The sequence below is a fragment of a genome, unplaced genomic scaffold (genome assembly GCF_019419815.1).
Source record: "Pyrus x bretschneideri cultivar Hongxiangsu unplaced genomic scaffold, Pyrus_bretschneideri_v1 Contig81, whole genome shotgun sequence".
Taxonomy (NCBI): Eukaryota; Viridiplantae; Streptophyta; class Magnoliopsida; order Rosales; family Rosaceae; genus Pyrus; species Pyrus x bretschneideri.
The window spans coordinates 1,202,088-1,343,259 of NW_025999822.1; the positions used below are offsets into that span (position 1 = coordinate 1,202,088).

The following is a 141,172-nucleotide window of genomic DNA, read 5'->3' on the forward strand; positions in this document are numbered from 1 at the left end:
AAACCAAATTTTATTTTTCCTCTTGTTCTTTGGTCTCGTGTTGGAAATGGAATACTCACAGGTCATAATTAAGCTGATGAATCATTTTATTTTTTATTTTTTTATAAATCAAACATATTAATGAGAAAAAGAGAAAACAATCAGCAAAGAGCTCTTGAATTAAACAATCAACCAGCAAAGAGCTGCTGAAAAAACAAACAAGCAGCAAGGAGCTGCTGAAAAAAAACAAACAAGCAGCAAAAAGCTGCAGCCACATAGAAAATGACAGCAAAACTAATAATGCTGCATCCAAGTAGCAACAAGAAGTCCTAACCCATTCAAACATGTATTCTATTTTCGTAAAATAGATTCCTTAGTATAGAAATAGATGATTTTCAAAAAACTCAACCGACGTATTTGAAAAAATTACTTTTATTGACGGTAGAAAAGCAAAAGTAAGTTCTATTATACTTAAAAAAAATACACTTTTTAAAGCATGCAAGTGAGTCATCATTTAATAAAATTTTCAAACAGCAAGTACATCCTCACATGTATTAACAACATTTGCCTCTACATTTATTATATTACATTTAACACCATATCATTTTTAGTCTTTTAAAAAAAATTACCAAACACTCAGATACTTAACTTTTTTTTTTTTTAATAACTTTTACAAAAAAATTATCAAACACTTAACAACTTTATCTCATAGCTACTTATTTTCATAACACAGCATAATCAATTTTTTAAACAAGCACATCATTACCTAACTAACCCTAAATATGTATCTAAAAGACATTAGGTGCTAATCGGGTGACGGACTGGGGCCTAGCGCCTAGGCAGATCAGGAAGATTTAAGTAAAACTATTATATTTCGTGTAAATAAGTGTCTGTTTATACTTAAAATATATATAATTTCATCATAAACTACAAAAAAGAATAACATATATATTATGAAGTATTGGAACATAATGAAAATATGGGGAACAAGCATATAATGTGTGTTCATTTAAGTATTCAACAATTCTCTTACAATTTATTGAAAGAATAAAAGTGCAAAATGAAAGTTATATGTTTTCTGTCTAAGTGAGTTGCAACTTAGGCAGGTGCCTAGGCGGGCACCTCAACATGTCTAGACTGTAACGATCCGTCTCCAAAAATTACAGTCTTTATAATTTTTAAATGTGAATTTACGAAAATGCCTTCGAGGCAAAGACGTTGACTTTTGTTGACCGTCTTGTCATGTTACGTAAAATCTATTTTCTTGGCATATTCGGATAGTACTCGTCAATATGAGCGCGTGAGCACAAAGGGAACGTGATTTGGAGCTATAACGAAGAAGTTATGGGTGAGTAAAAATAAGGACAAAATAGTCATTTAAATATTTTCTGGAATGCTCCAGATTTTTTGAGCAAATTCTAAAAATCCACGTGTGTGGCTCAGATTAAAGGGAAAAAAAGATGAGCGGTGGAAATGAAATATAAAGGAGAGAAAGGAGGGGCGAGACGCCTAATCAGAAAGAAGATAATGATGAGAGTGGAAGAGCACCGGATCACCCTTGACCCGATTCCTACCGCCGACCCGACCTAGTTTTATTGTCTTCTTTGGCGGTTTTTCCAGCAAATCATGCCATCTAACCACCTAGAACTAACTCCACGACCTTCCTCCTTTATGTTTCACCCCAAAATTGAAGGAAATGAGCCCTATTTCATGGAGTTCGAAGTCGTCGGCTCCAACGGCAATCTCGTGAGTTCTTAGGGGCGATCTGCCATTTTTGAATACAATTCCATTAATCCTCACCATCAAACAACTTCCCTTCAGCTCAGAAACAATTCACAATCATTGGTTGGAGCGTCGGAGTCGATTTGAGGACGAATAAAGAAACACCCTTTATGGGGTTTCCGACGGTTCGATGATGATTTGGGGCATTTCCTGGCCAAATTGGACTTAGCTACAAGTATAAAACTTACTCTCATTGAGATCTTCATTTCTGTGAAGTTTGAAATTTTTTAGAAATAGTTGATTTTTCCAACGAGTCGGGGCGGGCAACCACAGTGTACGACGGCGCGTGGGCTGAGGCATCCCCTAACCTTTCTAAGCTAAGTTTGGTATCTCAATTCCATAGTTGAAGTTAGATTGATGAAATCTCATCATTTGAGCATAGATTTGGTAGGATCCGCCACTTGATTATTATAGCAATCGACGATCTGACCGTTGGATCGTCGTCAAACTTTAGTATATTATAGTACGTAATATATGAGGATCATAGGAACTTATGGATCAGGAATCCGATGTATGGATCTTCCCGAATTGGATTTGTAAGTTCATCAAATAAAACGTTAACCGCCACTTGCACTTGCAATTGGCGGAGATCTAACCGTTGGATCGTAATGAAACTTTAGTGTGATGTTTTAGAAGCATAATGTGGATCTTTGGAAGTTATGGATCGGAAATCTGTGATGCGGATCTTCCGGATTGAGTTATGTAGGGTTGTGGACCCTACTGTCGATCTTTGACCGACGGCTGACTTTTGGTCAATGGGTCTTAAATCATTTTAGAACGTCCTTGGGGATGTATTTTATGTAAGTTACATGTTCTATCAATAAGAATTCTGAGTTGTGTTTGAAGATTTGTTCTAGGCAACAATTGTTCGTGATGCCTCGATATTCGTGCTAAGGAGTTGTAGAGCAGACTTCAGGTGAGTAGGCATTTGTTATATATATATAAGCTTTACGATTTCCAGAAAACGTTTTTAAATGAATTTATGCCTTGTATGCCATGTCTATACTGCTTATTACTATATTGTTGAATTAGTATGAAATGTGAATTATACTATTTGATGCTACGGAGGCTCAGATAAGCTTTATGTGAGTTAGCATGTGATTGGCCTTGTTGCATTGCATATTGCTATGTATTTATGCATTTAGAGCTAATTATGCTGCACATCGGTGTTAATGCTCCCGCCCGAGGCCAGGGCACAGTTTTCACGTGATTGTTCATCTCCCGCACCACACGCTCACCTTGGATCCAAGTTTTGGTACTAGCCTGTCATACAGACTACAATAAGTGGTACCGACTCGTATGTGATCAGTGATCTATCGCACAGCTTTCACGTGATCGTAGCACTTGAACGTACTTATTTACACTCAGCCTTTCTCGTGTGCAGACATATGTTGATGAGTTACAGGTCTAGTTGTATAGGTCATATTAGGTGACTCTGACTTGCATACTATTTTATATTGGTTTCACACATGGCTTACATTTATTATTATTGAGATATTATGACATGACATACTTCAATTTTCGTTGCTCTTGTGCATTGGTTTTCATACCTACGTAGTAATATTATTTTCTAGAAACTATATAGGTTTTACAGCGAGGGGTTATAATGCTTTCAAAAGGTTTTTATTAAAACTTTATTTTCAGGCACACTCAGCCTTATTTTTCGCCCCTCTAGGTTCTAGTAACAGAGTTTTTGTATCGACGAGGATTATTGGCAAATCTTGGAGTAGACAATTACTATCGATGATATAATTCTCACCCTATTTTACTGTACTGTACTTATTGATAGGAGCATATTTAGGCGACTTACTTAGCTTGTTTTCGTGCATCAATGTTGGTAATTCATAGTTATTTTAGTCCTTTATGCTTCTTTTGTGTGTTTTCAGGTTCTAAGGGCTTAGGGAGCAAGAAAGTGCATTTTGAGGCTATTTGGGGCACTTTTGGGCATGGATTGGATAGCTTAATCATGGAGCAAAGAGGATGGACGAAATTGAAGCCTTGTATGCTCTTTGGGGACATCAAACAAAGAGCCTAGCCCAATCAAACAAATCCTTTGAGCCATGGAAAACCTCTAGCCCAATCAAACATATTATGCCATGCAAACCAACCTATTTTAGGCCCATTCTATGTACTTAAACCCTAGCCCTTTAAACTAGTCCATTTATCACTTATCACTTCCATTCACTTATCACTCACAACATATCATTCATTTATCACTTATCAAACCTTTCACTTATCACTTCCATTCACTTATCACTTATCATTTCCATTCACTTATCACTCACCACATATCATTCATTTATCACTTATCATACTCATAATCATCTACACATTTCAAACATATGCATTTCATCTCACATGCACACCCACCTCTTTCCAAACTAATTCACATGCATACCTATTCTTTAAATCAACACATGCATTCACACACATGCACATCATTCACTCACATTTCCACCATTCATTCTTTATTCCACAAACAAGTCACATGCATTTCCACCTTCCTACTTCATCATTTCACCACATTCTCCCTCTTTAACTCATTTCATTATTCATTCACTTTGCATTCATTCAATTCCACCCCACATGCACCCTTTATTCTTCATCATTGCAACCATGGCACATTTACACCAACAAAACAACTCCCATGCCATGGCCTACTCATATTCTCATTTCCTTTCCAACATCTCACATGCATTTCCACCTTCCTACTTCATCATTTCACCACATTTTCCCTTTTATTTCCACATGCAATTCTTCATCATTGCAACCACAAACACCTTAAACAAATAGCCATATACATCTCCACTCCTCCTATAAATACCCTTGCATTCATTCATTCAAAAATCATCTCATTCACAACACAACAACACACCACAAACACATTCCTTTCTCCCTTAGAATCCAAAAACCATCTTCCATTTCCACCAATCCTCATCCATTTCCATAATTCCCCAACACTTCCATCCCCCCAACCGACCTATCCTTAAACCTTGTGCTACAACAACGAGGAAGAGAAGAGTGCCTAAACGTTCATACAATTCAAGTTTTGAGTTGTTGGAATGTTTAGGTGTTTCTTTGATTTCAAAGTTTCATTTTAATTCTCTTTGTTTTGTACGTATGAGAAATGGAAGAAAAGAGTGCTTAAACGTTCATACAATTCAAAGTTTTGAGTTGTTGGAATGTTTAGGTGTTTCTTTGATTTCAAAGTTATGAGGAACTAAACCCCCTTTAGCTAGGGGGTAATTCGAAACTATGTTTATGTTTGTAATATGATTTGATTACTTTTAATTACGTTTCATAAGTTGTGAATTCAATTTGTTTAACTGTTTGATTGATAACCTATTTATGTATGTTTATTAAGAATGAACGCTTAATTTTCATGCATGAATTTGACGCTAGAATATAAGTGAGTTTCACGTAATAGTTATGAACTTATATTCACAAGTAGTGGAGGTTGCTTATAAACAATCGTGTTAAACATATTCTTGGCATAAGTTTCATGCAATCATAGTAACGAATGCCTCGTCAACACTTATAGTTTTCATGATGCTTAATGATTCTTGCTTGTATCTCTATTATGCAATTCATGTAGGGAACTTGTGAGGAATGCTTTGGATTGTCGTATGCAATCATCCAATTCATTAACTTAAGGAAAACTTGACGGTTAATTTAAGCGGACCTAATTAACCCGGGGCGTTGAGAATTCATGGTTTATTGAAAAGCAATTAGACATCGTTTTGTATGCAAGTATAACATATGTGGAGATGAACCCCTTAGCTAGCTTCCCATCCATTCATTTCCGTCAAATCCATATTTACAATTTGTTTTGTTTCCATGTTTCCATTTTTAGTTTAAAGTCGTCCAAATCCAATCCCCCTTTACTTTATTGTTCAATTTAGTTAGAAATCAATTTAGTTAGAAATCAATTTAGTTTGTGTTTTTAAAGCATTTTGAGTCTTTTGGTTTGTCTTAGTGTTTTAATGTTTAGTTTCACATTCTTTGAGTCTAGTTTAGTGTTTTATCTTGTTTTTACGTTTTTGAAGTCAAATCCAAGTGGTTAACAATCCCTCCTAATCCCCGGTCCAGAACGATCCCTACTTACATCCATACTACAATTGTCAAAAAGAGGGTTTAATTTGTGCGCGTATAATTCTCGCATCACTTATGCTCTGTCATCATGTGTGAAATGGATTCATACTCGCTCATCACGCACTCTTGTACTTAGGAACTTTTAGGTTTAAATTTATTCACATCATCCACATCAATACACTTTATGGCTTCGTCACCTTCCAAGTCGGTCAACATAGCTCTATTTGGAGTCCTAATGGACATCCTGGGTTGGGGTGTGTCAGTTTGGTATCAGAGCATAAGTTGAGCAGTATTGCATCCATCACACTCGTGATGTAAGCATTCTAGGTTCTTAAGCCTAATTTTTGAATCTTGCCACCTCGTCGAACATGAAAAATGTATTAGTTTTTCAAAGTCTTGAGTGACTTAGTCGACTTATCGACCTTTTTGAAGATCATTTTGACGAACCCTCTAAATTATAAGTGAAGATTTTCCCCGCCAAGGAAAGATGTAGATTTGAGATAAGTTGATGACCCTGAAGCAGGGCTACTATATCGACAGTTGTGCATCATAGGGGAATTACACCCCAATTTTACTATCATCTAGTCATTTATACCAACCTTTTCGAGAATGGAAGCTAAGAAGAGTTTTGATCTCTTGGCAGTATCTGTTAGTATACCTTATATCAGAATTCCTACGAAGTTGTATTTTTGTCAAAATTTCTAGAAATGTCTCTAGTGACAAGGTGATGCTAAAGGGTTAGCACCTAACGGAAGAATATCGGGGGACAACCACTTTTGGTCCCCGATAACGCTAATCTTTTCAATTGCACTAGTGATCATTTTGGATCTTCAGGATGAAGATCGACTCTCGTTTTAAGTTTGTTCTAAGGTAAATTATTAGCAAATTCTTTTTTTGGCCTTAGGACATCCCAACCAATACTAGTTTTTGAATTTCTTTGGTGAGGTAATCGTCCTTTCGACAAGTATAGGCAAGTGTACGAGTTGTTATACCTATGGTCAGTAGAAATCCCTCAAGTAATAAGTACCTTCCCCCTAGAAACAACTGGAACCAACTCACATGATCAGTTCCTTACCAATCGTCTTAAACTATTTACCTAAGTGGGTTCTAACCTGTAATATGTCTACAATGGTGCTACAAATTGACGATATTGTTTGATATCTGGGAACTGTCAACCAATACCCAAGCAGTACGATTTCTGATACCAGACACATGCTAGTATCTGGAAGTGATACCTCTATGCTAGAATGTTGGTTCACAGTTTCAGGGTAGTGAACAATATCAAAATATCATATATGCATTAATTAGCGGTGCGACTGATAGACTGATTAACAGTGACTACTTAAGCCGAAGAAACTAAATCATGGAAACTGAGGAGCAAGTTTTATATTAGGATAGTAAACTCATAGTTGTTTCTACCTTATCACCTATCTAGGTAAACAGAATCCCTTCAACTAGTCACCTTTTTTATCACTTCTATAGGTAGGCAGAAGAATTGAAGTACGAGTTAATTCCTCGCTGTTAGAGTAAACTGAGTATCGAGAAAGCTGTGAAGACCTTTTAGCACGTGGCGTAGTGAAAGGAAGTAGTATGGTATGTTTCAAGGATGAATACTTTTGGCATCATTTTTCAAAATTTACCTGAGATATCACAAATGGTGAAGGGAAATATGTCATCGACCCACTTAATTTTCAAACACCTAGTCATTAATTGAAGCGGTGGGCAACCGCCTAGCGCCTAGGCAGGGCCTAGGTGGAGATTTTTAGCACAGTTACAATATTTGACTAGTAACTACCATAAAGTAAACATACATGTTTAGTTTATATTTGGCTTCAAAAGAAGCCTATGGAGCACCAGCAACTTTGTTTCGATCAATTAGATTGAGATTCAAAACTAGAACCTCTTTCAACATTAAACATTGGATAAGAAGTATCAGAATATCTAAGATATATAAAAAACTAGATTTGAGATAAAAAAAATTATATCTATATTAGATATTTGTATGGTATAAAGCATATGTGAACAATATTTGAGAATTTCTCTGTCACGCTCCCATTTTCATAAAATCCTAGTCTCGCAACTACGCTTTGTGATTTGTTAAATTTCACATGCATTACAACTTTAATGTATGATATTCATAGTATACATGTATGCATGTACTGTGACAACCCATCCTTAATTTCACGATTTTATAAATTTTAAAAGACTGATTTTACGAAAATGCCCTTAAAGGTGACGATGCTTGACTTTTGTTGACTATCTTTTCGTGATGTGTACAAGCTACTATTTTAGCGTATTCTCCAAATACTCGGTGGTACGAATGCGTATGCGTAATCAGAATAGAAATCGGCGTTGTGATTAACCTTTTATGGAACTACAAATTCGAAAGTTATTTTTGAAGAAATTACTATTATAATTATCTTATACTATTTTATATTACTAAATTATTATTTTATTATTTTCTAATTGGATCTTTTTATTATTTTATTAGTTTTTCTGGCTGTGGGGCCCACACCCACACCAAAACTCATCTCGTGCCTCCCTATCTCTCAGAACACTGTCTCTCAATATTCAAATCTCTCTCGCCTCACTCTCTTAATGGATGAATGCCACCTCACCCTTCCCTCTAACCCTCACAGCTCTCTTTCTTCTCCTTATTTTTTTTCTCACTCTAACTCTCTCTCTCTCTCTCTCTCCGTGAAACTCACCGGATCACGACCACCATCCTCTCCGACAAGCATCATTGCCACGAACCCAAGGCTTCACCTCTTCTCTTGGCCGTGGACTTGAATGCTTAGGCATTGAACTACAAATGCGAACCCAGTCCGCATCGTTTCTCCTATGATTTTTCGTTATTTCCGACGAGGTGAGTCACGAAACACCCACAATCTTTCTCATCCCACGATCCTAAGTCAAATTTGTAGGTTAAATGTGCGTGTTGGTGATGTTTTGGTCCAGGAAACACCTTAGAACTCAAACTCTGTTTCTCCGATGAGAACCTAGCGGCTTTCGAGTCATTTTCCAGCAAAATGAGGCTGGTGCCGAGGAAACTAATGGTATTATTCGAATCCTTGTTCCCTGATCTTCATTTTCGTATAAAACATGGGTAGGGTTAGTAAAGGTTTTGTTAGTCAGAGCTTCCCATAATAAGAACGAAAAAAAAAAAAAAAGGGCTAATCTAGACCCATGGGCCTAAGCCCAAACCTAGCCCAAAACCTTAAGCCAAGCCTTTGGGTCTTTGTCCCAGGCCAGCCCATTTCTGAATTGGGCTTAGAATATTCTGATAATATTATCTGAAATATTCCTTGGGTTGATTTTTCGAAATTTTCTCGGAAACCCTCCTAGGCTAATTTCAACGTCCCAAGCCTGTTTTTAACATCCATTTAATGAAATTCCAAAGTTTTAACGTAGTTGGCCACCAAGGCATCTTGGTTGACTTTTTAAGGTTAACTATTGACCTTCTCGTTGACTTTTTACAAAATTTACCGAGGACCTCCTTAGTGTATTTCGACGCCTTGATTCCAAATTCACACTGCGTTTTCCCAAATTTTATTATTTTAGTTGAGTTACACAAATGGGTCCTAATATTATGCTTAAGTGCATTACTATTGAAGACTTCGGCTTTTCACACCCGAACAGATGCAACCTCGCAAGTAATTGTGAGACTTCGGCTTTTCTAAAGCTCATAACCTTTTCATTTTCAACCAATTCGAGGATCTATATATGGAGATTCGTCCACTCATGAGAGGAATTGATTTATACATGTTTAAAGTCCAAAAGATGGATGAAAACGACCTGAAACTTACGGTAAACTCTCGATCTATTTTGAAGCTCTAGAAACTTCGTTTCGTTGTCATTTTATCACAATCCAAAGCTCGTCCTTCATCTAGTAAAGAGAAGGAGCTTGTTTTGGTGATGATTTAGTGATTAACTTGTCAAGATTTAGAGGTGGTGTGGTGTTCTTCTTGGTGAGAAAACAAAAGAAAAACGGGAGGGAAAACAAAAGAGATATGAGAGTGAGGTCAAGAGAAAAGAAAGAGAGATGTTCCAAATTTTTTGAGCAATGGGCCCTATGGGCACACACAAGAAGGCCACTAAAGACAAACGACATGTGTCGAAATAATGGTGAAATTACTAAAATACCCTCGACGTTCAAGTTTGCAAAATCTTCGTTATAGCTCCAAATTCCATTCCGCTTGTGGTCACGAGTTCGTATCGATACGTACTATCCAAATATGCAAATAAATGTGGAAAAACATATAAGGATCAAGTACAAGCTTAAAAAAGTCCGTTTAGCCTATTAGGGGCATTTTGTCCTTTTATTTATCAGAAAAATTCTACACCACAAATATAAACGCGTTGGAATTATGAAATACAAAATACTAAATGTCATCACAAATAGTGAAAATCGAGGACAAGATTTCATAACATGCCTTGTTGTCTGTAACTCGTGCTCCCTTGCCCAACCCAGATCTGAAATCCACCCCCACCCACCATTTAAATCTCAAAATCCAACCCATAAAATTTGAAAAGAAAAAAAAAAAAAAAGAGCAAAACCCCTAGAAGCACCTGCATACGAATCCTTACACAAATTCAAAACAAAAAAGAAAATTTTTAGAAAATCCCAAGATTTTTCGAGAAAATCAAAGGATGCGTGATGTGGAGAGCTCCACCGAATCTTCTGCACAAGGAAAAGAGGGAAAGGTGAGGGAGAGTGAGTGGAGGAAAAAAGGATTCCGTAGAAAAGTTGAAACAACGAAAAAGATGTGAAAGGAAGAGGATTCCATTAAAAAAAAAAAGGTGAAACAGAGAAAAGGAGGTGAAAGGAAGAGGGAGAGCGTGGACGGAAGAAAAGAGGGATAGGTTTAGAGAGAAAGATGATTCTAAAAATAAAAAAAATAAAAAGATAAACTAATAATAAATATTAATAAATATGAATTGAATGATATAATATTTGAGTTTTTTTCATTTTTCTGTTTTTTGATCCGACACTGTACCAAATACTTCACTAAATCAATTCAACTTAGTTCTGAAACTAATTTATTTTGAGATGATCCATTGCAACAAACGCACCTTAAGTGTATTGATTACTTAAAGTCTAAAATATATGATAAACGAATAATAAAAAAAAAAAAACTTGGGGGTAAACTGCCAAATACTCTCAAACTATTACAAGGCCCATTAACTCCAAACTTTTTTTTTTTTTTTTGTTGATTTACTCTCTTAACCAGTACAAGACAACTAAATATTTTGCAGTTAAATGTGTCTCATGCCTCCCACAAGACAATATTTAACTGAATTTGGACATTTCTCTTAAATTTAACGGTGGTGAGATATTTAAATAATTTGTACTAATTAAAGGGGATAAATCAACTGAAAAAATAGTTTAGAGAGTAATTAGCAGATTTGTAAATTTGTAGTAGTTTTTTAAATGATAGATTCGCCTATTTATTTAAAGTTTTAAGAGAGAATTAATAAGAAATTCCTCACAAAATTTTTCATATCGAAAAACATTTGGGTAAATAAGACATTTCCAATAAAATAATAAGCAAAAAATATTTTTAGTTCACGAAAATTTGAATTGGCCTTTTGCATTACCACCACTATAAACGCAGAAGCAATCGCGGTGAGAAATCACCCCTCTTTATTCTCTCTATTCTCCTTGTTCTCTCTTTTCCTTGCCGCACATCTCTTTATAACTCTCCTCTTAAATAGGCCTACAATTTTCCATAAGAAAATCACAAGCTATTTATTAATTTTCTAACAATCTTAAGCAGTCCTCGAATCCAGTCATCCGCACTCCAAGTGAAAATCCCTAGAACCTCTCACAGTCTCTCTCTCTCTCTCTGAGCTCCGACAATGGCGGAGCTGCCAATGATAACAGTAGGAGGCAAGGGCTCGTCTCTGTCCTCCTTCTCCGTCTGCTCCATCGCCAAGGGCCTTGCTCATCTGCGCACCGACTCGTCGGCGCTCAATCGGCTCGACTCCTCCTCCTCCTCCTCATCGCCCCTCGCCCACAATCTCGCCTCTCTCCTCCCCTCCCTCCCAACTGTCGAAGAAACCAGAGCCTCCCTCGTCGTCCTCCTCTGCAAGCTTTTATCTCTCTCCGGTTCCCCCAACGTCCGTACGGTTCTTGCGGTTCGACTCGCCGAAGCCATCAATTCCCGAGACTTGGAGCTCGGGTCGCTCGTTTTGACCGAAGAGGAGGCTCTTGCGTTGGAGGAATTCAAGTTATCCTCAGCTTTGTGCGGGATATGTGCGCTTCTGGACCACCAGTCCGCCGCTTTGTCTACTGTTTCCGATGCGGTGGCAGCGATGTCTTGCGAGGCGTTGAAGGCCGATGTAAGGGCGTTTAATTCGATGGATTTGGGGGATGGGTACGCAGCGAAGGAGGTGATTGCTGTGGCCAGTGATTTGAAGGTGCTGCTCAATGGGTCTAAATTAGTGGGTAAGCTTGAAATTGAAGCGGTATCGGAAATCCCACAAATTCACGCGAGTTTGAGAGAGCAGGTGAAATCTTTGCACTCCAAGACTCGAACGGAGCTGAATTCTGGCGGGAAAGTAGTTACTCCTAGGACAGTGGTGACCACATTGTTGTCACTGGCGTCGGCGCTTCATCACTTGGGTGACCTTAGTTTGTCCCGTGCGAAGATGATTGTGGATGCGGTGGGGAGTGAAGATTTGAGGTCGAGTTTGGTGGCATTGTTTGAGAAGAAATGCCCAAGTGGTGAAAGCTTGATTAGTGGGTTCAAGTTGGTTTCCCATTTGGGATCTGACGCAGAAGTGAATTATGATAATTTTGCTCACGAAGTGAATCTGTTAATGGGAATTGTGTGGAAGATTGTGACTTGGGAGGCAATAACGGCATTTGTGCTGCTCGAGGGAGCTGAGTTGAATGTGAAGAAGAGTGAAGGTAGTGAAGTGAATGGAGGAGGGAATGTGAGAGTAGAGAAGAAGAGTGAGAAGAAGAAGAAGGTGGTTTTGGGTAAGGGGACTAGTGTTGTAGTACAGTTGATTAAAGATAGGTTGCAGGGCAAGGGAGGAAATGCTGTTGATAGTTTGGGGTTGTTGGTAATTTGGGCGGACGAGCTTTCATCGTTTTTGGACCCCAAGGACCTGGAATTTGATAGTTTGTTGAACAAGGTGAAGGAGATAGTGGAAAGCAATGAGAGTAGAAGACTCCCAAAGCTTCCAAAGGTAAGATTCCAGTACTCATGTCATTTAATGTAAGGTATAGTTGATCAGATATGATTCAAGATGATAATTAAGAAGGATTATACAGTTGTTAATTGGTTGAATTTTGTTTGTTACTTGATTGGTGGCTTTAGATAACCTTTTATTCAACATGTTTCTGCTTATGCGGTAGATGTGGATAATGAAAAAGATTGGTACTTGCACCCCCTAATTGTGAAGTTGTTTTAGCAGTCATCTTTAAAAACCCTCTTAGAGTGAGTTTTTTGACATCAACATAAACTTTTAAAAGTTAAAAACCATTTTAACCCTTTACACATGTTCTGATACCTTGAAGTTTATGTAGTGGATAGTTATTGGTTTTGAAATTTAGTATAGAATCATGTATAGAATCATTTTTATTAGAAACCTGTCAAGAATTATTTCTTTCTTTTATTTCCAAATGGTCAGGACTAGAATATATCTCTTAAAAGAATTTAGTTTAACACTTAAGTTTCGAATGGAACATGTGCTTTGTTCAGCACGAAAGCAGAGTAATCTGGAGTGGAATTATGTTGATACTTACATAAGTTACAATTAATGCTTTTCCAATTGTCAGTCAGTAACTCAGTGCGAAATATTTTTCACACCAGTGTACACTCATCTATTTGATATTTACATTGACGCACCTAGCCTATACTTTTGTCCTGCTCCTTAGCTCTCTTACTTGATACATCTCGCTTTTTGTGTAGAGAAAGCTAGAATCAGTGATCCTATCGAACTTGTCCATCATTTTTTGACAATTGAAAACTCAAGAGGGATATCTAAAAAGTCCCTATATGTCTGTGTAATTGATGTAAACATATATCTGATGCTGCTATGGGTTATGTCAATATTTGATTACAGTGGATCATTAATGACATCCTATCTGTCTCGGAGTATTTTCGCTAATCCACATTATTTCATTGATTTGTAGGAGAAGAAAATTAATATCATTCTTTCTTATCTAATTTTTTTACCTTTTTCTTTGGGAAACTCTTTGTGTTTTCAGGATAACCACGTGTGGTTATTAACTTATTACTATCTACCTCTTACTTTATTGTCTTTTGAAAGGAAGGGATTTTTTTTTTTTTTAGAACATAATGTACATACTTTAACTTTGTAGTTCGATACGAATAGATGTTTGAATCTGTAATAGTGACCATTTGGAAAGAATTGGAAACTTATTACAATTGTGTGATTGTATATTTTCAAGAAACCAAACTTAGGTTGCTGTCAGTTGCCTTTGCAGATTGTGGTCTTTTGTTTCAACTGATTTTATGATTTTTTTCTTTTTGGGTTTATGCTGAGTGGACTTACTAGCATTCTGACCTTGTATATATTATTGGAAATCCTAGGGTACTCGTGACTTCGCGAAAGAACAAATGGTAGTAAGAAAGACAGCATTTTCGATTATTGAAGAGGTCTTTGAGAGGCACGGTGCGATGGCCCTTGACACTCCAGTTTTTGAATTGAGAGAAACCCTCATGGGAAAATATGGGGAAGATTCAAAATTGATTTATGATCTTGCTGACCAGGTATTTCTCAGTTTCAACTGTTGTCAATTTAAGTGGAGTTTTGTTTTTATTTTTCATAGTGTATTTCTTTTTTGCAAGTTTCATGAAGTGTTTCTTAATTTGGCTATGAAATAGTACCTCAAAAGGCCTTTTAGGTTTTCTGTGCATGAGCCAGGGAGCTACTTCTAAAATTATCTTGTGTGGTTTTCTCAAGAATTTGGCTATAGGGATGACCTTTTGTTGGTTGCATCTTGCTTATAATTTTGTTTATGCTTTTTAAACCTTCTGGCGGGTATTGTTGTATTTTTAAACATGAAATAATCTCCTATATGTTGCGACCACTACGTATTTTTCATGTACCATATGGGGAATTGCCAATAATTGCCGAGAAAGACCTTGTAATTTCTTCTTCATAAATACTTCTCTTAGGTTTCTAGCAGCTAAGGTGCAATGTTGTTATAGTTTGACAATTAAACTAAAATAATCACTCATATCTAATAGGGGTTGTGTTTGTCAGTGTCGGCAGGGAGGAGAGCTTTTATCACTGCGATATGATCTTACTGTTCCGTTTGCTAGATATGTAGCTATGAATGGTATCACATCTTTCAAAAGGTACCAAATAGCAAAGGTTTATAGAAGAGACAATCCATCCAAAGGACGATATCGTGAATTTTACCAATGCGACTTTGATATTGCTGGCCAATTTGAAAAAATGGGTCCAGATTTTGAGGTTATTAAGATTTTGACAGAACTTCTTGATGAGCTGAATATTGGAGATTATGAGGTAAGTTTTCATTTTTACCCTCTGTTTGTGTCATTGCGTACAAACTTTTGTTAAATTGAAGAAAGGCATGATTTTAACACCACAGATCCTCACATGTATCAATTTTGAGATGTAGTTATGCATGAGACTTCTTTTGAATATTGTTATGACGTATGAGATCTGGCTCCCAATTTCAATCATTTAAAATTACCAGAAATGCTTTCGAGGGCGAAGGATATTGGTTCATGGTAAAGAAAAAACTTAATAAATGCAATCAATGTGGTAACAAATTAACAATAGAAAAAGTCGAAGCAAAGTGTCCGTCTTACTGTAATGATTCCATGTTTGTATGCATACAGAAATAGGACTCATTCTATTCTTTCATAAACCCTTCAATCTTGTTGTAAAGCAATTATGGAAAGATGTATTTCGACCTCTATGAAGAAGCCTATGTAACATGTTCCCTAAATGTCATTTAACTCTCTATGAAGTGCTTCCTAGACTGCTAATATTTAGAACTTCCAATGGGTTCTTTTGCAATTTATGTTGGTCGGTAGAAAAAAAAAAATTTATTGCAAGATCTCATTCGCTGCATATTTTCATAATAAAGTGTTGTTTTTCTTCTGGCGGGTATGAATATGATTTAGATTAATTGATTAAACGTTATATTATTTATCTTAAAGTCTCTCAATTTTGACTGCGTATTTGCTTGCATTTTACATCCTAATTGTAGATCACTCTTATGTGTGTATAATTGAGTTGTGTAATTTGTTTTTGTGAAAAATCATAGATTTTAATTGTAATGGAGTTATAGTTATTTACTTTCATGAATTATGAAAATCAAGGATATTAGTCCATTGCAATAAAATTTGTGTTTATACTGATCTTATCTGCCGTTCTTAAATTAGTTGGCAGGAGCTCAACTACAATATTTTCTAGTTCCTTTTTTCTTTAATAAATAAAATTGTGGAACATGTATGTTGATTTCTTGACAAAAGTCACAAAATGGACGTTTATTTGTTTAGTAGCATCTGCATCATAATGTGAGCAATTATTTGGTATGCCTCATTTTTCTGGCTTAACTTTAATTACATGTGTTTGTCACTGTTTATTATACAGATTAAATTGAATCACCGAAAGTTGTTGGATGGAATGTTGGAAATCTGTGGAGTGCCTCCTGAAAAATTCAGAACTATTTGTTCAAGTATTGACAAGTTAGACAAGCAGCCTTTTGAGCAGATAAAAGGGGAAATGGTAAAGACGAAAAAATTGCAACTGATTTCCCATGTGTATGCCTGAGTTACATTGTTATATCTTGGGTTTGCTTATTTCTATGTTCTGCATGTGCTTGTTTGAGTTACATTTTGTGTCTGATGTCCTTGCTGAGTTACATTTGTCTCAGTCTCTTTGCTTTTTGTTAGTTGGTGATTCACTACTTAACAGAACATTAGTTACTGCATAATATTGTCTTATGAAGTACTTCGCAAGCTGACCCCTAGTAGTTGGGAGGAATCCTATATATAAATGGAGGATGTTTCTCATACATAACCTAACAGAACAATGATACATAAGATTGATTTTACGAGCTGGACCCAAGTAATAGGAAAACTTTGTTTTGCATTAAACACGATAATGGTTGTCATGTGTCTGCTTCTTGACAAGGAATGCTGTCTAGTTGGGCAATTTTCCTGGTTAAGTATCTGTATTTGTATCATTGCCTGATGGAGGGCTGAAGTCTCACACCATGAGGTAAAGCTTTTGGTCCTGTACCTACCAACCCAAAAGTTTTATTGATAACTTATAGTTGACTTTCAAACACTGGATGGTATTGATTTAAAAAGTATGTTTTGAGTTCCAAATAACTGAATGGTAAAAGCATTTGTATATCCAAATAATGAATAAACTGTATTTCTTAAAGTAATTTGTGATCATAACAATTTCTAAGAAAGACATATCTACTGGTTTGAAATTTCATACCATGAGAACCAATGCATTTCAGTTCTTGTTTATTTCTCGTCTATAAGCATGTACTTGGTTTATCAATTTGTTGTGCTTTTCTCCATAATTGGCGGGCATGCATTTTCATTTCTATCCTTTATTGTTTGTCTTGGTTGATGCCATTTTTCATATGGTTGACTTATTTTCTCTTATCCGAACTAATTTTATATCTGCCATATATGAATTGTTCTAGGTGGAGGAGAAGGGCTTAAGTGTTGAGACAGCTGACAAAATTGGTGCTTTTGTAAAAGAGCATGGTCATCCTTTGGAATTGTTAAGTAAGCTTAAACAGGAGGGCAGCAAGTTCTTGGAAAGCAGTGCATCTATAGATGCGTTGAATGATCTGGAGATCTTATTTAATGCTTTGCAAAAATCAAAGTGCATAGGAAAAGTGGTTTTTGACTTAAGTCTTGCAAGGGGTCTCGATTATTATACGGGAGTAATATTTGAAGCTGTTTTTAGGGGGGGTGCCCAGGTAAAATTATGTAAATGCTGTTGTGAATTTCTTTTGTATTCATTTTGTGTCCTATTGTTGTTTGTATAACATGTCTCATGTGCCTTGTATAATCTTTCTGTGACCTTATTTAAAAATTTCAATTCAGATGAACAGTGAAAGTAATAATAAATGGCGTATTCCCTTTACTTCCTCAGCTTAACTTATGTGTTTCAACCTATATTAACTTGTTATCAGGTTGGTTCAATTGCTGCTGGTGGACGCTACGACAACCTTATAGGGATGTTTGGTACAAAGCAGGTTCCAGCTGTTGGTGTTAGCCTTGGAATTGAACGAGTATTTAATATAATGGAGCAGCTTAACAAAGACCAGAATCAGGTGATGTTTCCCATGCTTCTGGGTATATATCAATTAATAGTCTTATATTTTGGGTGAATATTATTGTTGGGTTATAATCTGATTGGCAGTGACAGCACTTCAAATCCTGTTCCCCAACTGGGTAATTAATAGAACATAATTGAACTATAAATTCATTAGGTTATACGTTTCTTAGGTTAAGTTACACTGCCTTCTGACTGCTGATTCATATCTTAGTTTAGTCCCTAAACTGTATATTTGTCATTTTGGTTCCTGAATTTTGATTAGTTGATCCAAATATAAACTTCCGTCAATGAATTCAACCGGAGTATTGTGTACATGCACACATGCCTACATAATCGAGAATAAATTCTTCATTCCAATTCAAACCCACCCTTATTCTTTTTTTACTTTTCGAGAAAGAAACTGAAGCTGAAATAAAATCAAGAGGTTAGAGGAAAGAAACTCAAATCAATATCCTTGTATTGATGCTCCAAGGAAATTAAAACTCGTTATCTTGGTGTTACCTTTTAGTCATTCTAGAGCCATCTTTCCGTTTGTTCAGCGTCCCTACTGTTTTTCTTTGAAAATTGTTTGAGTTTAGAGCAAGGGACTGCTATTTGGTAGATGGATTGGGTGTTAAAAAGCAGCAAATAGGTATGACATCTGTCATTTACCAGGTATCTATGCTGTGTTTCGGTGACTTGTGATTTTGATTGTCCTACACTCTGGATTGGTTGGTCCAATGTCACAATAGATATAATAGCGCATTGAAGACTTAATTTGTTCCTTTTTGGCTTCTTGTTTTATATATATATATATATATATATATATATAAGTACATGACTTTTTGGCTAGCGACATGGTGGATTTAAGGCTGATACTGTAGATATATATATATTAGTTCGTGTAAGTACATGACTTTTTGGCTGGCGACATGGTGGATTTAAGGCGGATACTGTAGATACATGTTTTGGTTAATAATTTGGAAAGCCACATGGCATTATAGGTTGCCTTGTAGTTTAGTTTTGCAGCCTTGTATGAGGCATTGATCTGTTTCATGTTTTATTGATATTGTGATACAGAGAACACGAGCAACGAAGACTGAAGTCCTAGTGAGTATATTGGGGGATGATTTAGGACGAGCAGCAGAGCTATCAACGGAGTTGTGGGACGTAAAAGTGAAAGCAGAATACTCGGTGAATAAAAGAGTGACGAAACACTTTGATCGAGCAAAGGAATCTAGGATCCCTTGGATGATAATTGAGGGTGAACGGGAGCGGAATGATAATGTTGTGAGATTGAAAAACATGGAGGCTGGCGAGGAAATCACAATTTCTAGAGATACAATTGTGGAAGAAGTTCAAAAACGGTTGAGTTCGTCATAATTTAATCAGTTAAGGCAGCAAAGATATGAAACCAGATTACCCTAACTTTTGAAACTTAATATGTTTTTGGTGACACCGGTTTGTGGGTATGCTTTACAAAGTGTATCTGTTAAGATGCTTGGATTGTAATGTAAGTTGGTGATTTGAGCTTAATAAATAAAATGTGGGGTTAAGACTTTGTGTTATATTAGAAAACAAGTAGGGAAAGTAATGTTGAAATTGCTTTATTCTTCCTCGATCACTTGAGATTTTGTTGTGGAGAGTGATGCAGTCGCGGTCGCAGTCGCAGATGGTGGCCTTTGTTGGTCCAGAGTCCCCGGCATATCACTTTACGATTGGCACTGGCAGGCAGTGTAAGGGTGGGACTGAGGAGATGTCATGACGCTTCAACTTACACCCCAAAGGAAATGGGCGAAAAGAAGCTACCGTCAAAAGAAAAACAAGAAGATTGCCATTCCCTTTTGATTTATATGCTAATCCTATTTATCGACAAGAAAAGATTATCACCAATTTTCTTGTCTTTGTTTCGACTCCATCTATATTCGCTGTAAAAAAAGACTATTAGACTTATTTGCTACGTCAATTATGACATTTCTTTTGGAAAAAAACATAGTCCTTTACTCCAAGTTGACGTACTTGACATTTCATTTGGAAATGCTCTTAATGATTTATATGGCCTTGTGATACACCGTTGGGTCAATCATTTGGTCATTTTAACTAACAATATAGTTTAACTTACTAGTACCTAAATAAAAATTCAAACGAAAAGCTCTCAAGTAAATATGAAAAAAGAAGGGGGCTAGAGCCATAGTAGAAATTAAGCACTCTTTGTAGCTCTCTTCACCCGATTTCGAGGCTACCGGCCCCCTTTCCCTTCATAATCCCACTTTTAACTATTGACAATATATATAGAAAAACTCTTCAAATGCGAGAAAGGGACTCTACCGTCCCTCAATCACACGCCATAGGTTTGTTGACGATTATAATTTGAAAACATAAACTAAAAATTGTATAAGTCGAGCAGACTGAGTGTGTGTAAGATAATTAGTATATTCTTTCTTTATAGAAAACCTAGCAAGCTCATTTTGTAAATAAATCGATCAACATTGAATTCAATTTTTAAACATTGTCGGGAGGAGGCTCCGGTTTCAAATTGGGTTTAAAGAAGATGACCTTAAAATTGGTGGTATTCTATTTCAACAACGTGGAGAAAAAGTACATCACATGTGAGTGAAGTTGGTTCAACGTGGAGAAAAAGTACATCGCATGTGAGTGAAGTTGGGATCCATATCCGGTTTATTTCGATAGCAACTTGTATATTGTCAAGGTCACATGAATGAAGTTGTTGGTTTAGCATCCTTTTCTTTCCGACAGTAATTTAAAAATACGAATACACTGTTAAGGTAGTGTTTTATAATAAGGATGTAAAAACACGTGAAAAAGAACTAACTCATATCTTATATAATTAACTCTAAGTATCAATATTATAGTACAAATGTGCTATACAAAATTCCCTAGCTGCTTCCCATTTTCTCTCTCGTACGAAACCACCCCACCGCCCCAACAAAAATAAAAAAATCCCCTGCTCTCGCTGCCGACTCCTTCTTCGACCTCCCCTCTACCCATTCCACCCCAAATTTGGTGAAATTTAGTCTTGAAGTGGTGAAATCCGCACGGTGGGTGCGACGGAGATCGTGGTGGCAATTCCTCCAAATCCTGAAGCTAAACCCTTCAATAATCACCACCCTTCGACGCCCCTTGAGGCCTAGAACAAAGCCCATGCATTGGTTGAGGCGTCGTAGCTATTTTAGAGTCCAATCAAGAACACCCAAATTCAAGGGTTTCCAGCAGTTCGTGGTAGTTTTCAGGTGTTTCCCGACCATTGAACTCTAATTGCCTGTAAAATTTGATAATTTTTGGAGTTCGTTGAAAAACTGTGTTTTCGTTCATCGAAAACTGCCACCCAGGGTGGCGAGTGGCCAATGGGTCGACGTTGCCTTTTCATGCAAATTTTGATATTCTAAATATGTAGTTGGTATCCAATTGATGTGTTTCAATTATTAAAACTAATGTTGTTTATTTATGTTATTTGAATGATTTAGAAAATGGATTAACATTGATTTGTGAACTACGAATGGCTTGATCCCTTCTTAGGGTACGTTGGCAGTCTAACAAGACGGTTAGATGCAGCCATAAAATAACCCAAATTTATTATTGTACTTGATTTCTTTAAGGAAAGAAATTTATTATGGTTCATAGGGTAGAGATTAACCATGATTTTGTTTTAGTCTATCACCGGATTTAGCTTCAAAATAAGAATTTTGGGTCGTTACACTTGCTACCTCCCCAACCACCCCCAACTTACTTCTCTGCCCCACTCCCTTCCCTCCCCTATTTCTAGTCCCCTCCTCTCAATTTTCCTGTTTCTTTTCTCTTCCTTGTTCCCACTAACCTTCTTAATTTCTAGTTTCTTTGAACTTGTCTTAGATCTAGACTTTTACGTGCCTTTCTTCACCCATTGCTTTTCTCCGTCATCAATTCTCCACGCCAATCTTTGCTATTCGGCCCATTGCATGTCTGTTCTAGGTGGCGCACTTTGGTGTTGGGTGGTTGTTAAAGTGCTTTTAGTATTGTTTGGCAAGATTGTGGGACCGGTTTTTGTGCTGGTGGCTCGTTCATCCCCATTTTCCATTCATCCAGCTTGTTCGTGGATTCTTCCTTTTAGTGATGGTGATGGATCAGTAATGGAGACGTTTCTAAATCTAAGGATTTTGTTATTGTGGTCTTGCTTCTCTAGCATTTATGTTGTATTTTCTTATAGGCTATACTTGTATTTGAATTGCCTTTATGCTTTCTATGTCATGTAATAATTTTTTTAATTAATAAAAGTTTCAAAGTTTGAACAAAAAAAAAAAAAAAAAAAAAAAACCCGATCCCCTACCCAAATCTCATCCGGTCACCACCTCTAACAAGTCGGCGTATGCATTTACTATTCTACTTTCTCACAAAAAATAAAGTAGAGAGTCTTTATTTATTTATTATGTGATGCGACATTGCAAATGACTGACTAATACAGTCCTCAACCTCCCCTCAACTTTGAGTACGATTATCTTGTTTTCATTTTTTTCCTTTTTTTTTTTTTTCATTTTATCTAAATGATTATGGTTGAATTATGTTAATATTTTATATTAATTTTTTATAACAAAAAATAAATAAAATAAGAAAATGTGAGGAAAGGAGATGGAAAATATCATCTCAACCGGAGGAAAAGTACATCTCAAAACTATCCTTGTACTGGTGTCGCGTATTCTCTCCTTGGGCGGCAGTATTCCCACCACTCCTCATCCCACTCTACCCCATTACGCGGCACGATCCTATTAGTCAAAGCTTCCAAAAAACTATTTGAAATTTACAAACTTGACCTCTTCCTTGTATCCTCTGTGTTATCCCCCCATTCTTCAGCACCACAGGGCACAGGTGGCCCAGCTTCAACGAAGGGTACCGTCTTTAGCCCTCATCACTCTGCTCAAAATATCCAAATACAGAGGAGGTGGGTTTGGAATTAGGGATTTGGGAATTAGGGATTTTGGGGAATTGGGAGAGTAAAAAGGGTACCTGTGTCTGTGTGTGGTTTACCAATAAAAGCGGTCTTTCTCCGTGCTTGAATTTTGTTGCCAATCCAACACGCAGGTGCACGGTCCTACACGCCAAAAAGGAAAAGAAATCTCATTTTTCTTTGCTCACGGTTAGGGTTAGCTTCCCTACTCTAGGCTCTGTTCATTTCCTACTATTTCTATTGAGCTTTTATCATTTTCTCCGATTCCGAATACCCGCCAATCAATTCCCGCCATGGAAGGAGGAGGAGAAGTTGGTGAGTTGCAGGACTGGGAGGTGCTCCACGGCTTCGACCCTGCCCTGGTTAACTCGGACGACTCCGTTCAAACTCCCAGGAGCTTCGAGGGAATCGATGTTCACGCCGAGGGTATGATCAGGCCTGATTACTTCTCTCTCGATAATCATGACAAGTCTGGGTATGGAAAGGGGGTGGTTGATGTCGCCGAAGAGGGTTCAGTTGAGTCGGACAACCCCAGTTGGATTGACCCGGATTCGGTGACTCGCTATGGCGGAAAAGAATCGGGTGGGTTTTGGTCCGATTCGGCAAGTGATCGGTCCGATGACCGTAAAAGTAATGATTTTGAGGGGAAAAACGAATTGGGTTTTGTGGAAAATGAGAAAAGCCATGTTGGTTTTGAGGGTTTTGGAGAAATGTTAGCTGTGGACGAGAATTTTGGGAAATTTGGGTTGGATGCTCAGGGCCGAGTGAGCTTTGAAGAAATTGGGGAAAACGGAAGCCTTGATAAGGATTTGGGTAAGTTCTGGTCTGATTCAGGCGGCGACAGTCTGGTTTCAGTGAAATTTGAGAAGGTTGCGAAGGAAAGCGAGATAGGTTTTAGTGGTTTGGAAAGTGGAAATAACTTGGACAATGAACCAGAAGAAGGACAGTCAGTTGAGAGTCAAAGTGCTGCAGTTGAAGAAGAGAAATCGGAGGTGAAATCCGGTGAAGAGGTAGTGAAGAGGACAATCCTGTGGTGGAAGGTCCCATTTGAGGTTTTAAAGTATTGTGTTTTCAGGGTAAGCCCTGTTTGGTCCTTGTCCGTCGCTGCAGCTGTAATGGGTTTGGTGTTCTTGGGGCGGAGATTGCGCAAGATGAAGCGGAAGAGCCAGAGCCTGCAGCTCAAGGTTACTCTGGATGATAAGGTCAGTTATTGCACTTTATTATTGGATAGTGATCATTTTTTTCACTTCATGTTATTGCAATATATTAAGTATGCCTGCATTGAGATCACTATGTGGTCTGTACGTTATGGCTGTCAATTAAAAGCTTAATCTATAATTTTGCGTAATAAATTTTTTTGCGTCTGTTCATGCAGTAGTGTTTGTAATTTATTTGGAAAGTTAAAAAGTTGAAATCCGAAGCTTTTTGCAACTCATGTGATCAGTTGAGTCAAAAGACATTTGAGCTCGTTTCTCAGTATGTTTGCATTAGTTTACTTTTTGAAACCACTATATCAAACTCTTCATATTCGCAGGACTTCGTAATAAATTATTAAAAACCAGGATTCCAGTAAAAGGAACCTGCCCAAGTGCAATAGGATTCATACTGATATGTCTTTGCTTTTGTTTGCCAATTTATTGGGACTTTGATCGTTTGGCGATTTGTGCAAAGCAAAATTTTAATGCTGCCATTTCACATCTTTCTTTTGTACTTTTCAATCTTGATTACTTTTCTTAAAGATATCATTTGGGAGTACTTTTCTCTGACTGTTTTGCTTGTTCTCGACATTTTCTGGTGCAAAGGATTTTAAAATCCTGTTTAATCACCTTCATCCATTATTTTTATTGTATTCTCCATGATAGATTATGATATTATGTTTGCTTACTGGTATCACTTTTTTTCTCTCTCGTTTCATTGGTTTGGAAACAAAGGATATTTGATTAAGATAAAAATTAATTACCAAAGTTTACGTGGAGGTGAACAAGTAGTCAACGTTGTACAAACAAACATTTAGATAGCAAACAGTTTTGGAAGCTGTGAACACTAACACAAAGGTGGTTCCCCAATCTCTCTGTCCTGCAAAAACTAATTCTCTTATCCTTTCCCCATAACAAAACAAAACATAGATCCAAGGAAAAGAAACTAATACCCTGCAAGTTGACTATCCAAGGATCTATGCTGATGCCACAACCCACTGATTTTGATTCCACCAATTGGCTTTAGCCTCTATCCACTATTTGTTTTTTTCTCTCAGCGCATCTTAATGCTCATGTACCTGCAATTTTTTTTTTCATTTGCCGCGGCATCTTCACTTATGAATTTTAGGGATTGGTGTGGTTCTATAAGTGAAGGGAAGAAACCTGTATAAATGTTTGAAATTTTATTTAAGCCAAGTCTATATTTTAATGGCTGCAGTGAATCTAATATTAAAAAAAAAAAAAAAAAAAAAATTATACACAGAGAGAAGTAATCTCTTTAGAAGAACATGTGAAAGCTTGCTTAATGTAGGCCAGTAAGAAAGTTCTGCGTGAAAACATAAAACTAGAAACAAAATAGACTCTTAATGAAGTCTGTTAACTTATTCTATACTTTAAAATTAGCAAAAAGGTAAAAGAGCTCTTTTATGAAACTTTTACCTGGAGTTCCTGGATGCCATAATCCATACTAGGTAAAAAAAATACAGCACGATCAGTGATCACTGATCAAAGGAACGGTAGTCATGCTAGTGAATGTTTAACAAGAAATGAAATCCTTATATTTTGCATGATTGCATTATCTTTAAAGTGCCTTTGCCAAGTGAGCTATAGGTGATTTTCCTGTTTTGGCAATTTTTATTTGGGATTAAAAGTTGCAGAAACCCTCAAGTGAAGCCAGTGAAAATCAACCTCATCGTGCATCTTAGGAAATGGTTAAAAAGAACAAGTTTTGTTGGATTTACTTATTCTTCAGATCCTTGTCTCGGCCGTGAGATCTAGCTCAAGCGGTATTAGGTTAGGGGTGGGAAAATGGTAGAACCTTATTCATGTTGTTGTAAGAAAAAAATGATTGTTTTGTGGTGGGATTTCATTTTGTTATATGAGTTACGCACTTGGTTTTACAAATGTGATCTTTTGCTCTACTGTTTTGAGATACACGTTGAAGTGGCCAACCAAGGATATATAACTGAACGATTTTTGCAGAAGGTGTCTCAGTTCACGAGTCGTGCTGCACGTCTCAATGAAGCATTTTCAGTGGTGAGGCGGGTGCCTACAGTGCGACCTTCGCTGCCAGCAGCTGGAGTGAATCCATGGCCTGTAATGGGTTTGAGATAAAATGATTCTTGTTGTGAAGTATATAGAAAAAGAAAGTACTTTGCCCATGACCGTGCTAAAAGTACTACGTTGTTGTGCCTTGGTTTGTATCAAAAACAATTGTGGCTGTTATGTATTAACTCTGAAATTAAGAATCATCTGTAAAATGCAGACAAAGATTACCATTTGGTATTAACTTTACTTTTCCCTGTTGTGTGGCATGCTTTTTCGCCTTATTGGAATTCTCTCGGTGTGCTTTTTATGCCCACCATTGGAATTTCGAAAATGAGGAATGTCAATGTGTTCTTAATATACCAATCCCTCCCTCTCAAGTCTTAATGCAAGTTAATACGGCATCAATCACTTATTTGAGCCGGCTCTACAGATGAATCTTATGAACCTTTTTGTTTACCGAAAATCGCTTCGTTCATGGACAAACCGAAACTGAAAGGAGGAAAGAGTTGCATTCCTAAATTTTACTATCGGTTTTTACATTGTGGAACAGGCAAGAGGGTTTTCATCACTAAATGTTTGACAAGGGTAAATGTGCTGAGTTGAATACTGAGGTGGATATTGGAATACGCATTCTCCTCCTCCTTCTGGGCGCTGCTTGTTATTATTAACCTTGTCCTCTTGCCCTGTTATCTGCCTTGTCCTTTCCTTGCCCTTTCTCCTCACCTTGTTCTTGCTTCACTATCTCAGCATGCTTCCCGAATTCCTTCTTTATGTATTCCACCAGCTTTGCTGCTTCAACTATTCCCCTCACTCTTACCCTTGAGCTCTCCATATTCGCTTCTACACTTAGAACACCTACAATATGCCAAAGAAAAACGAGCCGGTTAATTTCACCAATGATCCCTAAACTCGTCCGTCGTCCCTGTGTTTTATTCTCATTCATTACTAAAATCTTGTTTTCTATAGACGACAAGAGAAATGGTATTTCTTGTTCCGAATTAAGAACAACAGAAAAATGAACTATTTAGGTTAAACGAACAAACGATTTCCGATTTTGATGATACATAACATGAAGCAGCAGTTGCGCATCCTTTCCAATAGGGATTTACCTTTTATTTTCTCCAGGTATTTCTTAATGTCAATTGCACAGCCTTCGCAATGCATTAACGTTTTGAGAACCACAACTTTCACCTGAGGCGGAGCCTACATTTCCAGTCCCAAAAACAAGACAACGGTAATACTAATATATATCGGTATAAAAAATGAATGCTTCTCCCCGTAATTTAGACCAGATGGATTAGAATATCGTTTAAATAAAAAACGTACCGCTTCTTTCTTTTCGGGCTCCTTTTTCTGTTTGTTTTCTGGTTTTGGTATTGGAGATATGAGTTCAGCGTTTCTACTAAACTTGTTTTGTACTCTCTCCAAAACCCTTAGAGGGTCGGCTTTCTGCCCCTTCACAGTCACTTTATGATTTGGGTAATCAACCACAACCTCTTCAACACCTAATCAATCAAAAGAAAATCTCCAAAAGTTATGCATGCAAGTGCACTATACTATTGAAATACAACAACAACAACAAAGTTTTATCCTACTAAGTGGGTCGGCCATATGAATCTTAGAACGTCACTGCGCTCTGTTTTGCCTCATGTCTTCCGTTAGCTCAGTATATTATAATTTAGATGCACAGTAAAAAGAACAGAGATATTTGTATAAGAATTTTTACCTTCAAAACTTGTCAAACACTTGGAAACCTTACTTTGGCATCCTTCACAATGCATTAATACTTTCAACACAATTTCTTTACCGGAATTGTTATTTCTCTCTGTCATGTTGAAGATGGGTTGCCAGGAATCCCCTTTTTGACACAAACGATGCTGGGAAAGGGAGGAATCGAATTCAAGACTTTTGAGTGCTAAGGAAGAATGATCTTAAACAGTTCAGGTACAAGCCGCTTGAGGATTACCAAACATGGATGATTTATGGTTGGAAACTTTGTTCTTGAAGTTAATATGTAATTCCGTTAAGAATAGGACATTGAGTGTCCATAAACTAATGATAAATTGTGGTTTAAGAAGTCTTTTAACTCTTTTATAGGTTACATTATTTCATTTATGGATATTTACTCTTACCAAGTGGAAGATAATAGTTCCTATTTATGTGGTTAATAATCTTTCGCATGCCTTTTTATGTGGTTAATTGTTCATGGCCCGTGTGACAGTGTAGAGTGGTACAACATTCCGATCTAGGTTTAAAACATGAACTTTGGTCATCAAATTACTAGGCACAACTGCTGCAGCCTTAGCAGATGCATCTGCACTTTCCAAAAAAAGGGGCAGATAATTTTGTTGGTACTACTGTTTTGTACACATACCACAACATCATACATTTCCCAAGAAGCTAAAATTATGTGCTTATGTTCTCCTCCTTTATTAACTACCAAATGTCGACAATAACGATTGTTGGTACTCGAGGTTTCACCTATCAAAAAAGATATCCAAGACTTGGCTTCGTAGATGTACTTGCACGCGTATGAGCTCAACGATAACTATGAACAACCTTCTATAACTATTCAAGGTTTAGAATATATGGACCTCCTTGCAGTTGTTGGTTATATGAGATGCCTTCAGCCACCACTTATCGGAGGTATTATGGCCAACTCATCCTTGTCTTTAACGACTGCAGAATCAGCTGTGTACGCCTCATTAAGAGCAAGCACCATGCATCCGCGGATCTCTGTCAAGCTTGGAAACATGGCAATGAGCTTATCTAAACAATCAAGGGCAGTACTACCAGAGGACACCTCCAGTGGCATATCACTCAAGCCAGTTAGACCACGAGCCCTGGCAAAGAGCAACACCTTTATCTTAACAGATGAACCCTCGATCCCCTGACTGGTAGAGTCCATGGTTACCGTCTTACTCTCTTCTTGTTTGAAATCCATTGCAGAACACCCTGCCTCATGAATTAGTTGTTGTGAAGCATGTTGGCTGCAACTTTAAGACACCAATAACTAATCAAAACCGATAAACGATATGGAAATCAGCGGAAAAACAAAAACTAATTTCTTTCATGCTTATCAAAAAAGGAAAAATCTACAACTCATGTTTGACATTGACTGGCAAGGATAATGCAATTAAACAATTCCAATATCAGTCATACAATTATATAGATTTGACCTCAGAAAGTCTAGCATGAATCCAATTCTCACAATTGTCTTCTCGTTAGCCAGACAACTAATCCACAGCCGTTTTTCGAGATCTGGAATAAACAAATCTTACCCCCAGGATTTGTGAGCCTATATCTTTGAAATATGTCAGATTTACAATTCTAGATAACTAAATCTTTGCCATTGCCACAACAGCAAGAACAGGCCTTTCTAATACTAGTTCTAGCGACATTAGCAAATCGTTAACAATACCATCATCACATTTCCTGAGAACTATGAGTTTGAAAATGCAGAAGGAGACAAAGTAGCAATGATCAATGTCATTAAAGCTTTCTCATGTATTTTCAACACCTTATAAGCATCAGAATCACAGCAGCGTTCTCAACAATACCATCATCACATTCAACTTCGGAAAATTAATCAGGACAGGGAATAGATCCATCAACAAACCCATTATTCCATTTCCCTCCAACAAAAGGTCCATCTGGAAATTCCAAGTGACATAATTTGAGTTATCCAATTTTACAGTAATAGTATTAAACACATTTGTTAAATAAAAAAAAAAAATATGGTATTACACACACTTGGAATTAAAGATGAAATTGGAGACTGAGTAAGGGCTAACTGATTAGCAGTAACCATTGTGCACAAGCACAACCAAATAGAAAGCAGATAGCTTCATTTTTAAGAAAGCTATAGAAACAAAGAATCAAAACCACAGAATCAAAAGCAGATAACAAGCCACACAGATCTGATAGAATCCGTGATAGAAATCAACAATCTCAGCAACGATGCAACTATAAACAGAAACCCCCAAAAACTAGGGTTTGAAAGTTTTAGTTACTTTTGGGATAACCTATGCCTAAGTGATGAACGTTTCTTGGGTATCTGTGTCCTCCGCAAGAACCCAAACATTGAGTTTTCATGTAACAGCAAGAATAGTAATAACCCTACCCTACCTGTTAGTAACCCAACAGCGAAAAACCAATTGGCACTGATAGTTGCGAAAAAATTTGTTGTGCGTATAGAGTAACACTTCCCCAAATACAAGGATTTCGATTTGGCTCACAAAAAAAATATATGCCCGATTGTAACTAGCAATGTTGAGGAAACTAGAATGGACAGCTTTGCACATGTCATGTATATGTATCAATCAAAACAAAGTTGGAACTCCTACGAAATTAACTCAATGCCAGACAACTTCTATAACACAAAATTCCAAATTATTCCACACAGGTGTGGAGGATTAGCTAATTAGAAACCTCACTTTTACTTGATATTGCATGCAACAAAATTTGGATGCAAACTCAAACCTCAAAATGGGTTTCTCGCAACTCCAGTTTTAAACTACACCGCCTCTGAAGACTGTAAGATTCCAAGAGACAATGATGACTCAAAGCACGTGTTGAAGATTACATACATACAGGTGAATCTAGATATCATTGGATTATCCCATTCCCATCCCTCAATCACTAAATTTTGATGTAAACTATAAGCCATTACAAACATTCAGAGGCATGAATATCAAGTCAAGTCCTTATTAATTAATCACGATAATTAAAAATAACCACAATAATAATTCAGACAATCACAGTATAATTTTAGTCCTACAAGCAACAAGTATGAAGTACCAATGTGAGAAAGGGAAAGCTTGGTTTTGGCAGATGAAAGAAGTACACAAGGACTTGAACTTTAACTGGTATTTTGGTTTCAAACAACACGAATAGAAAAACCCACCAACAAACAAACTTAAAAATTAATTGAAAGGAGATAGCAGCAAACAAGCATTGTGCTTTTTAAGATCAAAAAAAAAAAAAAAAAAAAGAAAAGGTTCTATGGGGATGCCCAGATGATGAATCTGTGAGAAAAGAAAGTAAAAGTAAAACCCATCTCATATTTGCTTAAAAATGATGGGAAGACGTAGAAGCTTTACCTTCACCAATCGTTCAGAAGTTTCAGAGATTGCAGAGAACAAGAAGAACAAGCTAAACAGGAAGAGAGTTTTGACCAAATAAACTAAAAACAAACAAAGAAGATGACAGTGCCTGTTTTCGACACTTCCGTGTTGGGTTTGGGTTTTTGGGCTTTTAGTTTTTATTGGTTTTTTTTTTGGTTTTGTTTTGGTTTGGGTTTATATTTTTTGACATGCTGTCTACAAGTTGTGTAGAGAAATGATATTCTCTATTTCTGATTTATTTATTTTTTAACACTCGATTCGCATATTATTTTTATAAAAATTCAATTCAATTTAACCGTCACAATAAAATTTTAATGTTTCAAAATACAGTGTTCATGAATTTATTTGAACTCATTTATGTCTCAAATATTTTCAATTGACTAATATGTTGCAAGAATCTTTGAGATATAACTTGAAAAATAGACAATTTGAATTGTTGAAGTTCGATATGGTATAAGTCCCACAACTAATCTCCATTTTTTGGAAAAAAAAAAATGAGGATCTCTTCTCTTAAAAAGGTGATTTTTCAGTGTGCTCAAAACAAGGGAAGGTATGTTATACGCTGGTGTACAAGTAGAGAAAAGTTTTTTTTCAATTACCATTTAACTTGTATAATGATATATGGCATGTGTCCATATTTCGACAACCCCCTTAAAAGTTCTGGATATTGGTAAGTGAGTTTGTAAATGGGCTATGTAACCCAATTCCCCTTTTTTCATTGACCCCAATAAGCATTAGTTAATGGCAAACTATTTAGGAGGTGTAGTCAATTTGGATTTTATGGGATTTTAATAGACTTTTTTTAAGTGACAAATTTCAAAAGATTTTAAGGATTCTCATTTCTATATGAATTTCGACAGATTTATGTGGATTTCTATTATAGATTTCTATGGATTTCTTAGGATTTATTAGTTGAATCTTATAACATAAAATGAAATAATGCTAAAGAAACATAAACGTTTTGAATCAAAGGAGATCAATTAACAATAAATTTGGGGCGTGTTTGTTTGGGCTCATAAGCTTTCATTGGACTGGACTGGACTAATTGTTAGTCCAGTCCCATGTTTGTTAGGCAGCGGGATTAAGTTAAGTAGGATTCAATCGGACTGGCTCCGACTATCTCCTTCGCTAACAGTTCTTAGCGAGCACCCTCAAATATGACAGGATTGCTAAGACTGTCTTTGAAAGAGTTCGCTCGTCCTGCTTCTCGTCTTCGTCTTGCAGGTCCTGCTCCCTCATCCTAGTCTTGCTCTCTCATCCTCGTCCTGCTCGTCCTCATCCTGCTCCTCTCCGATTTGATTTTGCAGATCTGAAATATTATTGGTTTTTTTTTTTATCTATTTTGTTGTTTTGGGTTCCAAGTCTCTGAATTTGAATTTTTATCACAAAAATTGGGTGCGATTGTGTTTTGTGATTGGGTGTGTTTTTTAATTGATTGCTACCCATTTTTTTTCAATTTTTCTGCTATTTTTCTTGACAATTTGATTATCCTTAGAGATGGGAAATCCGTCCATCTCTCACTAGACGAACGAACAGGTTTGTAATCGTTTCCCTTTTAGGTTTATGTCTTGAGAATCATGTGAAAGGGTTGTCTTTGATCTTAAAGTTGTTGTCTTTGTTTGGTTTTTGGCGGCTATGTATATTTGCAAGGTCTGGATTTGTTTCTAAGGACCTCTATCAGCATGGGATTTTCAGTGCTTCCATTAAGCTGCCTGCTGATTACACTTCTGGAGTTGTTGCGTTTTATGCTAGTTCATTCTATTTTTCTACCTGATTAAGGTTTTTAATTTGTTTCCCTCTTTGTTTGTTGTATGATTATATCTAAGGTTGTATGATTTTATTGTCAACAAAATAATATGACCTAGATTTTTACTTCTCAATTTTACAGTTTAGTAAAGTTCAATCTTTATGGTGAGCTGATTAATCTAATTTTTTTTGTTTTAAACTTGGTGGCGTGGAACACATAAATGTTATGGATTTATCAAATATCCCAAGTTAAAACTTGTGTTCTCAAACTTGGTGTTGTGAATAGTACTATTTTTATTATCTTGCTTCTTAATCCGGCACTGCACCAAACGCTTCACTAAGTCAGTCCATCTTAGTCCTTGAAGCTAGTCCAGTCTGAGATAGTTCGGTGTAACAAACGCATCCCAGTATTAGCAAGCACAATCATGAACTCAAATACATAGAATAATAAAGTAATCGTAGTAGCTAAGCAATCAGATGAAATTCCAAAATTCCAAGTTTCAAACATAGCTAGAAAACCTTATATTAATCAGAAATTCATCATTACAAGTAATATTTTCTTCTTTCTTTTTTGCGGAGCCACAAAACCTAACATTACAAGAACATCACCAGAAATTCATCATTACCACACTAGAATTATTTTTGACTCATTATCCTCCATTCACATTGTTATCATTATGGGCATCTCTCCACATGTCCAAAGCTATATTACATCTCCATTCATTAGCAATATTTTGTTGTTGTTCTTGTGTTTGAAAATCTTGGTCAAATCTCCTTTAGAAACTGACAATGGTGGAGATGAAGAAGATTCATCATCTAGTTCAATAGGAAGCTCATCCGATCTACACTCCTTGCGAAGCAAATTGTGCACTGTTGCACAAACTAATACTACCTCCGCTTGTGTTGCATATGGAAATGGAGGTGCAATCCTTAAAATTAGGAATCGCGATTTTTAAATATCAAATATCCTCTCGAGGACATTTCTTAAAGAAGTTTGACGAAGATTGAATAACTCTTTTTCATTTCTAGGCTCACGATCCGAACCACTATACTCTTGGAGATGATATCGGATTCCTTGATAAGGAGCTAAGAACTAACGTCTATTTGGAAATCCACAATCTACTATAAAAAAAAAAAAAAAGATTTACCTGATAATATATATTTTAGTATGCAACTCAATGGATTAATGAGAAATTAAATAATAATAAAAATGATAAATAATAATTTGATACCTTGTGGCACTTTAAGTCCATTCCTTCGTGTCAAAGCATCATTTAGTATTCTTGAATCATGAGATGATCCTTCCCACCCACCAAGTACATACATGAATTCCAAATCAAGATTACAAGCAGCTAATACATTTTGTGATATGCACAATAGCTTATCTCAGGGGCTCCAACTTCTTAGATGCTTCAGCCAAAGAAGCCAATTCTAACTACGACAAAGCACTCATAGTTTTCTGCAGATGGAAGCATACAAATAACAAAATCAGCACAACCCCACGATAATCTGAAATCACTACCCCAATGAGATGAACAAATTCAAACACAAAAATCCACATCCCAACGAGCAATTGTAACAACACTTTGCTCTCTTCTACAATCCAAGCTCTATAATTGCTCTTGGCCTTCACTTTTCCAATTTCTTGTTGTTTGTCTCCCATTTCTAATTACTAGCATGTTGGAAGCAGTAGCAATAACAAAAACCATTCAGGACTTAACAAAAGCCATTCAAATCATTATAATATGCAATGTGTTAATAAAGCAACAAAATACCTCAATTAACCAAACAATGACATTGGAAAACTAAACACAAATTAAGAATTAAACCCAAATATATTTCCAATAAAAAAGAACAATTCTTGAATTCTCACATACCACAGGGTATATATTAGTAAACAATAAAAACTCATTAAATTTATTCAATCCCCTTTCAATTATTTGAAGTAAAATATCCAAACTTCATGTTGACTGGTTAAAAAAGCATGTATAAAGAGAAAACCTAATATACATGCAATGTATAAGTACCAATAGAGCAGTAATCTGTGAAACAATAAAACATAAAAGAATTATACAAATTGAGAAGAAACCTTGTGGCGATAGAGGAAGATGAGATACGAAGACTGTTCCGCTTATGTGATGAACGTGAAAAGAAATCACATGGTGTAGGATTGGATTCTTGATGGCACTTTGTATTTATCCACCCACTCTCATATCCCTCAAAATCCTTCAACCATTAAAATCCTAATAAATCTTTGACATTCTCACTATACCTAGATTTGAATGCATTCTTTAAACTCTTAATTAACTACTCTGATTTGGGTATATTCTTTAAAATCCTCTTAAATTCTAATTTAACTACACCATGTTTTCATAATATTTTAAAATCCTCTTTTTAAACTCTAATCGACTATACCTGACTATTAAAATCCTATCAAATCTTAATTTGACTACGTCTCTTAAATAAAACCTTGCTCTAATAGTGGTATTTCCCATTGCTTCATTTTCAACAGTACTACCATCACACTCTCCAAATCACACATGGGATATACAGACCTCCATCTATTTACTCCCCCCAATTCCTTTCCTTCCGTCCGTGTCTCTCTCCACATTACTGCTGAGTTTCCCAGAAGACATTGAGGATTCAATTGATTCATAGCCATCTGCTTCCTCCAGCGATCTTCTTCGCAGCACAGCATATGCCTCCGTCACACTCAGGTATTTCACTGATTTGGGTTTTTATGCAAATACAAATTCAAGTACATTGATCTGTTGATTTGCGTTTATTTCTCTTTTCTGACCTAAAAGAAAACCCTAATGTTAGATTGGCCTTGGCCATATCTGAGTCCAGATTGATTTCATTCACCCACATTTCTTAACAAATTCCCCAATAAGGCATATTTCCCTTCATATTTTCTTACATTTTATAGTTCTAATCAAGTCTTTTTTGACCTGTTTATTTCCCTAATACAATTGTTAATAGGTGAGTAAGTTCCATGCCTGCAAAACCCTAATTACTTTGATTCAGTTATCTTTCAGGAACCTAATTTCATTACCTCAAGGTTGACGCCTACAAAGTTGGAATTTTCCCTGAATCCAGGAAATTCCCTGAACTTGTTAAGTTCATTGACGAAGTGTTTTTGGATTGAATCCCAAAGTTCCCGTTTCAAGGCTTGGTCTTTTGTGCACATTTTGCGTGGTGGGTTTTGTAAATCATCGCATTTTATTAAAGGTATTTGATCTGGGTATTCTAAACTTATCAACTGTTTTTCCGAGTTTGCAAAACAGTTCTGTGGTTTTGGGAAGCCCTTTGATTTGTGAACTTTGAAGGAGCTGTATATTCTTGTGTTTGGTAGTGCGAAAGTGGTCTTGATTCTTCAGAAGCTTATTACTGTTGTGGAAATTGTGATTTGGCGATTGTGTAGGTTGAGTTCGAAACATTCTTGACAAATATAGTAAAAGGGTTGGCACAGATGGGTAAGCCATTGGTTTTTTAAATCTTGGAAAAACCATTGGCACAAATTGTTGCTTTCTCTGCGTATGTGATGCTACTGCTCATGTACTGTTTGATCACAAGAAATTAACTGTTTCGGAATCCACTGGTTTTACGGAATCTATTCATTTGGAAGTGTTTTTAAAATAATTGAAACTGTTTTTGGTGAAAATAATTTTGAAGCCAAAATGCCAGTAAATTTTGGATAAGCATTTTTTTGCTTCATACAAAAAGCATATAACTGATGCTTCGCGCATAAAGTATTTAAGATTTTAAGTGCTTTTGAAGTCCAAAAACATTTTATTAAATAGTACTTTTAGTCATTTTAAAAGCAACTTCAAACAAACTCTATATTTGTAAATTCCATTAGCTGCACATCAGTTTGAGATTGCACTTCTTTAAACTTCTACAAAAACCGAGGGAAAAACAACGAGTACTTTCACTACAACACATACAGGCCCAAAAATTTTCCTCGACATTTTAGATGAAGAAACAAGTGTTGCAAACGTTAAAACAATCAACGTTTCGGTTACTTGGTAGAGGATCTTTGGACACCTGAAATTTTAAACAAAAATTGTATTCCCTAAATGTAATTCGAAGGATAAATAATTCTCAATGAGAAAAAAAATTGAAACGCTATAATCATTGCCCGATGGAAGAGAATATCCAATGAAGGGGAATCTAGATACACACTGGTACTGATATAACTTTTTACACAGAGGGACTCTATTCTATACACTCGTTTAAATATACATATAGAAAAGAAAATCAAAAGAATTGTACCTATAAAAATTAAAAAGTTGATCATTGAATATCTTGCCAACTGGAATTAGGACATCAGTTCCCATCCCATAGCGCCGGAGAATCCAAGACAATGACACAAGTGAAACAGTCGATATAGAGAAGTTAGATCCGTGATGCTTCAACAAATTCGAATCACTTAGTTTTGTCGCCATCACATTTCACTTGACTATCTGCAAGTATAACCATATCCAGGGTTGTAGGTCAATATGACTCTGTAAAACAAAGGTGATAATGTACATAAAAATAGATGCAATCAAGGTGCGAATAGTATCATCCGCAAAAGTTTACTTGACCAAAAAGATCGACAAAATATTACTATGGCTGTCTTTCGTTAGACATGTAAACATCAAAATCTTAATCTTAGTCCCTGAAAAATTAAATATAAACATTACACCCACTAAAGGAAAAAGAAAGGTTTCTTCACACCCCGTCATCAACTACTTGACATATATAAAGCAGACAGGCCCAATTCGCCTCTGTGCAAGATATCCCGCAAGATCCAGAGGACCATAGTCCATATTTTTTGTGCAAATTTAAAATGTGTGTCTATTCAAAAGCTTAAATCCGAGTTCAAATATCATTTACGTCTACCTGAGCAGCATTCATGGATACATTGTCATTCCTTGAGTGTATCATTTGACAACGAGCAAATAAATGATGCCATAAAATTTCTTATTTTGCACAATGCCACCAGAAATTAGATCCTAATTGTTAGCAACATTGATTCAGACTTCGAGAAAGAAATAGTTTATTGTTTGTTTAAGATAAAGGGAGCATATGGGGCAAAAGGTGAAGACAATGTACTGGACAGGCCACAGTATGATTACACATTCCAACCTGCAGAACAAATTTCCTAATGATAGGAACAAGAAACAGGGAAAACAAGAGGACAGAAAGAAAAAAGAAAAAAGAAGCAATTTAAGCTGCATGCAGGAAAAAGATTACAAATTTCTTTGAATTTGTTTGAAAGTTTCTTTCAAAACAAAAGATAATTATGATGAGGAAGCACTTTGATGACGTTTCTTCCATGGCAGAAACGCCACATCATGCAAAATGAAAAAAAAAAAATATCAAGGTGACCACTGGTCAGAAGAACTTACCATTTCTTAATCTCTATGGAACTGCTTTCATTGTCTCCAATCCCATTAACACGTGGTGAGCCCAAGCTAGAGCCATTTTCATGGTCACCTGGATGAAGCATGTGGGAAAATCCCTGCCCAATTGACTTCCATAATCGTGTAGGCAGATTAGACTGCAAACTGCCAGTACTCCTACCAAGATATGGTTCAGTTGGCCTTGCCACCGCAGGGTCTAGTTCAGAGAATCTTACAGCACCTAAAAGTTGTTCTGGAAGCTCTGATTCAGTTTGGCTCTCGATGAGAAATGCAAGGTCAACGGTCAGAGTTGTGATATAACCAAATGCAAGATGAACTATTGCACTTGCAACCATGGAAGACCCAATATCCACGTCTACTTCTAAGAAACTATCTGATGCACAATAATTACAAGAAAGGGCACGCCCAATTATGCATATGGCCTGCTCCCCAACTGATTTCCTCACAATCCAAGGCCCTTGACAATGTTGGCAATCAATTTAAGCCTCGAATTCCTAAACCCATCATCACCTTTCAAGAACTGGTCCATCAAAGACCCCTCCAGAATAGGCTCTCTGGTAGTAAAATACGCCACAGCACTATAATTATCCTTACTCGGAACTTGAAGATTGAAAGCCCAAACGAAAGGCTTATCACCTGTTGGAAACTCTTCCTCAATAGCCTTCTTAACACGACTACTTGGATGCTTTAAGACCTCCCCAATCTTTGTCGAACTTCTAATCCAATCGAAACCAAGAGACTTTAGAAGATATTCACCAGCAGGAACTTTAACCCTGGTTGACAAGTAGTCTGACCTCTAAACAAGAACTTGTATCCAGGTGGAGAAGCCCAACCATTTCGGCAATTGTCCGGATCAAGAAGTGGAACAGCTCCTTCTAATCTCACTCTCTCTATCCATTCAAGCTCCTTCTTTCACCACTGCTGTCCATACGAGATTTTCCTTTGAAGTAAGTCTATCACATAATAAGAGAAAACAAGATAAATACGAAAAGAGTATAGCTGTTTTCCTGAATTACAGTTCAATTTGTGTTGTGGATACACAACCAATAAATATGGCCATATTATCCTGGCAATTGCAAATTCTACAAATACCTTATAGTTTATACTATAGACCATAACCAAGATAAGTGCCCCAAGAATCAGAGTGAAGGTATTTTGTACTCCTGTAACTATGCTGAAACAACAAGCTCTTTCTGATAATCACACAACTATTCTTCATACCCTTCGAAATTCATACAAAAGGATTTGAGAACGCGGATTGCCAGATGCTATTGCCACATATAACATTTTCACCGCCACAGATCAACCTATATTTCTCCAAAGAAGTTATTTTTCCCTGCACCCTCTTCCCTGGTGTGCTAATGCACCAACCCTCCTTACCTCCTCACCCTGTTCTTATTTACAACAGAAAGAAAAATCCAGAGCAATCGTCTAATATCTCGATAGTTTTTTTCCTTGTCTTTCCTCCCCAATTATTTAACTGTTAAACAAAGTAATTAAATAATCCCACGCAAATGAATCCAATTTCCAGCTGAACTTAAAAGATTTTGAGCCAAACAAAACCAAACCAAGGCAAAAATGTGAATCAATCAGCCAAAATTGCGAACACATTATATAACCAAATTGAAGCAAAAAGATAAGCAATTTACACCTTTCCCAATCCAATTAAACTTTTGTAATCAAATAATAAATAAGCATGACCAGATGCTCAGAGATAAGGAAGAAAAACTCTAACCTTGAGTTTCTGGGGAGAAATTTGGGCAATGCTGAGCTTGCAAACCCTAATTATACAGATTAGCAAATAGGAATCAGAAATTAGGGTTTTGCAGTCTGAATATTTTGGGGAGGGAGAGCCTGGTCCTTGAACTTGTGTTGCTTTTGGTAAATTATGCTTTTCTATTTTCCATATATATTTTGATTTCGGTAAATTATGCTTTCTATTTTCCATGGTTTGAAATAGTCAATTTTAACGAAAAACTTCCGGTACTGTTTATTATAACGAAAAATCACATTTTTACATTAAAAAGTTAATCCTAATATTATTCATTTTACTATTTATTTTGTACTTATCGTTAAACTAAAAAATTTTAAACTTTTTCATTAGTTTTCTTTTGAAAATTTTTATTTTGGAAGAAATCATTTGATTAAAATTAAGGAAAATGGCACAAATAATATCACCAGATTGTTTTTTTTTTTTTTTTTTTTTCTTCTTATGAGGAAATGCCACTAAAAAGAAGTATGTACCAAAACGCATTTGCGTTATGTGTTGCGTGCGTGTATTAACTCTTTTTCATGTGTATATTCATAATTTTAAGATGCTTAGACAAATGGGATAAATAATTTCGTTAACTATATAAGTTGTCTTCGAGGGAACCGAAGGTAAATGTCCATGAGCTTTAGTCAAAATAATTTTTACCCAAGTCTTGTAAAGATCTTGAAGTGGTGACAATACTCTTAAAAGCAACTCAAAACACTACATATAATACATTTTGACTGACTATTTAACGATTGACGTAAGTGGTATGTTCATACTAAAGTATGAGTATGATGAGTTGATATCATATAACCGATCCAGTTTAATAATTGAATGACACTTAGAACCAAAGCAATTCAATCCAATTTGACCTTTTTTATTTGGTCCTGTCCAACTCATTGGTTTAAATGATTAAACAGAGTAACTTACATTACATGAGTATACTATCAGCGTAACGTTTTGTGCCAATAATACAAATGTCATATGGACAAATTTAAACATCTCTTTATCTCGTACCTATAATACAAATATCATACAGACCAAAACCTAATCATTACAGTATTCCCATGTTATAAAAGTAATATAATTCAAACAACCATAGTCTTTTCTTCCTTTTTCATTTTTGTTTTATGTCAATGTTTCTAACACAACCAAGTCATACAACTCAAAAGTACAAGTCAAAACCATATACTAGGAACCAAACTGGAGACAGACCAAACACAGAGTAGTGAGAATGAGGGCAAGCTAAAGAAGAAGCAAATGTGTGAAAGGAGAAGCAAGCTTTTAGTTTTTGGCAGATTGTATGCGGAAACTGGCAGAGTGTATCCATGGTATGATTGTGAAATGTGGTCTGACTGAAAATGTCACAATTGCAACCGGACTGCTGGATTTGTATGCAAAGTTGGGGAGACTAACTTACTCAGCTTAAGATTTTCGAGGAGGTAAATAATCCGGACAAAGTAGCTTGGAATGCGATGCTTGCAGCCTATGCTATGCATGGGTATGGGAGTGAAGCAATGAAGCTCTTTGAAAGCATGCTTAAAGAAGGTGGGGAGCCTGATCATGTCACCTTCACACATTTGCCAAGTGCTTGTAGTCACTCGGGGCTTGTCGAGGAGGGGAAGAATGACTTCAACATTATGCCTCAAGTTTATGGAATTGAGCCTAGGTTGGATCACTATTCATGCATGGTTGGTCTTCTGGGACGCTCTGGGCTTCTAAATGATGCTGACGAGCTGATTAGACGTATGCCAATGGAGCCAAATTCTGGGTATGGGGGCCTTTCTTTTCGGTGCTTGTAGGGTTTACGGTAATGCTAAACATGGGAAGGAAGTTGAGGAGAGATTATTTTCTTTGGACCTGTTGACTTGTATTAGGATTCCTGTAATTATGGGATTCCTACTATATTAAGTTTCCTAGTTTAGGATGTAATTATTCTTCCCTTATTCTTTCCCATATTTGTATAGGGTTGTATATATACCTGTTTTAAGATGAAATACAATTATTATTGAAAAGCATTATTTCTTCTTGGTATCAAGAGCCAGATTAGAAAGAAACACCGAACCCTATTTTTTTTTTTCCTGCCGTATACCTGATCCATTGCAGCGAGCAACCCTAGGGTTGTTGCTGCCCATTCCCTGACCCATTGCAGCGAGCCCCAGATTGGTGGTTACTGCCCTGTTGCTTCGTCCCACGTGTTCTAGATCTCTTCCCTGCTGCTGTTTGTTTTTCTGCCGAGTCTTGTGTCAGTCAACACCGGAGCGGACAGATGGCTGAAGAAAAGGGGGCTGGGTCTCAGATTGTTTCAGTGGCTGCTCCAATTATGGTGCAGTCAGAGAATTCAAGCTTTAATATTGGTATGGTTTTGGATGAAAGGAACTATGATTTATGGGCTCCTCTCATTCAAATTCATATTGCTGGAAGGAAGAAGATGGGATATCTTCGTGGGTCTATCAAGGCACCTAGCGAAGACGATCCTAAATATGATGATTGGTTTTCTGAAGATCAAAAAATTAAAAGTTGGCTTTTGTCTTCAATGAAGCCTGAAATTATGAAACGGTACATTCGGTTGTCTACATCGAAGGAGATTTGGGACTCCTTGAAGGCAGCCTACTTTGATGAGAATGACGAGGCTAGAATTTATTTGTTGAATCAGAAGGCATCCCGTCTTCGTCAGCATGGCCGGTCCTTAGCTACCTATTTTGGGGTGCTCACTGAGATATTCCAAGAATTGGATCACTTTAATAAAGTATCCATGGAGTGTGAGAATGACATCAAAGTGTTTCAGAAATCCACTGAGAGACAACGGGTCTATGTGTTTCTTGGTGGTCTCGATGATGTTTTTGATCAGGTGCGTGGAGAAGTGCTGCGGAAGGATCCCCCACTTGGCCTGCAGGCCTCTTATGCATATGTTCGTCGAGAAGCCGATCGAAAGGAAGCAATGAAGCCAGAGGTTGAAAAGGGGGAGCCCGCTGCCATGGCAGCAAGGGCCCGTGGCTCATCTCTTGGGTCGACCCGCGAAGGGGTACAACACTGGCCTGGATCATCTCGGCCTAGCCAGACAAGCCGGGATCGTCCACAAGGTAAGTGCCCACACTGTGGCCTGACGGGACACTCCAAGAGTCGTTGTTTTGAGCTGATTGGATATCCCGAGAATTGGGATAAGACCCGTGATCCTCGGTGCAACCAATCTCGCGCCTCCATTACCGAGACTAAGAATGATTCGGATCAGATAGCGGACAAGGCCTCTGCCATGATAGCTGCGGCAGGAAGTGATGGTAAGGCCCTAAGTACTTCTACTTCTGTTATGAATAATACATGGATAATTGATTCCGGAGCTACTGAACATATGACTTGTGATTCTAGACAGGTTCCATCACTAAACACATCCCCACACACCGAGGTCAATGTTGCTAATGGTAATGCCGTCCCTGTTATTGGGGAGGGCACTGTTTCCCTTTCCGATACCATGAAACTGGATACTGTTCTTGTGGTTCCCTCTCTAAATTATAATTTGTTGTCCGTTGCTCAAATAACCCTTGCCTTACATTGTTTGGTTATTTTTTGGCCCTATTTTTGTGTTTTTAAGGACATCCGGACGCGGAAGACGATTGGTTATGGTATTAGAAGAGGGACACTTTACTACTTGGAGTTGACCACCAGTAGTTCTAGCTTGCTGACTCAAGCTCTTTCCGTTGCTGATCCTCGAGGAGTTACTAATAAAGTGTCAGACATCTGGATGTGGCACCGGTGCCTTGGGCATGCTTCCTTTGGTTATCTACAGAAGTTATTTCCTAGTTTATTTGTCAAGAATGATGTTTCTCAGTTTAAGTGTGATGTTTGTGAACTGGCTAAGAGCCATCGAACCTCTTTTCCCCCCAGTTTAAATAAAAGTACCGTTCCTTTTATGATTGTGCATTCTGATGTATGGGGACCGTCAAAAGTAGCTACTCTTGGTGGTGCTCACTGGTTTGTTACTTTTATTGATGATTGTACCCGAATGACTTGGGTTATTCTGTTAAAGTCGAAGAGTGAAGTTAGTTTGGCCTTTCAACGGTTCCACAAAATGGTTGTTGTACAATACAACAGGCATATCCAGGTTCTTCGCAGTGACAATGGGGGAGAATATGTTAATATGGAACTTCATTCATTCTTAGAGTTGCATGGCATTGTTCATCAGACTACGTGCCCGTATACTCCTCAACAAAATGGAGTTGCAGAGAGGAAAATCGACACTTGTTAGAAATGGTTCGTGCCTCCCTCATTTCGGCCCATCTGCCCCTCCAGTATTGGGGTGAGGCACTTACGTCCGCCGCTTACCTTATTAATCGTCTTCCATCTCGGACTCTCACCTTCCATACGCCATTTCAGGCCCTCACATCTCAGACTAGCAGCCCTCCGACTCCCAATCTTTCCCCACGGGTCATTGGGTGTGTTGCGTTTGTTCACCTCCATCCACCTCACCGGAAGACTAAACTGGAACCTAGAGCTCTTCGTTGTGTTTTTTTGGGGTATGCTACTACCCAGAAAGGGTATCGTTGTTATCATCCTTCGAGTAAAAAAATGTTCATTACTCAGGATGTGAGTTTTCACGAGAATGAGATGTTTTTTCGTTCCTCCACGTCCTCACTTCAGGGGGAGTACCGAGAGAGTGAAGTTCTGACTCGAGAGGGTGATGTTCTGACCTTTGATTATTTTCCTGTGACGAGAAATGAGCTGCGCGAAGAGCAGCCCTCGCAGTCTGCACAGTTGGAGCCCACGGCAATTGAAGGGCAGCAGCCCATGGTTGGTGATCAGCCCATGTTTGGTGAGCAGCCCACTGAACAACGGGAATTAATTCAGAAGGTGGACCAACTCACGGGTTCCACAGGTTCTGGGTTTGAGATTGAGCCCACGGGTCCCACAAGTTTTGGTCTTGAAAGTGAGCAGCAGCCCGTGTTTGGCAATGGGACCGAGCAGTGTTTTTCACAAGATTCTTCTTCAGGTGTCATATCAGGTCAAGGCACAAACTCGTCTTCTATTAATTCTCATAACCAATCGTCTCCTACACCGGATGCACCTCAACTTCGTCGCCTTCCAGAGCGTGTTAACTGAGGTATCCCCAAACCCACTTATGAGGCAGATCCTAAGTGTAAACACAAGTATTCCTTGAGTGACCTAAATTCAGATTCAAAGGTCAGATACCCATTAAACAACTATGTGTCTACCTGTCACCTGTCAGAATCAAATAAGTCATTTGTATATCAATTATCTACTGTATCTATTCCTAACAGTGTGCAGGAGGCTTTAGCAGATTCTCGCTGGAAAGATGCAATGAACGAGGAATTGAGGTCATTGAAGAAGAATGCTACCTGGGAAATAACTGACTTGCCAGCTGGAAAGAAATTTGTAGGATGTAAATGGGTTTATACAGTGAAATACAAAGCAGATGGAACGGTAGATCGCTTTAAAGCACGATTGGTGGCAAAGGGGTATACACAGAAATATGGCATCGACTACATTGATACGTTCGCACCAGTGGCAAAGATCAATACAGTTCGTGTTCTACTGTCCGTAGCAGCAAATCTGGGTTGGCCTCTGCAACAGTTCGATGTAAAAAATGCATTCCTCCATGGAGATCTAACTGAGGAGATTTACATGGACCTTCCACCAGGGTGCAATGATTCGGACATGTGGAAACGGAAGGTATGTAAGCTCAAGAAATCTTTGTATGGGTTAAAGCAATCTCCAAGAGCTTGGTTTGGTAGGTTTACCAAGTCTATGAGGGCATTTGGGTATAGGCAAAGTAATTGGGATCACACGTTATTCCTGAAACGCCAGAACGAAAAGGTTACAGTTCTCATCGTATATGTGGATGATATGGTGGTTACTGGTAACGATCTGGTTGAGCAAGCAGCCTTGAAGAATTATTTGTCCACATAATTTGAGATGAAAGATCTTGGTTCTTTGAAATGTTTCCTTGGGATTGAAGTATCGAGATGCAAGTCCGGGATATTTCTATCACAAAGGAAGTATGTTCTTGACTTGTTGGAAGAAACCGGTATGACGGCGTGCAAGCCGGTGTCTACTCCTTTGGCCGAAGGAATGAAGTTGGGTATCGATCAGAACCAAGTATCGGTTGATAAAGGGAGGTATCAAAGGTTGGTAGGAAGATTAATGTACTTGGCCCACACTAGGCCGGATCTTGCTCATGCCTTAAGTGTTATTAGTCAATATATGCACAATCCAGGAGAACAACACATGAGTGCAGTTATGAGAATATTGAGTTACTTGAAAGGGAGCCCTGGTAAAGGAATTTTATTTCGAAAAAATGGGCATTTCAACATTGAGTGTTATACTGATGCTAATTGGGCAAGATCAACGGATGATAGGCGCTCAACGTCCGGGTATTTCACCTTCGTTGGGGGCAATCTAGTAACGTGGCGGAGCAAGAAGCAGAATGTTGTCTCAAGGTCAAGTGCAGAATTCGAATTTAGAGGCATGGCACTCGGTATTTGTGAACTATTGTGGCTTCGGTTTCTGTTACAAGATTTGGGGGTCAAACATGATCAGCCGATGAAGTTGTTTTGTGACAATAAAGCTGCTCGTGATATTGCTCATAATCCCGTGCAACATGATAGGACTAAGCATGTAGAGGTTGACCGGTTCTTTATTAAAGAGAAGCTGGATAGTAAAGTAATTGAAGTTCCTCCCATAGGAACGGACGACCAAGTCGCAGATATTCTCACGAAGGCGGTTTCTAGTGACAAGTTCTCCAGATTTCTAGACAAGTTGGGCATGTGCAACATCTATGCACCAACTTGAGGGGAAGTGTTGACTTGTATTAGGATTCCTGTAATTATGGGATTCCTACTATATTAAGTGTCCTAGTTTAGGATGTAATTATTCTTCCCTTATTCTTTCCCATATTTGTATAGGGTTGTATATATACCTGTTTTAAGATGAAATACAATTATTATTGAAAAGCATTATTTCTTCTGGACCCATCGGATTCTAGAAACCATATCCATGCTATCCAATATGTACTCTGCAGCTGATTTGTAATATCCCGAAAATATTAAATGGCTTTTGGTCCATTAAATGATCTTTTACTTGAGACCAACCTTTGGAAGAAAAAAAAATATATATATAACAGAACTTCCATTTCTTCTAGTTTCCCAAATAATAAAATTATTTTTAAAGGATTGTGCCAATGTTTGTCGGATTAGGTAGATTTTGGCATCTTTGAGAAGATTTTGGCATCTTTGAGAAGCTGGATTTATGTCTGAAACAGAACGTGTTCTACATGATGTTGGAGAGGCGGTGAAAGAGGATATGATTAGCAAGCACGGTGAGAAATTAGCCATTGCATTTGGGCTTTTGGTGACGAACGCTGGCATGCCGATCATTATTACCAAGAACCTTAGAATCTGCGAAGACTGTCACAGCACTGCGAAACGCATATCGTTGATTGAGAAGCGGAGTATCATAATTCGAGATTCAAAAGTGGTTCCACCATTCTGCGACTGGGATATGTTCGTGTGGAGATAATTGGTGATCCTACGCGTCAGGTTATGATGGCTTTGCACATGAGGGTGGCTGTAATCTTTTCAGGTACGAGTCTTATACTTCAGGTATTTGATAGATAAGCATTGTATGCATAATACATGCTTATAATTGAAGAATATTACGAGACCAAGGTTGCATAGGAAGAAGATGAAAACCAGTATTTTCCAATTTAAAATGAAAAACTGAAAAGATGGTTGTGAATTCCAGTCTTTGACGATAAGAATTGAAAAGTAGGAGTTGCAGTTGTTGGTTAAGGGCACAGCAGGCATTGGGAAAAGAATTAAAAAATCAACATATAATAGTTTACATTTAAGCCATAAATGTTGTAATAACACATCAAGTTTTGGTTAGACATTGGAAAACAGAGGGGCATAAAGGCGTGTTGGCCGTCACGTAAGGGTGATGTAGTCATGTGCACAATGCGGAAGCATAAATAATAATATAAAAGTTAATAAATAAAAACCAAACTACTAGCAGTACTAGCTAAGAACAAGTGCAAGATTAAGTGTGATAAACACAATCAGAGCATAAGTAGCCTAAGTGTCATCCAGTAGGACGAATACTAATTATATAACACCCAAAGGTGATCCTACATTTGTGTTGTTCTGTCAGAACCACAGTCAAAGTCCTTGTGAGCCATCAAAGCGCTTCTACCTTAAACCTGGAGGGGCGCAAAACAGAAAGTGTGAGTGGGCAAAAACAAAGCTTTTCAAAATCATTTCACTCTCAAAAGTTCTAACCTCTCTTCGTAAAACCTGTATAATTTCCCAGAAAATAGAATATATACATATATCTAAACCATACTCCAAATAGCAAAATCCACAAATATGCCATGTCAAATATCTCTGCATAAGATATAAGTAAACTAGGTGATATCAATCAATGCAAATGATATGTCAGCCGGAGTCACCTAATGTGACATGTACGGCCGAATCTAGAGCTCAAATCCATATCTCAACAACTATACTTGCACACGAGTTGGAACCACCTAAAGTGATCTGTATGACAGGACTGGGTGTAAATAGATAAGCTCAAGTGCTATGATCATGTGAAGACTGTGCGAATAATCGCGGGCCACCTACAAGTCGAAACCACCTAATGTGGTTTGTACGATAGGATTGTGCACCTAACTTGGATCCAAGATGAGCGTATGGTGGGGAGGTGAACATCACGTGAAGGACTGTGCCCTAACTCTGGGCAGGAGCACTAACACCGGGATGCAGGTTTATGAGTTCTCAATGCATCTCACATACCCACTAATTCACAACCATAATCTATAAACTTACCTGACATTTACCTGTGCGTCTGCAGCACCAATCATAAATACATGCAACTACTAACGCATAATTAAATAGGCAGACACTTTGCATGGCATTTAAAACATATAAACATTCAATTCGATTTTCTAGGAAAAATCTCAAGTATATAGGTATATACGAAAAACACAAAAGCCCACTCACTGGTATGTGGAAGTGTCGTAGCCCCCAAGCCTCAAGTGACTGCGCTCATCCTCATGATAGGTTTCACCTATATGCGAAACAACTATAAAAACATTAATTTAATGCACATAACCAAAACTAGGTAACAACTTCTCATACCGCCACAACACTGTATTTATTCTACTAAAACCCTAAAAAGTTTGATAGAAACTCTCCTAAAACAAAACAAACTCTTACACAATTAATAACACTAACTAGGAAAGAATCATTCTTGGCTTGGGAAAAACGTCATCTGTCTTGCACACCAGTTTTGGGGTCAATTTATCTTCTGGAAAATTCTGTAAAAATATAGGAAACGTAGCTTTATCTCTTATCTTTCAAGCATATATTGCACGCCCCTAGGAAAAATCGGGAAAGCCTTCAAATCATCATTATCCTACAGATGCGCAGTTCTGACGGGAAAACAACTTTTGTGGGATTGATTTGTGAAACTGGAATGAATGGCTTCATTGAAAATTATGAAATTCGGATAGAACAATTTTCAGCCTCTTAGCTTCCTTCTCCAATTAGCCTTGCATCAAAACTCCTCCCGAAAGTCAAATTATCACAAAAAACATTCTAAATGCGCAAAATAGCTGAAATTGACAAAAGGAAAGTAATAAGGTTCTTTTATAATCAATTCCATAACAAAACTTAAAAACAATTAATATGAAAATATGATAAATAATGCACCTATCAGTGTCCCACAGAGGCATTTAGTAATTTTAGTGTGTGAGCTAATAAAAATAAGGGTGAAGAACAGTAAAAACGGAGGCACATATTCCTTTCCAATAATGGAAGATAATCATCATTTTCTTTCGATGAAGTCGTGCACCAATTTTTTATTTTATTTTATTTTTTTATGTATATCGAAAGTTTTTCGGAGATATAACATTTGAGAAATGATAATAATAATTTATGTATTACTATTGGTAGTATTAGTACTTGAGGAAATTTTGTCTTTGACAACCATACCGCGAATCTTGTTAATGTAATGTTACAAATGTACACAAATTATGATAAACGACAGCGTGTTTAATGTAATCAAATAGCAACCTATACTGTACCTGCATGATATGCACAAGACCTTTCATTCAAAGGAAAAAAGAAAAGATACCCATAAGATCTTGGATGCAGAGATGCATGCTTTTAAACATTCAACTGTAAGTAGGATTAATTCCCCTCATCTTCCATCATCTTTCATACCCTTCTCTCATATTCTCTATTTTATTTTTCTCTTTCTATAAAAAATTAATATAAGATGTTAACGTGGCTTAACCGTGATTATTCAAATAAAAAAGGAGGAAAGGTGAGAGAAAAAAAAAAAAAAGGAGAAGAGAATCCTACTTCTAACAAAACAACGCCTGACACCCAATTATGTTTTTGATCCACTTTTTGTGATTATTCAAATAAAAAAAGGAGGGAAGGTGAGAGAAAAAAAAAAAAAAAAAAAAAAAAAGAGAGAATCCTACTTCTAACAAAACAACACCTGACACCCAATTATGTTTTTGATCCACTTTTTGGGTCATGCTTGAACAAGGGGCACCATAAAACAAAGACCATCATTCACCAAGGATGCTGTATTAGGAAACAGATATGAAAATGGAACTGGTGAATCCAATGGGCAAGATAGAGCATTTGCCCTTTCAGATGCCAAAAGAAATCATATGAAAAGGAAAAAAATGATGATTTTCCCAAAGAGTAAATTTTTCCCTTCATTTCCATTCCCTTTAGTTTTGTTTCAACAGTAAACATCCTTAACTCTGCAATAACATACAGCATAACAAAGTTACACCTTCTATAATTTTCTTGAAGCAACTTGTACGAAACAAGTTGATTATATATGACGTTCGAGTCTAATAATATCAATATATTATGTGAAGAAAAAACTTACGCATGACATATTATTATTACCACATCACTGTAAATCCATTTCGTAAGTCATTTTCCTATTTATTGTCCTCACCAAAACTAAGCCATCAGTCACGTGGCATTATTTCCCACCGAAACTTATTAACTTATTGCTAGGGTTTTGCATCCTTACTTGCAGGGAGCTAGTGGAGCACCGCAGAGACAATCATTCCCCAGAAACGCCGAAGCACCAAACTTGGTGGCCGGAAGCGGTCCGCAAAGATGATTGTGGCTGACGTTCAGTCTCTCCAGCCCTGAAACTCCACTCGGCACCTTCCCGAAAACCAAATTCCTCGACAAATCCAAATACTTCAACGTCTTCACAATCCTCAACTTCTCCAAATCAAACTTCAACTTATTCCCAGAAGCCCAAAACCCCACCAAGAAATCGGTCCTGTTCAGCAGCCCGACTGGACTCCCCGAAATCTCGTTCTCCGATAAATCGATGTAATCGTAGAAATACGTCTCCGCCGGCTTCCAGTCGTCCAATTTCAACTTGATCCCACACTTTGCGAGCTTCAGAGAGTAGATGATCGGCGACGACGTCACCCATTTTGGAATTTGCTTCAGATGGAAGCTGTTGTACGACAAATCCAGGGACTCGATGCCTCTCACGCTCAGTTCCGGAAACGGGTCGGTGAGGTAATTACGAGAAAGATCGAGGTTGAAGATCTTGGTCAGATTCGCGAACTTCTCAGGTAGGACACCGGATAATTTGTTGCTAGAGAGGTTGAGGGTGTCGAGGGCCTTGAAATTGCCGAGAAAATCAGGGATTTGGCCGGTCAGGGCGTTGTGGCCGAGCTCCAGGTAGGCCAGTTTTGTCGCCAAAGCGGAAATTGAAGCTGGGATTTTCCCGGTAAAGTAGTTGCCGGAGAGTCTGAGGACTCGGAGCTCCGGAAACGATGTGAAGAAATCGGGGATGGGACCCGACAACCCGTTTTGCTGGAGGTTGAAGAGGGTGAGGTTCTTGAGGTTTTGAATGCCGGACGGGATCGAACCGGTTAAGATGTTGCCGCCAAGGTTGAGCTGGGTGAGCCGGGTCAGCTTGGAGATTGAACTCGGAATTGGACCGGTGAACCGGTTGTAGTAAAAGCTGAGTGCTTCGAGTTGGGTTAAGTTGCCGATGGTGTTGGGTATTCGACCCGAGAGCTTGTTGTGTTCAATGTAGACGTATTTGAGGTCGGGTAGTCCGAATAGGAGATCCGGGAAGGGACCCGACAGGTTAAGGTTTTGGAGATAGATGCCGTTCAAGAATTTGAGTTTGGAGAGGGAGGGCGAGATTTTACCGGATAAGTAAGTAGTGGGCTTGTCGGGTTGACCCGAGAGGGAGAGGCTGGTGACCCGGTTGTTGAGGCAGTTTGTACCCGCCCATGTGCAGCAGTCTGTACCCTTTATCCATGAGCTTAGCTTGTTAGATGGGTCGGCTGTGATGGCCGATTTGAAGGCAAGCAGACCGGCTTCGTCGTCGAGGTGGCAGGCTGCGGAAACGGGGTTCATGCAACGGAATGTGAGGATAGCAAGGAAGAGGAAGGGGAGGTTCTTCATGCTCAATATTATTGTTTCTGAGACAGCCGAATATGGCAAAAATGGAAAGTTTGGGGAGTGAAGTAAAGGCAAAGAGATTTTTATAGGACATAAGACATGAGACAAGTTTGACTTTGATTCTGCTGGATTTGACCAAATTTAGCACTTTTCTGAGTTATGTGATTTATACACGTGCCCCAGAGTGCAAAGTAAGAGAGCCTATGTTATGCGTGGAAACTGTTATTATCATTTTAAAAATTTTATTCTACACTTATTACTTATTACAAGTGTATTGTTTTTTAATGATAGAAAATTTGGAATATCAAATAAAATTTTTGGAATGCTAATAACAATTTTTGTATGTGAAAGTGAAACTAATTCCTACAACTTACATCACGTTACGTTTTGTTGTATTAGTGGACTTTCATGTCCCAAGATGTCTATCCAAAAAGTTAGATACATTGAAAAATGGAAAAGTGAATTTAAAATCAAATAATCTTTTTTTACTCAAATTCTCTTCCCATTAAAGTAGTCTAACTTCTTCTCCCAAATTAGGAAAATGATTGATATGTAATCAGTTTATTGTTGCATGATATTTGTTTTTTCAATAATACATTGTTATGTGTAAATTTTTCTTCACATAATGATGTGTTAATGAACAAAAAAATCACATGACTGTAAACTCATTCTATATAAGTTGCTCTCTCACATCAAGCATGAACATAATCTTATGGTATTATCTGCAATTCTAAAAGGTTAAGAGACGCGATTAAGATGGAGTTAATCAAATGGTCAAGCTTGTCAAAAAAGAAGAAAAAATGGTCAAGCTTATCGGCTTACATCTATATGTCGGTTGGATCTAGATCCATAATATGTGGCTACTTGCTTCTAACTAAACACCTCTTCTAGAATACCCAACTTGTGGCTGACAAAAATTTACATACCAATAAAGTTAGGATTCAAACCTTCAGCTGGTGGTTCAGTGGTTGAACGTTTATTTCAAATTTGTATTTTATAAGTTACGTTTTGAATTTGGTCGGTGCGATGCACTAGTTCATCACATTGTTAATGCTAGTGCATCACAATGGAGAGAGAGAGAGAGAGAGAGAGAGAGTTGAGGCTTCTGGTTTAGACTCTCTTCATCTTCCTACAACAAATCAACAATCCTCTAACCATGTACACGATGATGAACAATAGACAACACATTATTTAGCCAAACGATGGGCAATATCATTTCCTTGAGCTAACATTGAAGCCACATTTACACTATATTCACAAAAACAATTCATCAATTCAAGAGAGGGTTAGATATTCAAAAAGATAAAAGATGTAAATGAAACAATTTCAAAACCTCAAGGGTGTAATGTGAGAAAATTAGAACTTCATGCCTCATTTTGAAAATAATGCCAAACCTGAAGGGTGAACAATGTAATCAAACCTACATTTGTTTACGGAACCATGAGCTGGTAACCCAGTGGTAAGAACGGATTGCGAGGCTTCCTTCAAAATAAAAACTGGAGGCTTTGGGTTCGAAACCTGTTACTGTTGTGAAAGCCAGACTTATGGCTAGGGAGGCTAAAATGCTTTTGTGAGCCTTCTCTTACCCTTGGAAGAGGTGGATAATCATGACTTGCTACCAGTTGTTTCCCCTTTTAAAAAGAGAAAAAAGAATATTTGTTTATGGGTGCTGCTTCACACATACATTTTTTTTTTTGACCGTCTGATTGAATGATTTTTTTTTTCTTCTTAAAAAGGAGAATAATGGATGGTAAACCACTGGTTACCTACCTAGTCCGATTGAATGAATTGAAACAATAGAAAAAACAAAAAAAATTAACTAAGTAGTGGAAAGATAAAAAAAATCTGCGAAACATCGTGTATATGGGCCTACTTAAAATTTTGTGTACCCCTACTTAAAAAGTGTCCAAGGGCTCATATATCATTGATCCAAATTTACACTTAACTTGCCATATAAGGCCCAACCCACCCACGTGTGACTCAATCATCTCACCTAAATAATCAGAAACAAATTAAAATTTAATTAATTAAACCCAACGGAGGCCAACTGAAAACAGCAACAAACGACCCGTGCCCGGAGAGAGAACTTGTCCCGAAACATTTGAAAAATCATTTTTTAAAATTAAAAAAATTAAAGGAAAAAAAAGAAAGGAACCACGAAGAGAGAGAGGGAGGTGGAAACTGGAAAGCAGATGATCTGAGGAAAACTTCCAAATTCCCTCCACCTTCTCCTCCGTCGTCGTCAACCCAAAACCCTAGAATTCCTTCCCAATTCCTGCAGATTACATACACCTATACCAACACTACTTTTATATTGATTTATTTTCCATCGTACACATTGCAATTCCTCCATTCTTCCCAGATGTCTCTCAATATGAAAACCCTAACCCAAGCCCTCGCCAAGACAGCTGCGGTCATCGAAAAGACCGTACAGACCACGGTCCAGGAGGTCGCCGGACCCAAGCCTCTTCAGGACTACGAGCTCTTCGACCAGATCGGGTCCGCCGGACCGGGCCTGGTCTGGAAGCTCTATTCTGCCAAGGCGGCTCGTGAGTCTACGCGCGCGCACCAGTACCCCAACGTCTGCGTCTGGGTTTTGGATAAGAAGGCTCTGTCGGAGGCGCGCATGCGCGCCGGATTGGCCAAGGCGGCGGAAGATGGGTTTTTGGAGATCATTCGAGCTGATGCGGCGAGGCTGGTGAGGCTGAGGCACCCCGGGGTGGTGCACGTGGTGCAGGCTCTGGATGAGAACAAGAATGCCATGGCAATGGTGACGGAGCCGTTGTTTGCGTCTGTGGCAAATGCACTTGGGAATGTGAAGAATGTGGCTAAGGTGCCCAAGGAGCTTAAAGGAATGGTAGGTAGGCTCTGGTGGGCTTCAATTGTTTCCTTTTATGCTGGTTTCAAGTTTCGATAGTGTAATTTCGGTAATTTAGTGAATGCATGTTTGGATTGGATTCGTATGGACCTTGTGAATATTGGAATGTAGTTTAAATCAGTCAAATGCTTGGTCGGATTCAGTTTCTTTTATGTGGATCACTAATAAAGTAACCGACTTGAATTCGAATTTAGTTGTGTGATTTTGAGAATGATACATTTTATTAGTGTTAATAAGCGGATGCTCTGTAGAACAAGCAAGTTGTTCGTATTCCGAATATTATGTGCTCCTTCTTGCGTCTAGATATATGCCCACTTATCAGAAATCATGGAATACATCTGTCATTTGTTTCCTTTAGCAGCCCTCTAGGCATCAGTTTCGACTGAGTTCAGGGATTATTCTCTTTCTTATACAGTGATGGCTGTTTTAGCGGTTAAATGAATTTGGTTCAGCTTTAGTTACTTGTAAAGTAGTCATACTTGAGAGGTCTTTGCTATTTTTGCTAGTTGGTGGATTTCTTATCCAGTTGTTGTAATTCCTTCTATTGTTTTAATAAAATTCTATCCTTCTTCTAAAATAATAAAAGTTTCAAGATGGAGGTCAGTGCTTTTGGCGGTTTGCTTGTATTGGATAGACCAAGCTATTTGACTCTTAAGCTTCTATTTCTTCTTCAGCATTATTTTTTTGTCTTCTGTAGAACTCATTACTCTCAAATATGAACTATCTAACTTGATAAACAAGTTTTCTGCACATGAATGTTCAATATGCATGTCATACTTATTTTTTACTGAGGAAATTCAAAACCCTATGAGCAACCTCAATACTATTGGGATGGTTATATTGAAATGAGTAAAACAAATATTGGTGAAGTAATTTTTTTATCTACATTAAATTGATCTAGTTTGTAAATTTTTAATGGGCTGGATATTTTCTCTCTCCAAGGGCAGAATGTTCTGGAAAATATTATTCTACAGAAAGTGCATTTTCTTTAGTCAATCTCCTATCTGTCATGTGCTATATTCTGAATCATCCTGTGATATCATAGCTTGCTCAAAAGGATTTTTGCTTTGCAGGAAATGGGTATATTGGAGGTGAAGCATGGTTTGCTCCAGATAGCAGAATCCTTAGACTTTCTTCATAACAATGCGCGTCTCATTCATCGGGCCATATCACCTGAGGTTACAACTTCTTCTTTGTCTGTTTTCACAATATTTCAAATATGTAGAAGTGAAATTTGTCAAAATTTAAACTCTTTGTAGATATTTTATCTCTTGTTTATCTTGAGGCTAGAATGTCTAGCAGAATAATTTTCCTTGTTGTCCTCTGTAGCGTGAAGGTATAATTGTTGGGTTTTGCGTCTCAACATTAGGATGATGCAGAAATTAGGTTTGTATTACCTATTTCGTTTGGTGTACTATTTGGTTGGATTTGAATTCTTGGTTGGATTCCTTATTTGGTGGAGAGTTTTTGTTAATGAGTATAATTACCTATTTGATTAGGGTTTGGATTTACTCCCTATTAGGATTCTATGTAAACCTAAGCCCTATGCTCTATAAATAGGACAATAGGGCTAGTTTATTTTGTGTGGCTCATTCGTGTGACAATTTGGTGAGAGTCAATTTGTGAGTTTGTGAGTTAGAGAACAATTTAGGAGAATCTTCTCCGTTAGTTTTGTGTTCTCTACTGGTTTAGGGTTTGTAATTTGTGGGTTTTGGGTTGTGAGAGTTTAAACACTCTTTTGTAATCTCTGGTTGTATAGTGAAATTGCTCGCCATGCTTTGCCCGTGGACATAGGCTTTATGCCGAACCATGTTCAATCTCTTGTATTCTTATTTTTAGATTGTTTGTTTCTTCGCTTTCGCCTACAAAGTTGACGTATGATACTTTATTAGAATTTGCTTCCCTTTGCACATAAAAGTACAACAATAATTACTAAGGAAAAACTTCATTTCATTTTATTGCCTGATCTTTATGTGTCAGTCCCTCACTGAGTCTAATAAATGTGTTTCTTGCCAATTAATTATCATACTTGTCCTCCAAATTAGAGGTTGAATGCATATTGAATATGTCAATTGAATGTGAAACCATATTGCTGCAGAATGTCTTTATTACAGCAAGTGGAGCTTGGAAGCTTGGTGGATTTGGTTTTGCAATCTCAACAGATCAAGCCTCAGGAAATATGGCTAATGTTCAGGCATTCCATTATGCTGTGAGTCAAGCTTCTGTTATAAGCTTATTACACAAAAAGTTTTACTTCACCTGCATATTTTTACAATTATGAAAATGTGTGCTTTCTGTCCTGCGGAACATTATTAGCACACATTTGTTTTTTTGATCTTGATCTCTTAACATTCATGAATTTATGAATGTCTTCATTTTCTTCCTTGCTTTATCCAATTGTTTTCCATCTATGCAGTTGCATTTGCAACAACTTTGAATGATCTATACTTGCACACCGGATTTCTTTTCAAACAGCCAAGAGTCTGGCAGTTTTTTTATGAGCAGTATGATGCTTCCTGGTTAAAATGTTGACCGTAATTTTTTAGGTTTATTTATTTAAATCTTGTCTAGATTCAATGAGAGTTCCCCATGAGCAATGTGTACCAGTCATTAATTGATTTGATATGGGTTGCACAGGAATATGATGTTGAGGACTCTGTGCTGCCCCTTCAGCCATCACTGAATTACACTGCTCCTGAACTTGCTAGGAGTAAAGCATCCTCAGCTGGATGTTCTTCTGATATTTTCAGTTTTGGTTGTCTTGCCTACCACTTGATTGCTCACAAGCCTTTGCTCGACTGCCACAACAATGTCAAGATGGTAGTTTTCCTTTAAATTCTTCACTTATTTCATACAGATGCAAGTGTTTAATTGATAGCTTGTTCATGTACAGAAAACACAAAAAGAGCTTGTATGATATGCTTTTTCTCGCCTATTTACTACAGCGACGAAGAATCGAATTATTGCTATATTTATTCCTTTTTCTACATCTCCTTTAACAAGGATCATCTCCAACTTTTCGCTGCTACTTCCCCCACATGCACACTAAAATAGGTCATGGAATGAAGTAGGATATGTGTACTAGTCTTTAATACTTTTCTCCATTTTCATTGAGTGCTCCTCATGGTTGATCTATGGTTGTGTATTGGTGATATTGTTAATGCTAATATTGGTGATATTGTTAATACTGAAGTTTTTCTTTTGCAGTATATGAATACCTTAAGCTACTTATCCAATGAAGCCTTTTCCCCTGTTCCTCCAGAGTTAGTTCCTGACTTGCAAAGGATGCTTTCTACGAATGAGGCTTTCAGGCCAACAGCAATGGATTTTACAGGTAAATCATTAAACCTAACTGTATTGGAGCTTTGCCACTGAATGTAGGAAAACATTTCTCTGCTTCCGATGTAGAATAGGAGACAAAGAGAACAAGGATGATATGTGTAAAGAGACAGAGAAGGTTAAGGAGAGGTAAATCATGTTAAAATCAAGTATGGTTACTAGGAACCTATTAATAATATAGTATAGGCAATTTCAAGATTAATAAATACTTAGAAATAATTAAACCTAGTAACTGAATTTCCTGGTTCTTTTGATTAAAAGTAAATAATAATCAAATCTCTAAGCCCACCATCATTGTTAAAAATAGAACGCATGAGTTAGGGATGTTCCTGTTCTGATACATGAAAATCACTCTCAATTCTCCGTGGAAGCCAAAAGTAATGTAGTATTATTGCTAGAATTCGTTTTGTCATGCAGATATTTTTGGTTTAATCTCAGCAGTATAAAGTGCATACACATTTGGCCTCGTTATTATTGTTATGTTACATGTTTAAGTGTACTTTGACTGCTCTTTGTCTCATACTCGCGTTTGTTTATAATATTTGACTGCTCTTTGTCTCATACTCGCGTTTGTTTATAATATTTACATGCAGGTTCTCCATTTTTTCGGGATGACACTAGGTTGCGTGCTCTTCGCTTTCTCGACCACATGCTTGTATGCATTTGCATTTCAGCGTAATCAGTGCATACTTCTGGGATAATGTTACCCTAGATTAATGTCTTAAAAGAAGAAAAACGGCTTGACAAAAAAGAATTGGTCATAAATCATTTTTTTTTTAATTTGCAGGAAAGAGATAACATGCAGAAGTCTGAATTCCTGAAAGCATTATCTGATATGTGGAAAGATTTCGATTCTCGTGTATTGCGATATAAGGTTTCTTTCTTGTCTGATCAAGTGATGTGTCATTTATTTTTACAGTATTTATGTTTTGAGTATATGTTTGAATTTTGGAAACAAAGAATAATGAAAGGACCACCTGATTATTGAAATGAAACCCACATCATGATTTTTGTTTTTGGTTTGAGAAAAAAAGAACCCCTCAGGTATCTGGTTATGCCTATTGGTAATTTGTGTTTCACTATATTGCATTTCATAGTTTTGTTCAGCCAACTGCTAAGGATATATTATCTATTGAACATGGTCTCTATTATGTCTTTCTAGGTACTGCCGCCGCTTTGTGCAGAACTTAGGAATTTGGTTATGCAACCAATGATTCTGCCCATGGTTCTCACGATTGCAGAGTCTCAGGTACTAATTGCTTTGGCCTTGTGATTGGAAATGAGCCATTGTTGTACCTACAAAAAAAGCTTTGTAAAGGATTGTGATTTTTTGTAAACTAATCATGCAAGGCTTGTTATGATGTATCAGATTCACTGTTCTAAAAATCCCCGCCTAGGCACTAGACGGCTGGCCACCGTCCCAATTAATCCCTATGCGTTTGAAAATTAAGAAGGGTGCCTAGACCTGCCTAGGTTGTTCCCGATGTTTTCAGTATGTTCTAATACTTTATAATCTCTATGTCTTAAAATTAAAAAAACTGCTTAGGCGCCTAGACGCTAGGCCCCTATCCGCCACCCGACTAGTGCCTAACGCCTTTTATAACCTTGATTAAATTGTATTATAGTTCCAATAAAAAAGATGGTAGCAATGATGGATGCGTGAGTTTTTTAATTTTTGGGGTAGTTTAGGCAGTTTGGGAATTTTTATTTTTGTTGCTGTAAGTGTATCCTTGTCCATAGGATGCATATCATTTTTTTCAAGAAAATATTGTTTTCTTGTTAAAAGAAAATTGTTGTCAGCTAGCCGTGGAGGGTTTAACTGAGAAAATAAGGAGTTCATGGAGAATCACTCAAAAGTATATGTGAAATTTTGAAAGATGCAAGAAAACAATTATGTGATGATCTCTTAAAAACTGCCATGATACTTAATTTTTGAAAACATGCACGATTGTTGAGACATCAAGCTCTAAGCCTAAACTTTCTATAATAATGTCTTAAAACTTGTACTCTCTCTCTCTCTCTTAGACACGCGCGCGCGCACACACATATGGTAGAGTTTATGGACATCATCAAGTGACAGTGAATGCTTTACGTTTTATAACTAGATTGACTAAGTTTATGTCTTAAAACATAATGTAGGATACGAATGACTTTGAGTTATCAACATTGCCAGCCCTTGTTCCTGTCCTGAGCACTGCTGTGGGTGACACATTATTGTTGCTTTTGAAGCATGCAGAACTTATTATCAGCAAGGTAAGTGAAAAAACTTTTCTGATTCTCTTATTTGGTATTTTAAGATATTATTGCATTATTCGGTTCAATCCCTGCACACTTTGTGTGCTGTGTCTGTTCAGTGCCTGGAAGGGGTGCTTACTCCCAGTGGATTACTATGTTGCTAGTAGATACTTTCCCCATTATTGAGTTAAACACTTAACCTGTTATGTATTTATTTTTAGACTATGCAAGATCACTTGATATCACATGTCCTGCCCATGATTGTTCGAGCATATGGTGATGGCGATGCTCGCATACAGGAGGAGGTTTTGAGGAAGTCTCCTTTCCTTGCTAAAAAGATTGATGTTCAGGTGAGTATGCATTTACATTCTTTGGAAGCACACGCACACACACACAGCAATGAAAACATTTGAAATACTACTTTTGAAGATGTGTTACGGTTGTGGGTTATCTATTGGCTTTTTTTTTTTTTTTTTTTTTTTTTCTTTTTCTTCCCGTAATACAAAAATGTGTTTAGCACATGGATGAAGATAAACAAAAGCTATATTTTAGTTTTAGTGTCTTTCTTCTAAATGTTCACATACACACACTCTCTCACTCTCTCTCTCTCTCTCTCTCTCTCTCTCAGTGATGGACACTTTTGAAGATGTGTTACAGTTGTGGATTATACCATTGGCCTTTTTTTTTTTTTTTTTCTTTTTCTGTAATACAAAAATTGTTTAGCACATGGATGAAGATAAACAACTTAGCTATATTTTAGTTTTATTATCTTTCTTGTGAATCAACATTTTATGGGAGAGCTACTAGTATTTGTTGTCTTATATTTTCATTATTTGCAGCTAGTGAAACAAGCTATTCTGCCTCGTGTTCACGGCTTAGCTCTTAAGACAACTGTTGCCGCGGTATGTATTTATTCTTTTATTGGCTTTCTTTGTTTCTTAAGTTTAATTTAAGAACATTCTCATTATGCATTCACCTTAAATGATATCAGTCTGTTCTTGCCATTAGTGAAAATTTAAAATACTGAATTTTGATTTTCTTTCTGTGGGTTATACATAAAAATGATTAAAAGAAAGAAAGAAAGAAAGAAAGAAAGAAATAATTTGTTGTAACTTAAAAGGCAACAGATTTTGATGTTATAACTTATATTGAGCATGATTTGGTTCATTCATTCGTATTATGAATTTGGAATCAAACTAATTATTTAAGGGTATGATCCCCTATAATAATATTTCTGGCACCACCTTTTTTTGGTCAGCCTCTTGGTTTCTTATCTTGAATTTAACTGATATTTCCTTTGGTTATAGGTGTATCTAGTGGTCAACATTGTAATATGTTAAATAACTTAATACCAACGAAGTGTCCCTGCCAGTCCTAATAGATTGACTTTCAATTGTCTTTGGCCTGTCACTTCTATTATATTTTATTTCTGTTGTGAAAACTAGTTGATAGTACTTAGCACTCTATTTTACCAAGAGTTATTGACCTAATCATAGTAGATGGAACTTTAAATCACACATTTTTATCACCTAATGTACCAGAAACCTGTCCGAGTTTTGTGCATCCTGTGCTAGCTGTATGTTGCTTCCTCATACGTCCACTTTGCATTACTGATCCTGAATGCGGAAAATGACTTGATCGAGTGATTATTATCTCCCAAATTGCTATTGAAGCATGTTGTTTCTTTGGTTGAATTTGCACAGTATATACTGTTTTCTAATTCCACTGATTATTAAACCATTTGATTGTAATGGGTTTGCCCTTGTTTCTACTTCTGAGGAAATTAACTTTTTAAACTGCCATTCATTATTTAACAGAGTGAAAATTAATACAGTGGGATTCATCCTATGATTCACCTCGTGAATCTTCTGCCTGAGTCGGTTTCTTTGTGTATTTTCTTAGGACAATGTAATGCTGGTGGCAATGAACTCATAAGAAGTTAAAGTCCCAAAATACAGTTTTCTTTAGTTTTTCTGAATTGACGGCCAATTGTATGACAGTTGAAGATGAATGAACTGGTTGTTACCCTTTTTTTTTCTTGGTACTGTGGGTTCAACTGTAGCTTTTAATTCCATGAGACTGCCAGTTCGAGGTGGCTCTTGAACTTGACTTGGGTGAATTTTATATTGTTTTGTTATGGTTTAATCTTAATGTAACAATTGAACATGAATTTCAAATGTGCTTGTTTTGGCAGGTGAGAGTCAATGCTTTGCATTGTCTAGGAGATTTGATTCCTACACTCGATAAGCATGCTATTTTGGATATTCTGCAAACAATTCAGCGTTGTACAGCAGTTGACTGCTCTGCTCCTACCCTTATGTGTACTCTTTGGGTGTCAAACTCAATTCTTAAGCAGGTAACCGTTTCCAATAATGAATCTGGTTCTGTGGTTGCTTTATCTGTCTTCTGTAGCATTTTACCCTAATATCGTTATATATTATAAATATATTACAAAGCTACAAGATATAATCATTGTCTTTGCTTCATGATTTTCAGCATGGGGTAGAATTTGTTGCAGAGCATGTCCTCCCGCTGCTCATACCTCTTCTTACTGCCCAGCAATTAAATGTTCAGCAGTTTGCCAAATATATGCTCTTTGTCAAGGCTATTCTGAGGTGATAATTGAATGTTTTGAGTTTCACCCAAGTAATGTCTGCATGCTTACATGCATTCTTATCAGTTTCAGTATTATATAATTCTTTCTTGCATTTAGTTTTACTGATATTAAGTCTCCTTTTCTGTATTGGACCTATTGGTTTTGTGGCAGGAAGATAGAGGAAAAACGGGGAGTTACTGTGACGGATTCTGGAATTCCAGAGGTAAAACCATCTCCATCTGCCAATGGACTCCACTCCCAAGTCCCAAGCAAAATAAGTGGAAATGTCGCCACCGCTGCAAACAGCAGTCCAGCATGGGATGAAGATTGGGGTCCTATAAAAAAGCAGCCCTCCAATTCCCTCCAAATTTCTACAAATTCCATTACCTCCACTTATCCCACTCCGGGTAATGAACCAATTCAAGTAACTTCTTCACAGCCAAATTCCTTGTCGCGAACTGCAGTATCTAGTCAGCAAACACCCACATCATGTCCCCCAGTTGATATAGAGTGGCCTCCTAGGGCGTCTTCTGGAGTTACCTCAGTTGCTGATACTGAGAAGCAATTAAATGCAGGAGCATCATCCAGTTCCAGTTTTGATGACGTTGATCCTTTTGCTAACTGGCCCCCACGGCCTAGTGGCCAAGTAAGTGGAATGGGCCCTTCCAACAATGGTACGATAGAGCCTCCCAGAAACAAACTGTCCGGTGGATCAAACGGTATGAACCTCTACAGCAATAGCAATGATAGTTGGGCCTTTGTTACCGGAGGGTCTGTTGAGCAAATAGGACATGGTCAAGGCAATGCAACTTCGATTACTGGTGGTTTGGGTAGCTCAGGTTTCAACCCCCCTAGTTCTATTGGATTTATGAAACAGAATCAACCGATATCAGCTTCAAATGCTTACACAGATAAAAGATCAGCTGATCTTGGGTCCATATTTGCTTCTGGAAATAATGCGCAGACAGCACCTAGACTTGCTCCTCCCCCATCAACTGCTGTAGGTCGAGGAAGAGGCAGAGGGAAGGGTGCTAGTTCGGTGTCACGCTCCAGCCATGCGAAATCGGCAACTGAACAGCCACCCCTTTTGGATCTGCTATAAGCTTAATACATGGTTTTAACCTTCATAACGTTGGATGTAAAAACGGTACAACAAAAGATTTGGGAATGGCCCATGTAGAGTAGGCCTGCCTTGCTGTGTGGAGAAACTGATTTTGTAAATGATTTTGGGATCCTACTGTCATATTTCGAGCATGGGTGACTGACAGCAGCAGCTCTCGGGGATATCAAGGTTTGTTATGTATCGGTCTTTTTTGTGCTTAGTTTGTATTTTGTTGTGATTTGGCACCAAATTTTGCATTGTAATTTGAAAGCTTCTTGGGTTCAATTCTTCTGGATAAGTGTAATCTTCGTTGCAGGCCCAGCCTCAAAGACTGGGTTTGAAATCAATAAAAGAGACTCAGGGTGGCCGAATGCTATTGGAAGGAATATGTACCGAACAATTTTTGCTACTTCGATTTGGTTTTGTAGTCTCTGACTCATCGCCAAGTGCGTATTCACTTTTCTACTTTTTTTTTTTTTTTTTTTTTTTTTTCGTTATGCTGTATGAAATTGTTATACGAGTGATGACACACCCTAACCGAAGTCGAGACGTGCTGGCCGTCACGTGAGGGTGACGTAGTCAAGGGCGCAACATAAGTGATAATAATAAGAAAATGCGAATAAATAGAAAAAACCAAAGCTAAACTTATTTAACTAGAGATAATATGTAAGAGTGTGAAAGAGATCAAGTATAAGATACATGCATATCAGAGCATAGGTAAAACGAAAGTGCAGTCGAACTAACTAAGTACTAATTATACAAACAGGGAGAAGATCCCTACTTTTATTTAGTAGAATGTTAGAACCGCCGTGTAGTCTTTGTAAGCCACCAAGGATGAACAGCTACCTAGAACTTGGAGGGGCGCAAAACAGAAGGTGAGTGGGCAAAAACAAAGCGTTTGAAAACGTATTTATCTTTATGAACATAATAACACCTCTCCGTAAAACTCGTATAGTTTCAAAAAAATACTACTAGGTAGGTATGAAAACCAATGCACAACAGCGGCGAAAAGTGAAGTATGCCATGTCATAATATCTCAGCAATAATAAATGCAAGTTAGGTGTGAAACCAATATAAAATAATATACCAGTCAGAGTCACCTAACGTGACCTGTACGATTGGACCTTTAGCTCATCAATCTAGGCTAGCACACTGAGTCGGAGTCACCTAGTGTGACCTGTACGACAGGCTGGATATAAATATGTACGCTTAAGTGCTACGATCACGTGAAAGCTGTGCGATAATTCGCAGGTCACCTACGAGTTGAAACCACCTATGTGGTCTGTACGATAGGCTGGCACCAAACTTGAATCCAAGGTGAGCTGTGCGATGCGGGAGGTGAACAATCACATGAAAGCTGGCCTTAGCCCCAGGTAGGAGCACTAATACCGAGGTACAACCATGATGAGCTCTAAATAAGTGTGTGCATACCAATGCAATACAACCCATTCAATCATATAATACTCATCTAAAGCTTACCTGAGTCTCCGCAGCATCACACAATACAATTCACAAGTGTATCAATGCAATATTTAAGATGTAACTTATTTACGACATGGCAAGCAAAGCATAGTTCCATATAAAAATGTTTCTGAAAACTGTATATAAATATATATACAAAACAAATGCCCACTCACTAATAAGTAGCAGGATAGTAGACCCCTAGCTTTGCTTGTCCACGCCCGTCCTTGAGGTACGTCTCACCTATATGCGATACAACTATTTTTTCGTTAATTAATTAGCACATAAACAAAGCCTAGGATTAATTCCTCATATGTTGCTCAAATGGGGTGTTTGAATATACCAACGTGATCTACTCGACAACACGAACACCCCCATATTTTTAGAAAAATTTTGGATGTCAAACGCACCCTCACTCATTGGCCAAGTCACGGTCCACATGCGTCGGCCATGCATAGGCACGTGCCTAACACATGGGACGGAAACCCTAACGGCGTTGGGAATATTCCGTTAAAATAGCAGAATATTCCATTATTCTAATGGTGTTACTTGACGTCGTTAGAATATTCCGTCAACTTTGACTTAATATTCTTCTTTTTCTCCAGTGGATCATGTCGGTCTCCGTCATTTGGTTCGTCGATTTCTGGAAAATTTTCAAAGCTTAATATCTACTTCATTTCTCAATCAAATCCATGAATTTATATGGATTTGAAGGTCTTGAAGAGTAGAACACATTCGTACCTATTAGGAGTTCAAAATCCTACGAAAAATGGTCAGAAAATTCATTGGAAAATCTGGCCAATTTTGCAACTTTCCAAACTCGCCTATATCGACGTCCGCTTCACTCCAAAACTACTCCAAAGTGTTAGGGAAGTTGCGTGGATACCTTTCCAAGCCTTAAAACCTTGAAACCACGTTCAGGATCGCGTCGGAACAACTTGGCTCCTCGTCGGAGCTCGTGAGTCGACGGTCAAAACTCACAAAAACTGAAACCTAAGGGTATGGCTAGGTTTGTGAGTTTGTGAGGAGTGTGATGGTAGTTTTCGTAGGTTCGATCCATACTGTTTTGGTGTGGTTTGTGCGTGTGAGGTGTCTTGGGTGCAGAAGGAAGAAGAAATGAGAAGAGTCGAGAATGAGAGAGAGTCTATGTGTATGTGAGTGTGAGTGTGTGTGTGTGTGTGTGTGTGTGTGTGTGTGTGTGTGTGTGTGATTGGCCAGAATCAGAAAATAATATTTTCTGATTGGGTTGCCGTGAGAGAGATAGAGTTTCAATTGGCCCAAAGAAAGATAAAAGCCCAAAATTTGATTGGTTTAGAGGTAATGGGAGCCAATATAATTGGTTCGTGATTTACTCGTTTATATATTCAATTAATCGTTTTCATTACGAATCTGATTCGGGCCTAACTCACGTTGACACGCTCGTGACGTCGAGTATGATTTAATTACGATGGCAAGAAAATAATTTAAAACTACTAAGGTGCATCCACATCACTAAGCCAATGAGGACAATATCGTCACTTTACGCACTAGGGGAGAAAATAATATAATAATTTGGGACGGATTGTCTTAGGTGAGAGATTGAGAGTGGTTTTATTGTGGGCATGGTAGTAAAGACTGAGGTGCTTTACCGGAGGTGGGAGTTTGTAAGATGGTAAAGACATGAAAGTAGAGCTGCCTGCCAATCGGCAATTGTACATTCTAGTTTTGTGTGTGCTGCCGCGTTCTATTTTACTTGCTTTGAATGGTGATGTGGTATATTATTTTTGTCGGTAAGATTTGAACTCAGAATTTACCCCCAACTACGTGAAGGCTGGTTGTGGCGAGACTAAATGGTCATGGGCTCATTTTATTGCTTGTCGAACAGCGGTACTGGCTGGATAGAATAATCTCGTTCCCACATTGTAAAACTCTCTTCCCTTCACCCAAAATCTGCCGAACCAAATCCACCACAATGAAAACTTGACCCAATGGAATAGTTGTATGCTACTATGAATTTTAATACACCAAGTCTTTTTTTGATTTTGTCTTCATCATGGAAACTCCCTCTTTATTGTCAATCTTATCAAAGTGAACGAACATGAAAGAACCGATTGGGAAATAATTAAGACAAGTACAACCAAACGTAACATTAACATGTATAAGCAACGGCCATATTGACACGAGCATGACACAAATAAATAAGTCGTGCTCAAGCTCTATTACATTGTTATTTCGTTGTCTATTTTTTTAAATTTCTTTTCAATAAGCAATTTCAGATTAACAAACAAAATTCTTTTAATATTACACTTTAAAAAAGAAGAATAGTACAAGTATCCACATTTAAGTGAATCACGTAAACACTTGTGTGGTGGTGTATTTTACGAACCTAACATAGCTAGTAGTTAAGCCAATTATTTGCATGAACATGCACATATAGACATGTAATGGAGCTCAAGAGATAGTAAGTGCACCTCACTTTTGCATTTGGCATGTTATACATTGAATTGAAGAGAGTTGTAATTAAGAATATAGAATCATATTTGAGTACATTGTATAACAAATAATAATAAAAACATATCCGCAATTAATTTAGTAGGTACATCATTAAGTGTATGGAATAGAAGGGTGTAATAGAATTAGCCAAGTTTTAAATTTTGGGAAAATTCAAATACATTCTAATTCCAATTTTGAAGTTTGAAATTTCAGTTTCGGACTTGAATTGCACGGAATATTTTTGGAACTCTTGGCCAGAAAATTGGAATATTAGAGAACTAAATAGCACGACTGCAATGCATGGATTGCCGCCGCCGCCGACTAGAAGTAATTCCTAAACTTGAAGCATTATTAATTTTATTTTATTTTCTAAGGAATTTCATGTATAGTTAAGCAGAATGCAATGCATGAAAAAGACGTAAATTGGACTACTGAACGAAGAGGATTAGGGGTTTAGGGGGAGTATCTGTATCTGTATCTTATCTTTGTTCTTTATCCTTCAGTTATCATATATAATGCTTGTAAAATCATGGATTGGTTTATCCTCAAATCAAGCTAGCAATCCAGAAAGCCTATATTTATGCATGGCTCAACCCTGCTTTGATATTAATTTGGTCACTTTGGTCTCGCGGCACAATGCAGGATGCATGCAGCTAGCTTTCTCAATAAACCAATTGCTATAAGATAATTGGATTATAATAATATACTCTTCCAACGCATGACTAATCGCATGATTAATCTAGCTAGTAACCAACCATTAATCAACCAAGAGTAATGGATGCACCTGTCATGATCAACAACAAGTGGATCTGCTTAATATGCTTACTAAGTCCAATTGTAGGGTTAGAGTTCGGATTCCGGCTTCAATATGTCTAGTTTCTATGTTATTTGAGCAAGATTCAAATATAATCGAAATTAACAGGAAAAGATTTCAACTTGGCTAAGCTCAAGTACATAGTATGTTTGTAAAAACAAAACAAGTGTTTTGGAGTATGAAGCAAGAGAGACTACGTATCACCTAAGCCTCCTCAATTTCATCTTAATCAGTTTTGTAAGACAGATAGAGGTCAAGTAGGCTTGTCATGATTTAGGCTTGAAAATGTTCAAAGTGGTGATTGGCTTTCAAGTTGAGTGAAATAACAAGTAAAGCCACTTCGATCTCCCTTTCTATTCAAACTACCTTTCCAAAAGTCTTAAAAAGAAAAAAATAGTAAAATACATTATAAAACTAGCTTACTCCTAAAGCATACGAAAGAAAGTAGATATGGTGATTGGCCGTCACATAGTTTTACAATTTCATTTATGTTAACTTTGCCACCAACTCATATATATATATATATATATATATATATATATATATATATATATATAGAGGAAAGTGATATTCACACATCCATTTACACATAGTTTTGTTAATTTTTTAGTTATTTATTTTTTTCAATTCATTCGATCTGATGACTAAAAATTGAGAGAGATGTGTAAACGTAAAAATAGGAGGAGGATTCTTTACCCTCCTAATCTCTTTACCCTTCCATGCCTTTCTATTTGAACGGTCACGGTTAAGCCATGTCAACATCTTATATTGATTTTTTTTTTTATAGAAATAATAAGATAAAAAACAATGTATGAGAGAAGAGGATGGAAGAGGATGAGAATCCTCCTCCGTAAAAATAAGTGTGTGAATAATATTACCCTATATATGCATATAAATAACACGTGCAATGTACACAACGGCACAAGCATTCTAGGTACACACAGAAAAAAACTTTATCTGAGAAAATAAAGATTTAAACAAAAGCAACACACATGGGATGAGATGACATGCATTAATCTATCATCTCCGAACTCAAATCGTTATTATAAAATGAATTAATTACGAAAAAGTAATCGGAGCCGATTTTTTAGCGCCATCGACGGCCACGGGGTTGAACGACGGACGGAAAGGGGCGCCATCAGCGCCTCCACTTTTCAGTGATCAAATGGACAACCAAAAAAGAGGAAACATACATTACACATGGGAATTATGGGAATGGAATATTGTAATGCGGGAATTTAAATAAAGTGGGCCCTTATTTTTGCACTCTTTTCTGCTTGTCTATGGATTCTCTGCCTAACCCTTATCCCTTAATATGACCCAAAATCAGGGACTGCTTTCTCATTCGCCCGGGCATTTGTACACAATGGTCGGGCATTGACCAAACACCATAACTCGTAATTTAAAATTACAATTTAGTGGTTAGTCTTCTTCGTTTGTAAGTGAGAAGTCTTAACTTTGATTCTTGCCGAATGCAAATTTTAACCAAATTATTATGGTTAACCCATTATAAGGCTTAACTAACTCCTTTACCTCTTTAGTGTAAATAACACCGCTTGTGTTAAAAATATACTACTAATGCATGAGGTAATGATTCGGTTTTTGCTTGCACTTGATGATCGAAATTGTTGTGTGTATTCGTATTCGTTACATTCACACATTGTGACATTCATAATATGTATCTGATTGATTCACTCAAATTCTAAAACATGTACACTTGATAATAATATTTAACCCTAACCTCTAACTGTAAAATACTTAATACATGTATTACTCTTCATAGAAATCATGCTGCCTGATGTATCGAATACGCTTAACGATTTTTCAGACAACATTATAAAAGAAAACTATATATATGGCCATTGGTTAAGAGAAACTGAGGCCAAATGCATGCAATGCATGATAATGATGCTTGTGAATTTATCACAATTAATGATGGAAAGTAGTAGTTAGTTATGCTTCAGAAAATTCGGAGCATTATTAATCCATATTTTATGCTTAATGAGCCAATGGTGGGTTTACCACCCAAAACAAAAGAAATAATTTCAAATGGTTTAACATGTTTGACTTAGTAGTGTTGCACTCAATTTGGAGTCGACTAATTTTGTAATTTTGTTAAAAAAAAAAATTATGCATGACACTACCAATAAAATGACTAATAATAACTTAATTTTTGTTTTCTATAAACAATCTTCTATTTAAGGGTGGAATATTTGTTCTAAACCATGCAGTAGACTGGCCAAAATAATTAAGTTTTGAACTTATCATTTATGTGAAAAAAACATGGGACTTCTTACTTAAAATGAGTAAGAGGTTTTAGATTCGATTATCGTTAAAGATTAATTTGAATCATATTATTGCTAACTTATTGTGAGATTTACTCCACTCGAACCCCTTTTATGTAAATAATATCGTTTGTTAAAAATAAAAATAAAAAACCGTAATGGAATTTACTCTATATAAATCTTGGTGTGCATAGGGCGGCGGGCCTGATTTTTTTGGCGGGTGCATGGAAAAGAAGATCAAGGTTGAATAAGTAACTTTGCAATGAGCTACGGTTTTTTCCTCTTTATAAATCTTAGGGAGAAGGGAAAACAAACTAACCTAAACCAAAATATCATATTTCACTTAACACTATTGCATAGTAGCATATCTTTTTATTTGTAAGTAAGATCTTAATGTCGAATTTTGAGGATGATCAATTTTAAATGAAATTAGTATGCTTAACTTATACATAGTGTGGCTTAAATTCAATTCTCACGCTTCTGTGTAAACATAATGTTGTATTTAATCCCATATATAACAATATAATATATATAAAAATAAGAAGGGGGAACGAAGGAAGAACAAAAGGCCAGAATTTGCGGCATGGTGACTGGTCTTTCCCGCTCCTATTTAAAGGCATCTCAACCGGCACAAAGTCATGAACTAATCTCAAAATCGATCGCATTACTCATTGTGTGCTTAATTTTTACATTTGGGAAAAAAAAATTAAGTTCCAATGGCAAAGAGATTACCACTAACCCTCTTCATCTCCGTCTTTGTAATATTGGGCAGTAGTATTAGTAGTAGTGTCCAAATCCAAGCTGCAGGCAACCCTAATTACAGAGAGGCCCTGGCAAAGTCCATACTCTTCTTTCAGGGACAAAGGTCAGGGAGACTCCCAGCCGGTGCTGCCCAACAAATCACATGGAGGTTCAATTCTGGGCTTTCCGATGGTCGTCTGGCAAATGTAAATATGCTATATACTTAATTACTGCATTGTATTTTGATTTATATGATTTTTTTATATTTAAATTTAGTTCGTTATAGATGGTCAATTTCTGGAATATTGCATTACCCTTCATGCATGCAAACCTATTTGCACTATTTGTAATGTGGTCTCTCTATAAGTTAGGGTGGGAAAGAGAAGGTGATGGTACACACATGTGAGAAATCCGATCAGTGGCAATGTGCTCACCATCATTTAGTATGGTGTATGCTCACCACCTTATTTATCACCGTTATATGAGTTTGAATTTTGAGATTTGTGCTTATCCACTACATGAATCTCGAAATTCAAACTCATATAATGGTGATAAATAAGATGGTAAGCAAAAATACTCCCTATATATATTCAAGTTCTAAAAGATGGGGCTATCTAGGCTAGGGCCTAGCATTTAGACGGCTAGGCGGTGCCTAGGTGGATTGAAGTAAATTTATTATATATCGTATATATAAGCGTCTGTTTATACCTAAAAAATACTTAATTGCATTGGAATACATAAATTTCAAAATAGAATATTAGAACATAATGCAAAATGAAAGTTATATATTTTCTGTCAAAGTGGGAGTCGCGACCTAGGTGAGCGTCTAGACCGGTTTGGGTAGTCTAAGTGGGTGCCTAGGTGGTCTTGGTGGACGCCTAAGCAATCTTAGTGGGCGCCTAGGTAGATCTATGTGCTATTTCTTAATTTTCAAATGTCTAAGGATTAATCGAAGTAGGTGGCTAGCCGCCAACTAACGCCTATACATGAATTTTTAGAACAATGTATATATTAAAGGGGTGTGAAGCATATATATATGCTCTTACATGTGATTTGAAATTTTAATCCGAAAATATTGTTTCAATGGATAATGCTTGGAGTATCACCAACTGATCGTTTTGCTGCTTGCTTTATATATGTGCAAAGATGATAGACACGTGCAAAGCATATGAACAAAAAGAAAGAAAAATATGAGTGCAAATAAAATCTTCTGAATTTAGTCTCTAACCGTGTTCAAAAGTAGGGAAGGTCACATGATTCCTTCACAAAGAAAAAGATGTAAAAAGAAAAGGAACAGTGAATGTAATGAAAACAAGCACCTTGGTTTTCCTTTTCTTTTTTACCTACTATGTTTGTACAAGGTAAATTTATTAAGTATGTGTATTGTGGTAATACTTCAAATTAATCACGCAATGCACTGTTATATGTTTTATATTTTCTATGTAATATTATGTAATTGATTTACGATACCGTTATATTAATAATATTCTATTACACAAAATAAAAAGCCAAATCTTTTTAAAATTCTAATGAAATTACGAAAAAGTCACGAGCGTTTCATTGGAATGAGAAGTTACTTGTCTCGTGTACCAAATATTATTGTGTAGACAAAATTTGATTGGAGACAAACATGAACCTTCGACCTATATGAAAATATTTGCATCAATTTTGCAGGTGGACTTAACTGGAGGATACTATGACGCTGGAGACAATGTCAAGTTCAACTTCCCAATGGCATTCACCACCACAATGCTGTCATGGGGAGCACTTGAATATGGCAAGCGCATTGGCCCCCAGTTACCAGAAACCCGGGCAGCGATACGGTGGGCCACGGATTATCTTCTAAAGTGTGCTAGGCAAACGCCCGGTAAACTCTATGTTGGGGTCGGTGACCCAAACATGGACCATAAATGTTGGGAGAGGCCAGAAGACATGGACACGCTCAGAACCGTGTACTCAGTCTCACCAAGCAACCCGGGCTCGGACGTTGCTGGAGAGACAGCCGCTGCATTAGCGGCTGCTTCTTTAGTTTTTCAGAAGGTTGATCCGAAATACTCAAAGTTGCTGTTGAACACGGCCAAGAATGTGATGCAGTTTGCAATTCAGTACCGAGGGGCATACAGTGATTCACTTGGATCTGCAGTCTGCCCATTTTATTGCTCATATTCTGGATATAAGGTTGGTACCATAGAATCCGGATCCTCTTTATCCTTGCTAGATTTTGCGTCAATTTTTTATTTGTTAATTTATTGACCTTTCCAATTTGGTAAAAAAATAAAAATAAATTCAGGATGAGCTACTGTGGGGAGCTGCATGGCTTTTTAGAGCAAGTAATGAACTTTATTATTACAATTTTATGAAATCCTTGGGAGCTAGTGATTCAACAGACATTTTCAGCTGGGACAACAAATTTGCTGGTGCTTATGTTTTATTATCAAGGGTACAAATTCTATACTCATCATCAACCTTTTTCCACCTTATTTCAGTACAACTGTTCTATTAAGGGCCCATTTCGTATATAACGATTCGTTTTAGTTTTCAAACATTTGTTTTCACTTTGTTTGAAAACTAAATAATTTATTTGTTAAATGTATTTGGTAATGTTTTTCAGTTTTCAAAATACTAAAAGATGAAAACTCAAAATTAAAATGATTTTCAAAAGGCCTCAAATTAATTTTTATTATTCTTACTTTAATTATAAATTTATAAATTCTGACAAAATGCTGTATATATTTTTCAGAGGGCACTATTGAACAACGACAAAAACTTTGAGCCATATAAACAACAAGCGGAGCAATTTATGTGTCGGATTTTGCCTAACTCACCCTCTTCAAGTACTCAATATACACAAGGTAAACATAGTTGTTTTCACTAGTGGTTCATCACTTCAACCAATTTTTGAGCTGCCAAAATCTAGTAAGTATGGATTCAAATATAGAATACGGAAATGATAGTAGGATTGTTATTAGCAATCTAAAATGGTTATTCGTGCATTCTTCCTTCCCTTGTTTTTCCGTGAGAGAGTAGTGTAAAATAAATGTGTTCTAACCATGTATATTCGTTTAAAATATAGGAGGGCTCATATATAAGCTGCCTGGAAGTAACCTCCAATATGTGACCTCAATAACATTCTTGCTTACTACCTATTCCAAGTACATGGCTGTCAGAAAGCTCACATTCAACTGTGGTACCCTCGTCGTCACTCCAAAGACCTTAAGAAACCTTGCAAAACAACAGGTACATCACTTAATCCTGCGTGACAATGTCAAACTGTAAAATTGAACCACTAATTATTATGTTAATTATGATCTAAGTGTTTACTTTAAGTTCAATCATTTATCATTTTATACAGGGGCTGATTTTTATTGACATTTTTAGGTGGACTACATATTAGGGGTAAACCCTCTGAAGATGTCCTACATGGTAGGGTATGGACCCTACTATCCCAAGAGAATTCACCACAGGGGATCCTCGTTGCCTTCATTGGCAAGCCATCCTCAGACCATAGGTTGTGATGGTGGTTTCCAACCATTCTTTTATTCGTTAAACCCAAACCCTAACATCTTAGTTGGAGCCGTTGTTGGAGGTCCAAACCAGAACGATGGGTTCCCAGATGACCGCAGTGATTACAGTCACTCGGAGCCTGCAACTTACATAAATGGCGCTATTGTAGGACCCTTGGCATACTTTGCAGGGGGATTATAAAGTTGATTGGAGACCTCATTAATCAGGGGTTTTATATTAATTGTAAACAACTATCTATTGTCCCCAAAGGGGTATATATATGTGTGTGTGTGTCTCACCACGAAATGGAAGGGATGTTTCAGTGTTTTCCACTTTCTTAGTTTGATGTGGTAATTGGATGATGATCTTAGTTGAAAAATTTGATGATGATCTTAGGCTCACAATGAGCAGCAGCTTATAAGATTTAAGCATTTGAATTTTCATGCGTAAGACTCAGTGTCAAAGAGTTTCTCTTTCTTTCTCTGTTTTTTTTTCTTTTCTCCTCTATATGGTTCCCGTTTATCTCAAAATCTAACTATATGTTATGAACTAGCTAGCTACGAGTGGAATTTGTCATTCTGATGGCTGTCCTAGGTAACAATCATTTCAATCTTCACACCACAGGCTACCTCAATGTGTGGAGAATAAGAGGTTACATATCCTTTAGAAACTTTTGGAGAACTTGTTCAACTATCAAAGAAGATGAAAGGAAGAAGTTTTGTAATAGGACACAATTTACTTTAATGTGAATGAATAAATAACAGATGAGGCTTTAAAATCCCCCACTTCATATTCAATATTAAGTTGAAAGCGAATATGTGTTTTGAACACTTCTTCGTGATTTTCCACCATAGTAGGCTGCAATCGTTTGTGAATTGGACTTTCCAAATATATTGAAAGTATATACCACTACTAAGAAAAGCAGACACTAGTACACCACTACCGAGAGAAGCATTGCATTCTTTTAGAATTGGACTTCTTGTTATTTTACTCTTTGGATGACTCGAGACTTATTAAATTGATTCAACTACGAATGGCCTCTAGAATTTGGACTTCTTTTAGTACTATGATCTACTAGTATTTCTCTTCATTTGTAAATGAGAGATCTTAGGTTTAATTCACGCTAAAGACGAATTCGAACCATATTATTACTAGCCTGTTGTGAAACTAAGCCTATCTCATTCCTCATAGTGTAGATAATATTATTTGTAATTAAGGCAGTCGAACCCAACAAATCCTAGTTTTTGTGAGTTACCTCTTAGTATGCCTCAAGTGACTGAGAAATTTCACTACACTATAATACTAGTGGCCTGGGCAGTTTTAATTTGTTAATTTATTGACCTTTTTACTTTGGTAAAAACAAAATCATGATGAGCTGCTGTGGGGAGCTGCATGACTTTTTAGAGCAACAAATGAAGTTTTAGGATTTATCTGCATACAAAAATCCAAGAATGTTCATATAAAAACTTGCGTATAAAAATACAGTATTAGGATTTAACTGCATAGTAAGATATTGTTCACCAAGAACAGTTAATATATCAGCACCAAAGAATGGTACAGTATACTATTGCTAGTCATCATACTTTCACTGCGAAGAACTGAAAGATGCAATTGCATCCATTTCTTCTTGCAAAAGAAGGGCATCAATAAATACATCCAGATTCTCTCCCTGCATCACATCATTTATCGAATGATGAGTGATGCCAACACGGTGATCCGTTACACGTCCTTGAGGAAAATTGTATGTGCGGATGCGTTCAGATCTATCCCCACTACCAATCTGTTCAATGTGTTGAGCACCATAAATCAATATTGAAAGCAAAGCCAAACCAAATTGTATCAACTAAAATTCATCATATCATGCATACCTGTTGAGATCGAAGTTTTGTTCGATTGGCGTGAAGTCTAGACCTCTCTATCTCATAAAGCTTTGCACACAACACCTTAAGTGCCTTGGCTTTATTCTACAAGGACCCCCAAAATTGGAAACGAGAAATATAGTAAAGAACAAGAACTACAAGAAGAAAAATAAATAAATACCAAAAAAGATAATTAGCCTGTACGTTATCAGAATGCTCACGTAATGGAGGTCAACAATCATACATTGTACATCACGGATGTTGCAAAAGAATTCAATGAATGAGTATGATTACAAAAAAAGTTGCCCATGCCCACTTTGACCTATAAATATTTGTGTACATCATTTACGCATGGGTGCTTCAGAGAAGGCAGGGTACGTTGGGAGAACAATTTGTGAATTTTTCAAGTTTCAGCTACGATGAATGTTAGCTTACGGGTTTTAGGGTTTAGGGAATAAAAGAAGGACATACGAATTTGTAATTCTCCGTCTAATTTGCTAAAGTGACCAACAATGTTTAGAATAAGTTATTGCCGGAGAAAAAATGATATAGTAACAGATGATATACATTTATAATTTTATACATAGTTCAGGAAAAAGCTCCTATTGTATTTCACTGGATTTTTCTAATAAAACTGTACTAGGAAAATAATCAACTCCAAATAACAAAAGAAAAAAGAATCTTAAGCTCAAGGATACAAAAACTATAATTTAGCTGAAAAAGGTTTTGGTAATACCATATGTTGGGATCGCTCGTCTTGTATGGCTACAGTCATGCCAGTTGGAATATGAGTTATTCTAACAGCACTGTTAGTTGTATTTGCATGTTGACCACCTGAACCACCAGATCTATACGTGTCAATTCTCAAATCTTCGTTCCTCAGGTGGACATCTACCTGCAGCAATCCCATATACATATGGTCAGAAAAAATAATATCATTTTGAAAGCAAAATCACAAATAACCACAACGTCCGGATGTCAAACAGTAAATACAAGAAACTTATGTCGATAGATAAATGTTAGATTCAGTCTTCCAACTAAAAAGGTTAGCACGTAGAACCTCATCAGCTTGAGGAAGGATAGCAACAGAAACAGCACTAGTGTGAATACGTCCAGACTTCTCTGTCACAGGAACTCGCTGCCAAAACAACATAGTCAGTATTTTTGGGGGCAACTGTAAGTACTGCATTGAGCAGGTGGGAGGCAAACCTGTACTCTGTGAACCCCACTCTCAAATTTAAGTTTCCCATAAACATCAGCTCCTGAGATCGCTGCAGTAGCTTCCTGGAAAGATGTTATGATTAGCACTGTAGCATTGCATACATAAGGTGTTTAAAGCATCTAGCTCAATCTGGGTCTGTTGAAATGCGTGAGTTAAAATCAGGCATCACACCTTATATCCTTTAAGATCAGACTCAGTTATATCCACCACTTCAAACTTCCAGCCCTTCTTGTGTGAGAATCTATCATACCTGTGGTTATTGTTATACGCACAAGATGAGACTCTTGAGAGAAAATGCATACAAGAACTTACAAGTAATTATACAAACTTACATTTTAAATATGTCCATTGCAAACAAAGAAGCCTCGTCCCCACCAGTTCCTAATGAAATCTTTTGTCATATAAAAAATAAAAAAATAAAAGACATGCAATGGAATAAAAATTTGTTGGGCAGGTGCTTAATACCTGCTCTGACCTCTAATATGCAATCCCTCTCATCAGCATCATCCTTAGGAAGCAGGGACTTGAGCAACAAATTGTGCAGCCTTCTTTCTTCGTGGATGGCTTGATCCAATTCGGTAGTTACCATATCAAGCATGTCTTTTTCTTGAGAACATTCATCGATGAGAGTCCTCAAACCATTAATCTCCTACAGAGCAAAGAAGCAAACAAATGATTTAGTTCTGTCTGCACAAGGATAACAGTTTATGTTGAAGGTTTTGTTCTAATGATAGTACCTTGGTTGTGGCTCTTAGACGACTTATAAGGTCCATGGAAGTGCTGAGTTTCCGTAGCTCCTTGTTCGCCCTCGTGTACTCTTCTGCCGAGGCATCAGGCTATCTTCAAGCAAAAGGTCCAACACCATTTCAATTCCAAAATTTGTTTTTTGTTCTTAAGTCAAACACTACATTTAACTATAATTCGGCAAACACAGAGTTAACGACATAGGTAAACCTGGTTAATGAGATTGTGAAGAAAACCACTCCTCTGCTCGATAAGCGACAACCTTTGCTCCATGATCTTAATAAGTTTTGGAGATAAATCAGGCACCAATTCTGCTCATTTTTTTTTTCATTTATATAAAAGTAAAACTAAATTAAACATAAAGAAAGCAACATCGAAGAAGAAAGTATCACTGCTAACAGAAACAACAAACGAACCCGTTGAGAATGAGCGAAGAATTCGAAAAGGATGGGAAAAGGCAGCCACTGCTGGTCGGACCAAATTACGCCACACTCGGCTTCTCATTGTTACACTCCCTTCCAGAAACCCCTACCCTTTAGTGTGAACAAATCCAAACGACAGTAGCAATAAATCTGAAATTCGAATAACACAAGAACTGTACAACGAATTAAGACAGTGTAAGGAGAGATTAAATTTTACAACAAAAAAGGCACAATTTCAAGAATTCATAATCTCCGTGCCAACCAACAGTGTAAGGAGATGAAATTTCCGGAAATGAAATGAATAAAAAAAAAACAAAAAGATTAAGAAAAGTAACAAAAAGAAGCACCTATGACTGAAAGCAAAAGAAGCAAATAAGAAAATCAGCTTAGCTTGTGGGAAAGTGCTTGCGTTGCGACTGATTGAGTTCAGTTGTTGTATTGCACTGTCTAGTTTGTACGAAAGAAGGGCAAAATTAGAAGAAGAAGCCGAGGGAAGCAAGACCAGGATGGAACAAGCAGTGGGCTTCAGCTTAACCTAGGTTACTGTTTGGTCCACACCAGTGGGCTCGACTAATTGACATTTTTTCGTCAAAAGAAAAAAAAAAAAAAAAAAAAAAAAAAATATATATATATATATATATATATATATGCACTTTTATATGTTTTTAGGAGGTGGACTCCTTTAGTCAACGAGAGAAAGATAAATGAAATTTCAAATTTATAGCCCTCCCTTGAAGTAGAATTCATGTTTACATTTTTCAGAAACATAAAATGAGATGTAAATGTAGCTTATACGTCACCAATCTGTATCTTTTTATTGGACCATTGGGAAATAGAACATGTAGGGAGCACAACATACCCGATAATTCCAAGAATATCTCATTTTTGTCTAAACTCGTTTCTCTTTTCTTTCTCAGGGAACATCACATTCATAGATCCGAGATCCACATCTATGAATTGGAAGGGCCGAATGGTCCATCCATTCTCTTTCTTCGTAAGTTTTACAATGACTTTTTTGGTTTTTTTGTTTTTAAAACTTGTCAATAATGTAGATTGCACAGAGCTAGCTATTGGAAATTTTGAGAATTTTGCTTTTCTGATGAGAATAACATAGTGAAAATTGTAGAATATAAATCAGAGGCAGCAGGCTGGTCTGGCATGTCTGCTATGTGCTGGGTTTTTGTATTTGCTTATTATCCTCTTCAACGAAATTGATCGGAAATTCTATAGTGCTCTGGAGTATCGGAAATTCCTATACTGGCATGAGCACTAGCTTGAGCATCATTAGTAGACCAAAGTGAATGCAGCCGCATCACCCGTGGGATAGTCTGAAATTCTGGGTGTCGATAAACCCATGGAAACCATACAAGCAGTATTATGCGAGGCCTTGTCTTGCCCAGACATCTGTGAGCCAAAAACCATGTGTCAGCGACAAGAATCCTAACAAAACTTAACTGTGAAAAAGTTGCAAATGCTGGTCTGCCAATAATCACAGCAAGGCACCCCACATAAAGTGATCTAACATCACTGTCATTGGATCATAACAGCAACACTGTAAATAACCAGGTTGCTATGGTGAAATAACAGAATTTCCGGACAATTAATCGAGACAGGGTCACGGTATCCCAAGATGTTAAAGCCAACCAAACCCAGGCCAAGCGCCTAGATTACCTAAGTTGAATGGCAACATACCATAAAAATCTCATAAAAATTATCACAACCAACAAGGAATTCAACAAAAAAAGAGAGATCAAGGAACCATTTAAGGGAGCTTCTACTAGAGATTCGGTGAATTTGAGCAAATAATAGTTTTCTCTCTGGATGTACTCTTTAAAGAAATTGAAAAGAAAGTGAATATATATATATTCACAAACAAGTAATGTGAAACGAATTATGAAAATATTAAAGGACCTGACCTCTGTATACGCTGGATTTTGAGCGGGTGGACTGGTGGATTTGACTTCCGTAGATCGCAGGCAGAACCCTAGCTCAAAATGACATAGTAAAATGCGGACAAAAACAACCTTCTGCTTTGCTTGATGAGACTCTGGTTTATATTGTCTAACACTGACCAGCTCAAAATCAACCTTGTCTTCAGCAATAAGTCATGGACACGACATTCCTAATACTCAGCCTTGTGACAAGCCCTATCAAGTTGACACTGGCTCAAATGATCAACAGAAATCATGGGAAAAAAATTCAGTATCAACAGCATCTGCATGAACCATTCACAACTGAACCATGATCCATCGAGCATGCTGGTAAATCAGGCACAACCAGTGTGGTTTACTTCTGCTCGTTTGTTACCAGTAGTCATTGCAAGAGCATATTCCATCATTAAAGTGGTGGAACCGGTTTGAGTCTCTCACAAAAATCTCTTTCTGAAGTAGATTTGATGCTAACTTCATGAAGTTATGGCAGTCCACGCAGATTCTTATGTTCTTCATTATTTTTATAGCAGTCCGACCACAATTTGAACTACCTTCATTCATAATAGCAAACACTAAAGCTAGCTTTTCACTATGATGGTACAACTGCTCCTCTTTGTGTTCCTCTTCCACATCATGCACTGACAAGCTTGTGTCTGGAACATAACCCATTTCTCTTAACCGCACAATCAGTTCTTCTAAATTCCTGAAGATAACGTTCCTTTCTGGATGATGTTGGCCTCCAGAGAAAAACTCATGGACCCGATTTCCAATCTCAATCCAGCTTAATCCAGGTTCCTTTTTCACTCTAGACCTCTTTCATTTCCTTCCTAATTAGGCCTGCTTCACCAAATTTACCGTCAGAGCAAAACATGTTTGACATTTGTACATAACCTAATGAATCCTCTGGTGCTAGCTCTTTCAGTCGATCTGCTGCTAACTTGGCCAACGGTGTTTTTCCATGCTTTCTACATGACCCAAGGAGTGCACTCCAGACTACAGAATCAGGCTCCATTGGCATTCGACTTAGAAGCTCCTCAGCCTTAACAATTTGTCCAGCTCGACCAAGAATATCAACCATGCAGGCGTAATGATCAAGTTGAGGTACAATACCATATACCTCAATCATGGAGTCAAAGATACGAGTTCCTTCTTCTACCAGTCCAGCATGGCTACAAGCACAGAGGAGAGAAACAAAGGTGGCAGGATCAGGTTGGACGTTCATACGTGAGAAGAGATGCAATGCCTCTGTAGCTTGTCCATACAAGGCATAAGCCTTAATCATTGTATTCCACGAAATGACATCACAAAATTCAATTCCATCAAACACCTTCTTAGACAAGGAAATGGAGCCACACCTAGCATAGGCATGGATCAAGGCATTTGCAAGTACTGTGTCACACTCAAAGCCAGCTTTGATCACTTGTGATTGAACTGCCAAGGTGTGGCGCTCGGTTGCAAGGCTTGCATAAGCTTTCAAAACAATTGAGAAAGTATACCTGTCGGGAACTAAGTTCTCACGACGCAATTGACGAAAGAGGAAGAGTGATTCTTCAGGGTCTCGCTCTGCAAAAGTTGTTATGATGCCAGTCCATGCAACAATATCCCGATGACAACTTGTCTCCAAGAAAAGCCTGTAACAGTCCGCAACATCTCCTCCAAGATCTGAATAAGCTTTAACTAACGCAGTGGCAACTTCAATTTTTAATATAAGCCCGGTTCTGATCGTGAGACAGTGCAATTGGAAACAAAACTTAGAAACCACATTATCATCAAGGCCGTTGCTTCTGCATAAGGATGAGAGGACGCTGAGAAGTGTGGCACGATCAAACCCAATTCCGTCAAGGTACATTTGTATGAAAAGATGAATAGCTTGAGCCCCAAGTCCGCGATACCGGTACCCTGCAATCATTGAATTCCAAGATATAAGATTCCGGAACTCCATGCTCTTAAACACATTCCACGCCTCGTCTTTACTAGCATCATAAACACCTCCAGGATTACAAATCTTGCTGTACAGAGTAATAAGAGCATTTGCAACGTAAACACAAGCATCCAAAGACATTTTCAAAGCAAGCGCATGTACCTGCCGACCATAAACACCGTCACTCTCCGCGAGCGAGCTGAGCACGCTGGTGAAAGCAAATTCGTTGGGGCGGTGGTGAACCAACATGCCAGTAAATAAACTCAAACACCTTTGGGGTTGTCCGCATAGGGCGTACCCGGAAATGAGAGCGGTCCAAGAGACAAGGTTTCTACTGGGCATTCCATCAAACAGTTGGTGGGCGTAGTCCAAGTGACCAAATTTGGCATACATATTGATGAGGTGGTTGGTGACAAAGAGGTCGGGTGGGTGGATGGGGTTGTGGGCGATCATGTAACGGTGCAAAGAGAGGCCGTCTTGGAGGCGGCGGTGGCGGGCACAGGCGTGGAAAAGAGTGGCGTAGGTTTGGGGGCAGTGAGGTCGTGGGGGATGAAGGGAGTAGAAGAGTGAGAGCGCTTCCTGGAGGTGGCCGCGGGTGGCGAGAACCCGCACCTGACCGAGCAGATCATTATCATTGGTTTGCACGTCGAGCAGGGTGAAAGATGAGGTGAAGGTTGTCCGATGAGAGATGCGAGACGCGAGCGTGAGAGCACATGGGCGTAACATGACACTTGCTCGTGTGCGGCTTGCTCCTTGACCTCGACCTCCCAAGTAGTCAGCAAAGCCACTGACGGCACCGACAAGCAAGCTCCTTGTCCGTTGTTATTGGGTTGGATTATTATGATGACATCCTATTCCGTTAGTCCGATCAATGTCTTGGTGGAATGTATGCATAATTGCACTACTTTTGCACCCAATGTGGTCAGGAAAACGTTACAAGAACCTTGAAACCGCTACTACCATTGATCATGTCCCATAATTATTCTTTGCTTAAAAGCTTACGGTTGTTATAAATAGACAAAATATCATACTATTTAGTTTCGTAACTATAATATCAAGGGATTGCAAAAAGTGAAATGATATTATTGTTTTCACTTCTTTCTTTGCTGTGTATTGTAATCACACATAGAATACTCTTTATACAGAGCCACATTCATGACAAACCAAAAAGTGAAATGATTGTTCTTTTTGAAAGCTTCACACAACAACAATTACACTACTATTACCCTTTTGAAAACATCACATAACAACAATTACACTACTGTGGACATTCATTCTCACAATTTTACAACCACGGTGCGATAAAAGTGTAACATCAGGTTTTACTGATTGAAAATAGTTACAGGGATGGATGATAATGCTTTCCTTGGTTCACCTGTACCAATAAAGACTCGCCATCCAGATTGGAGAACCTGCCACATCAAGTTCAATATAACATCTTAACGAACATTCTATCATTGTGCTGTCATCAAATAACATAATCATTTGTACGAGAGAGAAGCATTGTATGTAAACGATACTTCTCCTAGTGACATAAGCGTGCACATGTTATGCACGGGTTAAGGACGTGTTTTTCTACCATTCTACGTAATCCTCTTCTGATTAAAAAGGAATGCATGAGCACATCTGGTACACTCATGTGAATGCATGCTTTGACATCCAAAATCCAAAATCAACAGCATGCAGTCAGGGAGTGACACCACGCATGTTGTCTGTTAATTGCCCATTCTACCCTTTCAACACATTTGCAGGCAACCTACCATAAAGCCTCTCTGCAAAGTGGGGCTGCCACGAGCACACGGGAGCCCTATCCATTTCATTGTAACGCCAGTAAATGCTTTTTACTCCAATTGTGCCAGGAAGTGACACCATGCCTCCGGCAGCGGAAGAGAGGAAGGAGAAAGAATAATGCTAGAGAACCCACACATATGCACTGCATCAAGGGCTCATTTGGTAAGTAAGATTGGATTGGAATAGGTGGCTCCTAATCTCAAGGGACATTGAAGGGAGAAATGAAAAAACTTATGACCAACTAGAGGGTAGAACATGGACACTCATGAAGGAAACTTATCATTCCAATCCTTTCCAAAATGTTAGGACTGGAAGGGATGAGTTTTCTTCATGTCCAATTCTCTACTAATTCCTCTAAATAAACATTCATTGCTACCTTCAATTTGCCTTAAAATTTGTGAATTATCCACTTCAATCCAATCCTCCGTACCAAACGATGCCTTAATACAAACTACCACATATCATACCACATTATTTAACATGCAAGGACTACTTATCATAAGTTACTATGTTCTGTTAATACATGAATCACCCTCCACATAATATGGTCAAAAAGTTGAAATGGACAAGAAATTTATACTCACACCAGAAGCTCAAATTCTTAACTAACAGCAGCACTGCCTGAGAAAGCCAAAAGCTAATAAATATAAGTGAATGACCAACCCAAGTAAGACCGTCCACCAAATACAAATAAAACAGGAAACAACACATCTGATACCACTCAAAGTAATTGGGGTCTTCATACTTTTGTGAAGATATACAAGACAATGGTAAAAGGCTAACACAACTAATTACAGGAGATTGCATTAAGTCAAAAATCCAATGAAATAAATAAAATGAAAGTTGTAGACATCGAAATTTTGGTGAAATAAATGCTAACCAATGCATTAAAATTTCAACGTTTACGTGTCACATAAATTTTACACGTAGCGTGTGACTCAACGAAAAATTAAAAAAAATCGTATAAGTCATCAAATAGGACATGTGTCAACACCTGACATAAATGATTTATTTCATCTGAATATTATATTTAAAATTTGGCCTTGAAAAATTCTATAAATAGAAGCGAATTTCATTCATTTCACTGGACCAATTCACATATACATTTCTCTACTCCCAAATTGGAAGATAGTTCCCCAAATCCTTGAAGCTATGAAACTCTAAAGCTTTCAAGCATCCTACCTCCCAAATTCTCAAGATCAAGACTTGACGGCCCCTTGGATCAATAACATCAACAAATCTGCACCACTATTCATCCCTAGACCAAGCCTCGACAACCCTTTGGATCAACATCCCATCCACAAATCTATACCTTACGAAGATAGAATCAGAGGATCAAATTGTAAAAGAGATTGTAACCCCAAAATTAATACAAAATATTATTTTGTACATATGTTCTTGTCTCATTCATCGCAGGAATATTTGTGTTTACAAAAGTATATCTTAAAACAGAATTAGACACAAGTAAATAGGGTAATATCAAGTTATAAACCACATTCTAGACTTGATTACAAATAACCAAATCAGACCTCCATGATTTAACACTAGTTTCATAATGCAATCAACATTGCAAGGTTCTACTCCTGTGCTTCCCACCATTCTCTCTTTATCCTTTAACAAACCAACCTAAACTTAATTGTTTTCAACTTAAAACAATACCTCTTCACTCTTGGCATTGTCCATTCGACATGTTTCTGCAACAAATATATAACCCATATGAGAAACCAGATCCTTTACTGCTAATTTGAATACAAATACTAAATAAGCAACTTAAACCCTCAAATCCCACACAAAATATGCACAAATTAACAAAGGATGCTATTTCAACAGGACCATGCTTCTACACCTAGATGCTTGGTAACCAATGAAATATTTCATATATGGAAACTTTGGTATCCAAACCTACAGAAATGCTAGCACATCAACATCAAGGAGCTTACCGTTTGATGCTGTCATGGTAGTGTTTCTGTAGGTTTTGGAGCTTACAGTGCAATCACTCTGTTGAGAAAAACACCGCATCTACCATAATGTAACCTTCATATTAGTTCATTAAATTGACTATACCTAACTTCAAAACACAGTCTCCATATTAGTCCATATTAGCAATCAAAATATTGGGAATGGCAGCAGCAGAAATCTGAACTCTGTTACTCTAAGTCATCCAGATCATTTACGATACTGGAAGAAATAAACCATTTCAACTTGGACTTAAGAGTTGTGGATGAAGCATGTATAGAACAAAACTAACAAATTGTAACTACTTTTCAGAGCATAAAGGTATGGAAAAGAAGAAAATTTCACTCATTGATCAAAGCACAATTAGACATGTCATTGCCTTTGAAAGTCTCATTGGGTTTTGTCAAGTCAGTTGGTCCATAAGTCAGATCATAAACCAACCAGAAAATATCTAACAAGCATCATTGTGTTCTATAGAGAGAATACACACTACTAATACAACGAAATATGGGATCACGACATATAGATATTGAGCCCACATGTGACATGGATTGCATACATAGACACATTAGACCAAATTGCGTCTCATACTCGTTATTTAGAACACTGTGTACGAGTCTCACAATCCAAATGAAACCCCATCAAACATTGATTTAAATGTCCATGATTATATACAAGAATTAAGAACAAATATGAAAAAAATTCCAACATTAAGAAGATAATAATGTAAAGAAGTTTTAAAGGGTTCTTTTTACGAACTATCGACTTCCGAAGTTCAGCATCAGCCCTTTGAAGATAAGCATTGTACTACTAAATAATGAAACTACAATAACTACAACAAACAAAACTACCACTTCTCAAGTCTAAACATAGGAAGCACAGCAAATATACATACCTGGGTACACCTATGAATTGGCATACTAAGTACCGACAAAACAAACTAGTCCATTTACCCAATGCCCCAACGCGAAGTAGACTGAAATTGATCATTTATCAGAAGTACTACCCATGGAAAAGGTCCGATACCTAGACATCTTCATATAAATTCTAGTAAGAACAACATGATATTTGGTTGCTCATATCGTAGCGACGTGACGTAGTGCCACTAGTGGTATCCAATGTTGCCCCAATAACTCTTCGATTATCCTAGAAATAGCAAATTGTAAGGAAAGCTCAACAGTCAATGAAATAGTATTGTTCTTTTGTTATACTCTCTCTCTCTCTCTCTCTCTGTGCAGCCATTGAAGATGTGGAGCTAGGTTCTAACAAGTAGCAGACATTTCATTTGTTTTTGTAAAAAGAAAAGAAAGACCAAACTTTTGGGCGTTTTCGTACCCATCTTCCAACTGCGATCCAGAGAGATTGGATACTTGAGCTTTTCTACATTGCCTTGAAATGCTTGTTCATGCTGTCAAAAAAGGCTTTGTTTAAACTACCTGCTTGTTTTTGCACCTCGAATGGACGGACATGATAGAAAACGGGGACTAGTGTTTGCCCCATCGCATCAAAAATGATGAAGAAGAAGAAGAAGAAGCAGCGATGTGACATCCCATATCGCTCAGGGAGTGATCCTTAAATGCATATTCTCATCCCTACTTAGCACGAGGCCTTTTGGGAGCTCACTAGCTTCGGGTTCCATGGGAACTCCGAAGTTAAGCGAGTAGCGCACGAGAGCACTCTCAGGATGGGTGACCATTGGGAAGTTCTTGTCTGAGTTCCCAGAAACAAAACTGTGAGGGCGTGGTCGGGGCGTGTCAGATTTGGTATCAGAGCCTAACCCTGGTCGTGGTATGCCGACGAGGACGTCGGGCCCCTAAGGGGGGTGGATTGTGACATCCCACATCGCCCAGGAGAGTGATCCTTATATGTATAATACCATCCCCACCTAGGGGTGGGCATAAAAACCGCAAAACCGCAAAACCGCATCGAACCGTAAGAAAAAAAACCGAAAAAAACCGTGTTGACCGGAAAAGTCAACTTTGAGTGAAAAACCGAACCGAACCATTCAAACCGGTTCCGGTTCCGGTTTCGAAGGACCAAGAACCGTTCGAACCGAACCGAACCGTTTTATTAATAATAAATAAATAAATTATATATACACACACATGTTGTGGTATAATAAGTTGAAAAAATTGGTTTCACTAAATTGCAAAGCAGAGGATCCTATCCCAATTAGGGTTCATTTTCACTTACACACACACACACGGAGACACCTTCATCACGGCTTCACCTTCACGCACGCCGCTCATTTCAGATTTCCTTTCCCCCATTCCTATTCCTAAATCATGATTCCCCCATTTCAGGTTCCACAAACATTGTTGTCATTAAGTCAGAGGATGAATACACCAGCGCAATCAGCAAAGCTAAAGGTAATTTTTCTGGGTTTTTCGAATTGTTTTGTTGCAAGAAAACTTATCAAACATTTATGCAAGTTATCTGATTATTTGCTAAATTTCATATAGACGGAGCTGAGCCAGCACTTTTCTACTTCACTGCAGTCTGGTGCGGGCCTTGTAAGTTCGAAATACGTTTTCCTTTAAGCAACGAAGTCATTGGCACGAAATGTGGCGTAATCATGTGTTTTGAAGTTAAAATTGGTACTTTGGTGTGATCTCTTGTGCAGGCAAGTTCATATCTCCAGTCATTGGAGAGTTGAGCGAGCAATACCCACATGTAACAACATATAAGATTGACATCGACGAGGTGCGCATTCGCATTGGAATCTAGTTATATATTAAGTGTTGTTAATTATGAAATCTAGTTATTTGTTACGGGTTTCAATTCTCAAGTTAGTTTTAGCAATAACTTTACTTGTGGGCTCATAGCCATCTGGAAGGACTTACAAACACTTTGGGCAAGTTGAATATTTCCTCTGTGGTAAATGATTGCTCTTATAATGTTTGAAAGAAAATGCTCCAATTTGTTTTGTTCTTTGTATATAGCTTCTTTTATTCATGGCACTCATGGGATGATCTTTTTAGGATGGTCTTTTGAATGGATTATTACTGGTTTTGCTTCTTCGTATTTCTATATGTTTTAACTTGGATATGGTGAAATCCAAGCTCCATTTGGTTCGTGGTCTGATGTGTGTATTTTGGTGCAGCCTACATTCCAGTTCTTTCAAGATGGAAAGAAGGTGGCTGAAGTTGTTGGTGCTGATGTTGCTCGCTTGAGAGACACTTTTGGAAAACTCTACAAGTAATTCTTTAGTACATTACACTACACTTGTGTGCTTTCTCATTTGTGAATGCAGTGTTTATATTAAATGCATAATAGTTTTTAGCGGTTGAAGTTTCTCCAAATGCAATCAGTTCTATAGCTCAATTTATATTAAACCCTCTCGTAGGATTTCCATTTCATGTGTGTGTGTGTAACTAAAACTGTTGGTGTTGATGACACTTAAGAAAGTAGCTTTTGAAAAACGTGGTAGTTGCATAATTCATTTGCACTTTATTAGGCGTAGTGTATGACCTTACTTTTGTTGGTTAGGTTTCGGTCAGGTGCATTCATAATTCAACAACTCCATATGTCTAGCATGTTGTATCAGTCTTCATTTCTTTTGTCAAGGTTGAGGTTAGGTGCTGCATATTGGAAATTTAAACAATTTCCAAGTCCAACAGTAGCATCTGCATTGCTTAAGTTTAAGTTTAAGTTTAACAGTAGCATTTTTATTTTTGTCTATTTTAGGGATGACGAACCAATCAACAATAGCATCTGAAATGGATGAAAGTTGGATAAAAGAAGTTGAAGCAAGTAATGCCGTGCTCTCAAACCATGAGTTTGATAGGTACTTGTTAGATCGCAATGAAAAAGTGGAAGTAGGTCAAGATTTTGATATTTTAAATTGGTGGAAATTGAATGGTGTTAAATACCCAGTGTTGGCACTAATTGCAAAGGAAGTTCTTGCAATTCCGGTCTCAACGGTAGCTTCAGAATCTGCCTTTAGCATGGGAGGAAGGATTGTGAACTCATATCGTTCTTCATTGACTCCTCTAATGGTAGAGAGGTTAATTTGTACTCAAAATTGGTTGATGTCAGATAACATCTCAATTTTAGACGATGAGACAATCTTGGAAGATATAGAGTTTTATGAAGCACTTGAAACAGGTATGAATATTTATTTTTCATTACTTTGTTTTTGTTTTTTCTCTTGGTTTATTGCATGCTTACTTTCTTATTTGCTAATGAGTTCTTAATTTTTATATGTTCTAGAAAAAAGGAATGGTGGCACATCTAGCAATAGCATTGCGGATTCATAAACTATTCAATCCTAACTTATCACCTTTTACTAGTGATGGTATGTATGTAACTTTAATTTTTTTAGCACCTTCCTTATCACCTTTTCTCCTTAATCTTTCACTTTTATATTTTCCCTTTTGTTAGTATTGAATCTATTGATAGTTAGTGGAATTTATAATTTACTCTTTCAATCAGTGGCAGTCAAAATGCATATTTTAAACCTGCAGATGGCAGTCAAAATGCATAAGATTTTGTTTAAATTTGTGTGTGGCAGCAAGTTGAAATTTGTGTGTGGCAGCAAGTTGCAATCTCTGTTTCTACTCTGATTCTATCTTTCGTAAACTATACTGGTTTAACTATTGTTGGATATGCTGCTGTTCTTCTCGCTTCAAATGTTGCATTTTTTTAGGGCTGTTGATGACGTGCTCAATTGCTGTTTTGTTAATTAACTTTGGGAAACTTATGAGTTGAAAGTTGCAACTCAATAATGACTGCAGTAGCCTGCCTTAGCTTAGAAATGTATGTCACTTAACCACGTAAGAGCAAATCTGTATGATCAATTGAGTTTAGATGGTCGAATTCTTGTTTCTCTGTTTGGATGAACTCAATAGACATATTTTAGGTACTATGAACGGATTTAGTTGTTTATCAGTGACCTAATTATAGTTTTGTCAAACTGCATTTCTACTTATTTGTCATATCAGAATGCATCTTTCCCTGATCAGACAGTACATAAATTTCATTGTACAAACTATTTCGATCATTTCTAAGTTGTTTGAAGTCTACTTTGAAATCCCATTTTAACCAGACTTTTTTCAATTATCCTCTGACTGCTATTTCAAGCCGTGATTACAGTTACAATGATTTTGGATTTTGTAGTAGGAGCAGTCGTGGAGGGAACAGAAATGGTCGTGGCAAACCACGTGGGAGTGGCAACGGCAGTGGTCGTGGACGCGGGCGTGGTCGTGGTGGAGAAGGGAGGAAGAAGCCTGTGGAGAAGTCGGTTGATGAACTCGACAAGGAACTCGATAGCTATCACGCAGATAACATGCAGGGTTAGTTCAAAACTGGAGCTGTGGAACTTTGCTTGCTGGTATCAGTCAGTGTTTGAGCTATGGTAGCTGTACAAAATATGACGGTTGTGATTTTCGGGATATAGACTAATTTTTGCTTGGATGTTAATGTGGATCAAACTAGATGTGGTTCAAATAATTTATTATTAGGAACCGTAAACCGGCAAGAATCGGATCGGAACCGGTGTAGACCGAACCGTAATGTTCTAGTAATAAATTTAAGTGGAACCGCACCGAATCGAACTGTTAATATATTTCGGTTCCGGTTTTAGTTTAGGGGTGGAACCGCACCGTGCCCACCCCTATCCCTACCTAGCACAAGGCCTTTTGGGAGCTCACTGGCTTCGGGTTCCGTAAGAACTCCGAAGTTAAGCGAGAAGGGGGCTAGAGCAATCCCATGATGGGTGACCCACTGGGAAGTTGCTCGTGAGTTCCCAAAAACAAAATTGTGAGGGAATGGTAAGCCCAAAGCGGACAATATCGTGCTACGGTGGTGGAGCAGGCCTGGGAAGTGTTTCGGTCCGGGCCGGGATGTGACAATTTGGTATCAGAGCCTAATCCTGGCTGCGTGTGTGCCGACGAGGACGTCGTCGGGCCCCTAAGAGGGATGGATTGTGAAATCCCACATCGCCCAGGGAAGTGGTATATTCCCATCCCTACCTAGCACGAGGCCTTTTGGGAGCTCACTGGCTTCGGGTTCCGTAGGAACTCCGAAGTTAAGCTAGAAGGGGGCTAGAGCAATCCCATGATGGGTGACCCACTGGGAAGTTGCTCGTGAATTCCCAAAACAAAATCGTGAGGGAATGGTAAGCCCAAAGCGGACAATATTGTGCTACGGTGATGGAGCAGGCCTGGGAAGTGTTCCGCCCCAGGCCGGGATGTGACAATTTGGTATCAGAGCCTAAGCCTGGCTACGTGTGTGCCGACGAGGACGTCGGGCCCCTAAGGAGGGTGGATTGTGACATCCCACATCGCCCAGGGGAGTGATCCTTAAATGCATATTCTCATCCCTACTTAGCACGAGGCTTTTTGGGAGCTCACTAGCTTTGGGTTCCATGGGAACTCCGAAGTTAAGCGAGTAGCGCACGAGAGCACTCTCAGGATGGGTGACCATTGGGAAGTTCTCGTGTGAGTTCCCAGAAACAAAACTGTGAGGGCGTAGTCGGGGCGTGTCAAGCGATATCTATTTCAGGGGTCATTGAGGATGCAAATTAATTTTGCAAAAATCTGATGATCCGAATCAAGGTGTTTACCAAATTGCCATAGCGAATTTCTGGAATTCTTTACTCAAAGTCAAGGGTTGAGGTTGAGATTGAGGGATTGCAAGTACAAAGTGGCATCGTCTCGCCTATATATCTAAAGACATCCCTCCCGCCATGGAGAATTCTTTAAGACTTTGACGTTGACTTTTAAGAGGATGAAAGATTTTGATATCAGTTTACTCTGCTGTTAAAAACAAACACTTAATTGGGTTGTTTGACTACAATTAAAACATAACATCAACCAAAGGAGACTCCAAAATTTTAGCCCAAATTCTACACACAAATAGTGGCAAGGTTTCCAAACAAATCCACTCCACTATTCAAGTTATTTGGCAGTTATTGAAACAAATTCACCATGTCTAATTTCAACGTACTTATAATAATAACCGTTCATGGCTTTGCAAACCTTGAACATAAACAAACCAAAGCAAATATCAACCCATGTCTCATCTGATGACACAGCACTCAAATCAAACTCTTCTTCCTAATTGCTTCCTGTCAATGCATATACTTCCGCCTACAACTTCATTGTCCAATTTTTCTGGGTGCAACGAGTTAAAGGCCAATTACAACACGTTTGCCATCGTCCTTAGCAAGGGACCAGTAAGCTCTCCTAATCTTTAATCGTGTCCAGTTGGTACTACTATTTACCATATTCTGCAGCTTCCTTGCAATGGTCGCAGTTTGCAGATAACTTGCGGACGGTCAATGTTTGTACAAGCTCTTCAACATCCTCCTTGAATACTAGACGAATGGCACATTCATGCAGTCCTAAGCCCGGGCTGTTGGACCCAAAAGTTGCACCGACTAGATTCAATTGATTCCACGATTCAGGAAACAGAGCACGCGGTATATAGACAAACCAAATCAAATCATGCGCATGCAACCACATGTCTTTATCTGTATCGAATGTAAAACGGAGCTTATTGTCACAATCAACCTCAGTGGTCAGATCACAAATGAGCTCACGAGCAAACTCTGAATCCGGAGTGTCATTGATGATGTTTGGATGTTCATGGATCGATGAAGAAACAGATAGAGCAATCCCTAACCAATTACCATCATCGTACAAATTTTGAGGCACTTCGATTTGTGCAGAGTCACCTTTATTCGGATTCAAGAACCACTTCGGAAATTCAATTCCAGCGAGCTTCAATGCAAAGTGATTGTCAGACCCGACCTGTAGAGAAAATTTCTAAATGTGAGATATGAGAGAGAGAGAGAGAGAGAGAGAGAGAGATAGAGAGACATACCCAGTTTCTGATATTCTGAGAGATCAACTGGAACTTTCTTTCGTGTGGAGTACTGTGATCGCATTCTTGGGGACTATGTTTTTCCTCTGTGAGGACTTTGTGATTTTGCTCCAGAATTAAGTTTATCCAATGTTTTACCACCAATTCATTATAATATCCAAAGAGGGTGTCTGAACTGCCTAATATACATTGTATGATTGTCTGGACAAATCCTTGTAAATCTTGCTTGTACAAAATCCGGAGCCCACAGATCTTAACCTTTAAAGCAGGTCTATAGGTAATAAAGGAAAGGCAGATTTTCCTTGATGATGTTTGAGTGAACAGTTCGGGAATAATTGCTCGTGGAATGTAAACAATTAAAAGGTGATGTTTATCAGATATCACGGACTCAAAGTTTAGGGACAGATTCACATAATGTTTACCCATTTCGAGTCGACAAGAACCATGATACTGATCCTCTTTTACGATGTGCTGGTGTTCCACTGCAAGTGATACGCATAGAGAAAACCCCATCCACTTCTTACTCTTGTGCAGATTCTGAGGCAGCTCGATTGTCACAGAAGTCCCAACTTCAGTGTTGAACCATGCTGGGGAACCACTTAAAGAAAAATCATAGTTTTGGTACCTATGGTTTAGTCCCTGGAGAATGCAGAAACAATGTGTTGAGAGAGAGAGAGAGAGAGAGAGAGAGAGAGAGAGAGAGTGAGTGTGTGTGTGAGAGAGAGAGAGAGAGAGACCTCCAGGTATCTTGGAAGAACAGACTCAATGTTCCTTCTCAACAGAACTGTGGAACCTTCTTCGCAAGTTGGAATAAATTTCTCCCTGTATATATCAAAGAACTCCAACGTTAAATGAAGAATGAAGTTTTAAATTTTTAAGGCAGCTAATAATGTAGTTTTCAGAAATTAAACTCTACCATCTCAAAATGTCATTCTCTAGACTAAACCATCCAAGCTCTGATGTAGCTTTACCAACTTCATTCAAATTGGAGGGCTCAGAAGGGATCATTTGTTGACTTTGTTCGGACAGCACAGGTATTTGTTGTTGTAGCTGCTGCCGCCCTCCAATACCAAAACTATGTGGTATGAATGTTTGGATAAGCTTTTCAACATCTTGCTCATAAATTAGATGAATCCCACATTTCTGGACCTCCATGCACGGGTTGTTGGTTTCAAATACAGACCCAATCACAAAAGATTCATTTAACATCCTTGGAAAGCACACACAGGGTACATAGAAAGCACAAAGTAACTCAGAATTTGATTCAACTGAGTTGAGATGTCTCCAGTCAAGGAGGAATGGTTCCAGTTGAAATTCCTCAGTTTCCACTCTGCATTTGTAGAAGTAATCAGAAGCACAATCCGATTCAATCTGGGAGACACCAGGTTTTCGCTTCACCAAGAAAACAATAGCAACGCCCATCCACTTCTTGTCATTTTTCAAATCTGGAGGCACCGGGATTGATATGAAATCTCTGGTAGCTATGTTGTTGAACCACTTTGGAATTTCATTTTGATAATCACAAGACTTTATGGAATATGACTTATAATCGAATAGCTGTAACATAAAACAGAAAAGGATTATGATTAGTTATAGAAAAAGACAGATACTTAGCATAGCGAAAATATGCTCGACATTTTTTTGTGGGTATGTGTGTGTGTGAGACAGAGTGAGAGAGAGACTTCAATGTCTTTTTGCAGCACTTGATTTGGCAGTGAAAGATCATGAACAGGTTTCCATTGTTGAAGTTTATCTGATATGGGGTCAAAACTAAAGAAACTACGCCCTGGGACAGTTGATGAAGTCCATGTCCTTGTATGTTTTGGGTCTGGTGGTGATGAAGTAGAAGATTCTTGATGCTTGGATGAAATGAGGGCACTGATTGTAGTCATTCCAGAAACATCTGAGGTCCATACTTTGAATTGATCTGGGAAATCTATCAGTGATGTACAATCATCAGCGGGCACATGTCGAACACTTAATGGAAGCTTCTTAGGCAGTGACTGAAGCCTACTACAATTCCTCAATTTGAGAGATTCAAGCTTTGATAGCTGGCCGATGCTTTCGGGTAAGTGCACAAAGTTATTAGCACTCAAGTCTAATGTCCTTAGGGAAATTAAGGTGCCAAGATCATCAGGTATTGCTCCATCTATCAGATCGCAATCACTTAAGTTTAGGCTTGTCAAAGAAGTTAAACCAGAGAACGAAGTAGGCAGCAACAAGCTCACAGGAGCATTTCCCTTTCTACCCCACCACCAACAAGTAAAGAGAGAATGCCATGATTTTGAAGGTAGATCTTTACATCCTTGGAAGGATAGAGTCTTTAGATTTTTCATAGCTGCAATGGATGATGATTCTCTTATAGCAGTTCCACTTATATCAAGGTCCTCAAGATATTCCACACAATTCAAATCCTCAGGTATGTCATCAAGTTCTGAGCAACCTGTTAGAATGAGCGTTTTCAGAGACGTCAAATACTGAATGGAACTTGGAAGACGGAAAAGGTTTCTGCAGCCTCCCAAATTCATCAATGTAAGACCAGTCAAACGTTGGATTGATGGAGGTAATTCTTCAATGGCAGTTCCATCTAGATGAAGCTCCAACAAGCTTTTCATATTTCCTTCAATTTCAGGAAACCTCTTGAGTCTTGAAGAACCAGAGAGAGTTAAAGTTTTAAGAGATTCCAAACTGATGAAAGGTGGAAGGCTCTCAATGGATTTGCAGTTTCTCATATTCAACAAGATAAGGTTTTTGAGAAATCCCAGGGATGGATGAACCTCAACCAATCTTGTACAACCTTGAAGCACCAACTTCTCAAGATTTGGAACCTCAACGAAGTTTGGGGTTGCAATCAAGTACACGGAATCACTTAGATCGATAAACTTTAGCATGCTCCAGCGCTGGTACAATATAGAAATTACCATAAAGTGAAATAAATAATACGTTGATATGAATATTTTTCAAAATATTAGCAAGCACAAAGACATAATCTTACTTTATTTCCCCTCCATACTTGTTTGATACGGCTTGAATGCATGCGGAGTTCCACTAGCTTATCTGATTGAAAGTTTGATGGCAAAGAATTAAAAGGAAATGCATGCCATTCCAGCAGTTGTAACTCATTAGAAAGGTATCTGATGGGTCCAGGAAAGTACACATTACTAATTTTTAACAATCTTAGCTTGGACATCTTTGAGAACGGGTCAACATTTACGTGAACCACCTCTTGTTTTGGTAGATTCAAGAATATACCTTCCACTGCAATTGTTCCCTAACAAAAAAGAAGGAAATTAGTTGCAGTACAAGGACATAGAAAATACAAAGATGATAAATTCGTTTTAGTAATCTTTGAATCTATATTTGTAATAATATATTACCCCATTGTTTACAAATACATGGATGATATCCTTGGGAAGCCACAGCCTGCTACGTTTGCCCGGCTCTTCACAGCATTCACGACGAACAATCTCCCAACCTAATTCTTGAATCAAGTCATGCATCCACAATTTTCTTCCAAATAGAGTTAGTAGAGATTTTTCCATGAGAACTGCTATCTCAATGTCTGGACAATAGCCACAACTACTTTCCAGTATTCTTGTAACGCGATCTTTATCCTCCCCTTTAAAGAAACATGCAATGTCCAAAAATACTTTCTTTTCTACGTCTTGTAAAGCATCAAAACTTACTTTAAGCACATCAGTAATTCTTCTGTCTGGATTTTCTTTAAGTCTATCCAAAGCACTTGACCATACTTCTACGCTTCTACCAAAGAGGAATGAACCCAAAACTTCAATAGCTAATGGGAGGCCATTAGCGTATTCTACAACATTCTTTGATAGCTTGAGAAAGTCATCTCCGACCTGGTCTTTCTTGAATGCTTTCTGACAAAAGAGCTGAAGAGCTTCAGCATCAGCTAACGGCTTCACCTTATACATTTTATCTACTCCATATGTGCATAGCAAATGCTCATCCCTTGATGTTATTATGATCCTACTCCCTGAACCAAACCAATGATGACCACACAATGCTTTCAATTGTTCTAATTGATCCACATCATCAAGAATGACAAGAACCATTCTAGTACTTAGTCTCTGTCTTATCTTTTTCATCCCCATGTGGACATTATGTACATCTACATTACTCTCAAACAGGATATCTGAAAGAAGTTGCTTTTGTAAATGGACTAGACCTTGTTTCTCAGTTACCTCTCTAACATTGGCAAGAAAGCTGTAAGCTTCAAACTGAGAACGTATCCTATCAAAAACTACTTCAGCAATGGTTGTCTTACCCATACCCCCCATCCCCCAAATCCCTAACATGCATACATTGTTCAACCCCGTGTCTAAGCAAGAAATCACTTCATTTACGCGTGAATCCATCCCAACTAAATCCGTATGTATACTTGAAATTGTTTGATTTACTTTAGTGAAAATATATCTCACAATATCTTCAATAATTTTCGACTGATGTCTGAAAAAACAAACAAACAACGAATAAATAATCCTCTCATTGAAGTTTTGTCAGCACCACTCAACCAAATAAAAAGATAACAAAATGTTAAATTTTGTATCTTCTTTCTTCTTTGTTTCAAGAACAAAAAGAAAAAGCTCTTTGGTATACCTCCTCTGCAATTTTCTTGTAAAAAACAAAAAGAAAAGAGTAAAGTTTTACGGTGCTACAAGGAGATCGGTAACCTTACCCATCTTGTAAATGCCATCCATAGAGATCAGCCACTTCAGTAAGTGCATCCCTCCACTTACGCACCTTCTCTGTGTTATCCTTAAAGGCTTCTTCATGCTTGGAGAAGGCTTTCCCGAAATTACCCATTTGTTTTCGTACCTCAGATGGATCCACGTCATAGAAAACTGGGAGTATTGTCTGCCCCATCACCTTCGTGCATTCAACACTCTTTGCAAGCTCATCCAAGCAACATGTTGAGTAGGCATAGTTTCTTGAAAGAACAACAATTACATATCTTGATTCTTCAATTGCTTTCAAGAGTTCTGGCGAGATGGGTTTTTCCCTCTCAAGTTGTTCAGCACCTCTGAATGCAAACACTCCCTTCTGATTCAGAGAAGTATACAGATGGTCTACAAAATTTATGCGGGTGTCTTTGCCTCTGAAACTGAGGAACACATCGTATGTCCATTGAGGAGTCGGAGGAGACCCATAAGAAGACGAAGGAATATCTGTTTGGCTGATCATTGAAGGTGTGGAAGGTTACCACTTTGGCTATGGTGAAGATTACAGTAGGGTCTGTGCAGAATCTGATCAGAAACACTGAAAGTGGGTGTTAACACTTTGCATTTACTCTGAACAAATGATAAATCATCGCAGAAAGCTTTTTGAAAGAAGAGAATGTGAAGTTTGAAGCAGCAGAGCAGAAAAAAAAGTGCATCGAACAAAGAATCTACCTAATTGTTACATCCCTCTTTTAGTTTTGGTATTGATGTTCTTCTTCAGATCAAAACCTCTCATCATCCCCTTCAACTTTCCCAAACCCTAGATCAAAATTAGCCAAATAACATGAGGAAAAAAAATCTGTAAAAAGAGATGATCAAGACCATGTAAAGAGTTTAATGAATCAAAATTCAAGAGAAGACTTAGAAATATTACATGTTGTTGGAGGACATGGAGTCTGACTGACCTCGCTAACTGGGACGACTCTCACAGCTCCAAGTGAGAGAGTCAAAACTGGAAAATAAAACTCGTTCAAATGCCTGATAGTGGCTTTCCCCTTCCCCGAAAAAGCCAAAAGCGGATGCGTTTTTCTTCACTTTCTTCTACTTTCACTTAAATGTCAATTCCAATTATTTTATTTTCTGTTTTCTTTATTTAATTCACAGTTCCAAATCGATTAAACTCTTGTTTTAAATGGTTAGTTTAGAGTTAGTTTTAAATACAACTTATTCATATCAAATTTTGTAGAGCGGTTTATGCTATAATTATTTTGTTCTTTAGCAATTATTTTTAAGTACTTTTAAATATTTTTATTCCTATCTTGTTAGTTATAAAAATCATATCGATAACATTCGCTTTCTATCGATCAACAAAAATGAACAAAAGCTTAGGAAAAATCTTATTTTCAAGTCTACAGAATTATTGGGCCTGAAAAGTACAAATTGGGTATTAATTAGAGGATGAAGATTTGTTAGTTTATGACAAGCAAGTAGCCTTCACAGTTCAACTGATAGCACTGCTTTGGAAGAGAATTTATTGTATATAGTCAAAATTTAGCATACAAATTTAAAAATGTCAGTTTTTATAAAATATTTCAAATATAGCCAAAACTCCACTTGAATAGACCCAGTTGTCCTTAAAATTTACACCTAATTATGTCAAAAACCCTTTCAAATCTTGTGTCATTGTTGATGAGGTTTTGAGAGTGGTAAACTAGACACGCATTAATGTATATTAGTTACAACCATGGTTGAACAAGGAAGACACCATGAACCATGAACGTACGTCAGCTGCACCATTGTGAAGATGGAAACACGTTCTACTTGTCTACCCTAAATATAAAATTTGAAGAGCTCTACCACAAATATAAAGTTCAAAGAATAAATTAAATTATTGGAACAGATGGGAGCTATGGAAACGACCATTAAATCCAAACGCATTATAATTGCTGGACTATGCATGCCTTTCATGCTCAATATCCATCTCTTAATTAAATAGCTAATTTGATTTCGGTGATCCAACAAATATGCAAAATGCCATGAGAACGTGCAATGGCAATTTCCTTGAAAGTTTCTGCAAAATACCAATTGAATCTTACACAAAAACATACATAAATTGTATTTTTGTGTAATTTTCTTCATGGTCTTGGTTGTAAGTTTGTCAATTATGAATTGAATTTGAGAACAAATACCATATCTCTTTCAATATTTTCGAATTACAATATGGAACCCTAAATTGAAAAGGAACAAAAATGAACGAACAGAAAAAACACATCTCTTTGGTGTGTGGTTTTTTAATTAGAAGGGTAATTTGGTATATTAATGTGAGATTTTGGCTAGATTTGAAAATTTTATAAAAATTGACATTTATAAATTTAAAAGCTAAATTTTGATTATAAACGATAAATTCTTGCTCGGGGAAACCCCACAAGAGAAACAAACAACTACTTGATGTTAATTAATTCTGGTCCACAAGTCAATTTTATTGAGCTTGAAGGAGTGCAAGTGGGTGTAGTTTATCTAAACCCACGGTGGAACCTTCATGGCAAAAACCATAATCCACAGATTCCAATGCTTCTTGCCATCCATCTCCTCTTTCTTTTCTGTTTCCACGCCAACTCTGCTGCAATGAGACAAAGTGTGCTTCGTCATTCCAACATTACAGAATATATAATAGCTTTGATTAGTTCTAACATGTACCATATTTTAAGGCTTCAACTAAACAAATAAAACATGGTCTATATTTCTTTATGCATTTGTGGGTTATTGTTTTTGACAAATTAAGCTCATCAAAGTAATTGAAATATCGCAGTAGCATACACCAGAAAAAATTTACCTGCCACACAATTACAAGAAAGAAAATAATTTACGTCGAAGTTGAAGAGGATTCAGTTTTCTTTGTCGTTGATGGAAATTAATCTATTTTGAATAAAATCCAAAAAAATCCGCATATTATTGAGATTTATGAGTTCAAAATAATTGTAACGACTCGTTCTCAATTTTACGGGTTTTTATAATTTTAATAAGTGAATTTACGAAGATGCCCTTCGAGGTAAATGCATTGACTTTTGTTGACTACTGTGTCGTGTCATATACGACTCATTTTCTTGGCGTATCCTCGTAGTACTCGTCGCTACGGACGTGTGGGAACAAGCGGAATATAATTTGGAGTTATAACGAAGATTCTACGAACCTTTAAACGTCGTGGGCATTTTGGTAATTCGTCATTTGAAACACGTGGTATTTTGGTCTGACCATTGAATGAGTGCCACGTGGGGCCACCCCCACTTTTCTGGAACACTCTCTCTCTTTCTTTTTCTTCTTCTTCAGTAGCTCTTCTCTCTAACTCTCTAACTCTCTTTGGCTCTCTCTTTCTCCTGTGAAACAAATCACCATTATCACCAAAAATTTCAGCTTGTTGAACATCAAAATCACCATTATCTACATGTCTTCACCACCATAAACCCAGTTTTGAGTTTGTTTGTTAGACTACGTGTGAATGACAATGAGATAACAACTAGGTTTCTTGAATTACACATAAACTCATTATGTGAGTTGTGTGGTTGAAGGAATCTGAGATCCTTGATATAATAGGAGTTGTGGAGTTTAATTATTGTGCAGCCAATCTAACGGGAGTACTTATCAAGTATTTACTGAGAGATAAGAATCACGATGGGACTTGAACTTGTTATGAGGATAGAGTTTATCACCACTACTGATAATTACTACAAATATCCAATAGTAATATCTAGAAAAATATGAAATCCAACGGTCTAGAAACCACTTATTTAACAGTTTCGATTACTCAAGCCGATATTGTAAAATCGGGTCCAAACAGATTCCTACAGTTATCTGGTACCAGTAGGAATTCATTGGTTTCGCCAATTTGGCAATGATATAAGTAATTCGAAGTTTCTGAATCCGATTCAATGAGGGATACTTCAGGACCGAAAAGAGAGCACACAGTGCAACCCTCATCCACTTTCTTTCATTCTTCATATATATATATATATATATATATATATATATCATTCACTATCTACCAGTCAAGAAAGGAACAAAATCTCAAGAAAAATCTACACTTGTTGAAAAGTCTGGTGGGTAATGAATGCCCACAGTACATTGGCAGAAGTTTTCAGCATTGGTAGAAGTTTTTAATGCCCATGCAAAGTAAAATTGAATTTGTAAATGCATGGAGGTTGTATTGTCAAAGATGTGTGCTTGGAGTTGCTTTATAAATAGAGCACTCCGTATGCTTTCAATAGAGGCAGAAAAAGAAAGAGAGGAAGAGGAGAGATGAGAGAATACATAGAGTTATCTTTGTACTCCTATTATTCCAAATTATAATGAAAGCACCACTGCTGCCCGAGGACGTACTCCAGTCACACTGACTGTAGAGGAACCTCGTAAATTTTGTGTTTTGTTTTATTTATTCCACTGCACACACACCGTCAATTTTACAACAATACTTATTTAATGGATAGTCAACAGAAAGAAACAAAATCTCAAGAAAAATCTACACTTATTTAATGGATGGATGGATGCTCTTGACAGAACTATGTACATAATACAAATATACTGACATAATATCGCCTCATGTCAATAAAATAAAAACATGTGGAAAAGACACTGACACTTTATTTTATTGACACGAAACAATACTTTGATAATATAAGTGTGCCATATATGTAGGTCCTTCTCATTCTTGTGACTCGATTTTATGCTTGAGATAATTTTCTGAATTTTCTATCTGCATAGAATGCATAAATTAAGATCATATAAGTTATTTCAAAAGCACTATTCTCATTTGTTACTGAATTTATCAAAAATCTATATTGTCATCGTCATTCATATCAGTTTAGCTTAAGAAATTCTTTATTTAATATAAGTGAACACAATTATTGTTAGACCAAACACTAATTGTGATCTTGACAACTTTTTTTTAAGTAATCTTCGGTGTGAATGTAAGCAAATGAAACTTTGTAATCTACAAATGTAAACAGCTAATCAAATTGTTTGCCATGCCTTGAAAGTTTCGCCTAATATACTGTTTAAAGAGATGCAGATACAAGTTCGAATCCCGATCCCGTAACTTAAACTGGGTTATTGCTTTTCAGATGAGATAAAATTGATACACTTCAATCTTTAAAAAGTAAATAGTAGTAGTAGTAGTAATAATAATAATGATAACAAAAAAAAAGTCCAATGAATACACATTTAGCAACCCAATTTTGCCACCAATGGGCTTGTCTTCGTCAACTTTAGTATGACATGATTCCCTTTCAGTGGTGCCTCCTGTTTTGTTATCAGATTATGCTGGTTTTCTGGTTTTCGCTTCTCAACTTAATGTGCATTTCGGCATATAGGTTTGTTTGACTTTCTTACGTTCTTTTCTTAACCTGTGATGTTGCTTGATCTGTTTTGCAGGTTTAGACCTTTTAGGATTGCTTTTAGAGGGGTTAGGTTTCATATCTCCCTCCCCTTTTTTTTTCCATGTACCATTATTGTTTCATTTCCAGAAGAGTAAGGTTTTATGTCCACTTTCTTGTTCATGTATTTTTTTTTTCTTTTTGTTTCCTTGTACTATGAGGGGGTTAGGTTTATGTTCCCCTTTTTTCTTTTTTCTTTATCAATCAAATTTCCCTCGTACCATCGAGGTTTCCAAAAATTAAAAAAGAAAAAGAAAAAAAAAAGAACCCAAGTGAATCAGGTCGGCATGGTTTCAAACCTTCACAAGGAAGAAGACACCGCAACAAAACCCCACAACTAAGGGAAATAGCCTCCCACAAAAGTTGACAAAATTGATCTAATGAAAAAAAGACAAAAGGCCTTACAAGTTGTAACATGCATGCTTGCCCTAGTACTTGAGAATCAGATGATCAACATGTCTTGTACTATACCAATTTTAATTACCATGCCTTGCTTGCTCCGAATGATAACACTTGGCAGATAATCGGCAGAGGGTCAAAGTCTGTACGAGATCTTCCACATCCTCCTTAAACACTAGACGAAGACCACATTGATGCAGTCCTAAGCCTGGGCTATTGGACCCAAAAGTTGCCCTGACTAGATTGCATTGATTCAGCGAACCAGAAAATTTAGCACGTGGTGCATACGTAAACCAAGTGAAGTTGCATGCATGCAACCACAAGGCTTTGTTTGTATGCTCTAAACCATGGAGTCTGACATTAGGAAGATTGGTGTCCAGATAACAATAAAGCGCACGACTAAATTCTGAATCCGGAGTGTCAAGAATGACGGTTGGATGTTCGTGGATCGAGGCATAAGCACACGCAGCAATACCCATCCAGTTAGCATCATCGAACAAATTTGGAGGTAGTTGTATCTGTGCAGAACCGCCTTTATTCAAATGCACGAACCACTTGGGAATTTCAATTCCAGGGAACCTACATGTACACTCAGCCACAGACCAGTCCTGTAAATCACAGTTACATATGTGAGATTTATATGATAGTGAGAGAGGGAGAGGGAGGGAGGGAGAGGGAGGGAGGGAGGGAGGGAGAGAGAGAGAGAGAGAGAGAGAGAGAGAGACCTGATTCCTGTAATGGCTCAAGATCAACTGAAACAGCTCTCTTTCATGCTGCGAGGAACTGAATTGTCTACTGAGTTCTCTATCAATTTTACGACCTTGCCATCTTACCAAAGTTAGCCAATCTTCAACCATTTTTTTATTATACTTTTCAAAGAGGGTGTCAGAGCTGCGCAATATGCACTGGATGATTGTCTGTACAAATCCTTTTAAATCTTGCCGGTAAAAAACACGGTACCCGCACACTTGAACCTCAACGGCAGAGTTGTCAATTCTGAACAAAGTGCTACTTGAACTTGATCGAGTGAACCATTCCGGCAACTGTGCCTTTGGTATGTAAATAATCCAAAGTTGACTTTTATCACATATAAAATTGGTCGAGCATAGGGACAACTCCGTATGAAAATTGCCCGAATTTACTTGACAAGAAACTTTATAACCCCCTTTTACTTTATGCCAGTCCAGTACTGAAATTGACACACATAGAGCAACTCCCATCCATTTCTTATTTTTGTAGAGAGTTTTAGGCAGCTGGGTTGAAACGGAGGACCCGACTTTAGGATTGAACCAAGCTGGGCTTCCACTTAAACCAAATTGATAAAATTGACCCATATGGTTTAGTCCCTGCTGGAAAATGCAGAAATGATTAATTAATGTGTATCTGTGTGTATGTGTGTGCGCGCAAGATGAGAGAGAGAGAGAGAGAGAGAGTGACCTCCAGGTATCTTGGAAGAAGTGACTCAATATTCCTCCTTAAAAGAATTGTCGAACCCTTTTCGGCAGATGTAAAATTCTCCCTGCAACCAGTTATAACAAATGGGAAGAAAAAAAAAACAAAGGATTACTTTATACATACAGAATCACATAATGATCAAGAAGATTCTAGACGCAACATAGTACTGGTCAGAATATCATACCATTCCAAAATGTTATCCACCAAATTAAACCACCCATATTCAAGTTCTCTATCCTTAATAACCTCAATTGGATTGCAGTTATCTTGAGACGGGATTTGATGTTGAAAACCTTCATGATCATCCTGCATAGGTTTTTGGATAAACCCTGTAACATCTTGCTCGTACACTAGACGAATACCACATTTTTGGACCTTCATGGATGGGTTGTCTGTCTCAAATGAAGCCCACATTGCACCTGATTTATTTAACATCTTCCGAAATCCCAGACAAGGTACATAAAACACAGCACAGACATTAGAACTAGATTTAACTAAGTTGCGGTAGTTTTCGGTGTCAAAGACTAATGGCTCCACTATGAATTCACTAGTTCCGAATTTGCATCGATAGAAATAATTAGAAGGTTCTGAACTCGGTCCAATGTGAGAAACAGCAGGATCTCCTTTGACTGAGAAAACAGCACACAATGCAACCCCAATCCATTTTTTATCTTCATCCAAATCTGGAGGTAGAGGGATTGCTATGGATTCTCTGGTAGCAGTATCAGTGTACCACTCTAGAATTTCAGTACAAGTAGAAACAGATTGAAAGGGCGATGCCGTAAAATCCAACCCCTGAAACGTAAAACAGAAAACGATTAAAAGTTATAAAAGACAGATGACCAGTGTCTGTGCAAGTTGTCGCGTGTCATACTGAGAGATAGAAATAACCCTATAAAAGAAGAGAGAGAGAGGGAGGGAGGGAGGGAGAGAGAGAGAGAGAGAGAGAGAGAGAGAGAGAGAGAGAGAGAGAGAGAGACCTCAAGGTCTTTTTGACGCACTTGATCTGGTACTGAAAACTCATCGACTGCTTTCCATTCTGGATGCTCAACAGATGATTTGAGACAACTGACAGTTGTAGTTTTCATTCTCCCTATAGTTGTTGAAGTCCACGAAGTTAAATCCTTGATGTTTCTCGAGGAAGGAAAAAGTTGTTGATTCTGAGAGGGAATGAGGCGACTGATCGTAGTCATTCCCGTGTCCTTGGAAGTCCATGTTTTGAATTGACTTTTGAAATCAATCAGTGCAATGCAATCATCCGCATTCACTTGTCGAACACTTAAAGGAAGCTTCTTAGGCAGCGATTGAAGCTTACTACAATGGCTCACGTTCAGAGATTTAAGATTACAGAGTTGAGAGATACCTTCTGGTAAGGAAACAAAATTATTACCACTTAAATTTAAGATTTCTAAGGAGCATAAGCTGCCAAGATCATCCGGAACTTCTCCCCCTGTCAGATTGCATTCACTCAAGTTTAGCTTTGTTAAGGAAGTTAAACCTGAGAATGAAGTAGGCAACAACAAACTCAACGGAGCTTGGACCTTTTTACCCCACCACCAACAATTAAAGAGTGAATGCCATGATTTTGGAGGAAGATCCTTACATCCTTGCAAGGAAAGAAACTGTAGATTCTTCATATCTAGAATGAATGATGATTCTCGTATTGCAGTTCCACTTATATCAAGCCTCTCCAGACATTCCACAGAACTCAGATTTGCGGGCATCTCATCAAGCTCTGAGCAACCTGATAGATTCAGAGATTTCAGAGACGTCAGATACTGAATGGTACTTGGAAGATGCAAAAGGTTTTTGCAGTCTTGTAAGTTCAACAAAGTAAGGCCAGGCAAACACTCAATAGACGTAGGTAATTCCTCAATAGCAGTTCCGTCTAGACGAAGCTCCAACAGGTTTCCCATATATCCTTCAATTTCAGGAAACTTCTTGAGTCTCGAACAGGCAGAAAGTATAAAAATCTCAAGAGATTCCAAGCTAATGGAAGGTGGAAGACTCTCAATGCGTTTGCAGTTTCTCATATTCAACAAAATAAGTTTTTTGAGAACTCCGACGGAGGGGTGAACCTCGACCAATCTTGTACAATCTTGAAGCACTAGCGTCTCAATATTTGGAGCCTCACTGAAGTTTGGGGTCTTGATCAAGTATTTGGAACCACTCAAATCAATAAACTGTAGCATTCTCCAACTCTGATATAATTTAAAGAATAATTAGTCAAATGATATGAAACAAATAAAATGGGTTGATATATTAACAATTATAATAGAAAGCTTACTTGATTTCCCCTCCATAGTTCTTTAATAAAGCTCGAATGCATGATGAGTTCAACAAGTTTATTTGATTGAAAGTTCGATGGAAAGGAACTTAAAGGACATCCATGCCATTCCAAAAGCTGTAACTCATTTGAAAGATATTTGACACACCCAGAAAATTTCACATTACTAATTCTGAGCAATCTTAGCTTGGGCATCTTTGGGAAGGGATCAACATTCCAGAAAACCTCCTCTTCTTTTGGGAAATTCAAGAATATACCTTCAACCGCAATCGTTCCCTAATGAAGAAGAAGAAAGAATTAGTTGCAGGACATACTGTAAAATATTACGAAGATGATAGTAAGTTCTAACAATCTTGGAACCTATATTTATACTAACATTTTACCTCATCATTTACAAGCATATGGATGATATCTTTGGGAAGCCACAACCTGCTACGTTTGCCCGGCTCTTCACTGCATTCTCGACGAACAATCTCCCAGCCTAATTCTTGTATCAAATCATGCATCCACAACTTTCTTCCGAACAGAGTTAGTAGAGATTTTTCCATGAGAACTGCTATATCAATGTCTGGACGATAGCCGCAATTACTTTCCAGTATTCTTATTACGTGATCTTTATCCTCCCCTTTAAAGAAACATGCAATGTCCAAAAATACGGTCTTTTCTATGTCATGTAATGCATCAAAACTAACTTTAAGCACATCAGTAATTCTTCTGTCAGGATTTTCTTTTAGTCTGTCCAAAGCACTTGACCATACTTCTATGCTTCTACCAAAGAGAAATGAACCCAAAACTTCAATAGCTAATGGGAGGCCATTAGCATATTCTACAACATTCTTTGATAGCTCAAGAAAGTCTTCTCCGACCTGGTCCTTCTTGAATGCTTTCCGACCAAAGAGCTGAAGAGCTTCGTCATCAGTTAACGGCTTAACCTTATACATTTTATCCACTCCATATGTGCGTAGTAAATGCTCATCCCTTGATGTTATTATGATCCTACTCCCTGAACCAAACCAACTATGACCACACAATGCTTCCAGTTGTTCTAATTGATCCACATCATCAAGAATGACAAGAACCATTCTAGTACGTAGTCTCTGTCTCATCTTTCTCATCCCCATATGGATATTATGTACATCTACATTACTCTCAAACAGGATATCTGAAAGAAGTTGCTTTTGTAAATGGACTAGACCTTGTTTCTCAGCTACCTCTCTAACATTGGCAAGAAAGCTGTAAGCTTCAAATTGAGAACGTATCTTATCAAAAACTACTTCTGCAATGGTTGTCTTACCCATGCCCCCCATCCCCCAAATCCCTAACACACTTACATTGTTCAACCCCGTATCTAAGCAAGAAAGCACTTCTTTTACGCGAGAATCCATCCCAATTAAATCTGTATGTATACTTGAGATTGTTTGATTTACTTTAGTGAAAATATATCTCACAATATCTTCAATAATTTTGGATTCATATCTGCAAAAAGTAAGACTGATAAGTAACCACCTCATGGTATGTTAATCAGCACCACTGCACCAATCAAAGTGATAAAATGGAATGTTTTATATTGTATGTTTTTCCATGAGTAAATTTGGTAAAACTCCCAAGCCGAATTTTCTTTTTTTAAAACGCCCTATACCATAATTTCAAAAGCATACAATCTGTAGCCTAAAAAAATCATTTTAATGTGCTCGAACTATGCCTTTGTTTTAGGCTTTTTGCCTGTAGGAAACATTAATATTTTTCGAACCACAGGCTTAGATTTGTTTTTCAGTCCTTTTAAATTTTGTTTCTTTAATTATTTTGAAGTGGTCAGACAGCTGGCTTAACTACGAAAAAGATATTAAAAGCAGCTTACCCATCTTGCAAATGCCATCCAGAGAGATTGGCTACTTGAAGAAGAGCTGTTCTCCACCTTTGCAACTTCTCTATATTTTCTTTAAAGGCTTCTTCATGCTTGGAGAAGGCTGTCCCGAAATACCCTGTTTGTTTTCGTACCTCGGATGGATGCACGTCATAGAAAACGGGGAGTATTGTCTGCCCCATCACTTTCATGCGTTCAACTGCCTTTGCAAGCTGATCCAAGCACCATGCTGAATTGGCGTAATTTCTTGAAAGAATGACAAGTACAAACCTGGATTCTTCGATTCCTTTCAAGACTGTTGGGGAGATGGCTTTTCCCCTCTCAAGTTCTTCACCATCTCTAAACGTCAATATTCCCTTCCGGTTCAAAGCAGCATATAGATGATCCGTAAAGTTTCTGCGTGTGTCTTCGCCTCTGAAACTGAGGAAAACATCGTATGTCCATCGAGAGGTTAGAGAAGAGAAAGAAGAAGAAGGAATATCATTTTGGGTGGTCATTGCAGGACTAGGGCAGGGTGTAAAGGTCTGTTTTATGAAAAATATCAATCCAAATGGTGTATGCAAAATCTGACAATCGGAAGAACACAAGCATCTGTTTAGCTCTTTCAAGGCTAGTTCCGTGTGAGGCTTAAAACTGCATTATTTGGGGCAATAGCCGAAGCACAATCCACGTGAAATATGCTAGTACGAAAGTTGAGGTAAAAAAAAAAAAAGTTGCGGTCGAAGTTTTACGAAAGCGATGGTCTGATTACTGATTAAGGAGGAGGAATCAACACTAAAAAGCATCAGAATGAGGTTCTAGGAAACGTGGTGGGAACAACATTTAGCTTTAGCTGCTTTAATAAAAATCATCAACATTAGCATTACTTTTCAAAATGCGGCAGCTACTTTTTTCATGAGCTTTCACATAACTGTTGCAATGTATCACTAATAAAAAAACTTCAGAGCTAGTCCCTTTAATCTGTTCAGTGGATCTAAAAACCTACCAACCATGTTTTTTTTCTTCTTTTCTACTAATCCCATGTTATGACCTGTCCCTAAATTTACGGTTTTAATAAATTTAAAATGAGAACTTACGAAAATGCCTCTCAAGGTGAAATCATTGACTTTTGTTGACCCTTGTATCGTGAGACGTATAACTCATTTTGTCAGCGTACTTTTGTAGTACTCGTTGCTACAAAAGCATAGGCGAGAGCGGAATTAAATTTGGAACTAAAATGAAGATTTTAAGAAATTCGAATCATCGGGGCATTTTGGTAATTTTAGCATCTCGGGAGATATTTTTCTATTTCGTCTTTTCTTGTCTTGTTTGGTGAGCTGATGGGGCCCACCTTTGCTTTTTGGTCTCCTAGTCCTCTCAGTTTTCCCTTTCCTTTCTCTCTTGCCCCATGAACCGTTTCTCTCCCTTAACTCTCAACTCTCTCTTTTCTCATCTCTCTCTCATCTCTCCCTCTCTATGTGAATCACCCTCCGCGTGGGCACAACACAAACAAACAACAACAATGATAGCGCCACCTCTATCACCATGAATCCAAAAACGATGGAAAGCCCCCCAAACCCTTTCCTCCATCATCAAGTAGAAAACATAATACTGGAGCATCTGGCAAGAATAATAAGTTTCTGAAAAAAATTGCTAAACATTCTTACAAATTCAATTGTTAAATGTTACACTGCAACCCAAGATAAAGATAAAGTATATAGTTCGTGTGAAATCCCATCCCCATTCACTGTTTAAAATTTTGTATTCGTAGTTTCGATGCATTATATTGTTTTTTATAAGTAAAAGTACGAAATTGTCCCTATTGTATTAAACAGAATTCCTCGCGGACGTATTTAATCCTTTCAAGATTTTCCAGATTTCTTTATATATTCGGATAGTACGTCTCGATATGAATGCGTGAGTGCAAACATAATGTAATTTGGGGTTATAACGAAGAAGTTATAAACGAGCAAAGAAAAAGGCAAAATGGTCATTTGATCATTATCTGGAAGGCTCCAAATTTGTTGAAGCAAAGATCAGTGAAGCCACGTGTGTGGCTATGTTGGAAAGGAAATGAGAGAAAAGGATGGGTGCAGACCAATGAGAAGGGAGAGCAAGGAGGGGAAGGAGGGAAGAAGGGAAGGGAGAACCGGTTGACCGGGTTCCTTCCCTTTGACCCGTGACCCGACCTGGTTCCCTTCAAATTTTCCGACTATTTTTCTTTGATTTTTCCAGCGAATTGTGTGAAATCCCGTTCCTGGATTTGATTGTTATAATCTACGTATTTGTATTATTGAGATTTTATATTATTTCTCGAGAATTTATTTTAAATTGTCTGAATTTAGATTTTAACTAAACTAGTTATAGAGTGAAGTTTGGAAAATTGTTATTTACTAGTTGACCTTTTGAGGTTACAAGTAACGTTTCTGAATAGAGCTCGATCCCAAGAACGCATAGGCGAAAGCTGTTTGCGAGTCCGGATTATAACGGTATAGTTACGGACGTTTGAAGTTGTGATACTATAGATTTTAGGAATTAATTAATTCCCACTTTGTGGGTAGGAGGCCAATCAGATATTTGGGTTAAGGGGCCAATTAGTTAAAAGAGGGAGGGGACGAATCAGATTTTGGGGGGTGGCAAATGGATAGGCAGCAGCCAATAGAAGGGAAAAAAGAAGAAAAAAAAAAAAAAAAAAAAAAAAGGGGGGGGGAGGGACCTCCCTCTTCCTGTCGACCACACCCACGACAAAACCGGTTTCGACCCGATTCTAATTCCGGCCAATTTCTGCCATTTTTCAGGGGAAATTCACCCATCCAACACCTGAAAACTACTCCATAACCTCCCCTTTACCACCTCCACCCAAATTTGAGGGTTTTTAGGCCCAAAATCATGAGGAACTCCACCGGAGCACCGGAGGTGCTCGATGGCGATTCCGCCGTTCTGGAGAGTTTCACCACCCACCACCACCCTTACTCAACTCCCCTTGGACCCAGGAATAAGACCCATCAGGTTGTAGGGGCGTTGGAACACCAAGGAAGTCGAATTGAAGAACACCCACCTTAGGGTTCCGGCGGTTCGTGGCCAATTTGGGATGTTTTCCGGTCAAATTGGCCTTGGCCGCAGGTATAAAGTTTACTCTACTTGTTGAGACTTTCATTCTTGTAAAATTTGAGAATTTTTGGAAAAAGTCGAATTTCCCGTTGTGTGACATTTGATTTATGAAAATTCTGTTGGTTGAATATATTATCGTTAAGGTCTACCACTTGATTATTCTAACAATTGACGATCTTACCATTGAATTGACACCAAATTTTAGTATGCTATGGTAGATATTGTTTAAGGACCTTAGGAACTTACTAGTGAAAATCTAGTGATTGGATCTTACGGAGCAAGTGACGTAAGATCATGGACCCTACCTCTGAACGACGGTTTGATCCCTCATTAAATGTTGTTGTGGGAAACATATGAGAGTTTTTGAGTATGTAATATGGTTATTACCTTGATTTCTTATATTGGTATCATCTGTGAATATGACTTGGTTTTATAATGTGATTTCTATTGAAATGTGATTATATATATATATATATATATATATATATATATATATTTAGCCATAGACCTATGTTATTAAACATGATTTGGCTTGTGTACAGATGATGATCGTGATATGTGCTTGACGTGCATATTTGAAAGGTGGTTGATTTGTATGATATGATGAAATGTGAGTGACTTTAATATATGTGAATATGAAATGGTTTTATAATTATGTTTCCTATAAATTGTTAATTTTTACATTTAGCCATCGATGTAGTTATATGAAGTGGGATTTGACGTGCATATTCGGAATATGGTTTGTTTTGTATGATTGGCTTGATTTAATGAAAGGTGAGGGCTAGTAGTGGACTTTTAACTCATTGTCATGGGGTTTGTTGCTTCGAAACATGTATCAACGCTCATGTCATTATTTCATTCTCGTTCGTTAAGTCTTTGTAACTTGAGTAACTTGATTCATGTGTTGTTTCATTGATTGGTTGTTATGCATTGTGCTCCACGATTCCGTTGAGTGATGGTCCCAGATCGTTCCTACTCCACTCCGTGATTCCGTTGAGTGACGGTTCGGAATCGTATCCTGGTTTGGATTCCGTTGAGTGATGGTCCGGAATCGCATCCCCCTTGGATTTCATTGAGTTTGGTATTGATTTCTTATGTATGATTTATATTCAAGGTTTATAAATTGTGATTGATGGCTGGTTTTATTATTGTATCACATGCTTATATTATTGTCACTCCCCCGAGCCTCGCAGCTTATATGAGTGCCTGATTTGCCAGTGCACCAATCTCATAATGTAGGCATTGACTTTACGTATGACAGGTCTGGGTAGATTACAAGAAACCGCTTGATATTTTAGTTCCGTTGAATGGTCCGGAACCCGATGTTGTTGGATTTCGTTAAGTGGTACGGAATCCTTACTCTTGTTCATTTCCTTAAGGTGATCTTAAAATTCTAAATTCAAGTGGATGGGAATTACCCACAATAGATATTGTGAATATAAATTGGAATTACCATGTTTATTACTCATAATTCAAGTGGGGAATTATATAGAGTTCCTTGGTTAATTCGTGAAATGTTTTGTTATCGCATTGCTTGATTAACGTAATTAAATACTAAGATTGTGCATCTTGATTCACGAATTGATTAATTGACAGGATTGTGGAATGACGTTGGATATGAGTATTGTTATTATGATTATTTTAGTTGATTAATATTTCTAGAGAATAATATTGTGCTTTGTTAATTCTTTAATATGTTACATGCTATGAATTGTGATTTTATGTGGGAACGTGATGATTTATGTGATGGATGAAGTGGAAATGTTATTTGTCTTGTGGGATTATTATGTTGGATATCATTGTTATGGTTATGACTAGACTTGTTGATAAATATGGCGAGAGAATATGATTGTGCTTCGTCGTTTGTATTTTTTGAAGGATTGCATGATATACATTGTGATATTTTGTTGGGACATAACGACTTATGTGATGAATGTTCGAGTATAGTGAAATGATGAACTACGAAGGGCTTGATCCCTGTTGAGGGGTCGTAGGCAGTCTAACGAGGAAGTTAGATGTAGCCATAAAATATTTAGAAATTACTATGCAATTTGGACCTTGAGTGGTAATTTATTCATATCCCGGAGGCGGGGCATGTTAGATATATGAGTATTTGGTGGTGTCACGTGTTGATCCTGGACATATGTCGAGATCGGGACGTGACAAATTGCACTAACCCACCACCTGTAAATGGATCCCCAACCTCCCTGCTCCCATTTTCACCAAATTTTCGAGAGTTTTTTGCCTCGGTTTCCTGAGAATTGAACCGACGACATCACGGGGTTCACGACAACGATTCACCATATTTCAAGGTGATTCCCTTGACCACCACCACCATTCTCTTGAGCCCAGGAACAAACCCTAAACAAGTTTGGAGGCGATGGAGTAGCAAAGAAGACGAATCGAAGTTCACCCATTTTTGGGTTTTCGGCTGATCGAGGTGATTTGAGGTGTTTCCCGGCCGAATTAGACTTCGGACCAGGTATGAAAGTTGTTCCTCTCATTGAGATCTACATGCCAGAAAAATTTGGTAATTTTTAAAGTTAGTCGGAAAATTAGGTTTCCGCTTGTCGAAAACCGCCATCTGTGGCGGCATGTGGCCAATGGGCTGACGGTGCCTCTTTAAGTTAAATTCGATATCCTAATTTCATATTTGATATCTGTTTGATGTGATTTGATTGTTTGAATCTCGTTTCATTAGGGTATGCCACTTGACTATTATAGCGAATGACGATCCGACCGTTGGATAGTCACCAAACCTTAATGCGTTATAGCATATAATATTTGAGGACATTAGAAATTGACAGATTGGGAATTTGATGTATGAATTTTCCCAAATTGAATTTCCAAGTTTGTAAAACCAAACGCTGACCGCCACTTGAATTGGTGATTGGCAGAGATCCGATTGTTGGATCACGTTTAAATTTTACTATGTTGTTCTATGAGCATAATGAGGATCTTAGGAAGTTACGGATCCAAAATCTGGTGTGTGGATCTTCCGGATCAAATTACGTAGGGTTGAAGACCCCACCGTTGACTGAGAGTTGACTTTTGGTCAACATGTCGTTTAAAATACTAACATTAGTACTACGGGAGACTAAGTGAAGTCTAATGGGCCTACATTGGTTAGTGAGTGACTTTAATATATGTGATATGGTTATTATCTTGGTTTTGTATTTAATGTCTTTTGTGGATATCACTTGATTTTATAAAATGTGATTTGATTGTGTATTATAAACATTTATGAAATGTGATTTGACGTGCATAATTGAAATGTGGTTTGATTTGCATGATTGATATGATGTGATTAAATATGAGGGCTAGTAGTGACCGTAAACCCATTGTCATGAGGTTTGTTACTTCGAAGCTTGTTTCATATCCTATTTCATTGTTTCATTTCTCACTTCGTTGATCCGTTCTAAATTTAGTACTTGTGCTTTGTTCAGTTAGTTGAGCTTTTGTAAATTGAGTAACTTGATTCATGTCTTCTTTCTTTGAGCCGTTGTTATGTTCCTTGGACTTCCACTCGGTCTCATTGATTGATCCGGAACTGGGTTCTGCTAGGGTTCCATTGAGTGGTTCGGTTCCCTGCTTCATCTGGATTTTGTTGAGTGGTTCGGAATCCCTCATGTTTCGCGGTTCCGTTGAGTGGTCTAGAATCATATCCTGCCTTGGATTTCATTGAGTGGTTTGATATCCATTGTACTCCACGATTCCGTTAAGTGGTCCGGAATCGTATCCACTCAAATTTCGTTGAGAGGTCCAGAATCCCTTCCGGAATCGTATCCTGGTTTAGATTCAGTTGAATGGGCTGGAATCCCACTTGGTATTTTGGTTCCGTTGAGTGGTCCGGAACCCAATGTTGTTAGATTTCGTTGAGTGGTCCGAAATCCCATTCTTCAAAGATGTAGGCTTCGGTCGAATTGTGTCGCTCTAGCCCTGCATTTTGGTGCATTGTATATGTTATTGATTGATATGATTATGGAATAATGTTCGGAAGCATGTGTGTGAATGGTATACATGTGTGAATGGCAAGATAACAATTGTTGTTTGGCTTATGGTTGATGTGTAGTGTGGTACTTTAAGTTTATTGCTAGAAGTATTTTACGAAAGGTTTAGAGTTTAACAAATGGTGAACTATGAATGGCTTGATCCTTTTTTAGGATACGTAGGCAGTCTAACGAAGAGGTTAGATGTAGCCATAAAGTATACGAAAATTTCTACGCAATTCGAATTTTGAGCTATGCTTTGTACATATTCCGGAGGTGGGTTAGGTTAGAGATACAGATACCTGATGGCATCATGTGTCGATCCTGGACGTATGTTGAGCTTGGGGCGTGATAGTTCATTTACAAATCAAAACGAAGTGCTATCAAAAGAAAATGTTTAAGATGTTAAAAATACAAAACTGGATTAGGCAACCATATCTTTTATCGGTAACTAAACGAATAATTTAGAATGATACAAACCCGATTCTAGCTCATCTGACTCCTCTCTCATCCTCAGCTCTGTATTTCAAAGGTTGAGTAGCCAACTTTGGAGAAGTCGTCAAATAATCACCATTCGTAGATTGAAAATAACCTACATTCACATTGGACAAAAGTATATAAAAAAAGGGACAAATTAACATATTCAAAGTATTAAGATGCAAACATTTTTGAGATAAATTAAGCAAAAAAACGAAACGAATCCAATGAAAATACAAAAGGAAATGGAATTAAAGAAAAGTTGCACTTTAAATATTTCAAATTAGTGATTAATTAACCAGTTAGTTGGTCTCAATGATCTAATATACTAGGAAAATCATACTAAAATTCAAATAAACCCCGTAAACTCTCAACTCCTCAACTTCATCACTCTACCACCACTATTTCTGATTCACCTCTCCTTCAAGCTTTTCGATTACAAATTTATAATTGAATAGTCCATTTCGAATCATATATACATAGGCAGAAAAGCAAAAACTAAACTCCCACCACATAAATTAATCAGTAACCAAACAAAGCAAAATTCTTAGAGACCAGAACAAACCCAATTGAATTTTCATGCAAGTTATTGTAATTGAAAAAAAAAAAACATATATTTAAGTGCCCAGAATTTAAGCTATACACCATATTCTGTTCTTCTAAATACACAGTTCTTTGGCCTTTAGATAGTTTATGTGGCTTACGATCAAAAGTTATAATTATATACAAAAGGTAAAATAGTCGATTGTAGACATTGTATTGCATAATATGCCTACTTCATATAATTGCTAACAAAGGAACAATTCCTTTCTTTACTGACATTAAAAGGACCATCAATTCCATATAATGTGCATTGCTTTCATTCTCAAGCACACACCACAGATAAAACTAATGAAGGATTCAACACTTCAGTGAACTAATCAATGTCATTTTATATTTACTAATTGCTATAACTCAAAAGTGCGAAGAATTGTCTTCAACTTTTTTCTTACTTCTCTATACAACCAATCATAACAAAAGAAGAAAGAGGATGATGCTTACCTATTTATTGTTGATCACATGCATCTATTTGATTAGTCTATTATCTCACCATGCTTCTCAAATTACTGAACGAAGGTATCTTTGACCAAATAATACAACAGAAACACTGCACAAAGATATAAGCAAAATTTGATGAAAACCCACCAATATTCCAAAGCAAAACAAAGTTAGAAGCTGTTAACGAAGTCCATTGAGCATCAAAATTCACCAAAATTCATATAAATTTTTGTTAAAATCTTAAAACCCCAATCCCATGATATTTTAAATTAAAAAAAAAAAAAATCTAGGCAGCAAAACACTATCAAACTAACATGAACAAATTGCTAATAACAACAAACAGGGAAAATTACAGAACTTGGGTATTGCCCAAAACCCCATCATGTTCTCAATTCCAACAAAGTCCATTGAGCATCAAAATTGCAAAAGAAAACCGTACAAAGATGAATAAGTCAAACATATTTTGGTGGTGAAAATTACAAAAGAAAACCTGATTTTCCTCTGCGCTGTGATGTTTACTCCACCAGAAAACCTCTCCTCCTAATTCAGTACCTTAAACCAAAATGAGGAATACCTCCGTATGAAAAAATTTGCACTCTCCTACATATTCAACTCAAATTACCCAAAATTTAAGCTCCAAAATTTAACATTTGAATTCTCAAATTACAAGATATTAGTGAAGAAACAAACCCCAAAATTTCTTCAATTCATGAGTGAGCAAGGCCTTGTGTCACATCTCGACTCCGCCGTAGTACAATATTGTCCGCTTGGGCTACGCCCTCACAAATTTGTTCCTGGGCAAGAGAACCTCACTAACCAAAACGCGTCATGCTAGGAAGAGAGGGACATGTACATATAAGGCCAGGGACCAACCCACACCTCGCCAATGTGGGATATTACAATCCACCCCCTTTAGGGAAACCAACGTCCTAGTCGACACATTCAAACAAACGGTGAGTATGGCTTTGATACCAAATTGTCACATCCCGACTCCGTCGTAGCAGGACTCTTTCTCATAGATTTGTTCCTGGGCAAGAGATCCTCACTACCCAAAACGCGTCATGCTAGGAAAAGAGGGGCATGTACATATAAGGTGACATATCCCGACCCTAATTGTCCACTAGGACTCCGAATTAAGTTGTGTTAGCCGACACCCCCATTTCACACGTGACGGCAGAGTATAAGTAAAGTACAGTAGAGTGGATTGAGAATCATACCATCGAAGGTAATCTCCAATACCATGATTTGCCACAAATTCTCGTCAATAAGAAAGCTCATCTATTAAAACCTGGAGGGGCGAAAAATAAGGGTGAGTGGACCTGAAAATAAAGTTTAGATGAAAACCTTTTGAAAACGTTGTAACCCATAGCTGTTAAACCTTTATATTTTCCAGAAAATTATACTACATATAAGTATGAAATCAAGTGCAAATCAACAGTAAATCCAAAAATATTCCAAATCACTACATATCAACAGCAGTATAATAAAATCAGGTGCTCATCAATTTATGCTAACACACGAGTCAGAGTTGCCTAAGGCAACCTATACGACTCATAAATCAATCTATGATAACACACAAGTCAGAGTTACCTAATACAACCTATACGACTCACAGGCAACCTGTATGATAGTGTCGGAGTTGCCTATCACAACCTGTACCACAATGTCGGAGTTGCCTATTATTGCAACCTGTACAACAGTGTCGGAGTTTCCCATTATTGCAACATGTACGACAGTGTCGGAGTTGCCTACTATTGCCCATTATTGCAACCTGTACGACAATGTCAGAGTTACCCATTATTGTAACATGTACGACAATGTCGGAGTTGCCTACTATTGCAACTTGTACGACAGTGTCGGAGTTGTCCATTATTGCAACATGTACAACAATGTCAAAGTTGCCTATCGCAACCTGTACGATAATGTCGGAGTTGCCTAAAACATAAATATGGTCATTCCATAACTCAATCATTTCAAATAACACCATAAACTCACCTGAACTTACCTGCAAGTCCCGCGTTCACCTTAGCACTTCCAAGCATTCACAACAATTATATGCAGGTAATATGCATATGGATATGTCATGATGCAATCTAAAACTCAACCATATCATAGTATTTAAAAAAAAAAAAATATATATATATATATATATATATGTGACATGGCATAAAATGCATAAATCAATTTAAAAGCATTTGTGGAACTATCAATCATATATATACTATAAAAAGGAAAAGACCCACTCACATGAGGTCCGCGCTACAACTCTCTAGCATGAATATCGAGGCATCACGACCAATCGGCTCCTAGAACAATTATCAAATAATCTTAGAATTCTTATTGATAAGACACGTACCTTACATAAAACACATCCCTAAGAATGTTCTAAAATGATTTGAAACCTATTGACCAAAAGTCAAAGGTCAACGGTAAGGTCCACAACCTTACGTAACTCGACCCAAAAGATCCACACCTTGGATTTCCAATTCGTAACTTCCAAAGATCCACATTATGCTTCTAAAACATCATACTAAAGTTTCATTACAATCCAACGGTTGGATCTCCGTCAATTGCAAATTCAAGTGGCGGTCAATGTTTTATTTTACGAACTTCCAATTCGGGAAGATCCGTACGTCGGATTCCTAATTCGTAAGTTTCAAAGGTCCTCAAATATTATGAATAATAACCTACTAAAGTTTGGTAACGATCCAACAGTTGGATCGTCGATTCAAATAATGACCAAGTATCAGAGGAAATAGAATTAAAGATGAGGATTAAGAGGGAGTAATTGGCATAAAGGCTACCCAAGGAGTTACAATTGTTTTACATTTCCTCTCACTTATTGTCATCACTAAATGACTATTAGTGGGTGAGTTAAGGAGAAGAAAATGATGTAGCAAGAATTGGTTTAAAAGTAGCATTGGGGAAGGAAGGAAAGAGGAGACCTAATCGATTTCTTTCGGTTCTATTTTCTCAAACTCATGTCTATCTTTTGTTTTAACTTAAGGATTGTGTAACTAGATTTTTAGTAGTTAGGGGCTGTTTTGAAGCCCCGAATATGATTGCAAGTTTGTTATGATATTTCGTTTGAATTACTTTTATGAATGGATGAAAATTGGTTCACTACTTGTCTCATTGACGAATTCGTTATGTGTTTTCTACGGATGCATACTTAGTAAGCATATCTAGGATTCTAATGCTATGAATATGTGTGTGCATGCCCTTGTCGAATGAAGACCTACATATGTTCTAGAGTAGTACTTGTTAATTGCGATTAACATGTGAACCAATTTCTAGGATAAGTAAGACAACACTAGTACTTACGATGCCTTGTGATGACTCAAACTCTTTTCGTTCTTAATGATTTCTACTTGTTAAATCTATGAACACACCATTTTAGATTGCATGTTAGGGACTAAGTTAAGTTGAAACATCATTTTCTTAACATACTACATAAGAAAGAGTAATAGGTTGAGTTCTAACATTGAGCCAACTTGAGCATCTTCATCCGGAAATAGAAGGAATTTGAATGAAACATAACATTTTTGCATGATTATTTGGTGGTGGATAGCAATTCCCCTAACTCGTTTTCTTAGCTTGTGAACTACAATCTATTTTTATTATTTAAAATCTGTTTCTGTTCTGTTTTTGTTCGATTTAATTTGCAATCACCACCATACTTCTTCTCTTTCATTTTTCACCTAAGATTCGATGGAAATTAGGGCAAATTCGTGGCATTTGGGCACAGTGACACCGATTGGTTTTGGAGGCGATTCGCCAATCTAGTGAGTTGCAATACCCATCACCACCCTCAATCAACTCCCTTTGGACCCAGGAACAAGACCCAACCAGTGATAGGGGCGTTGGAATACTAAAGAAGTCGAATCAACGAACACCCATTCTAGGGTTTCCGACGGGTTCATGTCAATTTGGAGCCTTTTCCGACCAAATTAGACTTGGCCGCATGTATAAAACTTGCTCTACTCATTGAGATCTTTATTTATGTGAAGTTTGAAAATTTTTAGAAATAATTGATTTTTCCGGCGAGTCGGGGCGGCCAACCGCCGTGTGCGGCGGTGAGTGGCGGCGGAGCGTGAGCCGAGTCAACCCTGACCTTTCTAAGCTAAGTTTAACACCCCAATTCCATAGGTGAAGTCCGATTGATGAAATCTCATCGTTTGAGCATAGTTTTGATAAAGATCGCTACTTGAACATTTTGTGAACTGACGATCCGACCGTTGGATTGTCACCAAACTGTAATACATTATAGTATGTAATATTTGAGGATATTAGAAACTTACAGATTGGGAATCTGATGTACGGATCTTCCCGAATTGGATTTGTAAGCGCGTAAATAAAACGTTGACCGCTACTTGAATTGGCAATTGGCGGAGATCCAACCGTTGGATCATAATGAAAGTTTGGTATGATGTTTTAGAAGCACAATGTGGATCTTTGGAAGTTACGGATCAGAAATCCAAGATGCGGATCTTTCAGATTGAGTTACGTAGGATTGTGGACCCTACCGTTGATCTTTGACTGACGGTTGACTTTTGGTCAATGAGTCTCAAATCATTCTAGAACGTCATTGGGATGTGTTTTATGTAAGTTATGTGTTCTATTGATAAGAGTTCTGAGACGTGGCTGAATAATTGTTCTAGGTGAGGATCCTTCATGACGTCTCGATACTGGGGAGTCATAACGTGGACCTCAAGTGAGTGGGTCTTTTCCTTTCTACTGTATATATATACATGATTGATAATTCCACAAACGTTTTTAAGTTGATTTATGCATATTACCTACGTATAATTACTGTGAATGTTTGGAAGTACATGCGTGAACTACGAATGGCTTGATCCCTGTTTAGGGCACGTAGGCAGCCTAACGAGACGTTAGATGCAGGCATGCAAGAAGTGAGATTAAATAATTGAGACAATAGCCTTGTTTGGGGAATTGAACAATAAGAGGGACATTGGTGTAAAATGTGAGATTTAACCTTATGTGTTGGTGGTTAAATGTTGGTTATAAATCAATGTGTGAAGAATGAAGAAATTAAAGTAAGGAAATGTCAGTAATGATAGTTAATTAAACTAGTGTCTAGTTGGGCTTGTCACCGATGATTATTCCCGAAAATAAATAGTTTGGAAGTGGGGCGTCATAGATTATGCATTTCACGCCATGTTGTGTGTATATATATTTGGAAACACTATGTTATGGCTGAGTATTAGATTGCATCATGGTATATCCATATGTATATTATCTGCACATAATTATTGTGAATGCTTTGAAGTTCAAAGGTGAACGCAGGACACACAGGTAAGTTTAGGTGAGTTTATGGTATTAGTTGAAATGATGGAGTTATGGCATGACTACATTTATGTTTTAGGCAACTTTGACATTGTCGTACAAGTTGCAATAATAGACAACTCTGACCTTGTTGTACAGGTTGCCCATGAGTTGTACATGTTATGTTAGTTGCAGTTAGAGCTCATAAACCTACACCCCAGTGTTAGTGCTCCTGCCTATGGCCAGGGCACAATCTTTCACGTGATGTTCACCTCTTGCACCTTACGCTTACCTTGGATCCAAGGTAGGTGCACAGTCCTGTCGTACAGACCACAATAGGTGGTTCTGACTCGTAGGTAACCCACAATTATTCGCACAGTCTTCACGTGATCGTAGCACTTGAGTGTATTTATTTACACCCAGTCCTGTCGTACAGACCACTTTAGGTGGTTCCAACTCGTGTGCAGGTATACTTATTGAGCTATTGGCTAACATGTTATTAAGCTATTGGTTAGCATGTTGATGAGCTATTGGCTAGCATGTTATTGAGTTATTGGCTAGCATGTTGATGAGCTATTGGGTAGCATGTTATTGAGCTATTGGCTAGCATGTTGATGAACTATTGGCTAGCATGTTATTGAGTTATTAGCTAGCATGTTGATGACCTATTGGCCAACATGTTATTGAGCTATTGGCTAGCATGTTGATGAGCTATTGGCTAGCATGTTATTGAGTTATTGGCTAGCATGTTGAGTTATTGGCTAGCATGTTATTGAGCTATTGGCTAGCATGTTATTGAGCTATTGGCTAACGTGTTGATGAACTATTGGTTCAGCCATACATGCCACAATAGGTGGTTCTGGCTAACATACCATTTCATATTGATTTATTTCACCTGGATTACTTATTCTTGTTGAGATATTTGACACAACATAGTTGTGAGATTGTTATTTTGGTTATGGTTTTGAGTTATAGTCACGCTTATTATTTTCTGGGAAATTATACAGGTGTTACGGCGAGGGGTTACTGCGTTTGGTAATCGAAATTGGTTCGAAAAGTTTTGTTTCACTCACTCACATTTTCTATTTTTGCACCCCTCCAGGTTCTAGCAGCAGAGTTCCGTATCGACGAGGATTTACGGCACTTTTCAATACAGATGTCTTCTTATGATGGTACAATTAGTATTTTACCTTTTTGTACTTTACTTATGCTCTGTATCACGTGTGTATGGGTCCATACTTGCTCACTGCGCACTAGTGTATTTAGGCATTTCTAAGTTTAAATTTATTTATAGTTTTTACATTATCACATTTTATGGCTTCGTCACCTTCCAGGTGTTGACTAGCACGGCTCGATTCGGGGCCCTAGTGAACATTCTGGGTCGGGGTGTGTCACAATATCTTAACCTCCAAGTATAAAAACATTAGGCTCATTGATTGTATTCCAATGCAAAACCTTATCCCCAAAATTTTTTAAGCGCGCATCTACAGGTGCAGTGAAGTCTTTTCTGCATCCACAAAAATGTTCCATCATGATCATCTTAAATCCCATTTTCTGCATGTCCCATTTAAAACTCACCCATAAATGTTAGCAACTAACATAGTTTTTCAACTAACCCATCCTCCACACTCATCATCAAGTGCCTGCGGGAGATTACTGTAGTATAAAGTAACACGTGGTTCGATTATTAGGAAACAAACAACCTAATTAATTATGAACATAAAGAATTGTAGATCACTACAACTACTAAATTATTAATAATAAGTGATATAGCTACTAAATTATTAATACTAAGTGGTATTTTCTTTCTTTAATAGTATAAGCAGGGAACTGTAGAAACATAATTTGGATAGACTGTCACCATGGCTGATTAGTTCATCAATTGTAATATTTTACATCATTTGGATTGACAAGTCCTCTTCCATACTGATTATTGTTTTAAGTGTGAAAGCTACTTGTTTTGTTCAATCTGAGTAATAATTTGGTGATCATTCATGCTTAGGATAAGTCTTGACCATGAGATGAAAAATCAATATGCCTTCAAACCAATATTCACCATTCGTTGAACATCTTCCTACAATGGTATATATGATATATATGATGCGTGCATATCAAATAGCATCAACATGTTTCTAATTAGTATGATATGGATTTCTGCAATACAAAACAGCGCTTAGTCTCGAATCGTCTCAACAAAGAAATGAAAGGATCGATTTCCTCTATTTGCTGATAAAGAATTAGAGCAAACAAAAAGGGAACTAGCATCAACATGTATATTCTAATTTAATTTAATAAATTCCCCTAAAATCCCCAAGAACCCTAATTTATAACCCTAAACAAAGGCAAAAAGGAGAGAGAAAACCCAAATAAAGGGAAATTCGATGAATTCAACATACTGTAATAAGAGGGAGGACACTTTCTGATGGCTGAATTCGTTGACGACGGTAGTGGTTGTCCGTCGTCGCTGTACCTCTAATAAATTCTCCTAAACATGCTTCATTACCTATGCATAATTATTATAAATATTTTCAGTTTAGTCTAATAAGAAAATAGCTATTACACCCTTCTCTCTTCACTTTCTTCAAAAAAACAAAAGAATTTTAAGTTAGTTAGAAAATAACTATTGTATGAATAATACATTCAATAAGTACAAGATTTCTTACTTGTACTCAATGAGGGTAACCAACTGGAACAATCAGTTTGCATAAGGATGATAGCTTTAAAAATGAAACTGCATCATGAAGCTTCCTACTGACTCTCTTCTTCTGGGTTCTACTGTCCATAGACCATATACATCATAGAGCAACACTAGAGTTTTTTTTGTATTCATGCAATGCTCTCCATAACTTCCACATTTAAAGGAGAGAAACCTCCCGAGTTATCAACAAAGAATTGAAAACCTATCAAAATACACACACTTAAGCTTATAATTAAATCAAAGTACATGTTGAACCCCAACATTAAGAGGCTTATACAAAATAAGAGCACGAAAAACTCATATGAAACTGAAATATTGGATATTACTGTGAACACGAAAATCTTGCGACAAATGAGACAAGAACATGTGTACAAAATAAATTTGTTTGTATTAATGAATTTGTAGTGTCACAATCTCTTTACAACTTGATCCTCTAATTCGATCTCCAAAATGTGTGGATGTGTAGTGTTGTTGATCCAAAGGTCGTGATGACTTGATCTTGGATGAACTATTGCCTCAAGGTTTTGGATCTTGACAATGGAGGAACCAGCACGTGTAGGGGTGCTTGGTGGTTCTTCAAGGGATTTGATGAAGAACATGAAGGATTTTTCGAGTCTTATTGAGTGCTTGAGAGCTTCAGCGTCTGGGTGTGAAATGATTTATGGACCCTTTTCTTTGTCTTGGAGCCTCCTATTTATGGACTTTCCAAGCCTTGACTATAGATGGATTTGGCCTTGATTGTGGGCTTGATTAATTGATGAAAGAATCAGGACTATTTTGTGGGCCAGTTCGTGATTTGACTCCATCAATTAACATTTGATTTAATTAAATTAAAATCAAATCAAATAATTCCTTTCCGCCAAGTGTTGACACGTGTCCTTCTTGATGACTCGTCCGATTTTGTTAAGTCACACGCCATGTGTACAATTTGTGCGACATGTGGCGCATGCCACGTATGCCCTAGCATGTCGAAACTTAAATGCGTTGGTGAACATTTATTTCACCGAAATTTTGATGTCTACAAATGCCCCCATTTCAAGGCGCGTCGTATGCATGTGTATGTCACATGTAGAAAGATGTGTTTTGAAGTCCCTCGCATAGTGAATGTATTTGACCACTATGCTTTGAAGTCCCTCAATGTAGATGTCGATTCAAGGGCCGTCGAAACTTGATCTTGAATTAGGCTGAAGGTTTCTTCAAGGGTCGTCAAGGCTTGGTCTTGAATTGGGCTGGAGGTTTCTTCAAGGGTCGTCGAAGCTTGGTCTTGATTCAAGCGGACCACGAGCGGTTTCACATGGTGGGTGATCTTCGACGGCCAAAGAGCTTTCTGGTTACCTCCAAAGGTTTGGCTTTGCTACATTTCTTTGGAGTCGAATTTGATCTAAAGGTGGTTTAACACTTGACCTTGAATAACACTTGTCATTTCTTTAAAGGTCGTCGAGGCTTAATCTTGAATGAAATGGGACCACGAGGAGTTTCACGTGGTGGGTGATCTTCGACTTTGTTGAAGATGAATCGACACGTGTATTTGTTGCGCTTGTTAATTCTCCACGAGCTTGATGAATAACACAATTGTTTGGATATTTGAGAGAGTTCTGGATGTTCGGAGTTTCGACTTGCTTCCTTTTGCTCCTCTCGCTCATGAATGAGTGCCTAGTATTTATAGGCAAAGAATTGGACTTGATTTGAAAGACCCAATTGGAACTAGACTTTCTATGCTAATTTGAGCCACATACATATTATATAGGGTAAAGTACAAAAAACTACCTCAACTATTGGTGTCACAACACTTTCATACCTCATCTTTTAAAATTGACAATGTCATACCTCATCTTACGAATTTGTGCCAATATTACACCTTCTGTTAGCTTGCCGTGAATTTCTTAGTTAAATGCTAACGTGGCTTGATTCGGGACCCATTTTCTATTAAAAAATTAATAAAAAATTATTAAAAACTAAAAAAAATCATTTAATAATTTTTAAATATTAAAATAATAAAGAAAAGTAAAACTAAATAAATAAATAAAATATAAAAGAAAAAAAAAAACCTTCACGTCCCTTTTCCCCACCCCCTTCTCTCTCTTCTCCCCTATCTTCATCTTCTTCCCCCTTCCAACACCTTTCTTGCAACCCAAAAAAAAGAAGAAGAAAAAAAAAAAAAACCAATTTATCTTCCCCCCAACTCATGATTTTCCCCGATCCCCCTTCCTTTCTTCCCCCCTCCCGTCTTCCCTAAACCCGCACCCACCATTGCACCCACTACCTGCAACCCAAAAAAAAAACCCAGGAAAAAACCTAGATCCTGTTGAGGTGGAATCGGGAAACCTTCGTGATGGGGTGGGAGTGGTGGTTTTGGGGTTGGCAGGGGGTTGGGTTTTTTTTTTTTTGGGGGGGGGGGGGGGGTGGGAACTGGGTTTGGTTTGGATTTTTTTTTTCCTTCCTTCTTCTTCCTCCTTCTTCTTTCTGGGTTGCAAGGGGTTGAGTTTGTTTTTTTTTTTGGGGGGGGGGGGGGGGGGGGGGGGAAGAGGGGGGGTGGGCACGAACTGCGTTTGGTTTGGTTTTTTTTTTTCTTTTGTCCTTCTTCTTCTTCTTTCTAGGTTGCAGTGTTTTTTTTTTGTTGAAGATTAAGCAGGAAGATGAAGATGGGGGAGGAGAGAGGGGGGAAGGGATGAAGTGAGGGTTTTATTTTTTTATTTTTAACTTTTGTTTTAATATTTAAAAAAATATTAAATAATTTTTTTTAGTTTTTAATAATATTTTATTATTTTTTTAATAGGAAGTGGGTCCTGAATCAAGCCACATCAGCATTTAATTGAGAAATTTACGCTAAGCTAACGAAAGATATAACATTGACACAAATTCGTAAAATGAGGTATGACATTGCCAATTTTAAAAGATGAGGTATGAAAGTATCGTGACACTAATAGTTGCGGTAATTTTTTGTACTTTACCCTATTATATATTTTATATATATATATATATATATATATATATATACATATACACACACAGAGCACCATCACCCTTCTTTTTTTGTTTTTTTTTTGTATTTGTATTTTTTTTCCTTCTTCTTTGGGCTTTTCACACGTCACCATCATCTATCAAATGATGGCTATATATATATGTGTGTGTGTGTGTATGTGTATGTGTATATATATATATATATATATATTTTTTTTTTTTTTTAACATTTGCTTTTCTTAGCAACCATCACTCCATTAAATGAAGGATTACATTTTCCCTTGACATTGCTTTCCACACGTCACATCACCCAATCAAATGATGACAATCACCGACTTTTAATGACTTTGCTTTCCTCACGCATGTTTTTTTTGTTTTGTTTTTTTTTTGTTTTTTTTTTTGGGACTTTCTTCCTACTTTTCCTGATTTGTTCCTGCTGTCTTCCCTGTCCTTGGTTCCTGATTTCAAGTGAGAACGTCACGGCATCCTTGAAATGTTTTTTCTAATTCAGATTTTCATTTTCCAAATTTGGAGGATGTGATTGGGGTTGACTTCTGTGAGGATTTCTTCCTTCACACTTAAAAAATGGGCTGATCTTCTTTCTAGTGACTTAGTGCATGGATCCCAAGTTGTTTTTCTTTTCATCACGTCACAATCAATTTTGCCTTTTGATTTTTCTTTATGGTTTCCTTCAATTTTGCTTTCTTTCCCTTCTGAATTCCTCGATTCCCTTTAACATGCTTCCTTCAATTTGATTCTCTTAGGTTTATAAATTGCACACAGCCATCTCTCATCTCTTATCGTGGCCTTCGGTACAAACACCCCTGCACAGATTAACATTCACCCTCCCATTTTTATTTGATTCCTTTTGCAGATATGCTGCTGCCCGCTTCTGTGCACTGCATCTTGCTGTTTGTCCCTGTGCTGCTGCTTTCTCCATCTCTTCTGCAATGGGGGTTGTGGCTTCTCTTGTTCCACATCTGCTGCGTTTGTGTCCTATGTCCGCGTTCGTTCTCTCGGCTTTTATGTTTGGGCAGGAAATCTCACTAGGAGGGTCCCTAGCTCGAGCACACAGCTCCCCGAGGAGTTAGCACTTTGGTTGATTGTCGGGCTTCGGCTTGCCGAGATGCTGCAAGAGGAGGACAAAGTTAGTTCTGAAATGTGCCTTTGTGGGGCCTTAGGTATAAGCCTTAAGGTAGGTTAAGTCTACATTAAGTTCTTTTCTATGCCTTGAGATCAAGGACTTTTAATTAGTTATCTTGTATGGTTAAGAGTTGGAGGTCCAGATCTGATCAAGTCATAAGTTTAAATCATATTTAGTCTTCTTACGATAGTAAAACCACTAATTAAACCAGATCTGAGAACTGATGGAACTTTGGTTCATAAAAAAACTGGAAATGACTTGAATAAATACTGGGGAATACATCATAACACCGGATCTATTAACTTAAAGACAAAACAAAGAGAGTCGGGCAAGATTTCACCTTGTCGGGCAAGGTTCAAACGTCATGCGGTCTCTTCTCTTTGTAGTTACAAGGGGTTGAGTATTAAAGCAGGATGAGTGGTGAACAAGTTTACACAAGATAATCGATACTACAACATTTAAAAATGGTAGCAGAGCTTTTACACTAGACAAAAGATGTCTTTTTAAGGGGAGTCTAAGGCTAAAGGGTGTAGAATCTGGACAAAGCACAGCTTTCTGGGTATTTACTTGACTGAGAGGCAAGTTGTATGTTTGTTTGTTTGATTGGTTAAGTGTCTTTATCTCTGGGCCCTCTTCCCCCTTTTATAGACGAATTAACCTGATTGTACTGCTTTTGCTCTTGCCTGAAAGCAACTGAAGGGTAGTGAGTCATCAAAATTTTACATGTTCTGCCATTCAGAAAGTGGTTTTAGGCCGGGAGTAGGTGGATTTCCATCGGTTGTCACTTCTCTTGTAAACACCTAACTTTTGCTTTAAATGGGGAGCCATCATATTGTCTCGAGATAGGTATCTGGGCTTGACTTTGGGCCTCGGGAAAAATCTCCTTTATTGAGCTCTTTTGGGCTTTTTCCCCTTGATGTTCAAAGTTAAATATTAACCCAAACACTTTGCTCGCATGCTTGTTGCTTTCATAAATTCAGGCCCCAATAATTTGCTGGATTTATTCTCGCAATAGTTTGGGTAACAAAGCCATCCCGACCGTTGCACCAACTGTGGCTTCTTGCTAATGAACACCGCATCCAATTCCTTTGGTTTGGCACGGGTTTTAAATGGGTGAAGACCCCACTTTAACATATGTATACTTTTTTATTGTCATTTTTTTTGTTTTGTTTTGTTTTTTTTTTTTGACACGTTTTTATGCAGGTGACAATGTTTGTGGAAGTTTGCTCTGTTCCCTTGTGTTTTGCCACTCGAGCCCGCATGTTGTCTTCAAGTGCAGTTTCTAATAGTTGGTAACGGTTTTCTGTGAGTTTGCAATTAGTAGCGGCTTCCTGCAAGTTTCTGCAGTTAGTGCCGGCTTCTTACAAGTTTCTGCAATTAGTGGTGGCTTTCTGCAAGTTTCTGCATTTAGTGGTTGTTTCTTGCAAGTTTTTGCAATTAGTGGCGACTTCTAGCATTGGTTCTACGACGCATGTTGCTGCTATTGCAAGGGAGGTTGCTCGCTGCAGAGGACTTGCTGTAATCAAGGCTTCTCGCTGCAAGGGAGTGTGATCACCACAAGGTAGTGTGATCATCACAAAGGAGTGCTACTCATTGCAATAGAGGTGTGCTCGCCACAAAGGAGTGATCGCCGCTATGACGACAAGTCGTGATGTCGTTGTGATGACAAGTTGTGATGTCATTATGAAGATAAGTTGTGATGCCGCTGTGACAACCACTGTTGTAGGTGTCGCTTCTACGCTCGCATTGCCTCTAGGACAACACTGCCTCTGATGCACATTGCGTTTGTGGTCGCACCATCTTCGGGAATCTCTGTTTCACATTGCTCTTGCCGCTTGCTCATTCGTGGCAAACATAAATGCATTGAAAACACTGGAAAACTTGCTTATGATTCAGCTGCACAGCTTCAAAGACTTTGTCTCATAGTGATGGCTTGATCTTGCATCTTTGTCTCAAAGGTTGGAACATTTTTTTTTTTCATTTTTATGTGACTGAACTCGACTTTCATTTTCGAGCTGCCTACATACCCTTTCGAAAAAGAGATCAAGTCATAACGTAGTTCAAATATGTTTGTTTGTTTGTTTGTCTTTTTTTTTTTTTTTTGTCATGACTTCTGCATGAGCCGCCCTTTCGAGTTTTTAACTCAATGGACAGTTTTTTTTTTTGGTGTTGTAGATAGTTTAGGCTCTTGCTGGCCAGAAGCATTTGTTGTCACATTTTATACTCGTGCGGACGTGGAGTTTTGGTGTCGCCTTTTAGGCTTGTGCGGACAAGGAGCTTTGGTTGTTGTCTTTTAAGCTCGTGCGAACAAGGAACTTTGGTTGTCACCTTTTAGGCTCGTGCGAATGAAGAACTTTGGTTGTCGCCTTTTAGGCTTATGCAAACGAGGAGCATTTGGTGTGAATTTGTCAAGTGATCTTGGAAAGGTGTTCCTCGCAAACTTCATAGCAAGGAGTCTTGACCAATTGATTATTGAAGAAGTCTTCGAGGAAGATCGTGGTGGGGATGGATGATCTTCGTGTCGAAATTTCATCATCTTCAACACTTTCACGTCACTTTGGAGGTTGACGAAAGCTTCCTTGCCTCCTTTTTTATTGGTGAACTTGTGGACAAGACGTATGCTTCTTGCGTTGTTTCTTGGGAATGATAAGAGTACATCCTTCAATTTCGCTTTGCTTGATTGGCATGGTTTTAGAGTATGCCCCCAGCTATCGAGGTGAAAATGTTTAGTCGAAATAGCCAAAAGTGACGGTGGTATGGTTTGACTCTACATCATCAAGATCTAGGTCGATAATTCCTTTTTGGGCCAGCTTCATAATGAAATCTTTCAGCACGAAGCATTTTTCGACCTGATGACTGATGCCGCGGTGGTATTTGCAATATCTTGGGTGGTTTACTCGATTCATTTCTTACGACCGCTTGTACTTGGGCAACTCGATCACTTTCTTGCCCAGCAAATCTTTCAACATGGCAGCCACATTGGTGTCGGGGAATGGATAAGTCTTCTCCTTAAGCTCATTCAAAGTGCGTTTATGCCTCTTTTGGTCATGAAAAGCTTCGGTTTGAATCACCTTGTCTCGTGTAGAGATTTTGACAGGAGCTGTGTTGACCAACATTGCTTCATTGAAAGGCTCCCTCATGGATTTGTCTATTTTCTGCCCAAAAACTTTGTCTTTTCTGTAGTCAACAACCGGTTCTTTCTTCCTATGATGGGCGATGCTCAACTCAATGTCGTGGGCGCAGGTGGACTAACTCCTCGAAGGTACGTGGTTTGATGCCTTGAAAAATGTAGTGTAATCCCCAATGGATGCCTTGTATGCACATCTCGATCGAGGAGATCTCTAGGAGTCTGTCTTTGCAGTTGAGACTTAGGGTGCGTCATCGATTGATGTAATCAACAACTGGCTTATCTTTCCACTGCTTTGTACTTGTGAGCTCCATTATGTTGACAGTGTGACGAGTACTGTAGAAACGATTCAAGAACTCCTACTCCAATTGTTCCCAACTGTTGATGGACTTGGGCTTTATGTTTGTGTACCAATTGAACACATTCCCCTTCAGAAAACGGACAAACTGCTCCGCGAGGTAGTCTCCCTCAGTCCCCGCATTATTGCAAGTCTCAACGAAATGGGCGACGTGCTGCTTTGGGTTCCCTTTTTCGTAAAATTGCATGAACTTTGGTGGTTGGTACCCCGTCGGCATCCGCAATCTATCAATCATCTTGGTGTATGGCTTCGAGTACATTAGTGCATCCCTCGAAATGCTTCCATATTGTGCCTTGATGATATTTATGATCATTTCTTAAAGTTGTTGGATGGAAAGCGAGCCCATTGATGTACCTTTGGACTCTGACTTTTGTTTCCCTCTAGCCTTTCCTGCCTGATGCTCCACTTCCTCGCCAGACTCCTAGTCATTCTAATTCTTCGTTAGGTCAGGACCAGCTCCTTCATCATGTTGTGCCTCCAATCGACTTATGAGTGTAGCGATCTGCACGTCTTTCTCTTTGACTGTCCTTGTCAGTTTCGCGATCGTCTCGTTCATTTGTGCAAGTTGCTCCTCAATGGAGGTGCTAATGGTCATGAAAAAGATTTTCCGAGTCACATTTTTTTGTGGTTTTTTATGGGATTTGACAAATAACATGAAGGATTTTCCAAGTCTTATTGAGTGTTTGAGTGTTTGGGGTTTTGAGTGCTTAAAAGCTTCAGAATTTCAAAGCTTCAGCGTCTCGGTGTTAAATGATTTCTGGACCTTTTTCTTTGTCTTGGAGCCTCTTATTTATAGACTTTCCAAGCCTACAGATGGATTTTGCCTTGATTGTGGGCTTGATTATTTGATGAAAGAACTAGGATTCCTTTGTGGGCCAGTTTGTGATTTGACTACATCAATTAACATTTGATTTAATTCAATTAAAATCAAATAATTCCTTTCCGCCAAGTGTTAACATGTGTCCTTCTTGATGACTCATGTAGCATTGGATAATGAATAGATCATTCTCTTAGTGTTTGAATCTAAATGTAAAAGGGGTTGTATGAGGTGTGAAGCGTAGGAGGTGAGTGATGAAAAAAACAAAACCAAGAAACGAACAATGCAACATAGTGTCTAAATTAAAATGTAAAAAAGCAGAACCAGAAAACGGACACTGCATTGCAGCGTCTGAGTCAAAATGTTAAAAAACAAAACCAATAAATGGACGCTACATTGCAGTGGTTGAATCCAAATGTAAAAATAATATAAAAATAGAACCAGCAAGTGAACACTACATTGCAGTACTTGAATTCTAATGCAAAAATCAGAAGTCGTGCGACGTGTGAGGCTAGGAGTTGTGTGAGAGGGAAAAAAAAATACAGAATCAGGAAATGGACACTGCAACATAGTGTTTAAATTCGTATTGACCTATTCCAAAATATAAAAAGTATGAGAAAGGGGGTGTCATTAAGTGGGTACCAGCAGTAATGACAGATTTTGCATTTTTTGGTTGTCTTAAATGCATTTAAATATTATAATACATAATTGATCTATTTATAATTAACATAAATATTGTTATATTTGGTTCAATAAAATGTTATTGATATATTGTTAATATTATAACTTTTTATTGAATCACACTTTAAAATATATGGCTCATTACTCTACACAAAACAAATCACAGTTTACACAAAGGTTTGTTTTTGTAATTTTAATGAGTTATATGCTCAAACTGTGATTTGAAGATAAATAAGAATGAGTGCTTGAGAAGTTCATTGCGTGATTGTCTATTGTCACATGCTAAATTCATACATGTTATGAAACGTAAACATTTGTATTCTAACATTTAGATTGAAACTGTGTAAATTAGTGTTGTTAACCAATTAACCTCCAACATTTATGGGTTCGTTTGAATATATTTTTAAAATGATATAAAGCGTTTTTAAATAAAATGTTAAAAGCACTTTAAGTGCTTTCTACAAAAAGTATCAGTTATGTGTTTTTTCTAGGAAACACTTTAAGTGCTTTTCAAGGATTTACTAGCATTTTTATTAATGATTGTTTTCAAAATATTTTCACCAAAAACGCTTTCAATTATTTTAAAAGCACATCCAAACAAATTCTATGACTTTTGCAAGTTATGAAAGTAGAAAAGCAAAGGGTAAACCATGAATAAAAAAGAGTTCAAAAGGGTAATGCTAAAGAGACTAAAATTAGAAACAAAATTTGTAAAATAAATTATGTGTCATTAATAGAAATGAACACGTTAAAAATAAAAAAAATAAAAAATAAAAAAGTTAAAAGGATGCTGCGATTGCAAACAACATCAGATAAAAAGAGAGGGCTGCTTTGGAGAGGGAGGGTAAAACTTAAAAAAAAAAGTGTATTACGAAGAAGCAACAATTCGGCCAAAATCAAATCGAAAAGCAAAATCGTAACGAGAAAGAGACACACGGCACCCACAGTGATGAGGGCGATGAAGTATATAAAAAGGGTGACGACGTTTAACACTCCTCAAGGCAAAGGCAAGGGCAAAAGCGCGGTGGACAATCTCCTGAAACTAAGCCGTATTAACGCTCTGTTTGCGCTCTTCTACTTGTTGCACGATGACTTGGAATTTCAATTCCTGATTTGCTTTCGCTAATCTCCAAAATTCCCCCAATTTTCCACATTTTGTGTTTTGTTTTCTTCTTTAATTTTTTTCATCATCTCGATACGATTGCCGACTGCTTCCACCAACCCGGAAGGTCTGCATCTGCGTGCCATTCGCTCTTTCTTGCTTTTTATTTGTTTATTTATAATATTTTCTTGAATAAATTTGAATTGGATCGGATCTTTGGTTACCCTATCGAAGCTGGAAAGAATTATACGACTAATATCTGCATACATGTATAAATCTGTCTGTATTTTGGGTTTTTCTTTTATAAGGAATTACTTGGTAGCATAAATAATTGGATATTGTGTTATTATATGAAGAGAGAATTTCTTTTGAAACTTATAGACAGAAGAGAACCACGCTGGCATCCATGGAAAATGGTTTGCTTTGGCTTTTAATTTAATTTAGTCAAATGGGTTTTATTAGTTTACTTATTTCTCCATCATCTTTTGGTAAAACAGAGCTTTGCTGAAACACTGTGTTTCCTTTAGGATCAGAAGGGACTTTTGCTTGGCTGCTAAGGTGAATTTGGCCCTTTTGGAAAGTACCCCTTTTCCTGTTACTGTACTGGATCTTTTTTTCCTTTCGTTTTAGATTTTAGTTTGGTATTTTACTAATTAAGTTTTTCTCTAAATTGTCTATTGTGTAGTGTAGGTACTTGCCTTCATTTACAATCTACAGTCAAAACATTTCATTTTGTTCCATTAAAGATGAATATTCGCGTCATCTTGAAAACGTAGGAGCATGTAGCTGAATCTGCAAGCTATACAACATACTATATTTCTGATTGCATCATTGACTTCGATTTACAACCATCATAACCCTTTCATCATTTCCTCTTGATGTTAAATGCATGCAATTCGATTTCCTCTTTAAATAGTGGAAGTCAAGTTTTTTATTTCTTCGTGTAGGTACTCTGGTATCTATTTCTTAGTGGTTACCAGTACATTAGATTGATGTGCGATGCAAAGATCACGTAGTGCTCTTTTGAACAGAAGAGCTTTAGCGATCAGCGGAAGGAGCCACTTGTATAAGGTGTCTCTGTCTTTCGTTTTTGTCCTCTGGGGGCTTGTCTTTCTATTCAGCTTATGGTTCAGTTGTGGACACGGATACAAAGGTAACCACTTTTCTAAATACTCTTTATGTTCTTCTGTTGACTCCTCTTAGAAACTGTTACTGAGCATTTGAAATGACTTCTGGAGCTCTAATATGTTGGATCAACATTTTTTGTTGGGTTGCAATACCACTTCTGATGCTTCGAATAATGCAGAATCTATGCTCACTTAATCTTGTTTACCTGAAAATTAGCTCGTAGTTACAGCACATATCAATCTTTCTTTTCTATTTTCCTTTGTTTGGGTATCAACAATTCAGCATAGTAATGTAATATGTTGTCGTGTTGTGTGCTACGTTTCTACTTTGGTTGTTCAGTTAGTCAGCTATGATCTTGGTTGTGATGCACTGAGAAGTCTGTTTCAGTTTCTGGTGCTTCTTTGCTTATAATTTTAAGGCACATCTTAAACAAAGCTGTTGAAAAAACTGATTTATTATGTTGAATATAGTTTGCACATGCAATGTTAAAAGGAACTGTTTAATAGTTTTTGACATTGAATTGAATACATGATTTCATAGACCCAGTCAAATTAGTAGAGGTTCTATGGGCTCAAAATTATGTGCAGAGAGGTGTTTTGTGAGGATTAATTTCCAAATAATAAATCCCCATATAAATAGTTTTGCATTTGAAGAAAGAGTGAGGAAGTTTGGGTTTAAAAATAAAATGTGCTATGTTGGACAAGTTGGAACTTGCAATTCAATATCTGCAAATTTCAGTTGCAAGTCTATTTTTATTTTTATCAAATAGGTAATACGCATGGCCACTTTAATCAAATGAATTGTAGCTAAGGTCGTTTGCTCTTCCACAAAGACAAAGAAGGCTTGGGTTTGAAACCCCATTCCTGCTTAACATCAGTATTTTTGCGCTCAAGGAAATGTTGTGGAAGGTTTCTGCAGATAGCAATTGCATGAATATTCCTGAGATTAGAGGGCTTGCAGTTTTAACAAGCTCTGAGATATTCTGATAAAATTTTAGCTGAAATTCTCTGTGATAAAATAAATAATGGACTGTACCCATTGTGTGGACAAATGAGTTCATTGAAGAATTATTGCCTGTAATTTTTATATTTAAGACATAGTCTGAATGACGATGTTGATTTTATAGCGACAAAACCAGAACATTATTTTTTATAATTGGCGATGCTAGATTAAAATAAGAGAGTGACTCTTATGGCCTTGTATTGATC

The 141,172-nt window shown here is 37.6% G+C and overlaps 15 protein-coding genes, 2 long non-coding RNA genes and 1 pseudogene across 27 annotated transcripts in view; 10 read left to right on the plus strand and 8 right to left on the minus strand.

The window, feature by feature from the left end:
• Nucleotides 1-11,490: 11,490 nt before the first annotated feature.
• LOC103956558 (histidine--tRNA ligase, cytoplasmic) lies at nt 11,491-19,724 on the plus strand. Its single transcript, XM_009368570.3, has 7 exons — nt 11,491-13,050; nt 14,421-14,600; nt 15,106-15,363; nt 16,462-16,596; nt 17,534-17,815; nt 18,032-18,172; nt 19,237-19,724. Exons 1-7 carry the CDS (start codon nt 11,713-11,715, stop codon nt 19,537-19,539), a joined length of 2,637 nt encoding a protein of 878 aa, XP_009366845.1. The 5' UTR covers nt 11,491-11,712; the 3' UTR covers nt 19,540-19,724.
• A 3,664-nt stretch (nt 19,725-23,388) lies between these two features.
• Nucleotides 23,389-26,586, plus strand: LOC103956562. Its single transcript, XM_009368577.3, has 2 exons — nt 23,389-24,297; nt 26,275-26,586. The coding sequence occupies exons 1-2, from the start codon at nt 23,389-23,391 to the stop codon at nt 26,404-26,406; spliced, it is 1,041 nt and encodes a 346-aa protein (XP_009366852.1). The 3' UTR covers nt 26,407-26,586.
• LOC103956561 (heavy metal-associated isoprenylated plant protein 8) lies at nt 26,526-28,484 on the minus strand. Its single transcript, XM_009368576.3, is given in 5 exon segments — nt 26,526-27,019; nt 27,021-27,195; nt 27,450-27,543; nt 27,667-27,845; nt 28,067-28,484. Coding segments are annotated over 5 exon segments (699 nt in total). The 5' UTR covers nt 28,173-28,484; the 3' UTR covers nt 26,526-26,874.
• A 176-nt stretch (nt 28,485-28,660) lies between these two features.
• On the minus strand, nt 28,661-31,598 carry LOC103956560 (molybdopterin synthase sulfur carrier subunit). 4 transcript variants are annotated; one of them, XM_048575856.1, is made up of 3 exons: nt 31,443-31,573; nt 29,861-29,993; nt 28,661-29,330 (listed from the first exon to the last, which is right to left on the minus strand). In XM_048575856.1, the coding sequence occupies exons 2-3, from the start codon at nt 29,869-29,871 to the stop codon at nt 28,967-28,969; spliced, it is 375 nt and encodes a 124-aa protein (XP_048431813.1). In that variant the 5' UTR covers nt 29,872-29,993; nt 31,443-31,573; the 3' UTR covers nt 28,661-28,966. The 4 variants fall into 4 exon arrangements, with proteins under 4 accessions (XP_048431813.1, XP_009366847.2, XP_009366848.2 ...); XM_009368572.3 differs by lacking the exon at nt 29,861-29,993 and having other exon boundaries at nt 31,443-31,598; XM_009368573.3 differs by lacking the exon at nt 29,861-29,993 and having other exon boundaries at nt 28,661-29,336; nt 31,443-31,590.
• A 905-nt stretch (nt 31,599-32,503) lies between these two features.
• On the plus strand, nt 32,504-33,379 carry LOC125473293. Its single transcript, XR_007255201.1, has 2 exons — nt 32,504-32,690; nt 33,117-33,379. It is a non-coding gene; the product is annotated as an uncharacterized LOC125473293 (long non-coding RNA).
• A 2,325-nt stretch (nt 33,380-35,704) lies between these two features.
• On the plus strand, nt 35,705-36,594 carry LOC125473295. Its single transcript, XR_007255204.1, has 2 exons — nt 35,705-35,929; nt 36,240-36,594. It is a non-coding gene; the product is annotated as an uncharacterized LOC125473295 (long non-coding RNA).
• A 726-nt stretch (nt 36,595-37,320) lies between these two features.
• Nucleotides 37,321-39,535, minus strand: LOC103956559 (protein ENHANCED DISEASE RESISTANCE 2-like; the record flags this gene model as incomplete). Its single annotated transcript, XM_009368571.3, is given in 4 exon segments — nt 37,321-37,678; nt 38,609-39,083; nt 39,086-39,415; nt 39,418-39,535. Coding segments are annotated over 4 exon segments (924 nt in total), but the record flags the coding sequence as incomplete, so codon positions are not given.
• Nucleotides 39,536-41,599: 2,064 nt separating this feature from the next.
• Nucleotides 41,600-42,287, plus strand: LOC125473285 (annotated as a pseudogene).
• Nucleotides 42,288-51,091: 8,804 nt separating this feature from the next.
• On the minus strand, nt 51,092-52,994 carry LOC103956564 (LRR receptor-like serine/threonine-protein kinase GSO1). Its single transcript, XM_009368580.3, has one exon. The coding sequence runs from the start codon at nt 52,856-52,858 to the stop codon at nt 51,443-51,445; it is 1,416 nt and encodes a 471-aa protein (XP_009366855.1). The 5' UTR covers nt 52,859-52,994; the 3' UTR covers nt 51,092-51,442.
• Nucleotides 52,995-54,926: 1,932 nt separating this feature from the next.
• LOC103956563 (SCY1-like protein 2 A) lies at nt 54,927-65,391 on the plus strand. 3 transcript variants are annotated; one of them, XM_009368578.3, is made up of 14 exons: nt 54,927-55,712; nt 56,807-56,911; nt 57,832-57,942; nt 58,371-58,553; nt 58,941-59,067; nt 59,666-59,727; nt 59,860-59,946; nt 60,235-60,321; nt 61,212-61,325; nt 61,529-61,657; nt 62,147-62,209; nt 63,502-63,663; nt 63,804-63,922; nt 64,075-65,391. In XM_009368578.3, the coding sequence occupies exons 1-14, from the start codon at nt 55,218-55,220 to the stop codon at nt 65,003-65,005; spliced, it is 2,775 nt and encodes a 924-aa protein (XP_009366853.2). In that variant the 5' UTR covers nt 54,927-55,217; the 3' UTR covers nt 65,006-65,391. The 3 variants fall into 3 exon arrangements, with proteins under 3 accessions (XP_009366853.2, XP_009366854.2, XP_048431838.1); XM_009368579.3 differs by having other exon boundaries at nt 55,579-55,716; XM_048575881.1 differs by lacking the exons at nt 54,927-55,712; nt 56,807-56,911 and adding an exon at nt 57,072-57,119.
• A 7,312-nt stretch (nt 65,392-72,703) lies between these two features.
• On the plus strand, nt 72,704-77,283 carry LOC125467812 (endoglucanase 9-like). The gene is made up of 6 exons (XM_048575882.1): nt 72,704-72,984; nt 74,453-74,956; nt 75,069-75,218; nt 75,519-75,630; nt 75,852-76,015; nt 76,157-77,283. Exons 1-6 carry the CDS (start codon nt 72,754-72,756, stop codon nt 76,481-76,483), a joined length of 1,488 nt encoding a protein of 495 aa, XP_048431839.1. The 5' UTR covers nt 72,704-72,753; the 3' UTR covers nt 76,484-77,283.
• A 435-nt stretch (nt 77,284-77,718) lies between these two features.
• On the minus strand, nt 77,719-81,062 carry LOC103956568 (peptide chain release factor 1, mitochondrial). Of its 3 annotated transcripts, none has more exons than XM_048575920.1 (11): nt 80,524-81,062; nt 80,318-80,418; nt 80,101-80,199; nt 79,839-80,012; nt 79,696-79,754; nt 79,535-79,613; nt 79,351-79,425; nt 79,202-79,279; nt 78,878-79,036; nt 78,151-78,246; nt 77,719-78,062 (listed from the first exon to the last, which is right to left on the minus strand). In XM_048575920.1, exons 1-11 carry the CDS (start codon nt 80,609-80,611, stop codon nt 77,868-77,870), a joined length of 1,203 nt encoding a protein of 400 aa, XP_048431877.1. In that variant the 5' UTR covers nt 80,612-81,062; the 3' UTR covers nt 77,719-77,867. The 3 variants fall into 3 exon arrangements, with proteins under 3 accessions (XP_048431877.1, XP_048431876.1, XP_009366864.2); XM_048575919.1 differs by having other exon boundaries at nt 79,696-79,744; nt 79,829-80,012; nt 80,524-81,060; XM_009368589.2 differs by having other exon boundaries at nt 79,696-79,744; nt 79,829-80,012; nt 80,318-80,383; nt 80,524-81,059.
• A 323-nt stretch (nt 81,063-81,385) lies between these two features.
• LOC103956567 (pentatricopeptide repeat-containing protein At1g71420) lies at nt 81,386-85,392 on the minus strand. The gene is given in 3 exon segments (XM_009368585.3): nt 81,386-81,933; nt 82,446-83,276; nt 83,278-85,392. Coding segments are annotated over 2 exon segments (2,274 nt in total). The 5' UTR covers nt 85,108-85,392; the 3' UTR covers nt 81,386-81,933; nt 82,446-82,832.
• A 336-nt stretch (nt 85,393-85,728) lies between these two features.
• Nucleotides 85,729-91,569, plus strand: LOC103957929 (thioredoxin O1, mitochondrial-like). Its single transcript, XM_048575895.1, has 7 exons — nt 85,729-85,758; nt 86,241-86,334; nt 90,432-90,497; nt 90,591-90,641; nt 90,752-90,831; nt 90,961-91,005; nt 91,232-91,569. The coding sequence occupies exons 1-7, from the start codon at nt 85,729-85,731 to the stop codon at nt 91,328-91,330; spliced, it is 465 nt and encodes a 154-aa protein (XP_048431852.1). The 3' UTR covers nt 91,331-91,569.
• Nucleotides 91,570-92,202: 633 nt separating this feature from the next.
• Nucleotides 92,203-93,538, plus strand: LOC125473294. The gene is made up of 3 exons (XM_048575953.1): nt 92,203-92,235; nt 92,341-92,425; nt 93,247-93,538. The coding sequence occupies exons 1-3, from the start codon at nt 92,218-92,220 to the stop codon at nt 93,486-93,488; spliced, it is 345 nt and encodes a 114-aa protein (XP_048431910.1). The 5' UTR covers nt 92,203-92,217; the 3' UTR covers nt 93,489-93,538.
• Nucleotides 93,539-94,989: 1,451 nt separating this feature from the next.
• On the minus strand, nt 94,990-101,730 carry LOC103956565 (TMV resistance protein N). Of its 4 annotated transcripts, none has more exons than XM_009368583.3 (10): nt 101,572-101,730; nt 101,370-101,457; nt 100,655-101,222; nt 99,333-100,425; nt 98,951-99,226; nt 97,638-98,855; nt 96,872-97,512; nt 96,693-96,777; nt 95,956-96,594; nt 94,990-95,882 (listed from the first exon to the last, which is right to left on the minus strand). In XM_009368583.3, the coding sequence occupies exons 3-10, from the start codon at nt 101,158-101,160 to the stop codon at nt 95,346-95,348; spliced, it is 4,995 nt and encodes a 1,664-aa protein (XP_009366858.2). In that variant the 5' UTR covers nt 101,161-101,222; nt 101,370-101,457; nt 101,572-101,730; the 3' UTR covers nt 94,990-95,345. The 4 variants fall into 4 exon arrangements, with proteins under 4 accessions (XP_009366858.2, XP_009366856.2, XP_048431824.1 ...); XM_009368581.3 differs by having other exon boundaries at nt 100,655-101,235; XM_048575867.1 differs by having other exon boundaries at nt 100,655-101,235; nt 101,603-101,675.
• A 4,606-nt stretch (nt 101,731-106,336) lies between these two features.
• On the minus strand, nt 106,337-112,999 carry LOC103956600 (TMV resistance protein N-like). The gene is made up of 8 exons (XM_009368621.3): nt 112,063-112,999; nt 110,588-111,680; nt 110,205-110,480; nt 108,898-110,118; nt 108,102-108,712; nt 107,900-107,981; nt 107,188-107,808; nt 106,337-107,070 (listed from the first exon to the last, which is right to left on the minus strand). Exons 1-8 carry the CDS (start codon nt 112,563-112,565, stop codon nt 106,540-106,542), a joined length of 4,938 nt encoding a protein of 1,645 aa, XP_009366896.1. The 5' UTR covers nt 112,566-112,999; the 3' UTR covers nt 106,337-106,539.
• A 25,552-nt stretch (nt 113,000-138,551) lies between these two features.
• LOC103939873 (SUN domain-containing protein 4) overlaps nt 138,552-141,172 on the plus strand; it is a 5,319-nt gene continuing 2,698 nt past the window's right edge. Inside the window, 2 exon segments of the mRNA XM_048575929.1 lie at nt 138,552-139,394; nt 139,784-139,989. Coding sequence (XP_048431886.1) covers nt 139,836-139,989 — 154 coding nt within the window. The 5' untranslated portion in view covers nt 138,552-139,394; nt 139,784-139,835.

Excerpts from the sequence above, each read along its gene's own strand:
- LOC125473294 (XM_048575953.1), top strand. Across the intron at positions 92,426-93,246 it reads ATCACCTTTTACTAGTGATG|TAGGAGCAGTCGTGGAGGGA; the intron begins GTATGTATGTAA and ends TGGATTTTGTAG.
- LOC125467812 (XM_048575882.1), top strand. The coding sequence starts at position 72,754 with ATGGCAAAGAGATTACCACTAACCCTCTTCATCTCCGTCTTTGTAATA. Across the intron at positions 74,957-75,068 it reads GCTCATATTCTGGATATAAG|GATGAGCTACTGTGGGGAGC; the intron begins GTTGGTACCATA and ends AAATAAATTCAG. Across the intron at positions 75,631-75,851 it reads AAGTACTCAATATACACAAG|GAGGGCTCATATATAAGCTG; the intron begins GTAAACATAGTT and ends TTTAAAATATAG.
- LOC103957929 (XM_048575895.1), top strand. The coding sequence starts at position 85,729 with ATGGATGATAATGCTTTCCTTGGTTCACCT. Across the intron at positions 90,832-90,960 it reads ATAAGATTGACATCGACGAG|GAAGGACTTACAAACACTTT; the intron begins GTGCGCATTCGC and ends CATAGCCATCTG. Across the intron at positions 91,006-91,231 it reads AGTTGAATATTTCCTCTGTG|CCTACATTCCAGTTCTTTCA; the intron begins GTAAATGATTGC and ends ATTTTGGTGCAG.
- LOC103956564 (XM_009368580.3), bottom strand. The coding sequence starts at position 52,858 with ATGAAGAACCTCCCCTTCCTCTTCCTTGCTATCCTCACATTCCGTTGC.
- LOC103956568 (XM_048575920.1), bottom strand. The coding sequence starts at position 80,611 with ATGAGAAGCCGAGTGTGGCGTAATTTGGTCCGACCAGCAGTGGCTGCC. Across the intron at positions 80,419-80,523 it reads TCTTCGCTCATTCTCAACGG|AATTGGTGCCTGATTTATCT; the intron begins GTTCGTTTGTTG and ends AAAAATGAGCAG. Across the intron at positions 79,037-79,201 it reads TCCTTCCTCAAGCTGATGAG|GTAGATGTCCACCTGAGGAA; the intron begins GTTCTACGTGCT and ends GGATTGCTGCAG.
- LOC103956563 (XM_009368578.3), top strand. The coding sequence starts at position 55,218 with ATGTCTCTCAATATGAAAACCCTAACCCAAGCCCTCGCCAAGACAGCT. Across the intron at positions 59,728-59,859 it reads GCTTTCTCGACCACATGCTT|GAAAGAGATAACATGCAGAA; the intron begins GTATGCATTTGC and ends TTTAATTTGCAG. Across the intron at positions 61,326-61,528 it reads CAGAACTTATTATCAGCAAG|ACTATGCAAGATCACTTGAT; the intron begins GTAAGTGAAAAA and ends ATTTATTTTTAG.
- LOC103956600 (XM_009368621.3), bottom strand. The coding sequence starts at position 112,565 with ATGACCACCCAAAATGATATTCCTTCTTCTTCTTTCTCTTCTCTAACC. Across the intron at positions 108,713-108,897 it reads TGCGTCAAAAAGACCTTGAG|GGGTTGGATTTTACGGCATC; the intron begins GTCTCTCTCTCT and ends TTTACGTTTCAG. Across the intron at positions 107,809-107,899 it reads TTCTTCCAAGATACCTGGAG|GGACTAAACCATATGGGTCA; the intron begins GTCACTCTCTCT and ends ATTTTCCAGCAG.
- LOC103956565 (XM_009368583.3), bottom strand. The coding sequence starts at position 101,160 with ATGATCAGCCAAACAGATATTCCTTCGTCTTCTTATGGGTCTCCTCCG. Across the intron at positions 100,426-100,654 it reads GGATGGCATTTACAAGATGG|ACATCAGTCGAAAATTATTG; the intron begins GTAAGGTTACCG and ends TTGTTTTTTCAG. Across the intron at positions 98,856-98,950 it reads AAGTATGGAGGGGAAATAAA|CGCTGGAGCATGCTAAAGTT; the intron begins GTAAGATTATGT and ends ATATTGTACCAG.
- LOC103956562 (XM_009368577.3), top strand. The coding sequence starts at position 23,389 with ATGGAAGGAGGAGGAGAAGTTGGTGAGTTGCAGGACTGGGAGGTGCTC. Across the intron at positions 24,298-26,274 it reads AGGTTACTCTGGATGATAAG|AAGGTGTCTCAGTTCACGAG; the intron begins GTCAGTTATTGC and ends CGATTTTTGCAG.
- LOC103956558 (XM_009368570.3), top strand. The coding sequence starts at position 11,713 with ATGGCGGAGCTGCCAATGATAACAGTAGGAGGCAAGGGCTCGTCTCTG. Across the intron at positions 15,364-16,461 it reads TGAATATTGGAGATTATGAG|ATTAAATTGAATCACCGAAA; the intron begins GTAAGTTTTCAT and ends TTTATTATACAG. Across the intron at positions 17,816-18,031 it reads TTTTTAGGGGGGGTGCCCAG|GTTGGTTCAATTGCTGCTGG; the intron begins GTAAAATTATGT and ends ACTTGTTATCAG.